The sequence below is a fragment of the Phaethon aethereus genome, assembly GCF_964289735.1.
Source record: "Phaethon aethereus genome assembly, chromosome: 4".
NCBI classification, from domain to species: domain Eukaryota; kingdom Metazoa; phylum Chordata; class Aves; order Phaethontiformes; family Phaethontidae; genus Phaethon; species Phaethon aethereus.
This window is the reverse complement of record NC_138578.1, coordinates 776,258-920,018: the sequence shown is the minus strand read 5'-3', so window position 1 is coordinate 920,018 and position 143,761 is coordinate 776,258. Positions and strand designations below refer to the sequence as shown.

The 143,761-nt window shown below is 44.6% G+C and overlaps 2 protein-coding genes across 2 annotated transcripts; one reads left to right on the top strand and one right to left on the bottom strand.

Moving 5' to 3' along the window:
- Nucleotides 1-25,819: 25,819 nt before the first annotated feature.
- BMP2K (BMP2 inducible kinase) lies at nt 25,820-84,007 on the top strand (the record flags this gene model as incomplete). The annotated part of the gene is given in 17 exon segments (XM_081999749.1): nt 25,820-26,350; nt 47,717-47,835; nt 49,157-49,262; nt 51,000-51,142; nt 51,443-51,564; nt 52,595-52,676; nt 53,331-53,463; nt 56,112-56,215; nt 58,361-58,440; nt 60,109-60,269; nt 61,691-61,869; nt 62,844-62,939; nt 63,715-63,903; nt 63,906; nt 65,670-65,822; nt 71,646-71,759; nt 82,569-84,007. Coding segments are annotated over 17 exon segments (3,393 nt in total). The 5' UTR covers nt 25,820-26,178.
- An 8,564-nt stretch (nt 84,008-92,571) lies between these two features.
- Nucleotides 92,572-97,292, bottom strand: PAQR3 (progestin and adipoQ receptor family member 3; the record flags this gene model as incomplete). Its single annotated transcript, XM_081999188.1, has 6 exons — nt 92,572-92,714; nt 93,030-93,120; nt 94,547-94,744; nt 95,502-95,657; nt 96,857-97,019; nt 97,108-97,292. 6 exons carry the CDS (start codon nt 97,290-97,292, stop codon nt 92,572-92,574), a joined length of 936 nt encoding a protein of 311 aa, XP_081855314.1.
- Nucleotides 97,293-143,761: the final 46,469 nt, after the last annotated feature.

The window sequence follows — 143,761 nt, the reverse complement described above, 5'->3', positions numbered from 1 at the left end:
TTAGGATCTTTTAAAGTACAGAACCCAAAATCCAAACAAAATAGGTATTTCTACAGCAAGACGTGTTACTTTCAGTCCCGTAAGAAAGGGTTGATTTTTTATGCCTCTGTTTTGTCTTTTCTTTATGTGACACTCCTGGAAATTTCTACCTGTAAGGCTTATTATAATCTTGATGGTTGTCTGCATGCACCCGAGGGAGTGCAGGAGGGAAGCTGCTAGATGATTTCCATGTCCGAGATAAAAGGTATCTGCCTCCCAGGGAATGGTCCTTTAATTGGAAGGCAGTCAGCTACGTTACCTAGAGTGACCGATAGTGCCTTCTCTTTCTGGCACTGGATGATCTCATGCAGCTTTCACTTCAATTTCTGGAGAATTTTGTGCTTTACGGAGGAAAAAATATCCTTTGTTATGTCAGTTAAAGAATGTGAAGCTACCGAGAGGTGTGGCGGGTCGATATTATTGACTCTATCATTGTAAACCACAAATCTCATGTGAGCTGTTCCTTGTTTGAAATAGCAGCTCTGGAAATCTTATAATTAAGGGAGAGTTTTCTGGGGAATTTTAAATAGGCCTCTTTCATGCCAGTGAAGAGAAGCTGAAAAAGTGAATCATAGAAGCATAGAAGCTAAGAAATACTCCTGCTTGAAAAAAGTACAAACACTATGATTTGAGTGGGAGTCGGGACTCCCTGGCTTAACGATTACTTGAATATATGGTCTGCTTACTGTTACTGAAAGTACATTTGAGTTATTGCTGTAAGGATGTGGGCATCTCAGAAGGAGAGGAGGAATACGCTAAGGGTGTAACGCTAACTAAGTTCTCTCATACGATCTGCCATTTGCCCTCGGATCAGTATGTTGGCGTGCGGTCCGGCCAAGAGAGCGCACCTCACTCTTTATATTCAAGGGTTATGGCCTTGAAAACAGAGACCTGAAAAAAATCTTTTTGCCAAGAGTCACTTCTAGTACGTAGCAGTGAGGATGTAGAAATCTGTGCTTCAGAGCAGAGAGATAACCAACTCATTAAGATAGTCACTAGCATCACAGCTTTTGATGTAGGGCAAAAGATTTCTTGATTTTTTTATTTTTTAATGAAGAGAGGTAGCTCCTGGAGTGGGTGCATAACCCTTGCTTAGCAAGTCACCAGAATATGGTGAGTTTAACCACCTGTTGGTTGCAACATTTCTGCTCCGCTGCAGCCATCAATGCAGAAAATGGTGTCCATCCCTGTGGAATGCTTGGGCATCCTAATTTACTTGGCCGAGGCTGGGCTCAGAGCTGAGTTACTCATCTGTGACAGCGCTCCTCTCTCTCCCGCAGTTGCTTCCAGTTGTCCCTTGAAGAGAAGGATTTTGATGCCATTTCCAAGCTGACAGACAGCTGGGGTGCCCAAAGAATGTTGCTGTCAAAACAAGCCTAAGACCCTATCACGTTCATTTTCTTATTTACAGCAGGAGTTTTGCACTGTGCTTTATTGAAGAGTTTCTCAAAAAGCCTGTTTTTAGTCAGGCACTTATGTTTGAAGATCTTGAAATGCAGCCCTAGTCCTAAAAGAGACTTTTTAAAAAAAATAGGGGTGGGGGGAACCCTATGTGGAATCACAGTGTGAGCAGTTCCCTGTGTGTCTCCCTCAAGCAAACCCCAGCAGCTGACAAGCAGAAAGTTTCTTTTGTTTTTTTAACTGACAATGTTGAGATGTGGAAGCTGACATTTCAGCTAGGTTTTCTTGCACACACATCCTGAAGAGAAAAAAAAAAATCTCTTTTTGAATTAATTAGCATCCGTCACAGGTGAGATGACAGCGGAATATAATTCTGCGTGCTGCGCGTAACAGTACCGTAACCCGGTACTTGACAATGCGAGGACTGCATTGCCAAGGAGAATGTAGGAAACTCTCCTTTTGATTAGTCAGTGGCTCTGGATGCCCGCAGAAAAGAAACAAAACCAAACACGTAACTTCGTATACAGACTCACACTGCAGGATGAAGCTTCCACTCAAAATTGCGGAGGGAACTTATGACATGATTTTGTGTGTAAGCAGGTGTTAGACTGAAGCTAAAGTCTGTGGCCTAAACATTTTTTTAACGAGTTATGCACATTACAACATGATATCAACAGCTGACCCATTTCTGACTGGGACTGAACACTTTTGCCTCCCACATGTTGTAGTCCTAGGAGTTGCTTCTGGTAAAGTAGTTGCTCTAACTTAAAACTTGCTTCCGAAACAGTACAGCATGTGCAAACTGCTTTAAGATGCGAATTTCATGTCCACTCTGGAGGTGATATAAAATAAAATTTCCACGTGGAAATGGTTTCCGTGTCATTTTAATGCTGTTCACCAGTGTGGACTTGATTACTGATGGAGGCGAAATGTATTAAGCGTTTGTGGACACGTTTCTTTCTGACAGATCGCTACAAAAAGCCTCAAAGGAAATGAATCTGGCCCTACTTCTTTCAATGTCTTGAAGCCAAGGCAGGAAGCAAATATTGTTTTCCTTGTGAAAAGTTATAAAACAGTTGTGAATCCTTGCAGGGCATCAAACACTGGAACTAGACCGTTCTTTACAAAAGAGACTTTTGTAAAGTCTCTAGTTGTCTTTGCAGCACTCATCTAGCCGACCTACAGTTTACCTTCTGTCCAAATGTGACAGGTTGATGTGTCCTGCTTGCCTGCACATTTACATTTGCACGCGTTCTATAGCAATGAGCTGTTTCTCTCTTTTCTCCCTCCCTTCCCCCTTTCTTTCCCTTCAACGTTTAAGCTTTGTGAGTCATCTGCTTCCTGTTCAAAACTCATGGAGTAAACTTTTGCAAAGCGCTCTAATAGAAACAGGTATCTAAAAATGCTGTAGGCCTGCTACCTTACCAACTGTTACAGCTCTGACTGCACAAAACTTCCAAATTAGCCGATGAGATGGAACATTGCTATTTTTTGACTGTTTTTGCTGTGTATCAAGCCTTGACACTGAGCCAGCCTGAATTGGCAGCAGATCTCTGGAATAAGCCGTGGGGAAAGCAGCAAAACACAGTCATTTATCTTTGAAACAAAAGCAGTGAAGATAGAATGTCTGATTCTCTTCTCGTTTCGACCGGCATAAAGGAGACACAACTCCTCTGAAATCGAGAACAGAACCGCGGGAGGAAAGAACTGAGCCCTTGCGCTATACGCTTCGGCAAAAGGAAAATGGCAGTTTTGTACGATAAAGACCTTCACTGGGTGGGAGGGGGGAACGGTGAAAAACAAAAACTTAACACCCCTTAGAAAGCTTTTTGGTTTTTTTAAGGTGCACACTCCCTACACTGCTGGTGTAATTCCATGATCAGTGAGAGCTTCTCTCTAGATTTCTGATGGCGACACTGATGGAGTTCGGTTACTGCTATGCAGTCCTCTTGACAGCAAAAAGTGACAGAGTTCAATAATTTGCAGAATGTTGTTTATACTTTTTGCGAATGAGTTTGGATTGGCTTTTCATACCTTACTGTCCTAATAGCAATCCAGAGTAACTATTGACTTAGTGATGTTTTGCTGGCGCGGTGCTGGTGTGAGGTCAGACCCAGCGTTTAAGACTTTCCTGTGTTCAGAAAGACGCTATTTTGAAACAATCTGATCATGACTGCCAGTACGTACGATGCGGAAGTGAGAAAATGCTGAGGAAGTAAAACGAGCTCTTGAATGACCCAGATGCTATCAGATCTTAAAGGGAAACTCCAAGGTTTGAAAAGAGCTGTTCTGAGCAGCTGATGACTCAGAATCTAACACCTGGGATTCGCAAGCCGTCTAACACAGGCTAACACAGGGATGGATCCTCTACTTACTCGATTCGTTATCAAGCACAACTCCTACTGAAGTCAGTAAGCGGGACTTGAGAGATACACATCGCTTTCATTTTACAAAAAGGCAGTTGGTGTCTTTGTGCGAGAGAGGGACTTTTTCCAGCTTCATCCAGTGAATTAGCGGCAGAGACCGGGTAAACTTAGTCCTGTGTCTCAGTAACCCGAGCGCAGCATGCGCTGCTTGCAGATTTGTAGTCTGAGTCTGAGCACATGATGTTGCGTGGTTTGCAGTACTCATTTGTTTCAGCTTTTGTGGTCACCTTGTTATGGAAGAAATGTAGCTTTTCTCTGTGTGTTTGTATACGTGTGTGTGTGTTTATACACACACACATAAGTAAACTTAGTAACAGAGGGAAGGAAAACCCCCAAAGGCTATTCAAGACAAAGGAAAGCGTAACCAAATTTTTAGTTCAAATATACCATCTATGTTAGATTAAATATATCAAATATTAACGAACAGTCTTAAAGCACCCCCCACTTTTGGGGAGCTTTAGTGTCATTTTTCTGACTAGAGTTAAGTGATACGGGTGATAGAACTCAGATGACAATGCTGTATGTCATATTTAAAGAGAGAAGAACATAAATTTTTGGGGTTTTTTTCCACCTTGTAGGGAACTGAGCCCTGTTTATAGTTTGTTCATAGGTGCTGTGAATTGTGCTGAAGCCTGGACTGTATAACCGTATAATAATTTTCACACAGCTGCTTTGTCAAGTAGATGGGAACCGATATGACACAAAGACCAACCACTAACAGGCAAACTATGCTTTCCAGCGGATAATTGTTTTGCTCTTCTCCAGCATGAAGAAGCTGGGATTTTTTTACCTCCTCTTAAGTGCCTGTTTTAAAAAAATGCAGCCACACCAACTATGAAATGGGCCCTGTGCTAAGTGCTGCACAAAGAGATGTAGAGCTTTTGCCTGAGAAAAACCACACTGCAAGGTGGGCACAGGGAAAAACAGAGTTTTTAAAACACAAATTAAGCCAGGAAGGCAGCGGCAACATGATTTTAGTTACATCCCAGCTACGTTTTCTTTAACTCTGCAGTCAGGTTGGAGATGGCTTGATTGAGAAGAGGCTTTGCTACAGGGGAAGAAAAGCGATGTAAGTTGAAGGGAAGCAAGTAGGACGAAAAAGGCAGAGGAGGAGGCAGATGTGGATTATGCTGTGTGTCACCACTAGGTTATTTACATCTGGGGATACGAGAAATGGGTTACTGGAAAAAAAAAATTCAAAGATGAATTTTTTCTTTCACAGCACTTCCCATATAATTTTAAAGAAAATGTGGCTTGTCTACCAAATTAGGAGCTGTGTGGTTCCCTGGGAGAAAAACCTGGTCCTACCAAAGAAAAGAGGAGCTTTGCTTTGTCTTGTCTATGTGGCGGGCATGTGCATAAGCCTATTCTGGAGGGACGTTGGCCGCTGCAGCTTCTCACGTGGAAGTTCTTGGGTTAGGAATGGTTGTCAGCTATGTTCAGCAGCTCAGTTCACAGTGCAATTACCCTAACAGTTGAACTAGCCTGGGTAAAGGATGGTATTTCACAATGTGAGAATTAAATCCAGGATGGGGAAGCCAGAGACAGCTATATCTTAAAATGGTATTGCCTTTGGCAATTTTTGTTCTGTTAAGCTTAAGTCTTAGTTCGGAAGTGCCTACTTGACCCTGTAGTTTTAAGCACTACAGACCGAGCTGGGAATCAGAGCTTGATGCTCTCGATTTATGCTCTGTGCCTCACGGTTCTGGGATCAGACAATACACATGGTGAGAGTTAAAAGAGGAGTAAGAAAAAAGATCATGTGCTTTAGACCTTACATTTCAGGAGAAGCAGATGTATATGAATTGATGTATACTTACTTAAGCGAGTAAATTTCTACTGTTTTTGGCTTTTGGAGAGGGGAGGAGGGGACGATGAGAAGGTTTCCCTGAGGAACTGTCAGTGGCTTTTTGCATTTTTCAGTCTTGAACAAATTTCTTATTTACAATATAAAAATCATAACTAAGCTGCACATTTCTCATTTTGAGATGTGAAGGCAAAAATAAGTGTGCTTTGCATTAGTAGGCCAACATGGTGACATGCTTCTGTTGTCTGGGTTCATTTTTAGTTCAGGTTGAAGAAAGCCTTTTGCCCTCTGTTGGGTGGGTTGAAAAGCTGTGTTACGGACTTACCTCTGTTCCTATAACAGCGCTAGCAAAGGCTGAGAGTAATTTTGGCCATGTCTAGACAGTGGGGCAAGACATAATGTTGGCGTGTGCCATGACAACCTTCCATTTGAAAACAAGGTCAGTGAGCGCTTCTGGCATCGCTACAGATAATTATCTATCTGAAAGTTGATAGCAATATCAACAGACAAAAATTTTTATATGAAGTGCATTCAGTATAAAGATGTAATTTAACCAGCTGTTTATTTGTTTTACTTGGTACCCTTTCCAGGGAAAAAAGCAAAAATTGTTTTCTCTTACTCTGCAATGTGACTAGAACCTAATTTCCATGCCAGTAAGGCAAATGAGTGATATCACAGACAAGAGAAAAGAGAGTATGTTTTCTTTAAGGAATATTTGGCATGCAAAACAGAAAAACCTCTGTTTGAAAATCTGGCAGCTCACCTTAAGGCATCTTAAAACACGCGAGCAGGCACATCTGCAACTTCCTGTTGCTGGCAGTGCTGTTTAAATGTACCCTAACAGTATGGAGAGATAATGCAAAGCCCATCTGGAAAGCATGCAACGGCCTCTTCAGAAAGCACTTTGCCTTGCAACAAATCACATCCTATTGCTCTCAAAAAGCAGAGGATGAGAGCAAGTCATCTTCAGAGATGCTGTTCCCGTGGCAAGAGATGGGAGATCATCTCCTCCTAAAAACACATGACTCTTCTTTATATTAGCAGATTTCATGGAGGTGAAGTGAATTGATGCATGAAATATTTTTTTTCAGCGTAGGCAGCTGGATCACAGATTCGTTAGTCTCATGTCCCTGCTGGTTGTCTGCAGAAGCAGGAGGGGCACCTGCCCTCACCTCGCTGTGAGTCCCATCCACAGTTCACTACACCACGCACTTCTCTACCTTAAATTTCCTGCATGCTGCAAAGTGGAATATACAGGTCTTGGCTCTGCAGCCTGTATTTTTCACAGAATAGAAGTCTAGTCATCGTGAGCGTGAAAAGAGTATAGCCTGAAAAAAGCTTGCAAATAACAAATTTTTTTCCCCAATGCAGTCCTGTCAGAGAACTTGTGATCAAGGGAGGAACTGAAAGCAGCGCTCCCTGAAGGCACAGAAATGCTGTGACATCTGAAAGATCCTTTCAGGAACAGTTACCGCATTGTAGACATGCAGAGCAGCATTACCTACATTTGACAGCTGCTCTGCATTTATCGCCCTACCAAAAGACTTGCTTTTTTTCGTAAGTTCATTGTCAGAATGAAATGTTTGTTTTAGGCGTGACTGCTGCTTGTTTGGTCCTTCTTGTTGAGACCAAATTCCGAGTTCCTTCAAGAGAAGCAAGAAGCGAACATGAAGTGCTGAGCCTCAGCCAAGCTTCTTTTCTGAGGTCTGTAGGGCTGCTGCAGTTTTGCAAGATGGTGTTCATGCTGATTTGAACCTTGTGGGATAATTGTAATTGCCCTGGGGAGTCATTAACCGATGACAAATTAAAAAAGGCACCGTGCTTGACTGACCCCTGTTAACAGATGAAGTCTTTGTAGGATCACTCTTAGCACTGCTGCGGGATCCGATACCGTGGCAAATCATTGTCCAAGTCCCGTGGCTTCGGCTTCTAAGGTGCACCTCAGTTTGCTTTTGCTGCTGTCATCTGCAACATGAATCTCCCGAGAGAGAGGAGTTCTGAGGAGCTGAAGGGGCACTGCAGATTAAGACCGGAGAAGCAAAAGGAAGAGTCAAGATGAAGGGGTGGAAGCGGAAGGCAAAGTGCAAAATCTGTGAGCGCTACGGAAGAGGAGTAACACGCAAACAACTGAAGAGAAGGACGACATAGAAGAAGGTTGGATCAAGCGTTATAACATTCAAGAAGGTACAGCTGAGAAAGAACAGTGGAGGAGCAGGGAGTGATAATTGATGTTTTTTTCTGCTTGGAACGCTTCTGCGATGACTCTATCCTAAATATTCTCTTAAGGGAGACAAGAAGGGAACAAGAGGAAGTGGTTTCCTTAGGAAGATGGGAGGTTCACATCTTTTCCCCACTCCCCACTGTAAGCATCCTAATTATTATCAAACCGATTGCCTTACCCGTCGAAAGATTTCACTCCTCCTCCTCCTTAACGCTGCAAGGCATATTCCCCTTCTAGGCAAAACCATCCTGTCTGTGCTTGTAATTGTGTCTGTGTTGTTATGGACAAGGGTCTTTTCATTCCAAGACTCAGTGAGCTATTTTGGCCAAGCACACTGAATGAAGCATTTATTGCTTTCCCTCTAACGCAGTTTCCTTTTACAGGACGCTCCATTTTTAAAAAGCTGAGATTAAATAACCCAGGAAATGTTGGACCAAAATATTACAGAAGAGAGTGCTTATCATGGCATATAAAATATTCCATGATGTTATCCCATAAGGGACAGTGATAGTCTTGCTGACTCTGAGGTAGATGAGATGCAAGAGACATACACGCTGAAACACACCGCTTAAAATAAAACAAATGTGTTTAGATGAAAAGGCGGCATGGAAGGAATCCAATTCTGGAAAGGACTTTAGAGTGCAGAGAACAGTTTGGTTCATCCTTTTGGGAATAAAAAACTTCTATGTGTACCTTTTTTTAAAAGCCTTTGAAATCAGTTTATTTTGGTAAGTATCTATGGAGAGAGAGCTGTGTAGGCTAACTAAGCTCACTTCTTAATAATGTTGTAATAGCTTCGCTGGGACTCGATCTTGTGGTGCAAAATACATGCCTTCCCCATGGTAAGCTTCTAAAGAAAGAGAGGCACTGGAAAGTAGTGGGGCAACATAACTCACTGGAAATTACAGATTGAACTAGGGAGATTTGGTCTTCTATCTCCTCCCGGCTTGCGTTACATCCCTTTGGAGTACTTTGTCTGTATAGGGCGTAAGCCAGCTATCGGCTCTGTCCCTTTTTACTTGCCCTGCTGAAAGCTTGCTGCATTTCAGTGCTGTGGAGTCTTCCGGAGGCAACTGGCAAAAGCAGTAGCGTGCTTTTGGGCACGGTGTGCGGACACAGGCTCGAGGGGAGTTAGTTTGAAACCTGCTATTGCTGTACTGTCAACTTTTCTTTAAGAAAACCGTGTTACATGAAAATCAACACACTTCAAGAATTTATCTGCGGGCACGTTTTGTAACACGGTTGCTCCCTCTCCGCCCAACCTCAGTCGAGGGAATCGTGTGGAGGCTTGCATCAGCATGCAGAGCGTCTCAGAAGAGTACAATTGCAGTATTGCTTTCCCACATGGAGTTCACTGACAAATCAGGCAGAAAGATGTGTCTCAAGAGTGAGAAATGGAAGCAGGATTTGTATGTTAATATTTGGATATTTCAAATTTGGAAATAATCAGGTAGATACACCGCTGGTGCAAACCTACATAGCTGTATTCTGCAGCCTCATGCTGGTCTATGGCACTGCGTGGATTTAATTCGCTTCGCTACAAATCGGCGAGAAATGCCTGTAAAACCCATGACAGTGCTGTTTGAGGTCCGCAGTAACCGTGTGCCATCGTTGGGATGGATGAGACCTGCCGCAGGGAAGGTACTGCGGTTGTATCTCTGGCTATCTTCATGCCGTTCTCCCAGCAGGAGGTCAACTGCATTTGTTGCTTGTGCCAAAAAGCAGTATCAACCCTAACGTAGGATCCAGGCCTCAGGCTCACATGGCAGCATGCCTTGGCTGGGAGGTGGCTCCTCTGCCTGCCCCTGCCGCTTCCAGCACCCTCAAATGCGCAGGGACTGCGCTTCCCTATCCTCCCCCGAGCACAGGTTTCCTAAAATCACCGCAGAGCCAGGCAGCAGCCGTACCATCCCTCTGAGACAGCGCAGCGTGCACACCCTTCACCACCTTGTTTCCTTGTTTTATCCCACATTTTTAGTGCAAGTAACATGGACTGAATTCTTAGAAGAACTGAGATTAAGTTGTGGATTTATTAGTTCTGATAACTTCACGATCTTCTTTACTTTCAGCTGCAAGGCTGCTGTCTTCATTACATGCATTTACAGAATGACTCAAGGAGCTATGTGCTTTCCCAATATGAGAAGAGAGGCTCCTTCTTCAACAGAGTTCACCAAACAAGGGCAGACATTGCAAGATGGAAGTTGAAGGAGAGGGAAAACTAAATGGAGGAAGTGGGACAAGTTAATAGCAAAGCGGACTCTGCTTCTGAGACCGGTTTGTATATGGAAAAGGTAGGGTTCTTACATGCGCATAGAGCGCATTTCATTCCTCTTTATTTGTTCAAGGAAGTCTCCCTATTTGAATGACTTAGAGCTAATGTCATATTTGCGGCAACCTGAGCATTTTCTATTTATTTCCTGTATTCGGGGAATGAGAAGAGAAAGGGCATCTAATTTTTTCAACCTCAATGTTTCTCTTATGGAGCCTGGTATTTTCTTTGCTGCTTACATTGTGGGGAAAAATTGTTTTTTGAATATACTAAGAATCCTTAAGTCTGCGAATAGCAGCAAGTCTCCATATATACATATACACACACACACACATATATAGTATCTGTACATAATTAATTTTTGCAAACTGAAAGCATGAACTTACATAAACACAAACCTCACAGTAGCTTAAAAGGCAAATAAAGCCTTATATTTTAAATGGGAAACAAATGAAGAAAATCTTTGCCAACTTTATCCAGGTCTGCCTAATGGGTCGGCCCTAAGAAAGGTTTACTTTTCTTTTTGGAAGAGATGCTCGCTGGGGAATGAAGAAAACACTGTGCTGTGGGAAAGATAAACCAAGACAGATATTTAAATTGCTTACCGTAGTATTAAACAGTTCTTTGTACTTTTCTTCTATTGCTTGTGCATTTTTTTTTCTGTAGTTGCCTAACATTGGCGGGTGTATGAGGATCCAAAACAAATGCCTGGAATGATATTTGTGAACACGGCTTAATTCTCCACTCGAGCAGTCAGTGGAAGAAGAGAAGAGGTTTGAGATGCGCTGCCTCGTTTAATTATTGTAAGCTCGGCTGGGCAAAGGGAGCTTTGGTTGTTACTAGGATGGCGATCGTGGAAACAAAAAACAGTATAACAGAAGCTAGCTTGTGCGTTGATACAAGCCGAGAGAGACACCAGAGACATCAATCTCTGTTGTTCAAAGTAGGAATGGTTCACAGGAGGTCAAGTAGTAATTTCTGTCTTAAAATAACGCAGCACATTTGCCTGCCTTATGCAGACTCGAAACCTTCTTTTAACTTTCTATCAATTAAAAGCAGACACTTAGACAAGCCATTGTTAAGCTAAATGATAGAATAAAGGTCACTGAGTTTCAGGGTAAGGATGGCTCAAGCTCAACCTCTCCTGAAAAACAATAAAAAAGAATTGATTCATTACTGATATTTACTCTGGGAACTACGATAGTCAACAGTGACATTCCCACTGCGACCCGCAGCAATACTATCATTATATATGCCACCGGGGGAGGGAAAGCCTAAGAAACGATAATGCCAGGTTGAGCCTGCCACCTTAAGCCTGTTTGTTCGTGTATTAGCGTGTCTTTAATAATGTGACATATTTTTTCTCATCTAGAATATATTGGGCAATTTATTCTACACTCTTAGTTATGCTGTGTGTTCTGTACTTCAAAGAACTTCAATCCATTCTTTATCTAATTCATCAATGACAAGCAAGCTTGTATCCTGCTTTTAATGATGCCGCACATGCATTTTTCCAGAGACAGAGCACAGTCAGGGAAGAACTGTAGAGCACAGCTCAGCAGAAGATTCATGCTCCCATCAGATTAGGGCATTCTGGTGGTCGTTTATCAGGCCGGTACTCTTTGTAGCATGATTGTTACCTTCTCACAGGCTTTAGCTGTAGGATACTAATATAAAAACCTTTTGCTCCTAACTCTATGTTAGATGCTGAGTTGTCCCTCTTCTGTCCCAGGGTCACAGGGAGGGTGGGATGACCACACGCCATCCGCCTCATTGGGATGGATGGGTGTAGTATGTGCTCTGGCCCTCGGGTGGGGAGGGCCCCCACCGTTGCATTTGTGTCTCAGTCCTCCCGGCGGTTCTATCATCTCCGCTGGTGCCTTTCGGAATGCCCGGGCTTAGCATTTGTGTATCGGAATATTTCAATCCTGCAGATGTACGCAATCATCAGAGGTGACGAGACGCACCATAGAACCACAAAATCGTAGAAGAGTTTGGGTGGGAAGGGACCTTTAAAGGCCATCTATTCCAACCCCCCCACAACCATGCAGGGACTCCAGAGGATAAGCTGCAGCCCAGAAAGGGTATAAGCCGATGCTGAAGGATACGGTCGCCCTCCTTTCTCTGTCTAAATGATGCTGATGAATACAAAACCCGATTTGGTGCTGTGGTAAAAGCCTACGATGCAACTTGTGGGCAAACGCTTCTTTCTGTGCTTTTGCAGAAAACAGCGCAACCCCTCTCGGTCTTGTGTCATTGGTTAGCAGCATTAGTGTTTCTAAGAGCAAAACCACATTCACGGGTGCGTTTGTCTCCAAGTTATGCAACTCACCTCATTTCAGATGGGCAATGATTTCGTTTGATAGTAGAACGTAGCTTTGAACCTCAGCCATAGCTGCAGAGAAAAAGAAGAAAACCTGTGCTGCAGTTAACTGTCCTCAATTGTTGTCTGTCATGCAGGTTTTTAGTGCATGCTGGTATTGACTTCTGTCCTAAACATGTACGAACACGTGTTCACCATGGATACGGAAGCGTTTAAGTTGATGACTTGTATTATATTGTCCCATTTCTCAAAATGCTGAGTTAGTATCATTGCGCACATGGCAAGTTAGCTCCTCACACCTAATTCTCGATTATACAAGAGTTAGGTAGCACTAAAAGGCAGAACTTAATTCTCCTTCTCAGGAAAAAGAGGCAACTTGCAAATCTGCATGTCAGTATTTAAAACATACAAAGCATCCCAGTTTATTCATTGAGCCTTCACAAATGCGTTCTGCAAGAATAAAGGCCTGGATCCCAATTTTTTAGACTAGGAAGTAGACTACTCAGAGTCGTCTACTCACATGAAACCGTGACTTTTGCCACGCGGTTGTTAAAAAAAGTGCATCATAATGTGCTTTTCTAGTGGACACAGGTGCCTTTGGCAGCAAGCCTATGTTAAGACAATGTAGGCTGTGTATTGTTCCTAAAGCATTTTATGTATGAAAGCGTGGTGTTCACAAATGGAAGCAGAAGTCATCTTCGCATCAGCGGCGAAGGCTGACAGAAGCCCAGCGAGAGATTTCCGTACCTTATCTAAGTAATAATATATTCCCAGCTTAATATATATTAGAAAAAGGGAACGAACTTTGGCAATGGCATGTACCAAATGCTACATCTGAGTGTCTAGTGTTACCCCTGGCCCAGACAATTCATTGAAGAAGTGAAGATGGTTGTAGCAATAGCGATTCCTCATGCTGTTGCCTGCACTTACAAGCCACGTGACTGCAAGTGTTCCATGCAAAAAGACCCTGACGGCTGAACCACGTTAGCACATTCAACAGGAACCTTAGTTCAGGCTGAAAAGTTGTTCATATCTTATCTCTGGACAGTTTTCCATTTTAATGAAGGAGTGGTCAAAGGCACAAGGGAGGAAACGTGCTCAACTGCCCTTTGTGCTTCAGGAACGTCTCCCTTAAAATCTTTAACTACTAACCTTTTCCCAGCTTCTGACTGCGTAGAGATCGGCGGCGTTTCTCAAGCTGTTCGGTGGACCTAGACCATAGCAGGCAGCATTAACAGGCACTGTAACCATAAGCGTCTCGTGGCCTGCGTCATATGTAAGTCCAGATTTGGTCATGCGCAAGGCTGCTGTTGCCTTCTTTTGTAACGTTATTTCGCCACAGATATCTAAGCATAGATGCAACTGTCAGTAAGCACCTCTTGGTGACAGAGAAAAGCAGGAGGATATGCAGGACGGTTCCACTTTCGTAGGTCACAGCCCATGTTTTTAATTTCCAGATAACTCAGCGTTATTAACTGAAAAGGAAAGTGTCTGGCTTCGTAAGGACAGGAGGGCTTGAAAATGCTTTTGGAAATGACACTGAATCAATGAATCCCAACTAAATGAAGCACAACTGTGACATTCTTTCTCATTTCTCAAACTGTAACTAATGTAAGAAAGTTAAGAAAACAGTGACACTGTTTCCCTCAATAGAAGACAAATTCCCCCAACAGCTTATGTTTTTAAATAAGTGGACCATTTTTTTGAAAAATGTTAATATTGTATTACCATTTAAAAGTCCTAGAACACGCAGCTATGTGTTCTGCAGATAGATGAGCTGTTTAGGAAAATCAGAATATTTATACAACAATGTTTGAAGGTATTGTTGCGGGAAGTATGATTTGGCAACTGACAGCGATTCATCTGGACTTTGAAAGTGAACCACATCAGATGCTAAAAAGGAGAAAGTAAACAATATATATATGGAAATAATGAAGACACTTTTCCCATTACCTGGAATGAAGCACTGAAGATAATAGTGCTCATTCATGATCGAATACTTTACCAAGCTGCTTGAGGTACTTGTGATGCTTGTCGTTATCAAAATAGGCATCTCCTTTGTACATACCTAAGCTCTTAATCTCCCTAACCTTCGAGGCAAGGAGCTCTACAGGTTAGTCCTGTATTATATACATAACATAATAATATTTCTATGTGTATTTATGTGTATCTGCTGTTGTATATTTGTATCTTTTTCAAGAAGCAGTTTAAACTGTCTGCTTTTGGGTTTAATTGGATACCTGGTTTTTGAAATACAAATACAAAGCATGCTAAATAAACATTCTTATATTATTCATTGTTTTATATAGCAATACCTTATCATAGCCTTATCAACGTTACCTGGTCCAATCTTTACTAACTTTCCTCATATAGGTTTTTCCTGGCGTTTCTTATACTAATACTAGCAGATATTAGCCACGGACATAATTGCCTTAGATTCGGATGCGGCACTTTGCTGATTTATTTTCTAGTTGTTTGAGTTTGACACAGGGCAGCGCAGCAACAGATAAACCTGAATGCCACGCTACTCTCTGGGAATACCCACTGCTCACAAGGAACAGGGGGAAATGATCTCTTTGATAACAGATGAAGTACTCAAGCAAGAGTTTGCATAAAGATTTGCCTTGATTGATTTAATGAAATCAGTTTAGAAACTGCTTGAGCAGTGTGCACGCTGCAGCGATTTAATTAAGCTCACATCTAAACCAGTGCTGCTACACTGGGATGAACATGAGCCCCCAGAATTCCATCACCGTAGGCAGCAGCAAAGGTTAGAAATAACAGCTAATGGGTAACGCACTTTTATCATTGCTGGATGTTAGTGTCAAACCTGGACTTGGCACAGTGCATAGTTGCGCTGTCCCTAAAATCAAAATGAAAGCGCAAGCAGAATTCAGGAGTTTCCCCTTGCTCCCACAGGATAAACAGCTGTGCCAAGCCTTGGTCCTTTCTCTCCCAGTCGCGCCTCTGTGCCGAAGCTTCTCTGATGGTGCACGGGCCTAGGAGCACGGTCGTCACTGAATCAGCTCTGTTTTCCTGTGCACCAGCTCCCCATTCGTGTTGATCAGAAGAGCTGTAGCCCGATGGAAGCTACTTTTGCCATTGGGATTACTCAACTCAGTGCGGAGGATACAGCGTTCCCTTTATGTCCCAGCTGGAGCATAAAACTACAGATTATAATCATGGCTAACATCCCGGGCTAGTTGGCATCTTCTTGCCAGATCCCACCTTTTCACGAACGATCAGAAGTTCATAGCCTTTTAACTGTGGACAAAATGAACTGGCGATGATGCGGCAGCTTCATGAGGCGGGAGGTCTGGACTAGTGCTATCACAGACACGGTCATAATGCTAAGCAGCTTTTGACAATTCTGCCTGTAAGATTTAGGGGACAAAAAAACCCCCATAGAATTTTAATGCTAAAAACCTGTGCCTGGTCTGCCTGAAGGTCTAGAGTAGGAATCGCTCATAAACAATGAATCACTCGCTGCTAGAGAGCCAGGCTCTAGTGGTTGCGGTCTAAAGTGCTCGTGCCTTTTTGTTTCTTTCTGGTCTTGTCAGCAATAACCGTGTTTACGTGGGCAGTGCCCAGGTTTTGTTCACGGCTCGTTGGATTGCTTTTCCTCATCTCCTCCCAAGGACACTGCAAGTCCTGATTCATTGCTCTTTGTAAAGATTAAAAGCGTCACTATCCTTTGGTGACACTCCAATTAAACAGTAATGACTAGGTGTAGGCATTTCCTAGGGACTAATAAAAGGCTGGAAGGACGCGATGGGCCAAGATCCTGCAGAGAAATTGTTATTGCAACTGTGAGCTGAGAAAAAACAAGGGAAAAACTACAGAAAGGATTTTTTTCAGCGGATTACACAATTTTATTGGCATTGGAAAGCCAATGCATGCTCTGAAAAGAACGTACGTCCTGAAAGCTTGTCTGTTTCAATCTTCTTTCAACTTCCTAGCCAGTTTAAAAAGTGAACTTGAGAAATGTTACATGCTTTTGCTAGGTTTAGCTCACAGTCCCTCCATCCAAACATATCCTGTCACAAATCTTTATTTATGGGGCCGTATTGGTATTTCTGCCACACGAGTCGTTTTCCCTTCTACTGTTAAAGCTAGTTTTCATGTGTTTCAAAAGCTAACCTATACTACTTCACTGACTTTTACATAAAAATTGGAATGATTTCCTCAGTAAAGACAACATTGCAACAGTTTGAAGGCCCATTCCAACCAAGCATAGAGGAACACGAAAGTAAATGAAAGCAGCCGGCACATTGCAGGCTGGAACCGTTGATTCTTAAGCTCTGTGACACCTTTGTTACACGTCACATTAAAGTGGACTGAGTTAGCGTTTCCTTGTCCTGAATGCGTACGTAGAAATACAGAGTTGGGAAGCACCTACTTAGCTCCTCTATCACCATGCACTAAGGAATATCATGTGTATGTACAACTCATCTTCAATCTTTTGTGAACTGATACTTGTCTATTTACCCTTTTAAAAAAACCCAAATGAAACGTTGAAAAGTTTAAAGCTTCTACAACCTTTTTGATAGGGGAACTGCGTTTAATGAGTTTTCTTCTACTGCTTTCTTACCCTAACTATAGCAAAGGTTTTCCCACCGTCCAGTTTAAATTTTCTCTCCTGTAAATTAAGACAAATTATTCTTGTCTTCTTAGTAGTAAATATTGAGAAACATTGATCAACTTTTTGTAGTTAACAACCTTTCCATCACAGAAAATTAAGTAACTCACTCTTTTCTCCTCTTCTCCAGAGGAATATGCGTTTTTTAACCTTTCTTTAGAGCACGTCTTTTCTAAACTTTTTGTATTTGCTACATTTCTCTGAACTGACTGATGTAAAATAACTTTTTTTAACATGGGATAGCCAAAACGGGATGCGGTAGTTGAGATGAAGCCTCAGCAGATTAATGACCTTCATGTCCTACAGATGTCATTTCTTTCAGTGTATGCTGGACTGAATTTAGCCTTTTTTTCTCTACTGCAGATTTCTCTTCAGAATGTGAGCCGCTGTAGCCCTCAGATCCTTTCTGACAGACCTGCTGCTTTGCCAGATACTTCTAATTTTGTATTTATGAATTTTTTTCCTCTTGCCCTTAGCTATTGCATATGTATTTGTTGAGTCTTACCTGGTTATTTTCAGACCATTTCTCCATTTCTAAAGATCCCTCTGATTCTGGATTCTCCCGTCCAAATTACTTTCAGCTCACCTCAAGTCTCGAGTCATCACAACAGTTCGGAAGCATACACTCTTCCGCCATCCAGGCTATCCAGTAATATCGAATAAAATCCACTCCAGCGGATATTACTCCAGTGCCCCAGTTCATGGTCAAACAGGCAACCGTAGCCCTAATGTGAGTTCTTCCACACATTTATAGAATCCTTTAAATTGTCTCCGTCTCAGATTTTTATATCGTTTTCTTACTAAACCGCCAATCTTTCCACTGCGTCAGAAAATTTTCCTGCGAAGTCTGCCATGTACCTTTCAGAAGTCATCCAGTATCCTGCACTCCTTTACTCCTTGACTTACTATCCCAACATCCCATCCATAAGTATCGTGATACTCAATGCAGTGTTCGGAAGTCCCTTACCTGCGCTTTGCCACTACTACTCCTTTCTTTACACGGTGAAATTGTTTTGTGAGCACTTTCATTCAATACACTTCACTCTTCAAAGATTTACAGCTACTTGCAACATATTAGCTCAAAACCAGAGCCCACATAGTTCTTCTCCTCATAATTTTCTCTGCTTTCCAGAATGGAAAGGTATTCCCATGTCGCGCGAAAGACTTACCTATCCTATTTACCATGCGCTTGGGCTGCAGAGCACGAAATGGCAGTCATTAGGTTACGCGATAGCTCTGCCTCTGTCTTTTTGCATAATAGAACAATGGACAGCCTATTTCAGGACAGGCTGTTGCAAAGTTATGAACAATTGTTACAGTATTTCTGTACCTACTCAGATCTCACACAAACTTGCCAGAACTGCCTTTTCTCCATCTTTCCCACTATTTCTGTTGTGGCGCGTGACTTCAACTACGCTAGTGGCAGATAAAAATTCTTCCGTTTCCTTAGCCTGGATGCAATCGCTATTGGCTAAACAACTTGCAAAAGTCTTAATGATTTTCTTAACCAAACAAAACTAAAACTAGAGTTCACACCGCCGTAGCACTTGAAATGTACTTTCGGTTAACAGCTTGCGAGCGGAAATAACCTGCTTTCAAAATTAAGCTATTCATAAGCAACGTAACTGTATTTATAAGCGGGCTTTTAAAGGTGCGAGTCAGGCAGCAATGACATCTGTAGTCATTGTAGCTATACCATTTTAGTGTCTTAATGCGCACCGGCACAAAGACTGTTCACAGAATCACAGAATCACAGCATCACAGAATCACATAACAGTAGGGGTTGGAAGGGACCTCTGAAGATCATCTGCCCATGCCAAGGCAGGATCACCTAGAGCAGGCTGCACAGCAATGCGTCCAGTCGGGTTTTGAAGGTGTCCAGAGAAGGAGATTGCACAACCTCTCTGGGCAGCCTGTTACAGCAATCCGTCACCCTCACAGTAAAGAAGTTTTTCCTCATGTTGAGGTGGAACTTCCTGTGCTGCAGTTTGTGCCCATTGCCCCTCATCCTGTCACTGAGCACTACTGAAAAGAGACTGGCTCCATCCTCCTGACAGCCACCCTGCAGATATTTATAGACATCTATAAGGTCCCCTCTCAGCCTTCTCTTCTCCAGACTAAACAGCCCCATGTCTCTCAGCCTTTCCTCATAAGAGACATGTTTCATTGTGACCCAAGAGACGTTCATTCTTCCCAGGCTTGCAGTTCCAAGGATTTTTTTTCCCCTCCCTTCAAGCTTATAAGACTATATAAAGAAGTAAGTATTTTTAGCACAAGGACTGATGACCAGGGATATTTCTGAAGTTCTCTGAGACTCCAAAAATACATGGGGGAAAAAAAAGTCCGTTGCTCATTGTATAATACAACTACAACAGCAAAACCTATCTCTGCAAATTGGGTAAAAAGAAAAAGATTTCAAATAAAATTATTTCTTCAACCTCAATGGCTGTGGCTCGTCCATGACTTTTTACTGCTACAGGAAATTCTGGGGTGTACCAATGCCTCTGGGGGTTTTCAGTGACGCTTGGATTTTTTTTTCCCTATAAAATAATGTATTTACATCTCAAAGGTACCTAAACGAAGGATGCTATATTCTAATTTGTATGCTGCTGCAATTAAGATGTCAGTCAGACTTGCCATTTGTGCTTGGCCTTTATCTTTTGCCCTTCTTTTTATCTCAAGAGCAGTTCTAGAAGCCGCAGGGTAGTATCACTGTTGGACTTTGAGCATTTTGGTTTTCTTGTAACAAAGTTTAGCTTTCAGGAAGGAGAACAGTGGCCACCAGTCAGATCTCTGTGGACTGTCAACAGGCAATTTATAAAACGTGTACTACGATTTAAGAATTGCTGAGAAAGGGCACGTGCTTTAGTCACACGCAGAACTTTTTCAAGGATAAAGTCCCTTTGTAAGCCTTATTCATTAAATTAGTCAGGATGGTAGCCTTCCTTCAAGAGGCTGCCGAGGCCAAACTTCATTCCTGTAAGAGAAACTTCTTAGATGTCTTCAGGACTGCAAAAGTTTGTTGTTAAAGCAAGGGAGAAATCAGGTTTTGTTTGTAAGAGAGCAAGAAATCAACCAGACTGCTGGTGTGCTGGGAATAACCAGACACCTGGACAACAGCAGGCAGGGAAGAGTTCAACTTCAAGAGGTCGCACAGGGATAGAAGAACGTTCTCAGAAAGCGAGGGGGAATACGTTACCCTATCAAACGACGCAGGAGTCCTGGCCATCGGGACAAACATCGAGACTGTTCTTCTCCAGAAAGGAACCAGATCATTATGAATGTGAAGCAATTTCCCAGGTCAAGATGCAAACAATTCTGAGCTCGTTATAACCTCTTCCTTATTCCTTCCTCTAGGCGTTCTACCTAGGACTCTTACAATCACATCTGCCTTTATGTTTTCCCCACCTTCCGTCACTGTTTTGAACCGGCCGCGGGTTGTCGTATCAACAAGCACTTTATATTTTGTTTGGGCCCAATGCCGGCTGTGGTACAAACGACCGAATCTCACAGTGCCGTGAACGACTCTTGACCTCAGCGCCAGCGAGAGTTGCGCTGGGTGTCACCAACGCTGATGTCAGCTCTTTGTACCTTAGATATTTTCAGGAGCTCGGTCCTCAGTTTGTTTCCATTTTAACGTCAGTAATCCACACCTTAGTTGTTTTGCACTGCTCCTTTTGTTTCTTTCCCGAGTAGTTTCTGAGACAGAAACTGAAATGAAGGAAAATTTGTCTCTCTTCACAAGGTCAGTGGAAAGCCTCTACGGCTGCTCAGATCTTCAAAACCAGGGGAGACGTCAGAGAATGCACTTGCCTTTTAGCTGGTTTGTGCCATCCCTCTGCACCAAGTGATTTCATTCTTTTTCTTTGTTGCGTTTTTTTTCCCCCCATGTCAACATATTTTCTATGCCAACATGTTTCCGAACGTACCAAAATCTTTCTGCTATTTTGTATATATAATTAAGCAAACAAAAAAAGCCTTTCATTACTACTACTGCCTCTGAGATGCAGAGCTGGGATATGACTTGACCCCAGAAAAAGACAAACCCGAACCAGTCGTCTCCTGGGGTTTTCTTAGATTTTAGTTCATTATAAACATTTTTTCTGGTTTTAGTAATTCTGTCTAAAACAGACTCCACCAGGGTCAACAGTATGAAACTAAGACACGGTATTTACTGAGATAGGAAGATTGTACAGCTACTTCTCTGTGTAAAATGATGTTTCTCACGGCTCCCCGGGGACCAGAAGGAAAACAAACATGCAACAATGAGGCGATAAGAGGGGAAAAAGAATTAAAAGTGCTTATTGGGAAAACCTTCTCTCTGGCAGTGCTTTGTTCACACTGACTGAGTTATTACAAAATAACCCTCACATACGCGAATAAGGACAGAAAAAATTTGACTGCAGTAATTGCTGAGCAGTTGAGAGTCTGTATGACAAAGACATAGATCTGTGTATTTTAAATGAAGGTGAAGAATAATGAAGTGACGCTTAAAAAAAAAAAGTTTAATATGTAAAGAATGTATTTCTAGAAATTTTGAAATTTTTTCTTTCGTTTCTAACACTCAGCTTGGGTAATTAGAATGAAAAGACTTTGTCCAGAAACAGCAAGAAACGGTCCCAAAACAGCACTCAAGCAAAGAAACTTTTCCACTTTTATTTTGCCTTAATAACCACTTTCTGTAAGGAATATTTAACATTTTTGCAGGAAGTTGTTTTATTCTCACGGGACTGATTTAAAACCAATTTATGCATTGTGCAGAGGAAAGAGTTACGAGTATGGAGGGGTGTAAGGAGAGAAATGCTTAAGAAACAGGAATCCAGGTAAATGCATTTGAACTATTCAGCAGTTTAAAGAGGATTAAATCATCATGTTTCAAAGTCCAAGCACATGTGATATACCTGATGTTTCATTTTCAAGTAATATTCTCACGTAGAGCTTTCCTCCATAAATCTTCAACCCATTGTACAATGGAGTAAATAATCACTACACTAACGTTACAGATGGGAAAATTCTTCACATACAGAGGTGAAGCAGCATACTTAGAGCTGCCTTATCCTGACTTTACAGACAGAAAACATTTTTGTAATACTGAGGTGAAGCAGCGTGCTCAAGCCTGCCTAGAGGCCGAGAGTCAGGAGGGGGACCCAGATTTCAAGACCTATGAAATAGTCACGGATATGTTAACTGACGCAAGCTATGACTGTCCCCGACTTGATGCTGAGAATACAGTTACTGTTGCATTAAAAAAAAACTCTGGAGGTTTGCTTTTGTGAAACTAACTGTGAGAGAAGTTTCAAGATGCGTATTATGTGCTGAAAAAAGACAGTACGTGGAATAATTTATATGGCGTTCTAGATCTGCCATTACACAATTATTAAAAAAGGAAGAACGTATCAGCATTTTAGGTCCCGGGCAATAAAAGAAAGGAAGAAGCAAGACGTGTCAATACTGTGATGGAGATCTACACAGTATTGACTGGGACTTTCTTGTTTTCTCTCCTGTTCTCATGCAGTGGAAGTTCATCGTTTGACTCCACAGTGATAAAAAGCAGAAGCTGACCTTTATTGCTCTTTTATTTTGTTGACAATGAAAGCTAAATATCTCCTATGATTTCATGATTCATCAAGTCGAAGGTTTAACAAAAAACCATTATATAGCAACTCTCCTGCTCCCCCAGTAATGATAACTGATATCTGGCTTCAGTGCAGCCTCTGCATTAAGATTCCCCCATATTCGCCACCTTTGTAGTTGATCTCTCCTCACTTTAGGATTCATACTTCTGATTTTCTGTTCTTTGTCACTGTTTATTTTTTCAGACCATCTACTGTTTCACATCAACCAGAAAACAACAGTGCTTGTGGGTACCTTCAAGGCTTTAAAATTTGTTTTCCCTTTTTTTTAAGTAGTGAGAAGACTTTTCTGATCTGTTTGTCACTCTGTCAAGCATGCGTTACGTTAAATAGCTTGGTTTTATTGCACGCATTCCAGACGCAGAAGACCGAAGCATCCCTGCTCTGCCTGAACCAAACGAGAGGTTTCATTTCAGTAAAGGGGAGCAAAGTTTCCTCTGGGTTTCATACCCTGAGTGAAAAAGGAGTCACAGCTCTTCCTTACTGGAAATTAATATATCTTATAGAAATGTCACGATGTCGTTCCGCTCGGGTGAGGAATTAAATCGAAGTCCGCAGGCCTACTCGCATATTTGAAAGCGTCCCTCATTTACCTGCTTGGAGGATCTTGCCCATATTTTTTAAGTGATCTGTCAAATTCCCCTCTATTATTCAACTTCATTGACCTGTACTTAATAAAAGGGAATCCTTAACAGAAAATCTCCTCACAACATGCTGGCATCTTAGAGAAAAAGACCGTTTGGGTGCCAAGTTTGCCCTTAAATGGGCTGTGGAACATCGTAAGGTAGCTACGGCGTGGCTCTTTGGGACGACTCACGAGAGGCTAGCCAGTTTTGTGGCCAGCTACACGTTCATGACCACAACTCGGTGTGCAATACTGACTCATTTACTTGCGGGCCGTGCCTAGTAGTTGACCTCTACGTCCTCTGGGATGTCAAGACAGAGATTAGTAGTGTTAATCCCAGTATAACTAGAGTGCTCATTTTGTCCCGCCTATAAATAACTCGAGCAATAATTCAATCTCTTACTTTAAAAAGAACAAAAATACATGGGTGGGGATAGGGACCCCCAAAACAAATAACAAGTAATCAGCTAACCTAAAAGCCAATCCTACCGTCTTGCAGTGATTTTTAGAAAAGACATTCCTTTTACTGAGGACGAGCAAAATTGTATTACGCGCTGGCACTAAACTTACGTGCTTTTAACCTAGCTGCATTTTGCCTCAAAGACGTAATTAAAAGCGTGTATCTAAGGAGCGTGGGCATATATCACTGTAAGAATGCCCTCATTAACGAAATGCTGCGGATTGCGGCGTTCCTCTCACAATACTGTCTTCCTTTCATCTGGAGTCAAAATACCTTTCTCTTCTAAGGAAAACTGTGAATTAGAGCCTCTACATGCTGCTGAAAAACCGATCGCCTGTTACTGAAAGGATGGCGACGACTACAGAAAGGGGACTACTAATGCAAATAGCTGTATCAGTGCTTTCATCGTATGACAAGTTGTCACTTTAATAGAGAAATATCGTCATTTTGTTACCGACTAAGAGTACGCCAATGTAAGTGAAAATTAATTTGATTATTGAAACGTTATCCCAAAGATTTAAGGTTCTGGCTTCTCCAGATGTTTTACTGAACCTATGGCTGCAACTGACATCTATCCAAAACCCAGGTGTTCGATGTGAAAGGATGCGGTGTTCAATTTCCACGATAGATGCCAACAATGCAGTTTCATTTGTTCGTATGAGAGATTGATAGGACATCGCATGTCCATTTTCCTTTCATTGTATGATTCCATTCAGTAACGGGAAAAAAAAATGCACACGTACCTCATTTGTATCTGCACGGGGGGGGCATACTCAAGGAGAACAGGCTTGGAACAAAGTTACATTTTCAATGACTTTAATCTCTCAGCAGTTTTGGATGGCTAGAGTCACTTTTAAGTACAAAACCTGGATGTCATTGGCATTTCAGACAGTTTGAAATTTGGTTTCAGTCCGAACATGAATTTGAATGGGAAATTTGAGGTAAATGACTTGGAAGTTCAGGGTGTTTCCCAAGTGTCGTTTCAAGGGAACTGTGACAAATATTGCCTTAAGTAGCCACGCTTGCCATCTAGCAGCCCGGTGATAACAGCGTCCCTTACAGTCGGTGGCTGCTTGGCTGCTGCAGCTCTGAGCCTTTCCAATCCAGCTGACAAACTTCAGCATGGGCCTGTGAGACACAGGGCTTCATACCGTTCAAGAAACCGTTTTTCAAAGCCAGTTCTTATTTTCCTACAAATTTCACAGGCAAAACGAAGCTTGCGCTGGAGGGCTCCCAGAGTCGCCTTGCCAATGCCTATAGGGAAGATGTCCACGGGGGGTACATTTCACCGTGGGAAATTTACAGTGGACGTTTTCCTGTCCGCACCCATCCTTTTACCGCTTCCTTTCAGTCAGGTAACTGCTAACCTCTGCTCAGTGCGGAGAGCCACCACTGTGAATTGACACTTGTCGCCAATGCTTTTTGCAGCTATTTCCTCTACCCCAAGCTCTTTGCGGAGCCCAGAGGGTCTACAGGCGACCGCGGGCCTGACCACGCTGTGCGGGGCCACTCTCGGCGCCGCGGCGCGTTACCACGCCGCACCCGCCGCACGGTAGGGCGCCTTCCCGAGGGTACGTCCCGCACCCGGCCGGGTCGGTGGAGCGCGATCAGCGCCGTGAGGCCGGCCGAGGCCGAAGGGCCCCGCCTGCCCCACGCGTTTTTCCCTCGGCGGGCCCCGTCGGTCGGCGCCCCGCGGCCCCTTCAGGGGAGGCGCGAGCCCGGCGAGGCCGTTGGAGCCTCTAACGGTCGCGCCGCGTGCAGGGGCAGGAGGGAGAGCGCGCGGAGATGTCGGGCTGCGCAGCGCGCGTCGCTCCCCCCTCTCCCGCGCCACGTGCTCGCCCGAGGCTGACAACCTCACTTCCGGCCAGGCGGCGCGGGGGGGTGCGCAAGGCCTGGCTGTGGCGGTGTGTGAGGGAGCTGGGGCCGCGCATGCGCCGTCGCGCCGCACACTGGCGAGGCGGCTTCTCTCGGCAGCGCGCTGCTTCCCGGCTCCCCCGTCCCGGCCGCCGCGGGGCTGTGGCTGGGCTGTGCCCGCCCCCTTCCTCCTCCTCCGTCTCCCGGAGCGGGCGTCGCTGCGGGTGCAGGGAGGCGGCAGTGGCAGTGGCGGGCGAGCGGGTGAGGAGAAGCGGGGCGGGGGCCGCGGCCGACATGTGAACTGGGGCAGCCCCCTCCGCGCTCCGGCAGCCTTTGGGCACCGGCCGGCCCTCGCCTCAGACACCCCGGGCGCCGCCGCCTGCTCCGCGGCTTCTTCCTCGGCCACCCTGCGCCTCGCGGGGCTGGGCAGCTGCCTGCGCCCGGCGCCCGTCCCGCGGGCCCGGCGGGGCCCCGCTCCGCCATGAAGAAGTTTTCTCGGATGCCCAAGTCCGAGGGGAGCGGCAGCGGCGGCGGCGGCGGGACGGCGTGTGTCGGCAGCGGCGGCGGGGGCGGCGGGGCGAGCGGCGTCGCCCTGGGCAAGGTATTCGCCGTCGGACGCTACCAGGTCATCCCCGAGGAGCTGCTGGCGGAAGGTAGCGGCGGGTCGGGCCGGGGCGCGGGCCGAGGGGCAGGGAGGGAGAGGCCGCGGGGGTTAGGCGGGGGCCCGCTGCCCCGTTCCTCGCCGGGACGGGCTCCCCCGCCGCCGCCAAGCCGCTGGCTCCCCGCCCCTGCATAGCTGCTGGCGGTGGTAAGCCGCCTAAGGGCGTTTGGGGCTTTTTTTGTGCCGGCTGCTGGCGGCTGCCGGGGGCTCGTTAGGTGGCTTTGGGCTTGCTGACATGTCGTGAGTCAACCGGTACGAGATGCCTGGGAGCGCGGCTGGCGGGGCGGGGATTCCTTGGGCCACAGCCGGTGGGGTCGGAGCCGCCGAGGCCAGTAACCGGTGCCTCCGAGCAGGGCGGTGTAATCCCTTAGTAGGCTTTTGCCAGCTAATCTGCAAAAAAAAAAAAAAAAAAAAAAACAAAACCAAACAAAAAACCAAAAACAAAGCAACCAAAACATAAAACCCATGATCTTCCTTGCAGGAGTACAGTAGATTTCTGGCGGGGTCACGGGTGAAGTTGCCGCGCTAGCAACTTCTGGGGTGGAGAATCGCTGTCTTCCCCTTGCTGCAGGGTGCCTCACTTGTAAATGTCGTTAACTTGCACTTTATGCCGTCGGACCTCCGTTGGGTTTTGACGAAGAGCTGCGTGAGTTTGTGTAGTCGGAGAACTGGCTAGACTCTGTTAGTTGTGCGACTTGAATAGGCGCTGGCACGGGCCACCATCAAAACAGCCATATTTGAGTTTTACTCTGTGTGTGTGTGGGCGAGCAGTGCAGCGTTGATCTCTCATAGTTGGTGGCAGCCGATGTTGTAATGTGTGAAGTATAATTCCTTTCCTAGGCCACTGGGCACGGGGCTAGTCCTGTGTACTTCGTAGCTCCTGAATTTCGCAGCACTACGACACGATGGTTGGGGTGCTGTGGGTAAAATAATTTATCTTTGTCATGTTTACATCTCTCTTGCTTAGTCGAGTTTATGCAGAAACGTACTAGTGAGCTTTGATTGCTTATGTGTGTTTCTTGATTAAGATTTAAGATGTGCTTTTAACAAGTACATATGGATACTATTAAAAACGTATAGGTAGTACTTCAATTTTCATTGCTGTCTCGAAAAAATTTTAGTAGAATAGCAGAACTGGTACTTAATGTGTAGAATGGAATATTTTGTCTTTGGTTTATGAAAATGACGTCAGGGCTTAGCCAACTGCTTACCTGGTCGCCTGACATACACGGGTGGTCCTTGCTGAGAGCCCCTTCAGAGTTGTCGTGGTCTGACAGAAGGTAATTTCTCCGCAGGGCTGGTTGCGGTGTAGAGACTTGTTAAAAAAATTTTGAAAACAGGCTGCTGAACAAATTGAGGAGGTAACAAAAAACCCCGTAAATGCAGTGGAAAGGCGAAGAATTGCATGGTGCTTGGTTCAGTTTAGCGTATTATTAAAAGTTTTCTTATAACATGCTGTTTTAAGAATCACTGTAAATGACTCTCTTTCTTTCTTTTTTCTGTAGCTTGCAGAAATAAACTCACATCCCTTAAGGGCTTGGGGGTGGGGGGTACGAATTTCAACTGTGGCATGTTCTGCAAATGGGCTTCCTTACTCGTGAGACTGAAGTAGAAAGCTTTCTACAGTTTTTATGTGGTGTTTCACACATGAATACCTGGGAGTAGAGCTGCTATGAGTCAGGACAGCGTAGATCTGCCTCATCTCGGGAAAAGTCTTCAAAGCCAGCACCAGAGCTATTCAGTAGGGAGGGCCCAAAAATGCTTAGAGGAGACGACAAGAACAGGTGGCATAACTGCATGGTTGAGGTGGTAGGGAAGTGGGGGAGCTGGGGGAGGATACTCTTACAACTCCTCTGACCGCTGGGAAGCAGCTGGGTTAGCTGTGTGTGCGGCGAGCAGATGTGTGCCCTGGGGTGACTGGTGAGCAGGTCGCTCTGATTAAGTGTCCAGCTGGCACTCCGGTACTCCTAACTGACCACGGTAGTTTTTGAATGAGAAAAGTTGCTTTTTATCTCGGAAGTGCTTCTTGACAGTCAGGTTTTCCCTTCACTTAGTAACAATTAATAGTAAGTATCTGTATGTTGTATTAGTCATATGGCAATCTGCTATTAATATTTAATACTATATAAATCCCCTGCTTAATCATCCTCCTCCTTAGGGCGCAGGGGAGAACAAACTTTTTTTTATTTTCCTAGTCCCTTTGCGTAAGGCATTTATTTCTTTATTCATTTTCTGAAACCAGTTTGACTGAGGGTCTTGGGCTTGTCAGCTAGTTCCTATTAATCAGTGCTGATGAAATGCCATTTACAAGTTAATTGAAGTGGCTCATATCAGACTTTTAGGCTGTGTCACGGAGCGTCGTTAGTAAGTTAACAAATATAATGAACGTAACGAGCTTACTGAAGAATGAATATATAATGTTCTGTTAGCAGTGGTGTGGTATGGATAGGCTTTTTTACAAGGTATTAGAATTAGCAGTATGATATGTCTGTCAGATTCAAACTGTTTTAACACCCCTGTCTCTGCTTCTACACCCCTAACAAAGTTTGCATCTCGGCCATCTTAGTAAGCTAGCTCTTGGTTTTGCAAAGGACTTGAGCTCCCCGTAGCCCGAGCGAGTGGCAGCAGTGATGCCAAAAGGCTCAAGCCGTAACTACTTTGTCGGGCTGCAGTAATGCATCTTTGGTAGATTGCCTGCGTGTATACAGCCGATGCCCTCAAAAGCTTTTCACCAGTCTTCTGATAAAACTGTTTTCTTCTAGTGTTTTAAAGGGCCAAAGCATGTAGCATTATAATCTAGTTCTTTAGCATAAATATGTGTAATGCTGTCTAATGCGACTGCATCCTTTTGGAGTCAAGCAGGTATAAAGGTTGAAGTCTGGTAGTTAGTAGGCTGTTAGATGGGGTTTTTTGTTTTAAACACACCTGTCTTGCGGTGACTTTTTACCCTTCATTACCTGATGGTCAGCGTGTTGTTGGATGGAGGTTTTCGTTTTTCAGCTTCAGTTGTCAGAGATGGGGAAAAAACAATCAATTTGGAATAAGATTTGATGTAGAAAATGAGTTCCTGTGCGTTTTGAGGGGATGGTAGAAGTATGTGGAAGAAATGACTGATACAGGCAGAGTGAAGGCCTTCTCTTTGCACCTTTTTGTTGAACAAAAGTATATGCAACAGAGCCTAAGTTGGGAAAATTTAATCTGACAAAATACGGAGATTTCTGAGTTCAGAGTTGCAGATGGTGCACAGGGAACTCTAGTTATGGTGACTTGATATTGAAAAAGACCTTCTAGCTCAGAAATCACAGCCAACTGGACGTGACAAAGTGTGAAGTATCCTTTTAAATTGATGCAAATGTCAATGCAAAACAGTTGATGTTGTGATGAGTGAAAAGGAAAGTAAAAATTAGCGACTTCCCCAAAACTTTTGGGTTTATATAAGGAGAAGGCAGAAAGATGTGTCTTGATGTGGGGTTAATAGTAGCTCATTGTTAGGATTGACTTAAGGGGAAAGGAGCTACTGAAGTGTAAGACCTGAAGTAAAACAGTTTTTTCTGGAGACTATGAGACTAGGCCTTGGAAGGTACTTAGTTGTTTTACTGTCTTAATTACTTGGCAGGATTTGTGGGTGTTTAAAGTGAGTAAACAAAGACTTTTCCAGGTTTGAAGTTGTGTTTGTATGATGAGCAGACTGAAGTGGGCATGCAAGGTGTTGTGTTGAAATTTAGTATGTTGGTATGTTTTAAATGAGTGTAGGTAAAGCAAGCAGAGACAGTTACGGATGTTAAAAAACAAAACACAAAAAACCCCAAGAAAAACAAAAAAACCCAACTGTACATGAAATGTGCAGTGGACTCGCAAGTGTCAGTCACGAACATGACTGGCTTGCCTTTGAAGCTAATTGGTGGGCATGGAAAGACGCTCATCATACTGCTTTCTTTGTTTCCTACTCAGAATTGATTAATGGAATCATGGGGCATATGCTGCTGCATCTTAAAAAAAAAAAAAAAGAATAGTAGTCCTGTGTAGTATTTTTCCCTTGTGTGGCACAGCTAATAAAGTCTCATGCAGTGTCCTGTGTGTCTTGACGTGCTGTTTAAAGTACCGCAGTTTCAAGAGTTTTTTCACGCTGGCTGTTCTGCTGTTGTCCGGGATGATTAGTACCATATCTGGTACTTCCTGTTCTTAATTAGACTGTTTTCAGTTGAAGAGAGAAATGGGATAACTCCATGTCAAGGAGCAGTCCCCTGTTGTTTGTCCTTGTCCTGACCCCCCCACCTCGCTTTAAGAGAACAGCCTATAGAGGCACTATACACTGTCATCTTGAAGTACTCCACCAAAGAGGCGGAAATCCATACCTCTCTTAATTAAGGTGGAAGCGCTTAAAAAAAAAAAACCCCCGAGCTGGTATTCAGTCCCTTACTAAAAGGAGGAGGGAGAAGATTTACTGGAAAGTTTAGACCATCTGGGGTTTATACTTTGCAGAGAAGGTAAGAGGGCTGGAGTTTGCATGTTCGGATGGGGTACTCGTTCTGTTTTGTGATAAAAGCATTATGCGCGTAGCATGTAGTTGTAAACTCATATACCGGACCAGTGCCACCGGCATGGCTGGCGTCATCTCCAGCAAGGAACCGTGAAGTAAATGAAGTGGTGTCATGGAAAGAAGTGTGAGGATTTTTTTTTGTTGTCTTTTTTTTTTTTGTGGGTTTTTTTTTTTTTCCCACTTACCGGGAATGCTAATGTGGCTGTGGGTGAGCTTTACTGAACTGCATTTCACAGGATTATCCAATAATGACAACTTCACTATGATACTGAAGTTCACCCTAGCTACAGCTGAGGAATGGCCTGGTGTGCTGTGAAGATAGCAGAAGAGCGTGATGATGTTGCCCCTGAAAACCTTGTTTTTTGGGAAGAACTAGGCTGACTGTATTTGGAGGAAGCAAAACTCTCATGTGACTCATTTAGTACACTTCTTTCCATGTTAACCCTCCGATCAGCAAGCACATTGCTTCTGGAAGTGGAGGTGAGATGCTAGAGACTGACATGGAAGAAATGGGGTAACACCCTGTGCAACTTGCCCAGAAGTACCCAAACTGGATGTCAACTAGCAGTAGGTAGTGTCGCTGTGTTTAGAAAAGGCAGTAGGCTGCTCTTCAACTTTTCTGTGTCTTCAAACACGGGATAGGATGGGTTGAACATGACACAGTACTGCTCTTGTCCTCTAACTTTCTCTATTTCCTTTGCCCTAGTATATATAGAAAGAAGTTGGGTGCTAGCGGTTATACTGTTATTTTAATGGTTTTAGCTGATAAAATGGTGAGTTTGGGGCTGTGTGGTATTAAGGTTTCCGGTGCTGTATCTTAGGAAGCTGTTGTTTTTCTAAGTGACCTTATATCTAGGACTAGAGAGGCCGGGAAAAAGCCACTCACATGATTGCTTTTAAGTTAATTCGTTAATATTTGTGTAGCTCAGAAGGTTTGCTTCGTTTAGCAAGTATGATGGTTAAAGCATAGTTTTCAGTGAAGAGAGACCTCTCAATAAGGAGGACAAAACCTTGAATCTTCCCTTTACAAACTGGAAATTAATTCTCCTTTATTTCAGACTGCAACCTCTTGGAGTCATTACTGGCAACCTAGCGAAGGAATGAGCTTCTTGCAAGCTCTACCGTCCTACTTAAATTGAGCGTGCAATCTGTGCAAGTACTTGATGACATTTTTTATTCAAGTTGGTCTTTTATTTTTGTACTGTTCCAGTCGAGGCCTAAGAAAACCAGAACCTTAACGGAGAGGAGTCCCAAGTCCAGTTTTGTGAGAATTTGTGCTGTGCGTTAGTAGATTGTCATGCTGTTTAACTTTTTGCACAAGTGTTTTTTTCTGGAGCTTTTTGTTCAAGTAATTGCTTAAGGGAAGAAGGGGAGTCTTAAAATTTGAAGAGTAGCTTTGGAATGGCTGGCGATGAGATGCTGAACTCAGTTTTGATGTCTGGGTAAGGAAAGATAGGAAGCCTGTGCTCTAGTACTTGGGACTTGTCTTTCGGCTTTGCAAGCGTAATGAAGGCAGCTAATAACTTGAAACGAGAGCATTGTTTTGCCTGTTACAGGGTGTCGCTGTATTCGGTGTGATGAAAAAGAAAACAAACTGTGAAGCAGTTTGAGTATTGGCATGTGATGCTAGTCTTCTGTCAAGCTGCAGGTAGAAATACCTGTTCCTGTAAAGCAGTTTTGTTAGTCAGATAACTAGTGTGCTGACTGAGCTTTGGTGGTACTGGGTGAGAACAGCTGTTCTCCGTGTACTCTCCAGAGCTGTCCTGTATCTCTTTCACATAGATGGAGAAAGTAGTAGGTTAGCAAGCGTCTGTAGGCTGGCAAAAGCATTTGTTGTACAGCTGAGACCAAGTTCAGCTCGTACGGATGCCTGGTGTAACGCTCTTTGATGTCAAGTTACTATTCTTTGCAACTGCTAAGGAGACTCCTTCCTGCATTGCACTGCATGTACATGAGCATGTAATATCACGCTTCTGTTAACTGCACATACTTGTTCCGTTCTTTTTAGAGAATGTTATCGATTTGAAGTTTGTGTGCCCACAAGTAGTTAAATACTAAGCAAGTACTTAGGAACCTAGTAGTTGTGAGCGAAGTTTTTGGGACAGTGGCCAGGAGTCAGAAGGTTATATAGGAGAAGCAGCTTGATCTGTAGCAGTGTCATGTTAAAATGATGCACAAACTCAAGTTGTCTTTCCTTTGCCAAATTTTGACAGAAGACAGATGAAACAAATGTATGTGCCATCTACATGCTTTTTTGGCAGATGTGTTTCTATAAAGTATGCTAAATATTATAGTAGTCATAAAAAGGGGTGCATGTGTGCAGGTGTTTTGGCTGTGAGAGTCCTGGACACCCTCAAAGGGTAAGGCAGCGTAATAACAGAGAATATATTGGCTTTGTCTGTGGAAGACTTGGCCTGGCTTTAAAAGAATCTGCGCAGGATCTTATTTTGGGGGTGTGTGTGTGTTGTTGGTTCTAATGAAGGGTTCTTTTTTTTTTTTTTTCTTAAATTAGATTTTGGAATTTTGCATGTCAACATAGAAAATAAGAAACTTTGTTAGCTGATATAAATAGAATGCATTTTCAGATAGGTGTTAACTAGAAAGCAGTGATTCTGGGAAGAGGGTGTTCATTTTTCTGGGCTTCTGGCACTGTAATATCAGAGGTGTTAGGCATTAGCTAGTATGTAACTGCTATGGAAGTATTTGTACAGTTCTCCTGTGCGTGCAGAACTGAGGCTAATGCCAGAGATGGGACTAGGTCTCTCCTGCATCTGGGAAGAATGAGCATGCTTTAACATATACATGTTAACTATGTGAACTTAGACATATTGCTAGCTGTGGGTGTGTGTTTGTTTTAGCTGTAAATGTGTGCACACGCGCAGTCTGATGAATGTCTCGCTTCTTGCTAAATAGGTTTCACCTCAGGTTCAGAGGAAAAGCGTTTGAGGTAATGAGTTTGGTTGTGTTTCTTGTTGCTGGCATTGTTTTGGTTTACAGTGTTCTTTTTAAGTCTCTTGAAACAGTTTAATTTCTTAACCTTGGGCTATATTTTACTTGCTGTGGCTATTTTTTGCCTCCGTAATGGTCTAGATAAGTAGGTTACCACAGTGGAATGAGTTGCTGTTTGTAAGCAGAGCTGTGTTAACTGACACTATGAATGCTTGGTGCCTGCCCAAACACGGAGTGTAAGAGGGTCAGATAACAGGTGGTTCTAGTAAAGCAATTTTATTCCGTGTTTGGGACTAAGCAGGAACACAGATGTGCTCAGTGACCTAGTGGTATCTGGACTGCTTGAGATGCTGCCCTCTTGCTAAGAAATGGTTAGATTTGCAGGCATCTGCTCTGGAATGGCAGGTTTTCCTCATGTGTTCTAAGTTTAGCTTAGAAGCTGTTAATATACTGGATGAATGGCTGCTGCCTGAAATGCTGGCAGTATTGGCCTACTTGTAATACCTGAAGCTGAAAGTCTGAGGCTACTTGGCCGATCCCAGTGAGGCTAAGCAGTGGTACACTGATGCGGGTCACGTTATCTGTAGTTTGTCCTACTGCTACGGTAGAGATGGCTTGTCCTGTATTTTCCTCTCCTGCTTAAGAAGTCAGACAGTGGATGTGAAACTCTTGAAGGGCTAGGTTCTGGTTTTGCTCTTCATCGTTCTCTAGTTGCTGAGAAGGAAGGAAGATGAATTCCTCTCCTCTGCTTACATGTTTTCCTTGGGAATGGATTTCACTGTCTTGAGCAGTTTTCTAGTGGTTAAGAAGGTTGGAACCTTTCCCTTCATCTACTCTGATTTCACGTGTTCCTTGCTCACGCTCGTCAAGCTTAGTTACTTTGTACTAGTAGCAGTGGGATGTCTTGGGTACGGGTGGGGTCAGTTGTGAAACTGGGTCTCTGAACAAAAGCAGTGTGGAGGAAAACGCTCAGAAAAGTTCAGGTGAACTATGGGAAATAAAAAAACCAAAACAACCTACTTGATCCTGGGGGTCTGCTTTGATTAAGTGGGGAATGCTTCTTTTGGTTTGAGTAGCAAAACCCCATGCTGCTTAGTTCTTGAGCAATGTGAACACAGGTGTTAGAAAATATTAAGTCTGTGTTGTGGAACTAAAAACTAGCAAACCTGCGGTGTAGTGCCTGTCAAGGTCTGATAGTCTTTTCCTAGCCTTGATTTTCATTACGTCTGCCTTGCGACTTCTGATGCGAATGGTAGAAATACTGAAAAAATTATTATGCAGACTCATATGAGAGTGAACACCTCCTAGCCTGTTATGTCTTGCTCTTCAAGAAGTGTCAAAGATGGTATTGATTTGAAGAGCACCGCATCCCCTTAGGGAGAGTCATTATTCCGCAGATGGAGTAACGAAGGAAGGTGAAGGGATTTGCCTCAAGTCATAAAGCAAGTCTGTACAAGAGATGTGGGTAGAGTTTGGAACGTCCTGTCCCTGCGATGGTTTCTTACTTGTCGCTTCTGTAATACCCTATGCCTTGATTGCCACATGCAAAACTATGAAAGGAATTCTGATACTCCAGGACTTGAGGAGATTTTACTCGGAATAATGTATACGTTGGGACTCTTTCCAAACTTGCACATTATTTTAAAGGATGAATATGTTCCTGCGGCGCCTTTAAGCTTTAACGTGCAAGTCGCTAAGAATTATGTACTAATAAATAAGAATGGCCCAATTCTTGGTTTAATTCCTGTTCTGTTGTACTGACTTGCTTTGCTTCTTATTTTCTAATCTGTTTTTTTAGACTGGTTTCTGTCTGCGCATCTTGGCTTTCAGGAGCGGTTCTAATGAGTTGTTACTGCAGCGTTTTGCCACTTTTCTTATAAAACAGAAATACTGTCAAAAGTAAGTGATTAATATAACACGTTCTTTCACAGTTCCCGTAGGCTGAAAGACAATATGTTTTTATTTGGAGAAATTGATGCGAAATTTTTTTCTTGTTTTTTTGTTTTGGATATTTACTGAAATGCTTGCATGAAACTGTATGACAGCCGTGTTTCTTTGGAGAGACAAGCTTTAGAGCAACACAGGTTGGAGCTAATCTTCATCTAACGGCTAAATGTGCATGGGTTTGGTCTGTGCTGTTTAAGAGTTTTGACAGAGCATGGTTCTCTTTTGGTTTGCAGCGGTGTAAACACAGGAGAATGTGATTCTTCGTAGGATTTTGGTTTTTAACTTGATGTCTCCTATACAGAGCAAATAGATCATTAAACAGTATGAGGTACTTATACACGTGTGCCAGCAGAGTAATTAAGGACCTGACTTGGAATATAGCAGATGTTTGATGAGACAAGAGTAGGAAGCATCTATAAAATTTGTCCTGTCAGTGTTAGACACGGGATCAGTTCTGTTTTATACGTGATGGCCAGGAAAACCAAAGTTTTGGAGAGAAGGAAATGAAGTAACTGCGTCCTTTGGAGCCCTGATGTATCTCCATAGAGGGAGGTCTGTGTCTGTGAAGTTGAGACCTTCACCTTGAGTTCAGCTTCAGTGACTTACCACTTAGGTAGTGTCTCTTGGATTGTACTTAATGAGAACTCATGAAAGGCTCAGGGGGATTATTGGCTCTCAGAATGAGCTGTCCAGGGATTCCTTGGGCACTCTGAAGATGGAAAATAAAGCTTATGTTGTTACGGTAATTCTAAAAGGAGTGTAACCGTACAGACACTGATAAAAAGTAAATACCATGTGCCGCATCTCATTTGGTTTAGTCATGCAGATGTCACCTTCAAGTTCCTCCAATCCTGGGTTGAATTTAGAGTATTACCTTCCCAGCTTTGTGCTTTCTGGAAATGTTTGATCGTGTCCATCAAACAAACTATTTTACTTCTTTCTTTCGACTTGCTGTTCTGTTAGGCTGACATTGAATTATATAGCTGCCTTGGAAAGAGGAGGCTTTAGTCCCAACGGACGTCTTTGGGTTTAGGTGGTAGATGGGTCCTAACGTTTTCATTTTTTGAGACTAACCCTTAAAAACGCGGGCTTCCAGGCTGGGCCATTTAACGAATTAGCTGCCTTGTTCAGAGTTATCGCTGTCGACTGATTCTTCCTTTGAAACACAGTAGGTGTACGGGAGGTTTTAAACGAATCTGAAAATCCAGACTCTGATACTCGGAATCCTGTTGCCATTGCAGCATAGCTTGTTCATTGAAATGATCTGTATGAGCTGTTCATACAGTTTAGAAGCTTCAGTGTCGGTCTTTAGATCGTCAAGTGTCACAGTGTGAAGCTTGAAAGTATTATGACCGAAAGGATCCCGAGCACAAAAGCTATGTAAAATAATTCGGATAGCAGTCTTAGTAGAGGTATTTTGTTCGTATGCAAACTGAAGTATTCAAGCACATTCAGCATGTACCAGAGAACCAGAGAGCTTTAAGAACGGCCTGCCCCCATGCAGATGCCAAGGAAATACTATTAGCTGAAATATTTTTAGATTTGTATTTATTGGCATAAGCAGGTTTCGTCTCAGATCTTTTGCTCTTCAGGAAGTTTAGTGTTTCCCCTGTCGTTCGTATGCCAGATAGGCCTATATCTGCTATAGGAGTATTTGCAGACACCTAAAGATGGTGAGGTGAGATAATGAAAATCCTTATACTGATCGCCTCAAATACTTGTCTCAGATACTCTTAACTAATTCTAGCCAGTCAGTGCAGTTTTGATGATGCTCATGAGTGAAAACCGGGCAGTGAGTTCACTGGTGATTACACTGGGATGTGAAGATGTGAGGGAGACCACATAGAGTCTTTTGAGCAGGGAAGAGCTAAGTGTTTCATCTTGCTCGTTTACTATGTATATGATGACTTAAAAAAGTAGTAAACCAGAAAATCTTCCTATGATGTCTGCCTTAGTCTGAAATGCTACCAGCATTATGAATTGCTTGTTTTATCTTTGCATGGCCTGGCGACTCTTTTGTTTCTGTTGCTACGAAAGGTGGCACTTGTCCAAGATGCCGTAGAACTACCATTTTGCTGAAGCTGGGAACCTTATGCTTCGCCTTGTTTCTGTGCCATGGTAGCTTTGTGGTATTGAGTGAGCGAGTTATTAATGTGTGAGGTTATAGGTCCATTCTCTGACGTTTTCTGCTTTGGATTCTTATACTTGCATGTTTAAATCACAACTACAATAGCAATTTCAAGGAAAATGGAACACAAACTGCAGAGCAAATAAGAGTTAATGAAAGGAAAGGTGTTTGGTTGTGTTTTCCTTTTTTTTTTTTTCCTCCCCTAGGTGGGTGGTAACTAATCAGTATGAAAACAGAGTTTAGTTCCAAAAAAACTTGTGGTGGTCGCGTATTAGGTACATAAAGTGTCTGTACCCACTGATTTAACCATTCTGTAACTGCATTTTATTTTGACACTTGTTTATTATATTGAAGTGAAAATCAGTTGTGTTCTTTTTAAAATAAACTGTTGTGTGCGTTAGAAAATGCGTAGCAAACGACATCTGCAGTTAATCTATAAAGTGAACTGAATTCATGGCTTCTATTGATCATAGCCTGAGTGTTGTAGAATGAGTAAGTTCCGGTTTCTGTCTAGGCTATATTCACAGCTAATATCATCATCCTGCTTTTCAATCTCTCTCTGTTTTCAGTTCAGAATAAACTACAGATGGAGTTGAATTCAGTGAACGAAGAAAATTGGGAGGGATGGGGGTGAAAAACCTTTCCGCATGTTGAAGATGCAATTGCTGTTCAAAGTTTTGGGGTGTGTCTTTTTTTTAAACCATACTAGCGGATGCTTGTTGCAGGTGTTTTATCAATGTCTTGGACAAATTGAGAAGCTTTCTTGTGTAAACTTGGGCAAGAAGCACATTCTGTTTGAAGGCGTCACCTTGGTTCCATCTTGAGTAATGTGGTACGTCTAGCATACTAAAGTATGAGAGACTAGAGGTTTAATGGCACAGTGGAATGGAATTAACTGTTCTGGCCTAGATTACACAGCATAATGTGTTATATAAATGTTTAGTCAACACTCTTGACCTTGACGGGGGAAAAAAACCCCACCTACTAGTGTTCAGGTAGGTTGGTAGCGTTCTGTTGTATTAATTTCTGTTTGTTCTTGCATCTTACTGTTTGGGAAGGGAAGTGTCAGTCATGTCTCTCAGAGAAAAATCTTGCTCGCTCGCTCTTGCAAACAGCTGTCACTCTTGACAAGTGTTTCTTGGCTTTGGAAATGTAGATTGTATTTCTTGACCTTGTTTTTTTTTTTCTTGTTTTAGTGTTTGTTTTTTTTAATTCAAGAACTGGTTTATGCTGGCTAGGGAGATACTAAAAAAACAAGTTAGGGATGTGATTATGAGTGTTGTGATGCACTGTGGATGGGAAACTCAACAGTAATACTTGATAGCGCATTGTAGGCTCGTACAAAGGAAATGTGTTTTAAAAATGCTGACCTGCTCTGTAAAGAGAAAGCATGTTTGAATATACTGGAAGGAAGTATAATTCCTTAGTATACCAAGGAAGAAAGAATTTGAAGAAAATGAATGGATTGGTTGGATTACTGTACACGGCAAAAGCAAAAATAACTTGAAGACCCTTGCGTTATGGAAGATGCTGTTGTTCCTGGGCTTGAAGGTTGTTCCCTGAGTGCTGAACTAGAAGATGCCAGCTGAATGCCATTTGCTTTCATTAGTGAGATGCCTTTAAACAATTGCTGTTCTGTCTTTGTACTGTGAACAGTGTTAGGTGACTGACAACTCAGCATTGTGCTGAAGTCTTTCGTGGTCCCTACCGATGCTGGGAGCTGGCTGGATTAGTCTCTTGAAACATAAATACTTGTGCTGTTTATGGGAGAAGGTGTCTCTCATGATTTTTGTTCGAAAAAAGTACAGTACCCTTCCCTCTGTAATAACTCAGTTAGTAACTGTCTGCATGAGGGTGTAGTCCTAGAACTTGTAGAGCTGACTTTGTGAGTGAAGGCCAGTGGATTGTGACTGGCCGTGAAATTTTACATCATGTCCTACTTTCAGTTCTTGTTAGAATAGATAATGGACCCATGTAATACTGTCAAGTAATTTATTTTACAGTGTGATTTCAGAATGTAGAGGTGAAAAGAGGTTAACGTTTTGATAGTCGCAGTCAGATAATTGGACTGTTGATGATGTACTGGTCATGTTGCGTGCTCTCTTCATTATTGAGAGGAGGTAAGTATTAGTTGACTTAAATGCAAGAATCTCTCAAGTACAGTTGTAGAGGAGAATGTGTTAGGTGTTTTTTTTTCCCCAGGGAATAGCAAGAGGAGGCGATAACGTAATGTAAGTAGTAGTACAGTGGTTGTGACGAGTTTCCGCGTGGCTTGATTCAAAACTGAAATGTAGAGAGGTTTTCCATATTTCTTCTAACAAGACTATGGGGTAAGGAAGGGATCAGTTTTTACCTTAAGTAGTACAGTGTTTTGGCTTGGCTGCGTAGTGTGTATTACTTAGAGGGTGTATGTACTGCTTGCCTGTTTAGAGCATGCATTAAATGAGCTACTTGGTCAATGTGGTTTCATTTTCCTTGAACTTGACAGAATGTTGCAGAAATTGCGAGCGTATCTATTTCAGTAGCTCTATTCAATTCAAATAGTTTGCAAATTTATGTTTCTATAGAAGAAAAATAGCTGAGGCAGGCAGTCAGAAGATGGCAGAGGACCAGTGTTTTCATTGTATTAGTCAACTAAGGATAGCAAGTCACCTGGATACTCTGAGAAACATGTAGGATCAGTGGCGTGACTATCTTTAATGTGGGACAGTGAGGTCTGCTCCTTTTGCTGTCGGCTAGATAAAAGCTTGAGCGTCCCAATCGGCCAGCTGTCAGACAAGTTGCTTAAATCTAGGTCTACAATATTAGCGCCTAAATTTGGAATTTGTCTGTCGTATATGAAGATGACAATCCAGCCTAGTGCTGTAGGACTCTAGCTGACTAGAACAAGTTTGCTCCGTACAGAAAAAGAATGTTCTGAAGTCTGTATCATCTCATTAAATTATAATTTTTTTTTTAATGCACTTAATACTGGATTGACAGAATAGAGGTCTGTAGAAAGTCTTTTCATGCACGAGAGGGCTTGATCTAAGCTTCTCTCTCGGACCTTCTCGGAAAGGAGTCGCACTGCCAATTACCGCGGGAAAAATGATGTCCCCTGGACTCTGTGCAGGCTTCCCTAGTTAATGGCATCTTAGTCGCTCTGACACAAACACGCTTGCCTTGGGCTTGTTTGTCTTAGGTATTTTTTCCTTGAGAGAGATAGATGTTGCCTGATGGACAGGAGGAGAGCAGAGGCTTTACAGAGGATTGGATATTTACAGTTCAGGGAACTTCACCCAAACAGCTGAAATGTTTATCCATTGACTGTTTTGGGCTTCCTTGCTGGTCTTTACAGGCCAGGAGGGCATGACAGCATTGTCAGAGGCGTGGCTGAAAATTCCTGTGAAGGCTTTTTGATGAATAGTAACTTCAGCACTGTGAGGAAAAATTGTCATGGTCAATGCCGTAGGAATACTGCTTGGGATTTAAAAGAATACCAAGATACCTCTTTGGGACTGAAATTTTTTATATTCCTGTGTATTCCACAGCCCGTCATTCTCACCTATTGGCTGTCTTGGTGTGAGGGGATTTCCTGTGATTTCTGGGCAGTTTCCTGTAGCACGTTGTGTAGTGCTTATATTTGCATAGAGTTAATGTTTTGTACTGTACGAAGCTTTTGGGATCTTTTGTATTACGAGTAAGTGTAGTGTAGTTGACTTGTTGAAGTCTGTATGTATGTGAAGTTTGCTGGAGTTAAGGGTTTACTACTGCCTCACGTTAAAAATGCTAGTACCTGTTTGCATCGCTGGTGTCTGTGCATTTTGGTTATGACTGCACACTGTATCAGGTGGTGTAATTATTTGGATAAGGCTAAAAAAATCAAGTGATTCGTGCATTTGGCATTTGTATGTTCTCCTTTGCAAGATAACTGCTTTTCTTTTTCCCAATAGGAACACCAGAGTAATTTCTCTTCCCACCCATCCCCATATAGCACCAGGGCATGTCTGGTGTTACTATATAAGAAAAAATTTCACAAAAATCTATGTCAGTCTCAGGTGCTTATGTCAAAGCTTTTTGCCCAGTTGGACTGCTGTTGGTGCTAGGAAGGGGGGGGGGGAAAATGAGAGTGCCTACTCACTGGCAGGGCTAAGAGTCCAGTTAGCAGACAGAGGTATGCACAGCAGACCTGCTTTTTGTGGGGTGTACTGAAATGTCCTGTTGGTATGCGATTCACGGCTGCTATTCTGACAGCTCTGCCCTTGGAGCAGATGCCGGTTTGAAGAAAGCGGTGCTTCTTGTCTAAACCAGCGCTGATCTTCAGATTGCCACACAGTGGGAATTTGTGTGGGCAGTGGGAAAAGGCACGGTGGTATGTCCCTTGGAATGCGTTGTCTGCACGCTTACAGTAAAGCGGGGAAATATCGAACTCCAAAATGTGTGTGTATAGAAAGGGATTATTTTGAAAGTAGGGAGATATTTATGCTTCTTGCTTTTGGGAATGATGAGCTCTAGAGCTTGCAGGCAACATCTGTCGACCGCTTTTGCGGATGGAGCTGCGTCTCAGAGCCTTGCGTTCGTGACTGAGAATTGTAGCGTACGCCTAATTAAAATACACGCACTTGTGAGTACACACATGAGAGCATATCTTAAAAAAAAAATGTATAAAACTGTGACTGTGTATATATATTATGACTGTCATTTAATACTGCCTTTATTTAGCAGGAAGGCCACTTCACCGTGCTTTCTGGCCAGCGAGCACACGCAGGTGTCAGGGCTTGGGTGTGCAGCCGGGATGCTGGGGTAGGTGAGGGACCTTCCGGGTAGCTGGGATGCTCTTGCTGAGCTCAGGGCCTGCAGTGACTGGTGCAATGAGACAGCAGCATAGGAGCGAATGAAGTGGTGGCAGCGTACCGGATTGAAGAGAACCGGATGAAACAAGGACCTGGGACAGTTATGAGTTTATTTTAGCATATGTAGTTAGTCAGGTGTGGGCTTTGTAAGTGTCCTTTTGTAGTTTTGTGTGCTTTCTGGAGGGTTCTTGATTGCATGATCGGTTTGGATTTTGTACACATTCCTTTGGCCTAATGAGTGTGTGATTGTGTTTAACAGCCCACTCTCATAGTCCTTAGGCTATACTGGCCTCAGTGCTAACATTTCAGTTATGTGTAAACAGTTAATCACAAGGATCTGCGTGTGTGTAGAACCAAGAGGTCTCATGGAATTAAAACAAGGAAGAGTTAAGAGCAGGGACTGAGAAATGAACCTTGAGAATAGAAACATCCTAGCAGGAGTGCTCAAACAAGGATGATAAGAAAGAATCGCTTGGCTATTTAAATGTATTAGATTGGCCGGGAGGTGGAGATTTCTTGGAAAATGTGTGAATAGTCATGTCTTTAAGGTATATAAAGGATGAACTTTTGTTTCAAGGCACACGCGTTAGAAGGAGATATCCGCCATGCGTCCAGTGCTGTAATAAAGATGTCTGCTTAATAACACTTTGATGTTATTCCGTTTAAATTCCTTGGAATCAGGATGGCCTTCAACCCATGCTCTGCAAGCCTAGTGTAGAACATGAGCTGTTGTAGGAGTTCTCGTCATGTTGCTGGGAAACCGATACCTTTATTAATGGCATCATCTTTTCATGCAGAGGTGCTTTAGGAATGGAAAGGTTGAGTAGTGGCCGGTGGCCTCCACGTGGAGGTTTTGAGAAAAACTGACTGCTTGAGCAAAAATTCTTCATAAGGCCTCATAACTGTATTATAAGTTTCTGTCAAGACGTAGCTTATCAACAATCACACAGTGTTTGGAGTCTGATGAAACAAACTTTCAAATGTTGGCATTCTGTCTTGTTTTAAGGGCTTTGCTGTCACAAATAGATACAAATTTTGTTAGGCTGAAGAACTGAATAGTGTTCTCTAGGCATAACTAAAGTATTTCTTGTGTATGCTTTTAGTCTGTGGCTGCCATGAATGTGCCTGCAGTACGGTATCTGTACTGACTAACAGAAGATGGTGCCTCTGTGGAGAAAGGAGTTGCATTGTTGCGTTAAGGAGGGAGTTTCTGATGTTTTGGAGAAGTGCCCTGTAATTATCCTAATAGGACACCACTGAACCTAAGGAGTTAGGGGCATTGTAGCAGTACACCGTGAGAGAAGAATTGAGCAGCAGGGTGGAAGAGGGTGCTGTGTGGCTCGGTAGCAGCATATCAGGATCACAGAAGTGCTCTCCAAGCTCCAAGAACACACTGTCTTTATTACCTGCTACGTGAAGATGTGATCAAAACTGAGCTGCAGGAAATAGCTCTTGACATGGGTTCATCTTCAGCTGTGACAGAAAGGAGTTTCATCAAAATTCCTGGTAATGGAGCACATTGGTGTGGTGCTTGGCACTTCCTGACAAGGGACTTTTCCCAGTGCTCTCTATGGAAGTGCGTGTGGGTATTAAAGAGCTGTTTTCTCATGACGTCATGCTTTCCTTGAGGAGAAGGCCTGCTTTCCCTATTTTCTTCATAGTGTCCTGTTCTTTCGGACATGAGCTTCTTTGGTGTCTTGGCACCTCATAAAGCTGTAGAGGTCAGGGCTGCTTGTTCTTTCCTGGCAAAGAGCGTATGTTTGAAACACTTAGTGAGGCCTTACTGCTGTCCTTCGTTACGGACTCGCGAGAGGGTTTTTATTTCTTTGTATTGCTTGGAGCCTATCTGCAGGGTATTCATGCTACTGCTTTGAGAGGGACTGGTCTTATTCTGTTTTTTTGAGTGGATTTGTAGTCCATAAAACGGTTCACGCTTGTGCATTGGGCTTGGAAGCTATAGTGCTCAGAAGGCTATGCAAGCTCAGGAGGCGTGTAACGCTGAAGGAGGCCGCCTCTGGGTGCGGGTCAGCCTGATTTTGGAAGATACTTGAGACATCTGAGTGACTTTTGCCTCTAGATTTAATAGAGCAGCAAGTGATGTGGAGTACGACGGCAGTGAAAGTGTTGCTGAAGGCAGAAGTTCATTCAGAACATGGATGCATACACCTGCATTATTGTTGTGTGTTACACTATCCGAATTGCAAAAAAGCCAGGTCTGGTATTTTAAAGAATATTAGTGTGTGGAGGACTGGCCATCTTGTTGCAAGGCAGGGGGGAAGGTTAGCAGCATATGTGTGGGTAGGTTGGTCACTGGAAAATAATTTGCTCTTCAACCTGTTGATCCAGGTTTATGGAGAGGGGGACACAAGGCCGTCTCGCTGGCCAAGGTCATATGAAGCTGAGGGCTGAACTTGCAAAATGGCTTCAAACGTCACAGTGGGTCGTAAAGAACGGAAGTGTGCAGAGATGGTGGCTTAACATCTGGAACTTACTTAGCATCACTTTATGTGCCATAGCTTATGACAGTTTTAAGTTTTTTTTGGATGCTTTGTGTTACGGAAAACTGAGTGTATTTTCTGTCTTCACTGATATGAGATAATAGAAAAAAATTTTCAGCTTCTTTCAGAATATTTTGGTGAAATGCCAGCCCTGACGCTGGCAGACACATGCAAGTGCAATTCTGTCAGTGTGTGATTTTGGGTCTCTGGGGCAAGCAACTACCTAATATTTCTGGTTGTGTTTCTGTATATGACAAGACCGCATAAGCACTCGCCTCCTTCCCCCTGTCTGGATAGCAGTGTTTAGTGAGCGTTTTCATAAGTGTTTACAGCACTGATGATTGTTTGCCTAGGTGCTTTCAGTGAGAAGATTAACATGACAAATGACTGAAAAGGTTTAAAGTTGAAGGGTTCGGGTGTTTACTGGATAAAGATTCCCGGAGTTGTGACACTTGACTCTTTTGATGAGCAGATTTTTGTAGCGGTGATAAACCCTTTAAGGTCACATATCTACTTCTCAAAAACCGGGAATAGGTCTGCTTTTATGGTTCTTTCGGGGTTCAAGTGTTGGTTAATATTGCCACCTAATGGCAAGAAGAGCAGTTGTCTGAGTATTGAGATTTTTTTTTTTTTTACTGCTTCCTGCCGGTTTTTTTTACCCAGTCATGTCTGCTCCAGTTACGTCAGGGAAAGTTGGAATCGGGCGTTTTGTTCTTGTCCTCCTGCTAGTCGTAGAGAACTCTAAGGCGATCAAACTGGTTAAAAAGACAAGTGATTTTTGTCTTCTAATCGTTAGGCTTTTGTGCTTTAACTGAGTACTCCTTGATATTTTTGGTCAAGTATTAGTGCTTAAAAAAGAAGTCTCTTTTTATTGAGAGGACAGTAAAAAAAAGGAGAAATCTTCCGCTAACAAAGGCCTGCGTATCACTCAATGTAATTCCCCAGACTGGCATTAGGGAAGCCCTGTAGGATCATTTCAGCCCCAGCTGGAGCTAGGCATTAGAACTTGAGTAACTTAAGAGCGGGTGCCCTGTTGAAGTTATGAGAAGGCCCTATGTAAACTAGATGAAGTATAATAATTTTGTGGAATTATGGCTCTTGTAATAAAATTGGCAGTCATTCTATTTTGGCAGCGTAGCATCTCATTTGTCTTCGTGAGCTCTTGAGATAAAAAATAATAGGTAACTTTATTTTCCTGAAAATTTTCTAATACAGCTTAGCTTCTTGAGTTTCGTAACTGATTATACGCGCATTTGTTGAAGGGCCTGAGGCTGGCATCGAAGGAGGTACGTTATACTTAAAGAACGCTGCTTGCAGATTGTATCGGGAAACTTGGAAGGTGTGCGTTTCAAGTGGCTGCCCGATCATCAGCGTAGTGAATGGTTTTAATTTAGGTATTTCTGTCCTGATGGTATAGCTGAGTGTTTCTGCTAGTTGAATGATCCGGCGGTCATAGTTGGCTTACCATCAGACAGCAGTCAATTAAGGCTAATAGGGGTTTACGTGAGCTGTTCTGTGAGGCAGTTTTTCTAAAACTGTGGGAAAGCTGTGTGTGTGAACCTAGAGGCGATGCTCATGTGATCTGCTTGAGGCCTTGAGCAGTAGTTAAGACTAACAGAAGACATACAAAACAGGAGAGGGTTGTTTCTCTTTTTGATTTACTTGAGGGTTTGCAGGTACTTGGAGTTTCCCTTCGCTTTTGTGTATAACTTCTGTCTATGTGATACTCCTCTACCCGCACGGAGAAAAGGAAGAACCTCGTGCTGGCAGGTGGGCTCGAGTATACGGTTCACAGTTCATGCCGCCATTGGACTGAGAATGCTCCTAGTGGGACTAGTTGTGGGAAAGTGTTTCTTTCTTAACTGTGTAGTTAGTATGGGTTTTAATAGAAACACTACTTCAGAGCTGATTGCTTGCACCATCTGTGATTACAGGGAGGTTCTACCTGTCTTTAGGATATGCTGAAGAGTCGCATGGCTTCTTAAGGATCTTTGAAGACTTTATCTTTTCCTAGTGTTGTAGTTTTTATGTTTTAAAAATGTAGGTTTAGGGAATTTAATATTAACCTTTATTAAGTATTGGGGGATTTAGGAATTGTGAAGGTCTTCTCCAGATCTTCGCTTTGTTCAGGTTTCCGGACGACTCTGAAAGTACTTAAGGGTTGATATTTGAATACATCGAGTTAGCACTAGGCTTTATGGGTTTATTTGAATGTGGCAATACTTCTCAAATATTTTCGTTTAAGGTTGTGACAAAATAGTAAGATCCTTATGTTTTTGTTAAGAATAGTTAACCTACGTGAAATGGAGTGAGGTAGCAAATTTTTAACTTTTTACGTGTTGGTTAGTTGTCACTCAGTGACTGACATAGACTTTCTTACTCATTTCTTAGGATGTAGTGATGTTGGCTAGAGGAATGCCAAAGACTCAAGTAGGTTCATTTGCGTGGAATTTTTTTTTTCCAGGTGGCTTCTCAACTGTGTTTCTGGTACGTACCCACGGTGGGATACGTTGTGCGCTGAAACGAATGTATGTTAATAATGTGCCGGACCTCAACACATGCAAGAGAGAAATTACGATTATGGTAAGAAGCCCATTATTTGTAGCTGCAGAATGTATTAATTTATAATACACGTATGTGAGATGCGTATTAAATGACACTCTCTTCTAGATCACCTTTTGTTTTGACCTCGTGGCCCTGATTTTGCACCGTTAGCTTCAGAAGCTAATGCCGAGTTTAGGGTTGGTGCGTGATCAACTTCTTCTAAAGTAATTATGAAAAATGTATTTGATGCCACAGTCAATTTGGTCAGTACATCTGATTCCCAAGCAAAAGTCATTTCTTGTAGTTGTGCACTGGTAACTTAAATGCTCCAGGCCTGTGTGTGCCACAGCTCCTTTAGCTGAATGGTGCTGCCGGTGGCTTCCACAAGCATTGTCATCTTGAGTAGGCATAAGCACTCAAGTTCTCAAAGCTGCAGTCCAGTGTCGAGGTAAATGATATGCTTGTAGCAGAGTTCTCCTACATGATCTGGGTTACTATTGTTTTTCAGCAGGTGACTAGCAAATAAGGAGAAATTAGAAGATTTAGTCAGGCACACTTGGGTTTATGATTAATTGACAGGTAAAAAAAAGTCAATAGTTGCTGAGTGGGCAAGAGAGAATCTGTTATATTGCCATCCAGCAGATACGATGAAACCTGTTGATCTCCATCTCCATACACTTCTAGCTTGCACTTGTTCTAACCATAGCAGCACCTATTATCTGATAAAAGAGATACTTTTAACCTTAAGCTGTTTTATGGGCAGCAACTCTGCACTACAGATGACAATGCTTGTATAGTCAGATGTGAAAGAAGCATTGCTTAATTCCACATGGAAAACAGTTCTTAGAAGTTTTTTTTTTTTTTTTGCCTTGGGGACACCTTCACTTGCTTTTGTGTAATTTTTTTTTTTTTAAGACTTGTAGTCTGATAGTCTGAACTGTTACCAACAGTTGTTTTTTTCCAGCTACCTTTTTTAATAACTGTGAGAGTTTGGTTTTCAGTTAGCTTGATAGATCCGTATCTCCTAAATATCAACGCTGTAGGTATTACCGCTTCACAAAGTCACTTTACAATGCACCAGTTGGGACGTGTTTGCACTGTCCAACGAGAAGCACGTAAATGTTCTTTTCTGAATAGTATTTGCATCGTGTTTTGAGATGTAGCAGTCACTCTGACGCTGCTGGCAGCGATGACCTTAACGTTCTGCGTGGTATTTTCTCAAGAGCAGTGGATGTGAGGTGGGGACTAACTTAAGTTGAAATGATAAATGGTTGTCTGAAATCTTGTAATGTCTTTTGTTGTTAGAAATTGTTTTGTGCTAAAGTGTTACCTGCATTTTCTCTTTTGTTTTCTTTTTCAGAAAGAGTTATCTGGGCACAAGAATATCGTGAGCTATTTGGATTGTGCTGTTAACTCTATAAGTGATAACGTTTGGGAGGTACTCATTCTCATGGAGTACTGTCGAGGTAAAAGTCAACTCTTTGGTTTTCAGACTAATGCAGGGAAGATGCTGGTATTGATCACCTGGGATTTTTATGTGAAATGGTTCGTTTAGTACAAATGGTTAACGTAATATATATCACACCTGGAATCCAGTTAATTCTTTTAGCCTTCCCGTTTGCGTTGTCACACAGGCACTGAGCGGTTGAACACTGAGATAATGTAAAAGCCTGTTTCACACAGCCTTGTAATTAAGTACGATTAGAAACAGGGAAATTATTTGTGTAAGTATAAATTGAAATCCTTCTGGGTTTTTTTTGTGCTAAATCAACATGCAGCTACAGCATAATGCGATGGCAGAGGTTGGCAAGATTTCACTGCTGTTCTCCCTCTGCTCTTTCTGTTCTAGCTAAGAATATTAAAGATGTTTTACTCTTACCTGACAGGTGACTTGTTAACAAAGGAGCATGGCATAGTCACTGTTGATAATGCTGGCCATAAATAGTCACGTGGTCCTGATGTATGATGTATCTTTGTTTCAAACAATGTGTAAAAACAGGTAGTTCATAGCTTTTTTTTTTTTTCCCCCTGTCCCACATAAACATTAGAATAAACTTGCCATTGAGTTCAGCTTTTGAAGTTTATCTAAAATTTAGGCTAACCAGGCCCTGACTTCGTAGTAGTACATGCTGGCTAACCCAGATAGGTGATGATATTATCACAAATGATTCGAGTACGAAGTAAGTATCTCTAGACTAGAAAGAAACCCCACCCCATTGTCCATGATGCTCGTGGAATACTTGCAGTTGTGGTTTACACAGGTTTTATTTGCAGAAGTAGTAGTAAACATTACAGTTTGTGCAGTCTGTACTGTGCGTAGGGAGCCAAAGGCAGGCTTGATGTAGGTTTTGGAGGGAGTAAGGACGTAATGTGAAAACCAATGGCCATGTTTGTGGCTGACTACCCTGCTTGTACGGATGAATTCCTGGACCCTTGTGGGAGCTCACTTCTGATGCCCGATTGGTAGCACTCTTTCCTTAATTATTATGGTAAATAGCCACGTGGATGTCGAGGGTGAGAAGACTGGAGAGTGTTAACCTTTTTGTGTTCAAAGCATCCTTGTGTTGACTGAATGCTCACCAAGGCCCTGGGGACAGTGAGTCTTGCTTCATCTCGTAGTGCTTAGTGAGTATTGTGGTAGGAAGAGCCCAATGTTATCTGGTAAAATTACTTTGAGAAACAGAGAAATAATGATTACTTATCTTGGAAAGAAACCTACAAAGAGGTTAAGTGAGGTCTTTGTTGAAGAGTGGATTGAGGTTTTGTTCGTTTGTTTTCTTTATTTCCCCTCCTCTCCTCCCCCAGTGTGTCTCCCAGAAAGTCCAAGAGACAGTGTCTAGAATAGGAATTAAATTGAACTTGGTTGTCTGACAGGGTTTTGGCTATGGATCTAACCATAAGAGACACTTTGGAGGTAACATGCTTGTGTGATGGATGCTTTTTTGTGCTTGCAACCGTTAGTCCTAAAAGGGTTTCAGTCATAGGGACTTACTCTTTTTTTCAATCGAGACAGTAATGTTTTTTTATCGAGGACGCTAGAAGAGTGCGCATTTGGAAAAGCAGGTTTGTTTTATTTAAATGCAGGGAGTGTGGAAGACTTTCTTGCATCTTATTTGTGGACTTTAGGCATATAAATAAGTCTTAACTTCTGTACATGATAAAAATTACTAAAAAAAAAATAAGATGCCTTGTTGTTTCTTTAGCTGGGCAAGTTGTGAATCAGATGAATCAGCGTCTGCAGACAGGCTTTACTGAGTCAGAAATAATGAGAATATTTTGTGACACCTGTGAAGCTGTTGCCCGGTTGCATCAGTGCAAAACACCTATAGTTCACCGGGATCTAAAGGTATGAACTTATTAAAAAGGAACATCTAGGTTCAAATCAGTGACCTACATGAAAAGGATTGAGAATGTAGGAGGTATCTCATTAAACATGTCTTCTAGTTAGGGAAGCACTTGCTCTTGGTGGAGCTGTAAACAGAGACACTAAACCGTAAGACATCAGTTATTGCTAATGCGAAGTCTCTCAGTTGATTTTTTTCTGACAACTTTCCTGTTTGTGTGTGAGTAGGCATAGTAACAGCTAAGCTGGAAATTAATGACATGATTTTTATCTAATGTTTCTGTCTGTTCATTTGCTTTCGAGGTGGAGAATATATTGTTAAATGATAGCGGGAACTATGTTCTCTGTGATTTCGGCAGTGCCACTAACAAATATCTTAATGCTCAAAAAGATGGTGTTAATATGGTTGAAGAAGAAATTAAAAAGTAAGTTCACTTTTAAGTGGCCTATTGTGAGAAATGACTGTGCTGCTGGGAAAGTCCATGTGTTGTTGTGCAGTGTGCATGTCTCTTACTAATAGGAATTGAACTTAACGGTTGAATGTGAACTAAGGTTGACGTAAATATAGTAGAACAGTGGAATTCTTCAGTAACATAAGTGTCTTTCACTTATTCACAGATTGTTTTTGCTAAACTGAGACTCTTAAGAACAAAGCTGTTGGTAAAAAGCATGCTGCTTTGAGATGAAATTATTCAAAAACATATGTGCGGCTACTGGCCACTTCAGAAGTTTGATATTTTAAGCTTGTGCTATTTGCATACAACTAATGGTAGGAGAGAAAAAAAGCTGATGTAAATAAGCATTGGAATGGATTTACGTAGCATCTTACGTAAAGACTAAGGTCTGTGTTCATTCTCGTAACACCGATGAGAAAAATATATTAACTTTTATTACAGTTTGTCAAGACTGCACATGTGTTAGTTTGGTTTTGCCCCTTCAGCCTAACTACTGCAGAGAAATAAATGCATGCTACTTTTTCTCAAATTAGCAAGTGATACAGGTGTTCTTTTTTTTTTTTCCCGCAGCTCTGAAAAATACTTTGACTACCAGTTTAGTAATTGTTTAGAGATGTTAGTTTTTTGAACTCGGCTTTCTGTATGTTGGAGTATGTGGTGGGACTCATCTTGTAGGACCTACATTATGTCTTTCAAATGACTGGTTACTGCAGTATTTCTGTCCAGTGACTCTTACAAAAGCACATGTGCTGGAGAAATAACACTAAAAGCAAATTTTAGCTGACTTAATATTAATTCTTGTGCATTTGATGATTTTATGTTGCTACTCCAAATATTCTCTGTGATGCTGCCAATGCAGTAAAGGACTTGGGCAAGATATTCCGGGCATGTATCTGAAACTTGGGTGCGAACGGTGTGTGCGTGGCAGATGCAGCAGAACGCGCGTTTGGTTCTGGGGCACTCTTTCCATCTATGTTCTCGTTTCTTTACATACTGCTAGGTATACGACACTGTCATACAGAGCTCCCGAAATGATCAATCTTTATGGAGGACAACCAATTACTACCAAGGCAGATATATGGGTAAGCAAAAAAATCGTGTGCTAAGACATTTGGAACTATCTAAGGGAGGGGTGGGGCAAGTTAAAAGCAGCATTGACTACCTGAAAAAAGAGTTCTTTTGAAGTGAAATCCATCATGCAGCTATACAGTGCAGAATATAGTAGAGGTATCTGGTGGTTAGGTGTTCTGTAAACGAAACAAATGGCGTGTGTGACGATCATTTTGAGTTAAGGGGGACACGGTATAGAATTTATAGAATTTTTCTCCTTCTCAGCTCAACTTGCTGCCTATAGTCACCAGCCATTGCTCATGGAAACCTGCTGGCAAAATGACGAGGAAAGGTGTTTCTGCTAGGTGATAGGCAGAGAAGTAAAGACAAAATTCAGCAGAAACACTAGTGCTATCGCTGGGTGGTATAACAATATGAATGCAGCTCTTGACGTATGCTCTAATTATTGGTAGTTCGTTGCCTACCATAGGAGTTGGTGGGAAAGAGAGCCTTTTTAGAGCTTGCTTCATATTTCAGCTTGTCATGTCAACAGTGTTTCATAATGCAGCTGCTACAGAATCAGCTGTAGCTAGGATGCAATTAGGTTCTTGTTGGTGCTGCTGGATTGTGTGAAAGGCTTACTCTGGTCCCTTTGCAGTGCCTGTGTTTGTTTTTTTTTTTTACAGGCACTTGGCTGCTTGCTGTATAAACTTTGTTTCTTTTCACTTCCCTTTGGAGAAAGTCAAGTTGCTATTTGCGACGGAAGCTTTACCATTCCGGACAATTCCCGATACTCTCATAGTGTACACTGTTTGATAAGTAAGTATCTGGGCAGCACGGCCTTCTTTTTCCGTGTAAATCGAGTAAGGCGGGGAAGATCCCGTTAATGCAGGCGAGTGCCTTGGATGGGTGGTGCCGACTGGCTGGTTCTTGACTGAGCAGTGGGAGTTGCTCCTGGCTACCATCTGTCATGCAACTCCTGCACTTGCACTTGAAAGGAGGCTCGCTTATCCAGTTGCTCAGCGGAGGGCTGTGGCACGGGGGTGCACAACTGCAGTGCCAGCCTAGAGAGGAATTTCAGAAACCTAGCGCAGAGTTCACTGAGATGGCACTAAAAGTGAGCCAGATGAATGAATTGCGGACATGTCTTTCTCCTGGACAGCTGATGTGTTAAAATCGGCTCCTGGATTCTGGCCATTTAATGGATCAGTTGATATCTTCTGAATTGTAACAGAATGATACAGTGCAAATACCTGCCGCATGAAATTGTACCTCTCAACTCAGAAGAGTTTCGTTAAAAGAACATTTTGGTTTCTCTGGGAGGCATGGATGACCTTTTTTTTTTTTTTCTTTTTTTTTAGTTAGGTGGCCATAAGCCACAAAGGGATAAGGGGAATGAAAAGAGCAGCTCTTAATTTATTTGTAGTTCCTTTCTGCTCTTAAGGGTGTGTTTTCTATGGAATGTCAGACCGTTAAGAATATTTTCTACCCAAGTTGGACAACTGTGCTTGGATGAATCTGCAGGGCAAGCTTAGTGTAGAAACATAAATGTACTGAGATGAATTGGACTGGGGAGAATGTTGTAGTAGTTTGACAGTTCAAAACAGAAGAAAAATCTGATGAAGTTTCTGCAACCTAAAGTGTCGGACATGAACTGTGGCAGAAGTTTGAAAGCACAAAGAGCTTGAAGGAAAATTTTGGGCAACAGCAAGCTGTGAGGTTAGTGATTAATCTCTTAACCGGGTACAGAGATACAGGCTCCAATATTTGCACTCATAACGAGTATTTTCAGTTGTCTTTGTTTTCAACTTTGAGTGGGTTAATTTGCAAGAGTGTGACCAACAGGATATGAAAAACTCCGAAAGTTTGAAGAGGAACTCTTGCAATTCATTTGTAAGCTAAGAATATATTGACCACATGGTTTATGCTTGTACGTAATAGGAAATACAACATACAAACCACTTTTTTGAGCACACATTCATAATTGACTAATAGCAGTTACTATGGTAAGCATTTACCTTCTGCAAATACTTAAAAACTGCCAAAATGAGATTAATTTTCAAGTCATGAAATATTTTTCTCTATGTCACTGTGCTGCTTGGAGAAGAGTACAGGTTTTAGTCCTGTCTCCTTATAAGTATGACAGCTGATTTATTAAGATGCAATGAACTGCTGTGCCAAGATGAGCATTAGGGGCATGGAATATATGTGAGTGGGGAAGAATCTCATAATGTAAACTTCCGTTCTTTCCGTTTGGAATGGAAGCCAAAAAAAGATGCAGCTGGTAATAAAAGGTATTTCGGGGACTTCTGGCTTCACCTCAGCTCTTTTACAAGGCTGCGGGGGATGGGGAGCGACAAGCTGGACATTCTGCACCTCATAAATCTAGTATTTCATAAAGAAGTGGCAGGAGTTGCTTCACGGTGAGTCTTCCGTTTCCCCTTAATGGTGCTGTCACTGCAAGTTTAAATCTGCATTACTTTGTACAACCCATTAAAAATAAAATTTGCTGTGAACTATATTGGCCATAAGGTAATGGCTTTCAGTAAAACTGTAAGATCTGTCTAAAATGATATCAATTAAAAAAAAAAAATCCTACTTCAAGGTTGTTTACAAAATCTCATTTAAGGTTGGTGGTATGACTGAACAGTTTTGGAAATGTAGTTCACTTTCCACATCAAAAGGGAGAATGTAAATTTTCTTACATTATTTGTTTTTCTTTGTAGCTGAACATGTTTTTAGAGGCTTAGCTTGTTTAGAAATATGTTTCACTGTTTATTTAGCTTCTCGGGTCATTTAGGCAAGATTTCCTGATTACGGACTCTGTATTGTATTGTAAACAATATGAAGTAGCCGTTACTTGCTTGAAGAAGAGCAAACCTTCTACTTTGGGAAGCTCATGTTTGAGAGGGACATCAGGAATTCTGTGTCTTATCAAGAAAAAAGGACCTTTTATCCGTGGAACTAGATTTCTTTTAATATATGGAAGTGTCCATAGCCAAGTAAACCTGAAAGACAAAAGAGGATGTAGAACCTTAACGTGATGCAGTTAAATACATCTGTGAGTCTTCTATTAGCTACGTGGAATTTCGTATTAACCCTGGACAATTCCAGTACTATGGGTAGGTTTTATGTTCTTCTCTCTGTAGGTGTTAATTACTACTTCAGTTTAGGTACCCTTGCCACAACTTAGGGTCAAAATATTGTACATCTTCTCCAATTGTGTTTGACCCTAGAAACTATTTGACTTGACACAAAGTATTTTAAAAAACCAAACAAGCCAAGAATAACAAACCAACAGAAAAACCAAAAAACAACACAATGATAAAAATGACTCTTTCAGGGTCAAAAAATGACTCTTTCAGCTCCTTTGGTGGAGCTGCTGAATTTCTTCTTGCTGGTGGTACGCTGTCTCAACAGGCTTTCTGATATCTGACAGTGATAATTTGTTTTTATCAATTTTGCAGGATATATGCTTGAACCAGATCAAGAACAGAGACCTGATATCTTTCAAGTATCTTACTTTGCCTTTAAGCTTGCCAAAAAGGACTGTCCAGTGTCTAATATTTATGTAAGTAGTCTCTAATTTTTTCTGTATATTATTAGTGTATTTTGTAGGTAGCGTGGCGAGAAGTCTGTCAAAGCAGCTGAGGGGGATTATTTTGATTTCCTCATAAACCTTGGTCCTAAATTTGAACCATGGAACAGAGTACCCTTTAAGCTTATTGCATGCATGCTATATCGTCTCTCTAAACAAAATATTTCTTAACTCTGTGGGCATAGCTCCCTGATTAATGTTGATACTGGACCCAATACCTGACTTACTGTTTATACCGTTATTAATCTCTTGTCTACTACAATTAATAGGAAACATACTACAGAACTGTTGTAACTGTAGTGTCAAGAGCGTTTATGTTTGTTGTGGATAAACCCTTTTTCTTAACTTAGCAATTATGTTAATCCATTGGAAGGACTGCACTGAACTGCAAGGCAAACAGACTAGTGCCTTGGTTAGCCCGCGTTCCAAGCCTTAGTTGCCACGTGAGTTTGGACTTCGTGTGAAAGTTTCTCTCAAAGATCATCTCATTCACGGATCTGATGGCTGTGCAATGGAATTTGAGGGCACATCAGTCATGTCCAGGATTATAAAGTAATGCTAAAGATAACTATCATGTGAAATACATGTCAGAATTGATTCTGGAACAAATGTCAATTATAGTGAATTCTGCCTTCAGACGCAGACGAGTGGACTTAGTGAAGTCACTTTCAATTCCTTTATCATTGATCCTTGTAGAAGAAGGTGCTATGTAAATGAGAGTGTTGCTATTTGGGAATTCAGGCTAAGGAATTGGAAAACCTTGAAGTACTTACTGTTTGTAGGTGAAGGCTAAGTTTCAAGTGGCTTGAAAGGTTTTGCATTGCCCCGTTGCAGCACGTGAATAAGGAGGTGCAGTAACTCTACTTTCCCTCGAATACTCGGTCCTGAAATATGAGCGTATCTTGGTGTAATGTAATTTGGTAATGCGCTGTTTTACTCACTGGAGGAGTAGTTGCTGCTGCTTGGCTTAGGTGGCTCAAATATGTCTGTTTCTTGGATTTTTTTTTTTTTTTTTAAATTTTTCCCCTGCGGGTAGGAATACCTGCTTACTTGGCCATTTGCCCTGTGACAGACATGGAAAAGTAAAAGGGCCTGGAGTATTTGTACAAAGTGAAGCTGTTTGCTGTATGTGTTTCTTCCACTGGAGTGTTAAAACAGCAGTAAGAGCAGCGGTCTGTGCCCTGGTTTCCGTTGCTGTTTATTTGCTTTGGTAGTGCTTGCATCTCTAGCATCCACGGCTGCCTTGAAAGAGAAGCAGCACAAAAATATGTACGTAGACACCCCTTAACGGTCCCCCTCAAGTTTTTGTGAGTATATAAGAATGACCATTATAGGTTAGAAGAGAAGCTGGCTGGGTGCAGTATACTGTTTTTGACAGCAGCTTGCTTTTTGAAGGGAAGTTTAGAGGTATACTTGCCTGTGTCTTTCCCAGGAATTGGCTAATTCCAGTACTGTGGGTAGTTTTGAGAAGCAGTATTTAGTAATTGACTTTGTCTCTACTTTTTGACCAGATTTAGATTTGCGTTCTTTACGTAAGGAGGTAGTGCATGCGTTGTTAGAGATGATCTTTGTCCACCCTCCCCCAAAATCGCCTTTTTCCTTTGTTAAATCTGGTTTAGGTGAAATGTAATTCGTTCAGGAGTTTTGATGGAAATGCAGGTAAGCTGAATGTCCATAGAAGCTTAGATGCTGCGTGGTTTTCTGCAAGTTGTGTTGTGGTGGAAGAGCTGAGGTGGGCTAAAAACCTGCTATTGTTTCTCCGAAAGCTTAGGCTTTGTTTTAGTTCTTGGAGTTGAGGCTGAGCCAGATCTCTGTTCTGTGCAGTTATAAGAAAAGATTTGGAGAAAATTTTTTTTTAATTTCACTGCTGATACTTGAAGTATGTAAATGAACACGTTCACAAAACAGTGAGACTGGTAATTTTTTTAGCAACAAATCAGAAAACATCGAGGTACTGTTAAATGAAAACACTTCTGATTTGCAGATGTGTGGGCGAGTTTTGCGTGAAGCCTTTTAACATGAGAAACTTGAACCCAAGTTTTCTTCTTCAATATGTAATGATTTTTTTCTTTCAGGATTTCAGGGTTTTTTAATTTATTCAAATTTATTTTTCCCAAGAACTCTCCTGTCCCTTCAACTCTACCTGAACCCATGACAGCTAGTGAGGCAGCTGCTAGAAAAAGCCAAGTAAAAGCAAGGTGAGCAGTGGATGTGGTTTGCTTTTTTTTTTTGTTTATGTTGTTAAGGTACACGTTTGTCTGAAACCTGTTTTCATATACTTCTTAAAATGAAAGATTACATTAGTAGCAGATGTCATTAGAATAGATAAACTGCAATTCTAAGCTTCGAGTCTCTTTTTGGATTCTACTCCATTGCTTTTTTCATTGTATTGAGAGTCCACAGAGAGAAACTGAGACCCTGTTTCACAGTGAAATAAGTAAGTGCTAGCAGTCTGTTTCAGATCTGATGTATTTTCTCCTGGTGTAATGAGTGAATTTTGAAACAAAAGATTTTAGTGGCAAGTGAGGATAATATGGTACAGGTAAGCCATTCATAGGAGTTTTATCTAAATGTGCCAATGAAATCCGATTGAACGTAAGGGGATTTTGTTATTTAAAAAACCATGAATTTTTTTTTTAAACCGAAAAACTCCTTTTTTTGTACTTGTTAATAAAAACAAACCCCAAACCTTGGGGAGTCCTGCCCGTGCTTTTTACTTCTGGTGTGGTATATGGTGTACGCTTAATGCTGATGCTGGAAGAATCCTCTATGTTTTGATTCTTTGTGGGTGGAAGTTTTTTGGCTTTTGAATCTACCAACATGTCTGAGTTAAGTGTGTTTAGATTCAGCTATAGTTATCAGCTCTTTCACCTCTGACTTCATTTGCCTATTGCGAATGAGAAGGAAACGAATGAGCTCATCAAAGCTGTGTTTGAGCTATGTAGATGTGTCAGTGCCGTTTTAAGGTCCTGTCACGGTCCGAACGTGGTTGGTTTTGCTGGCTCTGCTGTCAGTTGGTAATGTGGAGCGGAGGGCAGGCGTAGGTTGTATAAATAGAATAATGGTTTAAACTCCAAGTAAATCTACTAGATGATATTAGGAAGGTAAATAGTTCTTCTGAAATAATGTTTTCCTGTCAGCCCGAAATAACAGTAGGTTAAAGGCAGATGGTGTCTTGGTATAGTATGGTAGGAACTAATACGATGTGTTACGTATTGGAGCTCAGATGGTGAATTAGTGTTTTTAAGCAGTTGGACAAGTTTAAAAAAAAAAAAAAAAGCATGTAGTATAACTTGATAATGGGATTAAAGCTCAACTGTACTTCGGTTTTGAACACCTTTATTACCCTGATGGACTACTATACAGCTCTGAAATACTTCAGAGAAGGCGCAAATGTTTTGAGCAGTTTATAGTTGCTCTAACTGCTAGAGGCTAAATCTCTGAAGAAAAAGAAGTGAGTTGACTTAACACATAAGATTTTTCTTCATCTTGTTTCCTGTATGTATGGACAGTAATCGTATCTCTAGTCATCGAGGATTGCTGACTCAAGCGCTGGATGTAACTCACTCGCTACTGTGAACTGAGGAAAGCTTATAGAGAAATTTCATCTAGTATCGCGATCTCCTTCGGAATAAGGCTGTTGCCTATCTCAGTCTTAATGGTGTTCTGCAGCAATCATATCTCCTATGGCAGCAATGGGTGATTGGAATTTTAGGCAAATTTTAAGGTATTAAAGCAGAATTCAGAAGTAGAGCAGGACATGGTTAAGACATAGTTGAACTATTACGAGATACGCTGTGTCCCATTTGAAGAAGAAACAGTCTTTTTTGATTAGGTCTCTGCTACGGGAAAACTTGTCGTTTCAGAATAACAGATACTGTTGGACCAACAGAAACCTCAATAGCACCGCGACAAAGACCAAAGGCCAATTCAAGCACTGCCGCTTCTAGTGTGCTGACGATCCAGAGCTCAACAACTCCAGTCAAAGTCCAAGTTCCTGGTGAATTAGGCAATCGTGGGCAAAAAGGTAGCTTAACAGAGTCTATGGATGCACCAAAATAGATGAAGAACGAATTTTGTATTGCTTTTCCTTCTTGCTTTAGTAGGGATAACATTTAAAACTTAAATTCATCTCCTTATTTTTTTGTATGACAAAACCCCAATCTTCAGCCATTCTGGAAGACTCTAAGTTTGACCAGGTGCTGCAAAAACTAAATGCCAATTGTTGCTAAGTGAAGGTATTTTTTTCGTTGTGCTTGACACTGATTTTGAACTAACTTTCCCACGGTGGACTGTGAGAGAAATTCACGCTCAGTTTTGACTTGTAAATAAGTCACGAAAAGTACTGAGATCATGTGTAACAAACTGCTTTGTTGTAGCAGGGAAAATATTTTCCCTGTGCCTCCAAAAGGTCATGAGATGACAACAGTATTTTGGTATTATTTGTAATCTGGAACCATGTAAAAATTTCATTTCTCTAATGATTGACCGCTGTCTTTCACATTGCGCTGTGGGTGCAACAGAGGAGTCCTTAAGGGAGACTCAATTGAGTAAAATGGGCTTTCACTAAGTCCTTTGAGTTTTTCTCTATTTCGTTCAAAAAGAGTTATAGCTGTGACAAATATTCACATAAATAGTTTTCATTTATACCTTGAATACTTTCCTGGATGCACTTTGTGATGGTATGTGTCTGTTACAGTACAGGAAGAGTAGATTCCGGGATGGTATTGGGAAAGCTTCCAATCAAAAGGCCCCTGGGAATGTTTGTATCCCAGGTGTAAACAACTTTTACTAGACAGGATCCAAATAACAACTGACTTCGGGATCTTTGGTGTTATGACAAGGAACAGATCATTCCTGGGCACTTGAAAATATAAATACAGCCCGAAAGAGAGATTGTTTTAAATTAGTGACTGCTTAATTAAAAGGCTGCAAAAACAAGTGAATGGCTAAATTAATGAGGTGTTCTGTTTAAGGGAATTTGATGAGGGAGCCTATAGGTCCCTTAACGAAAAAAACCCAAAAGCCAAAAAACAAAACAAACAAAAAAGAAAAAAAAGGAAAAACTTGAATTTTCAGCTGGTTCCAGCTGAAACCAGGACCACGTGTTGTGTGCATACAAAGTAGTATGCTCTGAGGGTTAACGTTTGAGATAGTACAAGGTACAACGAAAGTGTTAGTAAAGCAGAAGTCTTGAATCCAGCTTTGTGTGCTGTGAGGCCAAAGGAAGCTTCCCAACTTCTGCAAGTAGAAATTGTGCACTGATAGGCCTGGAATTATTTTGGAGAAGTGAACTATGGTATCCACCAGCCGCACTAGTTGTCAGACTGGGAAGGCAAGTTTATAACCTGTTTCGCCTTGAAGTGTTAAACGAAGACATTAACTGCCAGGTAGCTCTCTAGGTAACTAAGACATCAGTATGTCAGCTGTGTTGTCTGAATGTCACAGGAACCACGCGACCGGGGAATGGACAAGACATCTTGCAGTCCCACGGGACCAACCAGCACCCCCCGCAGCAGAACAGAGTTCTCCAGCAGCTGCAGCAGGGGGACTGGAGACTGCAGCAGCTACACCGTTTACATCACCAGCAGCAGCAACCTACGGTTCAGGATGCTTACGTTCAGCAGGTACGGCTCGCATCTGCTGGACAAGTTTCCAAGAGCCATGTTACGCTTGCTAATGACGCTTTGAATCATGTGCTAGTTAAACATTTCTGCTCTTGTGGCCTGTTTTTTTCCTGCTAGCAGAGAGAAAGGGATCGTGGCTGCTGCCCCTTTTTTTACCTTGGATTTGTATCTTTGTAGGCGAGAGATAATGCTTATCCTAGGCAGTCACTTTCTTTTTGCTGTTTGATCCTGGTTCCCAGCTTGCTTGGAATCACCACCACGTGGCCCAAATAAAGGCTTTGTGTGTGTGTAAATGTGCTAGAGATAAATATTAGGAATTAGCTAGGTGACGATGCTCTGCTTACAGTAGATATACGTAAACCATTTGAGGACAATTATTGCAGGTTTTGCTTTCTTCAGTTTGTCTTCTGTAGTTGTTCTGCCTGCGCAGATTTTTCATGGTTACCACCTATACTGACGCTGTCCGCCTTGCCTGTCGTCAAGTATAATTGCTTAAGTTGTGTGGCATGAATAACTGCAAAATAACAGAAGAGTAGCTAGGTCAGACGAGAGCTTTCAGGTCCTGTCTGAGACACCTATTGCTCTTCCTTCCCCCCCCCCCCCCCCCATGTTATTCTTTAAAGCATGGCTGTATTATTTTCTGAAGGGGCTCAGCACTGGTGGAAATTGCAAAAGTTGGGATGTTAATAGGATTGCCTTAGACCAGACAGTGCTGAATGTATAATCTAACTTTCTGTTAAACAGGCTGGTATTAATTGGGGGTGGAGGGAGTGGATGTGGAAGCTTCCAAACACAGAGTCATTAAAATGCGATGAATGAATTTCAAGCTGTTCCTTGATTATGTGATGTTGTAACTGAAAAAAGCTGTTGAGTCACGGAAGCGGTATTTTAACTGATGCTTCTTGGAAATATCTGGATATTCCTAAAGGAGGAGTCACGACTTCTTAAAGCTGTTTACTTCTTTTCAACTATAGTACCAACAGGCAATGCACCAGCAGGTGGTCCAACAGCAGCTGTTGATGCAGTCTTTGTACCAGCAGCAACCTTCCCAATCTCAGTATCCTGCTATGGTACGTCAAGAATGGAATGCAGATGGTACAATCTTAAAATATGTGCTTTGTTTGTAAGTCTGTTGTGAAGATGCAGTAAGAGAAGTTTGTGGGTAGTTGTAATGAGCTGGGCATGTGGTAAATAACATCAAGTTATGTATTTAAAATGGTATTTGGGGCGGGGGTGCTGGCGGGGGGGAATGTTAATCCCAACATGGTTGGAAAAGCTTACCTAGAGTTGCACTTCTATATTAATTGGATGGCATGTATATTAACCTGCTTGAAGCAGGTATATACTAATTTGAAAGATACTTGGTACTTAAGGTTGATAGTAGCGACTACAACAACGAGTGCATGTTACGCTACAAAGCGATAGAAGATGTGTTGGCATCAAATTCCTACTTCAAAAGCAAGAAAACTAACTGGCGTAATCTGCATTTGAAAAGTCAGGGGAAATTGTAATGAAATTTTATTAATATTTCAGAATATGGTATGATGAAAACTAACTTCACAGTGCTGCAGTAGCATATGCTTACGTTGCAATAGCTACAAAAAGCTACGTGGTAATAGACTAGAAGAGAAAAAAGGTATTGCTCACCTGTTAGGGCAATTTCTTTCCACCCCTGTAATAGACAGCTGTGGTTTCTTGCCTCTGCTGAAGCTACCGAGGTTTCCTGGAGTGTGGTGGTGGTGGTGGTGATCGGAAGTGCATTTGGCTGCAGGAGTGATTTAGTCACTTTGCGGAAGAGATAGACACTGGCCTGTGTAAATTTTAGTAACGTGATCGTTATCTTAGGTGCAGCAGTATCATCAGGCTCTCCTGCAGCAGCAGATGCTTGCTCAGCAGCAGCAGCGGTCGCAACAGGCGCAGTCTCCTGAATATATCGCTTCTCCGCAAGACTTCTCTCCAGCCTTAGTCTCCTACCCTGAGTCACTTCCAGTGCTTGCTGGAACAGTGGCAGATTCTCCCTACCCTGCAAGCAGGCAAGTATTCTGACATAGACATATCCAAGCGTAACTTACTGCTTACGTTTGAAATTGTGATGAGCGTTGCTGAATCCGTTCCTCAGATATTCCTTGATTTGATAATAATGTGTTACTTGAAGTAGTTGGGTAGTTGCTGTTCAGTGCTAAAGGATATTTTGCGAGGGGGGTGGGACACTAAACTTTTTGATGCATGAGCCCGATCCAACTTCTGAAAGAACCTGTCTTCCGCTTTTGCTTGTTCATGGACTTATTGCAGGAAGCGACTGCTAACCACTTTGCTTAGGACGGTCCGTAGCCTGTGTTGAATGAGGTTATGGGCATGTGGAAGTAATTGCAAACAGTTTTGTAAGAGAGGCTTTATAGTTGGCATTTATTTGCGAGGGCTTGTAACTCTTGTGCCTGTTGATCAGTGGTCTGACCTAATGATGTTATATGATGGAGTACGCCTCGTCAGCGATACGGTCCCTGGGCAGGGGCCTGCGGTCTTACCCTGGCTTAATAAAATAGAAGAATGTTTTCCCATGAATTCTTATGAGAAACCATGTGTGGAATGAAAACCACTTCCTTTTTCTGATTCAAAAAAAATAAAGAAGCGCAGGTTTGTCCAGTTTGACTAATCTTATGAAGTAGGTTACATATTGATATAGGTTCCTACTGTACGATATTGAAAGAGAAGCCCTTTGCAGTTGTGGGAATGCTGCAGTCTTTGGTGCAGTGGGTCTTGACACAGGCTTTCAGTTAATAGCTTAACTTCCGCGTTTCAGGTGCCGCTGTCATTTTTAGTCTCTCCTGGGTTATAGTGTGTTGAAAAACTGAAAGGCAAAAGGTTTTCTTGCTGTAGACTGCATGGATGTATTACTGCTGTGACCGGTTTGGCCTCATCTCGCCAACTGGGTCGTCTAATAACTAGTAGAGAGTTTTGTCCAGTGCTTCTGTGCCCTTATTTGAGACTTAGCAGCTGTACTTTGGTCAAATCTATTGCCAGAGAACTTTTGTCAGCAATGATTTCTGAAAGGAGTTATGCCAGTCTGGAAGTAAATATGTGTATTTCCAGGTTCTCTTCTGTGTTTTTGGCTAAAGATTTTGATCCTGCTCTTTAGCTTCAAGGCAACGAGTGCGGGTTAGCAATGGCTTGCAGTGCGTAAGGCTGATCTCGTAGACAAAAAATACAACTTAGTGTATTAACAGGAGGAGTGACGAGTTTCTCTTCTGTTGACATACTAAATGCATTGCTTTGTATCACATGTTGTCGTTCTCTCAGTGGAAAGAACCAGCGGCAAGTCTTGTGGGATGGCAGCACCCGAGATGACAGGAAGGGCCCCCTTCCCCTTTCTCTTGTGTCGAAGAGATGGTTCCATATGGAGCTGGACGGCAGGTGTGGCCTGCAGAGCCTGGCTAGGTGTAGGGAGAGAGCCAGTTAGCGTGCAAGAACTTGCCAATTGCTGCTTTTCTAGTCCGCTTCGGATAGGGAAGTGGTGATTTCTGAAAGGAATCATTCCAGTCCAGGTATGATGAGGGATTCTGTGCTTTGGCTACAATTAATAAATTGGAGGCTTGCATACAGAAATGATGCAATCAAACCGTGTATTTCAAGCGATCGATTTTCCCTTAGTTTGCAGATGCTTTTGGGATAAGCTTTTAATGCATTGGTGTCACGTGTATGTAATATTTTGGCATAATGAACCATGTAAAAGATTTTTGCCTTGATAAACCATCCTTTAATGTTTTTTTTGTTTGCTTCCACAAACTGACCTTACAGGCCAGGCATTGCTGATGCCGAAGCAATTGCCAGTAACCCAAAGCAGAGCATCAGTAACCCTCCTGATATGTCAGGTTGGAACCCATTTGGAGAGGACAATTTCTCCAAGTTGACGGAGGAGGAGCTGCTGGACAGAGAGTTTGACCTGCTAAGATCAAGTAAGGGACGCTTGAGGGCTTATTTTGCTTCACAATAAATAAGGTCTCTGTAGTTGCTCAGTAGTTCCAACACCTGTCCTGTCAAAAGGCCGTGCAGTCTGCGTACAGGAAATTCTTTCTGTGTGTTTGAGGGCGGAGTTGGGCCTGTCTTCTTTCTTTTCTTTCCCTTTTATGAGAATGTGTGCAGTGGGAACTCGCGGTCTAAAATTGGTAGTTACTGGCTCAGATATTGCAGAAATGCTAATATCTTAGCTCTTAAATACTGCTTGTCACCTTGATTGTCAAGAAGCTCTGAACAGCAGAGGTATGTTGTCAGGTAGGAAGAAATATTTTGGCTGCTTGCTTTACTCTTTTCCAGCTTTTTTCTTGCACAGCAGAGCAGAAGATTCTGTGGGTCTGATATGTCCTTTGAAAATGCCTGGAAGAAAATTGATCTATTACATTATGTTAATGTTTTGTAATGTCCTTTTCAATGAGTGGCTACGTGTAAGGGCTGCTTTATTGTTCTGATACGGCAATAGTTGAATAAACTTGTTTCTCTTCAAGTCAGTTATCTCAGTGGCTTTTACTTGGAATTACTTGCTTTTCTTAACTGGGTAACGCAGACTCAGGAGATGCTCTTCCCTACAGTGGTTTTGTCAAGATCAGATTTATTAGTGACACTTGTAAGATGTGACGCTGTCAAAAACCAGTTTGCATATACTTGGATGACAATCGGCACCACGTTCCTCGCAATTAAAAATGCGGTAAAGCTGTATCGAAAGGAATTGAGAAAAAGCCTATGCCTTCAATGGAGTCTTTTTCTTGGATTTCTGGAGTAGATTTTTTGGTTTTAGGAGTAGAATTGAGTATCTTTAGGCATACTGCTTCCAACTGATGCCATTGAGCATTTCAGAAATAATACTCTTAAATCTGGAGGAGGGTAGCTTGGACCAAAAGGTCAGCATGACATAACCCATTTCCAGAATCGTTAACTGACCGTTGGACTGCCGACTGTAGTTGTGGTAAGTTTTACGAGATTGATTTGGGTAAGCCACGTTTTGAACAAATAAAAGCACAGAAGCAAGTATTAACCAAGGACATACTTTGAGTGGCAGTATAAAAAGGTAGAAAAGGCTGTATGAGGAATACGCTTGCCTGGAGTGTTTTGATAGTAAGCTGTGGAAATAAAAAGTTGTAGAATCATTTAGGTGGGAAAAGACCCTTAAGATGATCGAGTCGAACCGCTGACCTAGCACTGCCAAGTCCACCACTAAACCGTGTCCCCAAGTGCCACGCCTACAAGCCTTGGAAATACCTCCGTGGATGGTGACTCCACTGCTTGCCTGGGCAACCTGTTGCAGGGCTGGTCAGCCCTTTTGGTGAAAACGCTGAATTGCATGCCACCAGTTAGACTTAGTAGAGGCTAAAATAAGTTGGAGCTAAATGCTGCTAACTGCTGTCTTTAAATCTCTAACAGAAAGAACAGGTAACTACTACCGTAATTACATTATCCGGTTTTTGCACTATGTGTGTGAAAATAGTCTCAAGTTTTTAAAGACCAAATCTACTTAGGCATGTTTTTGGCTCCCCTCTTAGTAAAGCTAATTTAATGCATAGAAGAGCTGGATGTGATAATAAACTTTATGTGCTGTAATAGAAAAGTAAACGTAACGGCATAGTTTTGTTCAGTAATGACAGCATTAGGGTTTTTAAGTCACTTGAATGCCGAATATGTAAAAACAAAAAGGCGTTAGTTGCTTGACTAATAGTACACTAGATGGCAGGCTTGTTCACACGTGATACGAGTTGCAGTTACGGCTGTCTTGAGGCCTTTTGGCTTGATTTCTGCTAGAGGTCTAGCGAAGGGGGAGCCTTACTAGTTGTAATCTCAGCGTATGTGTGTTTCTGTGTACACAAAGATATGTACGTGAAAGACTTCAAAGACCTTTTAACTTTCGTTTTTTGATAGTAAGGGTGTTGTGCCGAAGATCGTATGCACTTGCCTTACAGTGTTAATGCTTTTATTGCAGTCAAAGCCGAAATATTTATGCTTAATATTGTCTGCTGGTACTTTCTCAGACTTATGTGGAATAATGAGAAGTTGGGACATTTATTGGCCAGTTAAGGCTTATGCCTGTGAAATTGCCTTTAACTGTGTAATACTTCCTGGAATGTCCTTGGACGTATCTTAAGGATCAAGGCTTAATTCTCTTTATATGTAGGTTATCTCACAAGAGACGAAACTGCTTTTTACTACTAACTAACTTTTTTGATCAATTTGAGTTCAACGTGAATCATTTTGCCGGGTAGAGGAAAGAGAATTGAAGATAACAGGCTTGATAAATTGTTATATTCTCTGATAGTAAATCCGGTTGCTGTCCCATACTTTGTAACTCATGTAACTTCTGTAAGTTTGTCTTTCTGCAATGTTACGTGGTGCTAAGTAGCATTCAAAACAATAATCCTTTTCTTCCACTTCTGAAAGCCCGGTTTGAATTGCTGAGATGATGCTTTCTACACAAATGTAAAATATTTTTAAACCTGTCTAATATTTTTTAACGCTGTTGTGTTCATGACAGTAATACATGAGTCTTTAAATACACACAGCCTTTGTTAGAGGATTGAGATGTCGTCATAACTTGCCAGGCTCAAGTTACTGTTCCATTTCATGCGCTTAGTAGCCTAATGACATAGGGTGCTTAGTGATGGCTATTGCTGTGATGATTAATCTCTCCTCCTTTAAATGGGAGCTAACTCACAGAACAAAATACCTTGCTTACGCTTTGTGAAAGTTTTCATAGTAAAAAGATGACACTAACAGTAAAACGTAATGTGCAATTAAATGAAGGTCACTGAACTGAGCGCCTTTGTGGAGAACTTCGGTCTAGAGTTACAGTTTGGAGTCCCTGGTTCTTGTGTACACGTTGTTGTTTATCTTCTTGGTACCATGGGTATTGATGATGGTCCAGAAGCAACACATCATGTTGAGATTCTGACCTTGTTAAGAAAGGCATTTCTTAGAAAGAGCTCCTGTAACTACTTAATAACCTGTGCAGTATTGGGAGCCAAGAAAATGAGTCTGTTTTCTCACTAGAGAAAAAACACCAGCGCAGTGCAATTCACACTGAATGGCACAAAGGTTCTCGATGGGTGCCCAGTCATCGTGGTGCTTAAACACGGGCACTGGTGAGTGCAAAGCCTACTAAGCTCTTTGCTGACCTCCTCAGTAGTATTAGAGGATGAAGGAACTACCTAGGCCATCCGTGCAGGGAAGAGCTGTGGTTCTTACCATGCTTGCTTTGTGCGCAACTCCTTCTCATGCTTCAGAAAGTCCCGGGAGCGCTGTCTCGTGAGGAATCTTGGACCTGCCGCTTGCATGGAAACAGCTGGATTCCTTGTTCGTGTTGTCAAATAACTGCACTGTCCTATGGAAGGATCTGCTGTGCTGCATGGCAGATGATCGTTTCTCTGGCAGCAGTATGGGTTCCATTTGTATGGTTATTCCCTGAGAGGAGCAAAACGTGTATCTTCATTTTAAGGATGTTGCATCTGAACTGCAATTATATCTAATACTGACAGTCTCGCTGGACCTGCTTCTGCTTGTGTCTCGCTTCTGTCAATCGTTCTCTGATAGAGAGAAGCGGATCTTGTTACGGGGTGGACAAATGATATCTGTGCCCCGGAAGACTGGAAAAATGTCTCGTCCTTTTCCAATAGCCTTAGATTTGATGAACTGACAAATTTTAAACTTTATTTTACAGGGACATGTATGTCAGTACATATATGCCTAGGTGCGCTGGAGGAGTTGAAACCTTGTATTTACTTACGTGACCTAGTTTTTCTTGCATGCTTAACGTTTCAAGCCATTTTGCTTTGCGCTTTCCCTAGCACTGCTGCTGAAGTTCGGGCATCAGATCATCATCTAGGGGCTTGAACTTGTATAGTCTTGCATGCCAGCATTTGTAGGGACTCTCCAAAGGGTAGTTCAAGTTGTTGCAGCCTTAGAAGTTAGAGTTGATTGCCTGCAAACTGTGCAGCAGTCAACTGGTTTTCCTCTGGAGGCAAGACACTGGGGGTAATGGAACAGAAGCATCCCTCAAATCAGTCTGCATTTGTAAAGGTGCAAGTTTGAAGGTGTTGTATATTTCTTCCACAACAAAACTCAACACCTCACCCCCCCCCAAAAAAAAAGAAAACCCACCCAAAAAAACAAAACCAAACTCCCAACAAAGCAGAAGACACACAGGAGGGGAAAAAAACGAGACCGAAAACCAAAACACAACCCAAAACCCCTCAAGTAACAAAGCTGAAAACCAAACCCTTCCTACCTGAGGAGAGAAAGCATTGTGGGTGTGACTGTGCAGAATCGGGAATAAGTACTGCTGTTGGATGTGATGCTTGGCAGTTGTTTTCTAAGGCTCGAAGCTGATGGTATAAAACATACAGCTGCTAGTCTTTTGTCCATTTTGGCTAGTGTTCTCTTCTGCATGGCTGTGTCACTGTAGGATGCTTTTGTTTGGGTCGGGTAGTCTCTGTCTGTTTTGATATGTACACTTGGAGGTGAGAGCAACTAATCAATCTCCTGCGCTAGGAGCCACCGGCTGGGATTATATTTTCAGTAGGGTTTGCCTGTAATGGAACAACTCCCCCTTGTATTTCTTCGGAGAGTCTAACGGTAGGTAAGAGTAAGACCGTTCACATCTCGGACGCTTTTATGGGAACAGAACACTTTCTGTGAGAACTAGCATGTAAATTCAAAACTCTTGGGCTTTGTATGCAGGATTAATACGCATCTGTCTCAGGTAGATGAGTTTGCTGTCTAGTTCCCGGTGGCTGTCTTAGTAAAGCTGCCTGGTTGCTGCGTTGAAGGACTGAATAGGAAATGTGCAGGTAGCCTGGTATGTAATTAGGGCACGGTTCAGCTGCATCTCTGTGGTGGCAGACTGTCAAAAAGCTGCTGCTGCAAATTGTTTGGAAGAGCAGGTGCTTGCTGAGAAAAAGGGGGTAAGAAAAATGCGGTGTCTGCACCGTAGAAGATAAAAAATGTTAGCTGAAGGTGGAACACCTTGTCGCAGTGGTTTTGTGAAGTGGCTCATGTGCCTTGCTGGACCACCCTGAGTTGCAGTGTGGTGGTTGGGCTGCATGGCCTGGATCCCAGGCTGACAGCAATGGGAGAAGAGGAGCTTAGGCAGACAAAGTCATCTTCAGCATTCATAAGACTTGAAATTTATGGCTTTGTTAAAAACCTGTTGTAGGTCCCTTTTAAAAGGGAGAGGGGGGGAATCGCTTAAGGGTTGAAGACCATGTAGAACAGACACTATATTTCTTTGTATTTTGTGACACTCAAATTGTTTCTCATGACCAACAGATGTTACATGTTTCATTAAAAGTACTCCCAGCTTTTCTGCTGCGATGGTCAACGTTTGTCATTTTGTGGCAATGGCTGGCCAAAACTTGGATAGAATGAAAGATTTCCGTTTAGGTAAGCGTAGTCTTTCTGACTTCACAACCATGAGGGCACAGAGCCCTACTAGTTTCTGTTACAATGCGCATACGCTGCGTATAACATGTAACAGATCCTCGTTTAGAGAGTTCCATGATCAAATATATGCCGCTTTTTGTGGGACAGGGGGATTAACAATAGGTTAGTGCAGGTAAATTTTCCAGAATGATCAAGCAATATGTATCAAGATGTAGCATATCATTAAAAACATGAAAAAAAAGGTAATTCAGCATATATTCCTCTCTCACCCTGTACATGAGATACCTTTGCATAGGCATAAGAGCTGCCATTTTTATTTTACTTTATTTTTTGTTCTGTTTCGTTTTGTTTTTTTGCAGACAGGCTGGTGGACAGGAGAGCATCTTCAGATAAGAATGTGGAGCCACATTCTGCTCCACAGAAAAATCCTCTTGAAGACCCCTTTGGTTCTGTTCCTTTCATTTCTCACCCAGGCAAGTTACATCTGTAATGTGGCTACCTCATACGTGTATACATACATACATATATCTGTATCTTTGTATCTGTTGAAGTATGTACATCCGGTTAAATGACCAAAGAATGAGAAAGTTATTGGTTGCCTCGTGGCAGTAGATGGGTTGAAGAGATTTTTTTTTTTCTATGTTGATTACCTCAAAGTAAAATAGGCTTCTGCATCCAATTCGTGGTACGTGGACAGTGTACGGACTACGTAGTCTTCGCAGCGCAAATACCTCGGACCAGTGCAGCGTGAATCACTCGGGTAGAACCAGAAACGCTTTTGCTAAGCGCCAGTTACTTGTTAAGACCAAATTTTGCTGCTTCCTTGTAGTTTGCTTCCAACGCATGCTGTTTCTGCAGTTGGCTTTTCCAGCCCAGTTAAGGCTGTACGTTTCTGCTGCATTTAATGTATAGTTTTGTTGCAGATTGAATCAAAACGAACGAAATAGCTTATGTTACCTGTACGTTTGGAGGGGACGATTCGTTAGCTTGTGTCAGTTCAGCTTCCGCTATTTTTACCCTGGATGGCAGTAAAAATAACACTGTATGTGAACGCTGACTGTGAACGTGAAACTGCATGATCCTGCAGCTTAATCGCCAGTTTTAACATTTGCTTGATCGGCACTATACTTTGCCACAGGTACCGAAAGCAAAGCCTACATGACAGTTAAATGGTAGAAAGAGCTTCAGTTTGTTTAGGGAGCCATTTAGGCACCTACTTAAATTGTGTTGAGAGTGCTTGTGTGATAAAGGTGCCTTAATACGACTTTTAAAAACTATTCTTCGGAAAGTTGAAAAGCTAAGATAACATGCCTTAAAATAAATCACTTGGCAACCTAAGTTAGCATATGTTTCCTTTCGCTTTCCTTTTGCATTTCTGAAGATCGTCTGCTAGGGCTGCTTAACGCTCACAAGTGCTCTTGTGCTACGTGTGGTAAAGAGTGAATGTGATAACGGTGCTGTGTTTTCCAAGGCGATTTGTAAAAATACCTCTGCATCTGTGTCTGCGCCTGTTATTAGGAAGTCTTGAATTAATTCTGCATGGTCTATTATTGAGTTCCTAGATTCTCTATTTGTTATGCTCATTCAGAAAGAAGAAGTTTGTCTCTTGTTACCTTGTTAATATTCAGTCGTTGAATACAGCGCGAAAGTATTTCTTAAGCCAAGAAATGTTTGCTCTGTAGGTAGCAGTTTGCAAGGATTTACTGTGGAGTCTTCATTAAAGAGCTTGCTTTGTTTTATAGGTGAGCTGAAATTCACGTGCAGAAAGGACAGTAATAGTTATATGTAATCTGAGACGGTAACTATCAGGTGCTTGGTCTGTCATTTTGAATATTCATATCCATGTGTCTAGGGATTTTTTTTTTTTTTCTTTCCTCACCCCGTGTCTTAGAACTGTGTTTGCTCATTGCTGTTTTTCAAATAGTTGCAATACAGCTTAGGTTGTAATGAATGGCCTCGCTGTGTTATGTCGTAGGTTTTATTTTTGTTACTTTGAATCCAAGGTTTAATTCTTGACCTACTTAAAAACAAGGGGAGATACCTTCTTTTAAGAAAAAAAAAATTCAGTCTTAGTTGAAAAACCAGGCTGCTTGAGAAATGTTCAGTAGATTGCGAACCATTACCGGTTTCACTGGGCTGGGGGAGTATGTTTTTTTGATAGCCTTTTTCCTACTGACTGATAACTGGAATTGCAACAAATGTACATACCGTCTTGATTTCAGGGAAGGTATTTTTAATTCTGTGTCAACAGTGAATTACACTTAGCAAAGAAATCTGATAGAATAAATCTTTAAATCTGGAAATAAGTCTTTTCAAAGCTGGTTTGTTTTCCCCACGGCATTGTTCTTGGAGATGTCTTGAAATGAGGTGTTAGAAGGCAACTAAGAAAAGGAGAAGACTGAGACATGCTTTATTTCTAGGTGAGGGCTTTCGAGGACACATTTGGCAAACGTCCCTAATATTTTTGTTTACTCTTGGATTTAAACATCTTACGGTTTGTTCCTTGTGATTGTAAAAGATTTAACCGAGAAGTAAAGCGCATGCGTACCTTACTCAGGGCACCCGGGGAAGGTGACTGAACAGAAAGTGGAACGTAGCTTTAGTATCTTGGGCGCAATTGCAGCATGTGGGTGAGAGACTGTCTTGATCTAGTTAGAGCAGAAGTTTCACCTCCTCATTGTGATGTATCTACAGAGGAAATAGAGAGTGTCTTACCGGTATTCACCCAGGTCTTGACTACTGAATTTTGACTTTTTGAGTTGTGATGAGATGAAATGTCAATGTTATCAATAGAGACTACTTAAAATAAAGAAAAAAATAAAGTTGTCCTTTGTTAAAAAGCAACAGTTCCTATTGAAGATGTGTTCTACTGTATTAACGACCTTTGAGTTGGAGCTGCGGTCGTTTTCTGTTTTTTGGTTTTTGTTGTGGTTGTTTTTTTTGGTGTGACATAGGCCTCGAGTACATAAATGTTGCTGTATATGGACTATAGCTGAGTAGAGTCACCCAGAGGATTTCATTTGTCTCGAGGGTTTAAGGATTCTCTGCTGAAAGCAGCGCTTGACTAAATACTTAAATAATTTCTATCACATGATGCGAGATAGCAGCAAGAAGCTAGAGATCATGTCTCATCTTTTGGCTTAACAATTTATCGTAAAGTGCTGGTAGTCCAAGGGCAAGAGGTAATGCAGAGGTTGATATTTGAGACGTTTTATCATCGACGGAAAGGACCATGAGGTGCTTGACTTGTGAGCCCTTGGGATTTTCCCTGCGGAGATGAGAGTGTGTTTCGGGCGGCTGCTGTGCCAAGGGTCACCGGGAAGGAGAACTTGAAATGGGATGGACCAGGGCTGCTTCTCGGTGGGAGTTTATGTGGTTATTCTTCTCAGGTGGGGATGGAGAATCAGCAACCATGTATATGTCACTTGACATGCGGTGCAGAGGGCAAATAGCGGAGTGAAACGAAATAACTTACTATTGGGTTGCTCTGACGGTATTTGATCGGACAACAGTGTGTAGAAGCACTAGTGTTACGGTTGGTGTATATCCTGTTAAAAGTGTTTTCACACGTACTACATGTAAACTTGCTATACACACTATGTCATGCCTAAATGTTTGTGGAAGATAGTAATGGTTTAGAACTTGAGGTGGCTGGAAAAGAAACTTTGCTTGAGAAACAGCTCCAATGCTCAAGCTGATAGAAACAAAACTAATGTTGCAAGCTTTGCGTTTTTATGAACAAGAGAGAAGAAAGCACTGTTGAAGAGCCAGTAATGGGGCATTCAGGACAGGCACCGAACTTGTCAAAAACAGATTCTGGTTCTTGAACGCTTGAGACACTGGATCGTGACAGTGGAAAAATTGGCTCCTTGTGGTCAGCATTTCGGAATGGAAGCTTTTGAATCGAGTGTGTATTAATCAGCTTATGTTCTAAAGCCCTTACGTTAACATCGAACTGAGTGTTGTAGAAACTCAGAAGAAACACGCGTTGTGTGCTGCCTTCAAACACTAACAAAGAAATGCCATGAACATAGTACAGTTTGCTGTTGAGTTGTGCTCGGTGGCCTTTTCCTGACTTAGGTCTGCTTACACTAATTCTTTCTGGGATTAAAGTGGGCTAGATAGCCTTTTGCTTGCCTCAGCTTAGTACTGCAATTCCCACAAGTAGTAAAAGATGTGAGGTAACTCTCAAAATAATGCTGATGGACTGTGTGAGAAGTGGAACTGTTGGGAAGCCTTGACTGGAATTTCTTCACAAGTGCTGCCCTGTCTGCTGGGTGTTTTTCCCCTGTGGAGAATCTCAGTGAGCTGGCTTCTGGCTTCTCTTAGTGGGGTAAAGCTCTAGTTCAGGCCATCTATTGAACTATTGTATCATTGTAATGATCATCTTCTGTACTGTAGACATGGTGGTGCTTCATAGAGTCGCGGTTGTTTTTTCTGACATGCGTAGGTAACCCCTTCCCAGTCGCTGCAGGGTTTGCTGTGGGAAACAAGGGATTAAAGCGAGTTTAGTTCTGTAGCGGCTTCCTTCTGACTTCCAGACTTCCTGCACTCAAAGACTGCACTCGAAATGTCATTAAATGATGCTTATAGGTGTCTGTCTTGGAATAAGAGGACTTTTGTGGTGTGGTGTGTAACTCGCTAGTCACAGCTGGGTGGACCTGGCAGAAAACCAGCCGGCTGCATGCCAGATAGCGGTAGGATGGAAATCGTCTGGAGACTTGGACGCGATATGTTCCTGAAAAGACTGCTGTGGTAGTTGATTATTCGCACTGATAGTGTTACACCACAGAAGTGGGTTCTTGTGGCATGAAGAACTGTGGGTGGCGGCTATTCATTGGGTTACTTTTTCTGTATACTGCTTTTAACAAGGTTGCAAAACACTGCAAGGTTCTGAACCAGGTCTTGGGCTGCTATTGCAGTCTGGGGTTTTAAGTGAAACACAACTCACTGCAATTGGGCAGGAAATTACAACATGAGAATGTTAGAAATAACAAGACATAAGCCAGCCTCCTCGTGTCATAAGTCCACGTTTTTCTGGCAGCTGATGTTCTTGAATTGTTTGTTAAAAAATGCCTAGATTACAACTTGATGTGGCTGTTGTACAGTGTTCCAGATTTAGGTAATTGACAATTAAAATAAGTTCATATCAATATTTCTACTCACTGAAAAATACTGCTTACCTTACTCCATAACCTTTCCTTGGCTATGGTTTCAGGTATTGCTGAATGCACGTTCACAGTCTCTCCCTGTATCAAGGTTATCTTTAGGCTTTACCCTTCTAGGTAACCCTTCCAAAGTAACTTCAACGTACTCATATGTCAGAAGAATAAATTATATGTGTGGGCTGTGCCAGTGCTGTGATTTTTTTTCGACTGTTGTCAAATCTTAGAGTAATCGTGGTCACCTTTCGCCTTTTTTGTTCAACATGCTTCAGCCTGTCCAACTAATTACTTGAAAAAATATCTAAGCAATAGACGCCGGGCACAAGTGTTTTGTTGTCCCATTTTTATTATTCTTGAAAATAAAGGTGGTAAGCGGTGTAAATCCCTGTTACAATATTGAGCAGCTGCTGCTCTGGCTATTGTCAAAGAAGTAGTGCAGCTTTAGTTGCAGCATGCCGGTAATCCTTGGGTCTGACATGTGGCAAATTGTTCTGAAATGATGGTGGCAGTATGTTACCAATTCAAAGGAAGCTTAAAGCCCTTATGCCCCGCTCTTACGCCACCCCCGCAATACCCTAAAATGATGAACTAGCAGAAGGCATGTAATTACTGCAGTTGTTAGAGGGAATTCATCCTCTTATAATCGGATGTTTCGAAAAAGAACATCAGAACAGAAAATTTCCTTGAAGATTGGGATCTTCTTATATGATTAAAGATGTTCCACCTGGCTCGCATTTGAGGGAAGAACAATTGTCTCCTACAAGATGCAAACCTGATTAGAAGGGTAGTAATCTGAACAGTACATTACAAACAGATGTTACCCAACATTTTGCAGCATTTTTTTATAAAAGAGTATCTGAATGGTCTTTGCAGCAGTATAGGTTGAGAAGATTGCATGAAATCAACATGACGGAACACTTCATTTTTGAAATCTATTTAGCCAGAGCATTAAATTGTCATTAACGAGGGCATTTTCTCTTTTGGGGCATTAGGTTTCCGTTTGTAGTGCTCTTTGGTTTTGTTTAGCTTGCTAACTTCTTGAGGAGTGAAAGAGGAGGAACTGCAGTGTAGCAAAACAGAATATTTTTGTCATGGGTTAAAAATATTTTCGGTAGGTTGGTTTCGTTTTGACACCAGTCTGCTGCAAATTTCTCCCTCTTATTGGGACTAGCCCAAAGACACTGCAGATGAGGAGGTGCATGCGTTGGCTTCTTCCGTGAAGTTTGGCTCTGTTAGACCGTAAGGTGTTTGAGGCTAGTAACTTAGGTGAATGTCTGCTTGCAGCAGATGGCTCTGTCTGTTTAGAACACCTCAACACAAACGGAAGAATAAAGCAAGATACTTGCTCTTTCCTGAAAAATACAGAAGTGGGAGCTGGAAGCTCACCACTCTTAAAATACTTCAGAAATAAAAGGGCTGTCTTCAAAACGACATAGCAGGAGCAGTTGACGCTTCCAGCGTCACCTGACGTGTGCCACTTGTGTTCCTGTCCAAGTTGTGCGTGTAGGGTCATACGTGTTGGGTCAGAAAGTAGCATAATAGTGAGTTGGCACTGTAGCTTGTGAGTTTCTAATCGCTGCAAAATACACAGTCTTCTCGATAATTTTGAGTCTGTACGAAATACAGGAGCGTGAATTTCCTGCTGTGATTAAGAAGTAATATTCCTAACTCTGGTACGGAGGTGGTGGATAAGGAGGTATCTGCGGGCTAAGGAGCTAGAACGTCAGAAGCCCTGTTTGGGAATGGTTTGTAAAGAAATGAGGGATTTGAAGGTAATAAGCTAATAGGCAGTTAATTACCTGGTGCTGTGATGATGACGGCTGTAAAAATAAATATGCTTGCTTGTGGCCTCAGAAGAGAGGTATTTCGGAAAGTGTTTTCTCGGGGACAGGGAGAGACAGTTACAAATACACAGGCTCAAGTTTACTTTTCCAGTGTGTTGCCCCATGTTTGCCACCGTTCAGAAAGGGTGTTGTGTGCTATATTCGGCGTCCAATGCCTTGGCCCCATTGGCCTTAGTAGAATGAGAGGCCGCAAAACGGACTAGTGCCAAGAAAGATTGCTGTGTGGAAAGTATTGTAAAAATGAACAAGTACCTCAAACTTTCAATACTCCTGCTACCTATTTAAGCAAGTCTGCAAGTCTGTTGATGAGGAATGTGCTCAGCATTTCCTGGAAGAGTGGTTCAGAGCTCCCAGTGTGTGAACAAAATACGTAGCTTCATACGTGGTGAGGAGGCAGAGTCTGTATTTGCTACGGAAGGGGCTTCTCCAGCATGTGGGCTTCCTCAGTGGATTGTTCCTGAGTTTTTCTAGAGACAGCAGTTGTTAGAATCAGGAAAGGAGTCTTAGAATGCTAATACAGATTCCTTCAAAAACTAGGTTGTTTAGATGAGCAATTCCCCAAATCATTTGTTGCGTATTGCCAGCAAGAGTAATGCTTTACGGGCAGGTCTGCTGTGAGATGCCGGGATGGCTCGTGTGCCAATACTATGGATATGTTGAGTATGGTTCAGGAAACTGCTTTTAGTGTTTTGCCTTGTATTGTCAAGTCCGGTTTGATGCATGTGCTGACCAGAGCGGTCTGCTACTGAGTGCTACACGTTGTGTGGCTTCAGTTACTTGTTCGGTGAGTTGGCAGCTGTGAGTGTAGCTTGCTTTTTTTGTCTTGTTGGTGTCCTTTGCGGTTAGTTTTCCAGCGAGCTTGACTGTGGCCGCAATTAACACATAATGTTTAAAACTTTTGGCAAGTCAGATATATTTATATTAGATACGCTGTTGTTCAGTTCTTGTCTTAAAACACATTACTCTGTAAATGGTTTTCTGCATGGGGAAATTATGTACAAAGGCATAATCATTCCTCGGGAGTAGGTACTCATGCGGATATTGACGTACGTAAAAGGTGTTAACATCTAACCTAGAAGTAGTTCCTTTGGCTTTCCTTTAAATTCATTGGATTTGTGTGAACAGTAGTGTTTCAGTAGTAGATATGGCAAAATCAGGATTTGGAAGAGAGGGGGTTATACAGTGCAATGTGAAGGCTGTACCTTTGGGAAATCTAAAGCAAGCGGCCAAATAATCCAGATTATAATTTAGTGGGTAAAGCAAATGCCTAGTATTAAAAATTACAGCAGATAAGAAGCAATATGACACCAGAAGCAAAGAAGAAACAGCTCAAAGCCCCAGTCACTTGATATTTTTAGTCATTCGGCTCATCTTGTTTTTAAATCCATGTGTAAAATACATTGCTGCAGAATTTTTATTGTTATTGTAACTGTACTTTTGAAAGAGCAAAATGGCTGCTGGATGAAGAAATCGGCTATTAATTCCTTCTAAAAAAAGAAGAAATCGTTCTTGTCAAACTTAGTATTCTGGTGTAAAGTGGAGCATAGAAAGAAAAAAACTGACTTGGCCTGGAAGTTGCATGCTAATTTCCTTGTGAAAAACGAAACTATATGAGAAATTATTGTGCGCATATAGTAAGAACGAGACAGTCGCAAGCTGGATTTTGGCTGAAGTTTTTTTTCGGAGAACTAATTGGTGCACACACCCATCCCCAGCTTTTTCAATCCTGTGGAAAGGTTGACTCGAGTGAATTTCAGCAATTCTTAAACAAAACCGTAAATGGAAGGTGTTAATTCTGGTTAGGTGAGAGGATCAGCGACCTAGCGCAGTGCTGTGAATGGAGCTTGTTAATGACCCCCTTAGCGAGGACCGACCCCTGTCCCAGCTTTGTGTCGGATACTAATGGGATGTAAGAAGCTTAGGCCCAGCGCTCAGGCTGACGTGTGTGTCATGCACAGTCTCTCACTAGTGAAGGCGGGGACCTGGATGTTCCTAGCCAGGTAGAAGTCAACTCGGTTTGGCCGTCAGGCGAGCATCAACTGGTTGCCGGTCCAAGTCTTGGCTGGCCCAAGCATGGACGCAGTTGGTTTTGCTGTTGTTGTAGTCCCTATCTGAAGGTGGGTACCCAGGAAATACTCAGGTGGGAGTGACTGTAACGTAGCCTCGCTTCGAAGTATTCCACACAAATTTTCGGTAGTTGTTAGTGTCTGCAAAGAGATGAATTGTCATTGCTGTTAATAGCGTTACATGTTCAGTTACACGTTCTTGAACCAGCATGGCTGCCGTGTGATCCGTGTCCTAGAGAAAAGGACATCTCGAGAGCAAATACGCTTCCCCGAGCTGAGACCAAGGGTTTTGCTTTTCCTCCTACTCATGTTTTTCAAAGAGAAATCTCACAGTCGGTTACGCTCTTGAAAACTTCTCTGCGCAGCGGCGGGGTCTCTGACAAAGAAAGAAACTTGTTTTGCATCAGTCTGATGAGTGCCATACCGATGGCACTATGGAGCCTTATCTGGTCTTCGTGCTCTTGCCATCTGTCTTGATTACTGATGCAGAGTTTTTACTGCTCCCAGTATTTCTAAGCCAACCACCCCACAAAAGAGTCATCAGTGAATAGTTCTCTGAGCTCTAGCTGTCACATAGCAAAGAGCAGGGACGAAGGTGTCGCAGTAAAATGAATAGATAAGTTTACTTCCCATAGAGAAACTGAGCTGACGGATCCTATTTAGAAACAAACAAGAAAACATTTTTCTCAAACTTAAATTAAAGCGGTAGCTTTTTTTTCCCCTCAACTGCTACACTAGAAATTAGAAAGGGCTTGTATGGAGCTTCAGTGTCATGAGAGAAAAAGACATTTACTAAGCGTAGGTTTTGGACGCCGAGTCAAGTATTGCTTTCAAAAAGAACCAAAAAGCCTCTCCCGTGTTGCTGTCAGAGTGCGTGCTTTGTTGGTATTATTCATGGGGAAGGTCCTGATGGAGAGAGGCTGTTCCTGCTGAAAGCGAGGGGGAGCGTGTGGGGAGACGGTTTCCAGTCCTCAGATGGCAGGGACCATCAAGCTTAATTCTCACTGGTTTTTATGAGTCCAAATTAAAATTTTGGTCCTGACTGGGAGGAGGGAGGCTTTCACACAGAGACACATGTTGCAAAAGATCCTTGTCTCTGCATCTCTACTTCCGTGTAGTTACGCTAGTCGGTTACCTTGCGGTCTCCCTGTAGGGACTGTGATCTTGTCTGTTGGCCTTCGTACGCCTCAAAACACACTAGTGAGGCAAACCCCCCCAGTATCTCTGTTGTGGCCCATGGCAGCCCCACTTCTTCGGCTCCTGTAAGGAGTGACCTCATGTAACCTTCCCGTCAGCTTACACAGGCAAAACCAGCTTCTGCCTTGCCTGGTCAGTGATTTTCGTAGACTTTAGAGGAACCTAATTATCTTGGAGATGTTGTGTAGGATCGTTTTGTGCTACGGAAGCTTGGGAGAGGAAAGACTGGGAACTAACGGGTTGTCACGTGCTTGTTTCCCTTTTGAAACTACGTTGAATGTGTTAGTATTGCCACACATATCTGACTGCATGGTAGGTATCGTAGTGTAGTGGGTCAGTCTTGGAGAACCTCTTCCAAAGGCATCTTAAGGAATGCGTTGGTCAACAAGGTGCATTTGCTTTCTGCTATGCAGAAAGCAACACAGCAGATGGGTTGGTAGGCAGCAGAGCAGAGCTTTCTGAAGTCTGTTGCTGCTGTAAAATGGCACCCGAGATCTGAAGTCAATTAGCTGACGCTGCTAAATGCTTTGCTTTTGCCTTTGCTGAGTGTTTTCATGACTAAGAGCAATGAGTTAGAGCAGACCATCTAAGCAGAAACACTTCAACACATAGGTAGTCTGCTTTTAAAAAAGAATAAAAACTAAAATCTTTCAAGCACGCCATGTCCTGGTTGCGTGCAGAGGGGGGGCCGCGTCAGGAGCGCGTTTGAAAAGCTGCCTCTAGAGATTGTCTCTGTTCATTGGTCTCTCCAGCATGCCCAAAAAATACTGATGTTGTGTTTCCAGACATCTTGTGTATCAGGAGTAAAGCTAGAAGGTCTGACTATGAATCAACTGTATGAGTGGTGTTTGAAATATTACATTGGATTTTAGCTCATTTCCCTCAGTAAGTCCAGAATATATGTTTGCGTCAACTCTCTTGGTATGTGTGGCTATGGCGTGTGTGGAATAAGCGTTGACTTTAAGAGTGTTATTTCAAGTTCTGTTTTGCGTTTTTCTTCGGACCTGCAGGTTCCCCTGGAAAACAAGCGGATAACCTAGCCAGCAATCAAGGGAATAACTTAGGGACTCCAACCAAGGCTGGAAAACTGAGCCATGCTTTTAGAGATCCCCGGCCAGGGAGGAAAACTGCAGAGGGACAAGTGACAAAAGGTGGCGATGAGTCAGAGAGTGATTTTGAATCTGATCCTCCTTCTCCCAAGAGCAGTGAAGAAGAAGAAGAAGAACAGGAGGATGAAGAAGTCTTGCAAGGAGAGAACGGAGACTTTAATGATGACAATGATACAGAACCGGAGAATTTAGGCCACCGACCTCTCCTCATGGACTCTGAGGAAGAGGTGGAGGAAGAGGAGGAAGAGAAGCCAAGTTCTGACTCTGATTCTGATCGTACCAAGCAAAAATCTGTGGAAGGGCTCCTGAGCAGCAGGTTCAGACATGGTGTGGGCAGCGGTGAAATCCAGGAGCCTAGTTCAATGCATACATGCTTGCCTGAGGTGCTGAGTTCTGTTACCAAGGTGATGAACCCTGGCCAAGAATTTGATGTGTTTGGGGCAGTGCCCTTTTTCACTCTGCAGCCTCAGGCAAGGGAGAAGATGGACAAAGATGTTTCTTCTCAGGCAGCTTTTCCCAGCCTGAACCAAGAGCAGGATGACTTTGATGTTTTCACGAAAGCCCCCTTCAGCAAAAAGGTCTCTCAGCAAGATGGCCAGGTGGCAGGAACTGAGCCTCTGCTCTCCCCCGTCTCTCCACGGAGCGTCGATATTTTTGGCTGTACCCCATTTCAGCCTTCCCTTCTGCCCAAGACCAGTGGGAGCAAAGAGGACCTGTTTGGGCTGGTTCCTTTTGAAGAGATCACAGGGAGTCAGCAGCAGAAGGTGAAGCAGCAGCGTAACCTGCAGAAACTTTCTTCCCGCCAAAGGCGCATGAAACAGGAGGTCTCGAAAAACAACGGAAAGCGCCACCACGGCACCCCGACCACCACGAAGAAGGCCTTGAAACCGAGCTACCGCACCCCTGAGAGAGCCCGCAGGCACAAGAAGGCGGGGCGCAGGGACTCACAGAGCAGCAACGAGTTCCTGACTATCTCGGACTCCAAAGAGAACATAAGTGTTGCGTTGACTGACAGCAAAGATCGAGCCAATCCTCTGCAGACGGATGAGAGTCTGCTGGATCCTTTCGGAGCCAAACCCTTCCACCCACCAGACTTGATGCGACATCCCCAGCATCAAGGGTTTGGTGACAACCGTGGGGATCACGGCGCAGTAGTAGTGGCTGGTAGACCTAGGCAGAGCTCCTTGCATGGAACCGTTCATGCGGGCGATGGGCTGAAAACAGATGATTTTGGGGCAGTTCCCTTCACAGAACTGGTTGTGCAGAGTGCACAGAGCCAGCAGCAACAGGCACTAGACTTGGATCCCTTTGGAGCAGCTCCGTTTCCTTCCAAACAGTAAATGCTCCCAATGGGTTCCCCCCTCCCTCCACATCTCCGACTTACTTAATAGAGGTTTTAATTAGTGGGCTAACTTAACTGAATTGACAGGGACCTGGGTTGTACAATTTGTTCAAATTCAAGAAGGCACGACCAGCTTGCATGATGAAATTTAGAATGATGGCAAATATTTTTTTGTTTGTTTTGAGAAAAATAGAAAAAACAAAGTAGGAGCATAATGTTGTTATGACAGATGGCTCCCAGAACGAAAAGATAAATGGGATATGAATCATTGTCTGTCACGGACTTTTGGCCCTGGAACATATTGTCGTTCTGCACTTTTGCGTTGCCATTTCGGTCCTCTGTGATGTGCTGACATGGAGGGAGGGGGACGGGCACAGATCGTGTGGAAAACATTTTCCATATGTACAGGTAGGCTAAAGGAACTGTGGTGGTTGTTCATGTCTCAGTTGCGGTAGACCCAAGAACCAAAATGTCCTAATACGCAGATTGATCTGCTGGAAGTAGTCGAGTCTTTGCTTCCTAGGTGAAAACTACCTTTATCAATCGTAAAAATAAAGAAGCTAAGTCCTCAAGGGGCTGTGGCCCGTAATTCCAGAGCACAGCTTTGGCTGGGGACCTGGTAGACATCTATGCAGCTGCAGAGATGAAAGACACATTATTTTTTTGCGTGCCTAAAGGTTCAGTGTTTGGTTTTTGGGGGATTGGGTTTTGGTTGGTTGGGTGTTTTTGTTTTGTTTTGGGGTTGTTTTTTGTTTGTTTGTGGGGTTTCTTTGTGTGTGTGGTTTGGGGTTTTGTTTGGTTTTGTGTTTTTTTTTTTTTTTACAGTAAGTGCCATTAATGTAAAATAGCAAACTGGAAGTTTAGAGTTAAAACTGAAGATACAGAGAATATAACGGTTTGCGGGAAGAAAAGCCTGACTGTAGCGGAGTAAACCAGCAGGGATGCAGCCAGTGTTTGCACTTTGAAGACTACTCAGTACGCTGGGAAGAGAAGCTGGTTTACACGAAGAAATCATTTGGCACGTATGGAGTATTTCACATGACTTGTACAGTTGACTGTGACATACTACCGTCAGATTTATTTGATTACGAATTGGGATGTGTCTGAAAGTGCATTTTCTTTTCCTTTTGCATTTTTATGGCAAAGGAAATGTGTATTCTTTCAAACCTGTTCTTTTGTAAAACAAAAATAATTTTATGAGATGACTGTAACCTAATGTTCTTTTCAGTTCTGATAAATCTATTATTGTACTTTAGTGTATTTTATAAGAAAGTTTTGCTAAATGCACTGAGCTTTGAAGAAACTTCTGTGAACCCGGATGTGTTTCAGACCAGAAGCAGTAAGCGGCAGGCAGCTTGCAGAAGCTGATGGCTACTGTACCAGGGAACTGCATTTCACACCACGAAGCCTTACTGGCAGGAGTCCTGTCCTGCTGCGCGGTACCTCCGAGACATTCGGCGCACGAGACGTGGCGATAAAGCTTGGGAGCGTGCGGTGCCACTGGGTGATGGGAAGGTGATGTGAACAGGCCCGTCGAGGACAAGATTTCGTTACCGGCTTGTAGAAGTATGTGCTGTGTCGTAGGCGGGACAGCTTCTCCGCTGCCTGGCAACTTGTGCCAAGCCACGTACGCCGTCTGCAGAGCGAGTGCGAGTCGGGACGGGCGGATTTGCCTGCCTTAGTTCCACGGCAGTTCTAAAGAGGAAGCGGAAGGAGGTAGCTCCTTTGCTTGTCTCATCTTGATACCTGTTCTACAGAATGCCGATGAGTAGGTAATGGGATGTTTATCCATTGAGGACATAAGCGTTTGCGATTGTGTCCCCCCCACAGAAGGTGAAGTGAAATCTTTAGGGTTGTGCTTTTTTTATTTTTTCAAAGTCTCCTGCTGGTTATACGGTCGTTCTGAGATCTGTGAGGGTGGGGGGTTGGATCCCTTACGATACGTGTTGAAAACAGCACATGAGAAAGAAGTTACGTGACTCCTTTGGGGCATGGTTTGATAAAATGCTCCTGCGGGTATATGTGAGATTGCTTCCCCTAGTCCTGGAATTGGAAAGCAGCTTGTATGTATCTGTACACCTCCACTACCTTTATCTTCCTCCTTTTTATTTTTCTCGTAGGGTGAAAGCAAAATAGTACAGCTGTGCTTGGTTAAGTGTGCCCTTTTCAGGCTTAGAAATTAAGCTCTTGGGAGGTTATGAGTAGAAATGTATTAACTCTATTTGCAGAGGACTCTCCTAGGCTTTATTACTACTGTTCTCACCTGGGGTTTTTGTGCCAAAGGCCGCAAAAAGCGCATGCCAATTTTTGTAGCATTTTCTGATACTCAGGTTGACTGTCTTGTTTTTTTCTTCTTCCCTCTGCACGTGTTTATGAGCTGCCTTCCTGCAGTTGCCTTCTGAACTGTTACTTAGCTGCCTAAAGAGCTGTTGGAACAGAGTGGTGTGACAAACGGGGCAGGTGGGAGGAAACAAAATGAGAATAAAACAACAGACAGCTGACCCATGCGGCTAGGCGGGTCCTCACCAAAGCCACGCAGTTGCTGCTTTTCCTGCTGGAAAAGCAACTCGAGGGCTTGCTCAGGCCTTCGGCGCCAGAGGCGCGTGCGACCGGGGCTTAGTGCCGCTCCCTGAAAGGGGAGGTGGTTCGCTGTTGGATGCTCTGCGCCGGCAGACTTTGTGTGGGCCTAAATATTCAGGTAAATTTAGAATAGAAGGAAGCGTGTTTGGGTTTTGTCTGTTTACCCTGAGGCCATAGGCTGAGGAGCGCTGCGGGTTTTCCTTGCATGGCGCGTTGGTTAGGTTTTCGGCAGAGGGTCCGTGAGTGGATATATTGCGGTACAGGAAAGCTGAAGTGAGGTTGTACGCAGAAACTGGGAGACGAGATGAAACCCAACTGTAAACCCAAGTTACTCTAAAACTGGCATAATGCCTCCAGCTGCGTATGACTTAGGGCTGATACTTGCTTTCTAATGGCCTTAATAAACCTTGTTCTTTCTATTCTAGTTACGAAACAGGTTTTTGCAAAAGTAGAACTTTTTTGTTCCTAGAGTTAAAATAATTTTGTCCTTTCTTGTGACTGAAAAGACATTAGTACGCCTCGCTAAGTGACTTCACGTGGTATGTATTGCTTATACACAACTGAACCCAGATTGGGTTTAATGTCAGCTAAGATCCGCTGTTTCACAGAGATGAAATGTGGTACTGTTGGGGAACGTGCTATCCGTTTGCCTTTACTTGGTGGCCGTGCCTCTTGTGTGTGTGCTTGCCACGGAGTGTCTCATGACCGTACCTGAAACCCGGGAAAGACCTCTCTGCGCTAGACGTGTACCATAGTGCCTGTGAAGACATTAATGCCAAGGTAAGGAGCTGACACTTCCCTTCCGACAGAAAACAGTGATTGATTTTTACAGCTGTTATTTCAGCACGTTGAATGACTGAACCGCAGGCCTTTTAGAATCAGCTGCTTGAGAGGGAGATTCTGTCAAAAGGTACTAAGAAGCCCTTATGGTTGCCATCATTGAAAGAGAAGTAAGATAGTCGAGTTCCTCTGCAGACTCTCAAACGGCTTTGAAATGTGTGCTGTTGCTTTGGCTGACCTGCGTACCGTGGGACCCGTGAATACCGGTTGTGGAGGAAATAACTTTTAATCGGGTTGGGTGTCTCAGTTAGTAAAACCAAGTACTGTGAAAATAAGTTGATATATTTGCTACTGTGAGAATAAGAGTTTATCTGGAGGTTTTTTTTATACTATATTGTGTATTTTTATATATGGAAAGTATATATAAAATACACACATGCTCGCACACATCATGTATCTCTTGGAGTTGCTGTGTTTTCAGTAACACAGCAGCCACAATCACTTTTGTGTGACTTGAGGGAGTGAATATGAGTGAAAGCTGCAAAAGAAAAAGAAGTGGCTGCTGTGTTACTTGTCCGTAGTGCTTGTTTCGAAAGGAAAATCAAAGAAATTGTGCGTATAGCTAAATTTTTGACCGAGGCATCACCTAATATTAAAGAGCATAAAACCTATTTTTAAATTGCTGGCATTCAGCTTTTAAGTGCACTTTCCTGAACTCTACTTCCATTTCTTGTTAGACTTCAAGTTTCTAGAGCTTTTTTGTGTACCACTAAACAGAGACCTTTAACTCTTTTGTGAAACTGATGTATGTTATACAATACTTGCAGTTGTGAAATAAACAAATGTGATAATGGTGACTCTGCACATCTCCTTAAACATTGCATTATTAAGTGTCCACACCTGGCCTTTAATTTACTCACTATAAGCAGTGCTGCTTCTGCTGGTTGCTTTTTGAGGCTGTAGGCTCCTGCCACTCTTTAAACAATGTTTTAAAATACTTGTATTTGCTGCCCACTCAGCTTTATTTGTTCAACTTGTTAAAAACCTTTTGATCATATAATATTTTTAATTCCTTACTATTTCTCTGGAAAGCCTTCTTGCAGAACGGTTTCAAAAGGCTGCGTTCTTATTCCTAGGCGGTGACTGAAGCTATAGCCAAAGTGATAAGTACAGTTCCCCATACTCCCTCTGTGGGCTTAGTTCTGCAGCTCAGCTTTTGTAGACATAATTTTAACGTGACCAGCAGCAATTTTTTACCAGAGCAGGTTTTTCTGAATGCTGCTTGTGCTGATTTTACCCTTAGGGAAGCTGAAGTAAGACTGAAAAGGGTCAAGAAAAGCTGTAGTGGCAGTGGGACTCAATTAGTAAGTAGTAGCTTACGTCCCGGTTGTTCTGTCCTCTGTTCATTGATTGTTTCAGTCTCATATTGTTACCAGCAGATCCACCAGGAAACACAGCTTAACCAACCGGAGGCTTCAGTTGAAATGAAAACCAAGGGCTGTGGCTGTTAAATTCTCACTGTAAAGAGTTTTTTTGTGCATAACGAGTTATTTCAATCTGCACGCTGCGCGTGGTTTGAAGGCTTGGCAGGGGCCTCGCCGCAGTCCTGAGGGCTACCGGTCATACGTGTGTGAGCGTGGGATGTGCGCCGCAGGGCAGGACGAGAACCAGCGCTTGCAAGGGAGGGCGCAAAGTCGTCCCTGCGGGCTGGGGCAGTGACCGGCTGCAGGCTCTGTGTCGGCGGGGTCCACGTACGGTCCGAGCTTTCCTGCCCGTGCCATCTCTGATAGAGGGTGTGTTTGTTTTCAGCCCCTGCTCTTCACAAAAGCAGTTACAAAGGCTCTGGCTGAGGTTTGTGTGGTGTTTTTGGAGTGTCACTGCTAGCACTTCATTTCTCATCACTAGTTTTCGCATGCAGTTGAATTAATTCTGGTAGGGCAAAAGCACGTTTACGAAGTGGAGGTGGGAAAGAGTACTATTGTTTCAGCTGAAGCTGAGTCAGGATGACCTTTGCGCCTTTTGTTTAGGGCACAGCAACAGACAGGGCCAGAGGTCTTAAGATAGGGACAACTTACAAACTTTCTAGATCTACAGGCAGTAGGTTGCAAAGCAGAGTGCAGCAGCACATGCAGCTAGAGGTGCTCCTCCAAAACGGCCTTAGCACACCAGCTACCGCTCCTAGGGGAATAGCGCATGAGGACATATTCTCCCTCTGCATTTAAAACCCGGGGGGAAGTGACAGAAGGTGCGAGGTTCAGCACTCCACCTCTGTTGTTCGGTATGTGAGATGCGAAAAGGATGTTACTCTGAACAAACAGCTCATGAATTGAAATGTATTTACAGGTTCATATGTACATAAAAGACCATCATGCAGCTTGATCCATTTTGTCAGGGTAACAAAAATGTACAGCTTTGCAGTCAGTTTCCTTATCCAGTGAAAACTGCTAGAGTAGTTAAGAGCTTACATGAAAAAAATACATTAGCAAATCAGAAAGTCAGTATGGTTTCAGTACACAAACACACATTCTTCAAACATTATTGTTCACATGACACTGGAACGAGGCTTTTGGACTGGCAGGTTCCTTGTCAGGCTTCAGTAGTACTAATTAGTGCATTTAAAACTTGCTTGGTTGTCAAGTTTAAAAAAAAAAAAAAAAAAACAAAAATCAGTGTTTACACTGAAAGGCCCAAAGGTCTGGGAGTTGAATCTTAACTGCAAACTCAGTTCTTGCCACTACTTGTTTCTGGAGTTGGGGAAAAAAAAAAAAACATAACCAAAACCAACCCACTGAACTTAACACAGGTACCGTTACACTCCAGCATATCAGCAGAGTAGTATCCCGCCTCCTCCATCCCCAGTGAGGGTTTGGGTACCCGATGGTACATTTCCATCGATACTCCACCGGTCCTTGGCACACCCCTGACAAAAGAAGCTGAGGGAGCTCGGCTGGTTAGGCCCAGGGAGCAGGCACTGCTGGGGTGACTTGCCCGCAACTAAAACCCATCAAGGGAAAACCTTCCCCCACTGGGAAGAGGCAAGAGCATAGCAGTGACAAGGCCGACCCTTCCTGAAGGGCTTCTTGTGCGTTACGCAGCTCTTTGCAGGGTTGCCTAAGGTTTTCCTACCCAAGGCCACACAGTGCTGTCTCTTCCTTGGCTTAGGAGTTAAGACGTGTCGGAAATCCTGCAAGGCCCCTCGCCTTGTGCACTAAGCCGGCGGTCATCAGACGATCACGAAATAGGAGAGAAGAGGCTGGGACGCTACGGAAGGCCACGCTGCAGGTAACAGGGGGAGGCGTGGTGAGGTCAGCTGGGACAGTTGCTGATCTCAGCACAGATGGTTTGTGCCTGTAGTCAAGGCAGGAATGGTAAGGCCATCTCCCGCTTCCTAACGCTAGTCAGGGCCAGACAGTCGTGCCCTTCAACAGCTTTGGGCCCAAACTTGAACCGCTTGGGACCAAGTCGTAGCAGTGTCTCGAGGCTAGCAAAGGAATCTCCAAATGACCGATGCTTGATGGTACACAGCAGCAGCATTTGCTGCCACTGCCTTACTGAACTGTCCTCACAAGCACAGCTGCTATATCGAAGTCAATGTAAAAGGCTGGTTTTAACCCAAAAATCCAAAGAACTCCGATCATGTCGGAAAAACTGCCACCCACTGAGGTTAATCATGCGGAGCCACAGCTATGGAACAACCTGCCTGTTTCATGTCTCCCTATGGCTGAGTTCAATCATGACCGATTCTACAACCCAAGGCAACCGCTTCACTGTGCCAAGCTCATGGCACTAAGTCACATCCAGTAACCAAGTCTGGAAGTACACTATAGTACCTCACACATTAAAAGGCCAAAGTTGAGTGATTTGAATCCCCAGCGGGTTCGTGACGCAGGGTGTGTTATTTCATCCTGTTAAACACACATGTAACTTAAAAAAACCACCTCTCAGCAACTCTATTACATAGCAAGATAGTAACAAACACGCAGGCTTAGTGCTACTCCTGAAATAGTGTAGAATAAAAATTCCGAATTACTGAAGGGATCTAGAGAAATTTCTTCCAGTAATGGCACTAGCCCCGTTGGGGAGGCAACTTTTCAGATTTGAAATGAAGGTACAGCTATGGAAGACCTGTGATACTATCTTCCAGAAAAAGCAAAAGAACTTGTCAAGAAAAGTACAATAGTCAGTTCAATTTTGTACGTCACCGTACCGAGGCCGAAGCGTAAGCACATCCTTCGAAGACTCCGAAGGATGAAACTCACTGTACCGCTGTGATTTAGATCCAAGACCATGTCCCACAGTTACCATGGTTTCGCAAGCACGCTGTCAGGAGCAGTTGTTTAATTATGCACTTGATAAAACCAAAAAAACCTGGTATTGGGGCCTGTTAGCTCTGCAAGGGTACTTGCTGCTCTTGTTTGTGTTTATCAAGCAAAAACAATACTGCTGTGATGCCAGTGCTGAGTTTCACAGCCCAGCCTTCCATTGTCCCACTCCAGGAAGAGCTGTTTGGTACTTGATTGCAGAACAGGAAACAACTAAGAATGAAATGGATCGCAGATTCCAGGCCCTGCTGTTGCTTTTTTCAAAACTTGTAATAATGTACCGTCCCAGCACGTGGCTAACAGTCCAGAAGTCAGAAATGGAACTGCCTCAGTGCGTAACTTCATAGCTCAGCTCATTAGATAAGGTCCAGACCCTCAAAGCCAGAAATGTCATTGCAGCGCTCCTGAAATACAGCGGGGAAACAAGTTTAGTCATTTGCTATGCATATGAAACCATCAACTCTTCCCCGATTTCCAAAAAATCCGGATCAAAGCTTAGTAGGCTGAAAACCTGACAAAATCCTGAGGAAAAGACTATGTAGGAACAAATACTAATGACCGCTTGATGCTATTAAAATTGAGAAACAGAGCTGAAAGGGATCTGCCAGACCTCTGTCCAGCCTGCTCTAAAAGTCTGCTCAAGGGCATTGCAGCCTCCTGGAGCCTCATGCAACATAGCAGGATAGATGAGCAGAGTGCCTGGCATCAACATCACTACTCTTTAATTTACAGCAAGGATTAACACCAGCCAGCGTTTTCTTTGGGGAAGCTAATTAGGGAGGCTGACTGAAACTTGGGGCAAATTAAAACCAGGATTATTTAACCCTATCCTTGTTAGAAGACCATACTCCCATCAGTATGAAAACGGCTCTACCTTCACTCACAAGCCTGCGCTGAACTCGGGACAGGGCGTGCTGTGTCGATATTGCATGATGTACACTGTGGACTGATGCCACCAATACAGCATCACCACCGCGAGGATATGCCATACTTGGTGACTCGAGCCGAGGTAGTTCAGCTGTCCTGTGGGGAAGAAAAGGGGCAGCTGATTAAGTTGTTAAATTTGGCAGTAACTTGTGCGATGCAATAAGCAGTGAGCCTCCTCCAAAGCTCAACCGTATGCTCCGCTTGCTGGAGGCAGCGAAAGTTCTTTAACGAACTTGATAGGAGGTTGTCTGCCTTCTTTTGATGCAAATACACGCAACGCTTTATGTGAAAATACTTCACGGGGAACATGGTCAACCTGTTCTCTCACAGCAAGTTCAAGACTTAGAGCAATGACTGTGACACTGCAGGAAGCTTAACTGCAGAAAAAACACCCAGAAGAGAATTTCCTACCTGGGAAGTATCTTTCTGGAACTTTGGAAATATAGAAGAGAAAAGCTACAGCAGCGATGAAGTACATGACAACTACACGCGGAGCAAACTCCTGCAAAAGAAAAGGAAGCTCTCCTATTCTGTTAGAAGGTAAAAACAGAAAAGAAAAAAAAGTCTCTCAAGATAAAAAAGGCACAACAAAACTGAATCTTACTTCACTGCCTATGTTACCTATCGACAAAATCCAACAGGGAAAGCAAAGGTTGAGAAAATGTGAATTGGAAGAAACTTGTTTATCATAACGTCTCTGCTACGTGGCGTTTCTGTGCAGCCCGAACAGACATGAAATTAGTCAGTAGAAGGACATTTTTGGATACACCGACCTTAGGCAGAATGGCCAGGATAAGGGAGACTTCAGCGCAAGATCTCGCTGAGCGGCTGGGAGCGCAGTCACTGGCACCCACAGCCCCGGGAGTACCACATACCGCATGGTAGATCATCTTGCAACCCATTTAAGAGTTGCTTTGTGTTTCCCTTAACAGAAAGTTTTACCCGAAGCAGAGCGTTCTTCTGAAGCGTGGAAACAAAATGCGTACCATACATAGCATTCTGCTATACCTAAAGAAACCAAACGGGGGAAGATGTGGGGGGACAACTACTGTTTATCTGATTTTGAGAAGGCCAGTGTTAAGTACCCTGTCTGAAGATTACATGTGTTCATAATAGTTGCTCCTGCCCATTTACCAGCAGCTCTGGTCTGGGCTAAACCCGAGTGACGGTCCTCCAGGAAGGCCAGTCTAAGAACAAGCACGGTTAGTGCTCGCTGCTTAAGTGAAACGTTTTCTTTGGCACAATTACGTCCCTGAGTAATTGCAACGATTTCTGGCGTTTTCATATTGGGGCATACTTTACTGTCTTGAGTTGTGCTGTGCTGCTTCTTTCTCAGAACCTAATTCTAAGTGGTAACGCAAGAACAGGAAAATAGTTCAGTAACTTCACCGTGATGTTAAATGAGGTTTGCGTAAGAGACTGAGGGCTGAGTAGGCAAATACTGGTTTGTGCTGCCAACCCAAGGAACAGAAGAGGAAGAAAATAACCATCCCCGCAGTGTCTTCTGACTCCCCTCTCTCGAGCTGTGGAGGCGGACAGCCCGGAGAACTCGTGCATCCTGACGGACTGCTTCCTGCTCCGCAGCCAACTCAGCACTTCGCTCCGTTCCCTCGCCCCGGGACGAGCGAGGGTGCGGTCCACCTACACGGGCTGCTCTGTCCCTCAGGCAGATGCGCTCAGTCACACTTGCGTCCGGTTTTCCTTCTCATGGTGCAGTTTTAAATTGGCGAAGCAGATTTCGTCTACTCAACCCGTTTACTGCTTCTCAATACATTTCTACGTGTTTGCATTGGGATTGTATCGTCTGAAAGAATTCTGTGCTTAAAGAAATTTTAAGTCCCCCTCATCTTCCAAAGTGTAAGAGGACAGAAGGAAGATGGCAAGTGAAAAGCAAAAGGGAATCTTACGTCCTTCTTTTTTTCTTTTACCTGTACAATAGATGTACCAATGCCACCGTTGAGCCAAACCCAGTGGATGGTGGGAATAATTCCGTATCCAGACACTGAGCAAAAGATGATGGAGCGCAGTCTGTGCCACTGTTGCGTGAGGTAACTGGGATGAATCTGAGCAAAAAATACTGCCAAGATCATTGCCAGCACAGTGATTAAATACACCTGACGCCAGTACTGAGGAAAAAAAAGAAACAAAAGCAAGTTCGTGGGTTTTCTCATCATGTGTACAAGTAAACTCTGGGTAGATAGTTCACATTCCTGGATGTAATGATATACCCAATCTCCTGTCACTGCTGTGACCACAAACGAGGGGCTCTGAATGGACTTGCTTCTGTGAGCTGACAGCGAGCGGAGGGGACTCTATTGCTCAGGTATGCCGGGTAGAACAGCGCTTGTTCCAAGCGGTGCCCTCACCAAAACACCTTAAATGTACCTCTGCCTCAGCACGCTTCATCAGCTTCCCGAGTGCAGCACCTGTTGCAGGCATGGATGTAGTCTGGGCCTCGGAAGGGAACTGCTTTACTTGTCCTCTGTTAGATGAAGAGGAAATAAGCTTGTTTCTGCCTCGTGTAAGCCACGTAGTGGGAAGTGATGTTTCAATTATTTGTCATGGGGACACATCCTATAATCAGCCTCATGCATTTGGCAAAGGTAGGACCTGTAAAGTTTACCCTGCCTTCATATAAATTTAAATATTATTTTCTTGAGGCTTGTGCGATTGACAGCTTAGAAGGAAAACCTCCGTTTGCCTAACGTGTCAGCGAGCCAAGTTCTGCCGGTGGCACAATGAACTTGCCTCAGTTGCCACCTCTGTCTCCCAACGAATGTTCTGTTTGGACACCCTGTGATCAACCCCCTTCCTACGGCATGGAAACTGCGACAGTGAGACCACAGGAACTCAACATTATGTGAACAAGTGCTTCAAACTTACGTTATTACAATAAAATGCATAAAACACGCCTGACACGTAGCAGCCCAGGATACCAATGGAAATTCCTGCATAATCTAATGCCATCCATCGTCGGCTGGTCTTCTCTGAGCGGTGACAACAGAACAGATGATATCCTACTGAGCAAAGCATACAGACCTATACAAACATTCAAACAAGGATGCATTAATTTCTTAGAAATTAACATGGACTAGAGCAAGCTTAAACGCTGAAGCTTAGAGCACGCGACGCACCTCATGCAGGTTCTGCAGTGCAACTTGGTGTAGGCAATTATGATTCCTGCCAGTAATCAACACAACTAACATAAGCTTCTCTGGCAGATGGAAGAATGAACAGAAAACTTTGCATGACACGATACCCCCAAGTTGCACAGCTAAGAAAATAGGTGTCGATGCCTAGACTGGGAGGCCGAGCAAGGAGCCGGTGCTAACGGAGCAGGGCCATGTCTTCACGAGTATTTCGGGATGGTGAATTCTACTTTGCCAAATTACCACAAGAAACCAAAGCTTAAATCTGCCCAGCACCCACATTCCTTTACCAAGGGGAACACACGACACATTTAACTCTTATGCAGAGGCTGCTGATATGCTGCTAGGCTGGCATCAATTTTTTCCCCTGAGAAATGTCTCTGTTTCTCTGCAACTCTCAACAGGAGTAACGACAAGCACAACAGCAGTGCTTTCCAAGCCCCCATGGGAACTTTCCCCACTTCTAGCTACGCAAAGGCATCCTGTACCCTTCAAGGGAATACAAACAGCGCTCTACAGGCTTTGTTAAGGACAGCGTTCTTGACAGGAGCTGCAGTGGTCAAACGATAACACGTTCCAAGTCTGCTGCTGAGAACAGGTTTCGTCTGACCCAGAAACTCGTGCTTACAGCAGGTACAAAGTCAGAACACGAGCCCCGCTGCCGTTCCAGACTGATTTTCGTGTGCCAGTGGGTGACCCTTTCCCACAGCGGCTGATGCTCCCGGGGAGCCACATCAGTCACTACTGCACTCCAAGGGCCCAGCTGAAGCTGTGAAATATGGCCGTGGACAATATAGTTGTTTCTAATGGACTCTCTCCTACGCCGGCTAAGTTCACGCCTCCCCGGCCTACTCTGTATATTTAACAGGTCCGAACCACCTCAACGGGCAGGCTTGTCGCTTACCTTTAAGCGCCAGGCCGCTTAAGGCATGCCTTCCCAGCTCGGACCTCCGTCCGACTGGTACCGCAGTCCTAGTCGCGCACGGTGCGCGGGCTTTAACGCCCTCCTGCTCACAGGAGGGGCTCCCCGGCATGGGCACCCCACGCCCGTGCCTGGGCACCGCTGCCCCGGCCGGCAGCCGGCCCTACCTGGAAGCAGAAGAGGCAGACGGAGCAGATGACGAAGTCCTCCCGGGCGGCGCCGGCGGCCGGTAGCACGGCCGTCAGGTCGTAGATGCCCAGCGTGAAGAAGAGGAGGAAGCCGAGCAGGTGGCTCCAGATGTTGACGGTCTCGTTGGAGAGGATGAAGAGGCTGCGAGGGGACACAACGGGGTGTGGGGGGGTGGTGAGCCGGGGCTTGGCTGCCGGGCCCGCGACGGGGCGGCGGGGGCTGCCCTCACCTCTTGAGGCAGAGGCGGGAGGGCAGGTAGGCCCGGTAGCCGTCGGTGATGTAGGGGTTGTCCTTCAGGAAGACGGGGATCTGCTCGTAAGTGTAGAGGCGGATGCCGCGGGGCACCAGCACCGGCCAGTACTGGTAGCCGCCCAGCTCGATGTAGTGCGCGCTCCGCAGCAGCTTCTGGTGCATCCTGCCCGCCGCGCCGCCGCCGCGCCCCGCCGCCGCATCGGACCGCCCCGCCGCCCCCCCTCACGTGCCGCCGCCCGCCGGGATCGCCCGCATCGCCCGCCCGGGCCTCCCGCGCCCCCGCCCCGCCCCGCCGCCTCCCGGGACCGAACCCGCGGGCACTGGGCGGGCAAGCGGGCGCGTCGCGGCCTGATGGCGTCACCGCGCGCCGGCTTCCTCTGCGGCGCCTGCGCGGGGGCGGCCGCGCGTGGCCCTGGCGGCGGGCGCGCGGGGGCGCTCTTTCCCGCCGGGCGAGGCGGCCATTTCCCCTCAGCCGGTGCGTGAGCGTGGGCGTGAGGGCGGGCGTGGGCGGTCCGGCGCGCCGCTCCCGGCCGCCGTGGCGGCGGTGCGGTCGGGCGGGACGGCCGCGCTGCCCGGGGCGGGTGAGGTGTCGGCGGGTCTTTCGCGACGCGTGTCACGGAGTCATGGAGTAGTTTGGGCTGGACGGGACCGCCGCAGGTCGCCTAGACCAACGTCTGCTCCTGCGTCGGGCAGCTCAGAGCCCGTCCCGCCTGACGTGGAGCGCGCCCAGGGATGTGGCATCTCCTGCCTCTCTGGGCAACCCGGGCCAGGGAGTCACCACCCTCCCCGTGGAAAATGTCTTCCTTAGATCTAATCTAAATACACCCTTTTTTAGGTTAAAGCCGTTACCCCTTGTCCTACCGCAGCAGGCCCTGCTAAAAAGTCTGTCCCCATCTTTCTCGTAAGCCCCTCTTGAGTAAGTTTCCCTTTCGAAGGAAACCGGCCTGAAAAATGAGAGGTTGCGGCCTGAGGGGACAGGCTGCTGCGTGGCGTGTGCGTGATGCCCCTCAGTGCCCCGCGCCGCGTGGAGGGAGTGCAAAATGCAGCGCTGCCTCGCGTAGCGCTCATAACGTAGGACGTGCAGTAAAATTACTGCCCGTTTTTACCGTTACTGTCGTGGTGGAGAGTATTGTCTAAGAGGAGACGAGGCACATCTTTGAGAAGCTTTGCGAGAAAGTTGGGGAAGATCAGCAGTTTCTTTTACGTAGACCCGAATGTTGCAAACCTTTCTAAAGTAGAGGCCAGAAACAGACATGTGAAGTCAAAAAGTGCCGAGGACTGTAGTCACTTGTGGGGATTGTACTTGCACCTTGCAAGAGCAAGCTCTGCTTAATTGAGATAATGATGATTAGCACAAAAAAAAAATATTGGTATTAAAGAAGACTCTTCCAGATGATTTGCTTTGCCGAAAAAAGAAAAGTTGTGGGTTGTTTGCTGGTGGCTTTTAATTTTTTATTTCCTAATTAAAAAAAAAACAAGAGAGGGAAAGAAGTAATTCACTAGCTGTTATCTGGCTCTTGCATTCGAAGTTGAAAACAAGGGTGCTGCATGGTCATCCTCATTCTCCTGCCCCTCCCCTCCGGTAACGTGCCATGCAGAACTCCCAAAGGCCTGTTATCTCATTAAACAAAATGTGAGAGCGTTTCTCCAAGATGGTGTGACAAGTATGGAAGATTTTCCCATGGCAGAGAGATTTGTATTGTGAAGGAAAAGATTCAGGGTAATGGGCATTTGAAATCTAGAATGACAGCAAAGACCAGGTGTTCAGTATAAGCAGCTGTGCTACATCACCCCCAAATTTCCACGTTACACCATTTGACTACCCGAATGAAGGCGTTTTTGAGCAACAGCAGCTCTTGAATATTTCTACTAATCAGTCATTCACTGGGATTTCTTAATGTCAGTGCTCTGAAAACTGTATTCCTCCTCCTTCTGCAGACCTGCTGGCAGTTCTTCCTGCCTTCTCCCTCCTTCTCGGCTGTTCTGCGTGAGAAGATAGGTTTGCTTTCCTCCGGCACGTACCGCAGGACTTGGGAGAGTTATCCAGAAGAATTGTGTTCATAGTAGTTATTCAGCGGACTTAGCCTGGAGAAATTTCCTCCTGTTGTCACCTTTCTGGGGTGTATCGGAAACATGTCTCTGGATGGTTCATTCCTATTGTACTTATTTTTTGTATTCCTTTCCATATGGCTTCTCTGTTTCTGTTTTTTCTCTTCACCCAAACTTGCTGTTAATGAAGTTAATAAGAATGGTTTAGGAAAGATAGATACACAGAGAAAATGCATTGCGAAAGAAGATTCTTGGACTGGGTTTTTCTGACAGGTGGGGAGAGACCCGTGTGGTACTGCTGGCTGTATTTAGCGTGGACCACAGGATACCCCTTCTGCAGGCAGCAGAGTCACGTTAGGTAGACGGGGAAGCGTGGTGTAATAAAACACCTTGCGGAGTGGTGCGGCGAAGAGCAAAGTTGGCCGATACTCGAGGGGATGGCTCGGCAACTCTCGCACCTAACAGGGTTACAGGAGGATTGAGCATTCAGATACCTGAACTTCCCGGAAAGAAAATCCTAAGAAGCCACAAAGGTGTTACCTGGGAGCTTGCTCAAAAGAGAAATAATTCATAGGCTGTCGATGTTTCTGTTCTGTGGTGGAAGAACAGTTCAGGTTCCAGCTGACCTGTATCCACTGTGCTAAAAATAGGACACTGCCATCGTTTGCTCAACCTAGTGCACTCGGAAGCTAAAATCTCTGAGCCAGACTAGTGGGACCAAGCTAACAAGAATGATACCTGCGTGGTGGCAATCTTTTTCCTAAGAGGAGTCCCACGGGCTTTTCTCTTCGCAATGCTCGCTTGCAGAATGAGGGAGCTCAGACATGCTTATGCATACATATGCGTTTAAAGGAATAAGAATATAGCTGCCACGTTAATTCAGGTGAGCGAACGCCGACTGTCCCGCCGCGGTGAAACTGAGCTGGGGAAGTCGTGTTCCTGCCGGCTGATGCATGAGGTGATCGATTGTTCGCTCGACTGGTGACTTGCTTTTGTCGAGCCAAGTACTGCTACGAAAGTTGCTACCAAGTTAAAACCTTAATTAGTCTTAATTGTCCACTGAATCATTAGCTCACTGAGAACATTATACCTGGAAAAAACACTTTGTTTCTAAGCCCTCTGCAATTTAAATGAAATCCCAAGCGCTTCAAAGAGTTCAGTCAGAAGGAATCAGAGCTGACAGCACTGTTTTTTATAAAAGAAGCTTTAATTGGCTGTTAAGTTAGAGCTTTGAAGCTTTGATAGGAGAAGTGTTATAGGTTAAATTAATAGGGAAAATTGAGAAACAATTAGGGCAGCTTTAAATTAATTACTTATCCTGTTTATTTTAAGCTTATTGGACAATTGTGTTGTATGCGTAAGTGATTGAAATTAGCCATCTGTGCAAGACAGCTTTGACCTGAGTCGACCTTGTGGGGGAAGTGCCCTAATTCCGATACTCTATCCCTAATTTCACTGGCTGGGAGCAAGGAAAAGCCGCTGCGCGGAGGCAGGCGGGGGGCGGCGGAGGGCACCGCAGCCCAGCGGAGCGGCCGCTGCTTGAATCTGCCTGCGCCCTGCTGACTGCCCCGGCCCCGCCGCTCCGCCGCTGGTGCCGCGCTCTCCCGGCAGGGGTCAGCCTGGCACCGCGCCGCCGCCGTGCCGAGGCGCCGCCCGTGAGCCCCGGCCGGGGCTGCCGCTCCACCGGCTTCCTGCCGAGCCTGTGGCCGGGGGTTCGCATCCCGGCCCTGCCGCTTCCGGCGGTGCCCGTCAGGCCAGCGCTGGTAGTCCCGAAGTAGCCGGGGCTCGGTGTTTGATGCTCTTCTGAAGTGCCCTGCAAAACGTCTCCTCCTGCTTTCAGTTTGGGGGGGATCTGGCTTTTCATGCGTTGGTTGCAAGCACAGAAACGGGAGGTGCCCTGGGACTCCTTTTCCCACTGTGGGCATCTGCTGCCGTGGGAGAACTCAGCTTGCCCTGAGTTTTCCAGAACAGGCAGTTTAGTGCCAGGAATGAAATCTGTTAGCAGTCTGACCTTAGCTGAGAAAATGTATTTCTGAATCTTGGTCGGAGCCATGGCGTGTCTTCCTTTGCATCGTCCTTACAGCTGCGACAGCGTATAGCTCGGTTTTCCTTTGCCCACGATTAAAGACAAACAATTGTGTTTTCCCTGCAGATGGGAAGAAGGAGGTGTACTCCAGAATACTGTCTTCAGGGGTATGCTTCAATGCAAAGCCTGTGAATAAAATATAGGCACTGGTTTATGACTGTAGAAGCCATGTATTTATATATCTGCGTAAAGTACTTTTGGTTCTGTATCAACGTGCGAAGAAAGCCTGCAAAGGGCCACATATGCAGTGCGTGTTTATTGACAGTTAGATGGGGAGAGAGAGGTATTGAAAGGCCCTTGTCACGTAAAACAGTTAGATCCTGTCTCATCCTTTTTTTTGGAAGCAGCCAGAGCATCTGTGAAATGAACTAGTGGATGTTGATATGCGGTGGAGTTGCATGTGAGAAAATAAGGTTCAGAGCTTTGTGGAAGTCAAAGAGTCTTAGAAAGAGTGAGTGTGTGTATGTGTGTGAGAATAGAAATCCCAGGACACCCCCAGTCGACAAACGGCCTTCAGGAGAGAGCATTAGGAAGGCGAGCACCTTGTGTTCGATAACTAGAGTGACCTTAATTCTAAGAAAGCTTGATTTTAGGGCCCTCTTCCCTGAAGATACATCTTTCTTTCTTGCACTGTCCCCGCTAAGATTTTTGCGGTGAAGCTCTCTGTGGTTTTCCGTCGCGCACTCATCGGCGTAGAGCCCGAGTGGCTTCCAGGAGTGCCCGAAACAGAACGCCTGACAGCTGCTGGGGGGGCTCAGGCTCTCTTTCCTCTCCCCGTGGAGAGATGCATGTGCGATGTGTGCACTGAAGTGACTTGTTTTGGTAGGGCTCTACCTTTTTTTTTTTTTTTTTTTTTTTTCCCTGTTCCCTGGCGTTTTTGTTTTCTGATTCAATCCCTTTGGCTTTCAGCTCCGGCTTCTGAATCTCAGCATCTGTCAGTGGTGCAATAAATTCTCTTTGGTGATAAGAGAACAGCTGCCAATAGCAAGAGCAAGGATGGCGTTTGGGCTTTTTCCTGCCGTGCGAGAGCTTACAGTCAGCAAAAATGCACTGTGCACACAATGGAAGAAGGCACCTCTTCTGCCTAGCATACTATTTTTTTTTCCAATTTAGCAGTATCTTTTCCCTCCGTATTAAGCAGATGCACATGAACAATTGTGCAGCATAATAGAGTCCTGAACATAAAGAACTGGAATTAATTGACAAATGGCTTTTTTTCCGGATAGGTTCCGAAGGTGAAAGTGGTGAGGGCACAATAAAGGAATTTTTTATCGAGAAATTAGGGGATTTTCACGGAAAGAAGGAAGCTGTTTGGAAAGCTGCTTGATCATGTGGGATGGCGTTTCCTAGCACAACAACCTGCTCCCAGTGAAATTGCCAGAGGAAAAAATGAACTCCTTTTTGTGGAGTCCTGAATTTTAGGAGCATAGAGTTTGGTGGGTTTTTTTCATATGTAAAGGTCTCTCTAACTCCAGCTTGCCTATAAAATTTTATCACAGCTGGAATTCATGCCATGACAGAAGGCATTTCGAGACAAACTACTTTGACCACAGAGGTTTTGTTTCGCTAGTTGTGGTGAGCTTAGTTGATTTATTTATCATGAGGGTGAAACTCCAGGAATTGTGGACAGCTTTGGTCGATACGGTAATTTCACTCTTGGACAGCCTTGTGGGTTTCTGACTTTGCTCAAGTAAGAACCAGACCAAGTAAGAACCAGACCATTCCTGTGAAAGTCTGACTCTCCCTTTGCCGGGTCAAAGGCTGACAGCAAATTTCCCAAACGGGGATCAAGTTTCTGAGACACTGTTAAAAGTCAAAACAGCCTTTCTGTAAAGTAGTCCCACGGTTGCAGTTTGCACAATTGTAACTTTTTAAGTAGCTTCCCGGGAGTGGATGAGAGGGAAGAGAGGCTGGATTTTCAGTGGTGTTTAAGCAGGTTTTCAGCACGACACTCAGTGGGGACACTCAGAAGGGTCTCTCGGGGGCAGGGGGATTAGATGCCCTTTCCAACACTTTTGCTGTAAATCCGTACCATTGCTGACTGACCTCTATAGGTATTTGAACGTCGTCGTAAATGTGACGGGAGACACACATTCTCATCTGGTTCTGATGAGGATTCGTATGCCTAAATCGATTAGACCTTTTCCAAAATCCCTTCCAAACTTTTAACGTGCTCTTAAATTTGATCTGTGAAGTGCCTCTTGAATCCCAAACAAGGCCTGGGTAATTGGTGGTTGGGTTCATCTCATTGCTCTTACTTTTGTCTTGTTTTTATTCATCTGCCGAGGTGAGCATGTGCAAATCTTGATTTTTTGTCCTGACCGGGTTGCTAGATGCCAAAATCTCTGCTAAGTAGCAGTGCTGTAGTTTGAGAATTGGACATGTCAAAATAAAGGTTTGCCTGGCCTCCAAAAATACTTCGGGACGGAAAGATCTGCGAAACAGGGAGGAAACAATTGTCTTGTTTTGCTGACTGCACTGAGGGTATTGTCGCCTATCTGCCAGGATTGGGTTTTTCCCCTTGCTGGTTAGTTTCTCTTATGAGATTTTAGGTTTTTGTCAGTTGTCTTGATTACTAAAATTGGAATCCCATAATCTTCTGGAGACACACAGCTCATCTTCCCGCTCTCATTTTCGTTGTCTGTCCAGCTTCTTTAAGTCATCGAGACCTTTAAGTGCAAAGATGTGTGGACGAGGCGATGTATTAGGAAGCGCTGGGAAGTCAGTGAAGAATGAAGTACAGTATAGCTAGTAAAATCCTGCAAATGTGTTTAATATATTTTAATGAATTTCTTCGTAATGTCTTTTGTTTGTCTACTTTTTCTGCTAGTACCTGACCCAGTCCCATCTCGATGTGCGGCTGGGGGCTCAAGAATGGTTCATTTCAGCAGTTACTAGGACTAAAAATTCTCTGCAGAGGAGAGAGGGAATGTGGTTGGTAGCCTGCTTTCCTGCCTAATTTTCCCCTTTTTTCATCAACTTATTTGACTGTTTCATCAGTCAATTCCAGATGTTTAAGTTAATGTGTTGATTTTTTGTTTGTTTCTTTGTTTGTTGTGGTTTTTTTGCTATCAAGCATTAATGCAAGGTCCGTACTGGATTGTTTCACAACCTTAGAATTTTTGTCTGTCGTTCTCCGGTTGCATTTTCCTTGCCATTTCCTTTGGTTCACAAAGCATGCTTCGTACCGTATCTTGTCGGTGATACGGACTCATCAGCATATCCCAAAAGCGGCTGCAGAGCGCTTGAATTTGACCAACCTTAAGAATTCTGTTATGCCTCTGCTCCTTTTGCTGTAACCTCGGAATAAAGATAATGCGTCGCTCTTCTTGCGATGCCGTACTTGGGTAAAATGAGGCAGTGATTTTAACTCCCTATTCGTGCTGTATACATTAAGCCATAAGGAGTTAAAGTTCTCTTACTCTTGCCCAAAGCCCATCTTTATTCTGTCTCACATTTCCCTACAGTCTGCAAAACTGATGGATGCCTTCTGACGGCATTCCTGCCTTCTGAGTGACTGGTGGATTGAAAGCTTTTTACGCCGCAGCAGACACATCACTGGAGCTACTATTTTGTCAGCTTCTGCTGTGTCACTAGGAAGTGATCCTAAAACATTTGAAGGGTGCCTCTTCCCCTTCCAACGTCTGTTGATTCTCGTGGACGTGCTGAATGATATGAGTAAGTTATGAAAGCTTACAGCTAGCCTGCTGATCTGTGCTGCCGGGGAGGGATTTTGAGTGGCAACTGGAGTGCAGCGCGGATACTGTGCAGCGATAGGAAGTGCGCAGAGCTCAGCAGCTCTCTTGCTTGTCCTACGGCCATGTGTCACGGAGAATAGTCAGGCCTGGCTATTATGGGTATTTCTGGCAAGCTAGGTTTTTTTCCGGCAGCCTTGCAAGGAGTTGAACAGCCACAGATGCTTTCTCCTGACTGGCGATGGAAGTTTGAAGGGCAGCTGAATTTGCTAATGTTCGTGCTTTGATATAGAGTGTGAGAAATGTTGATGAGGCATGAGGCAGAACAGCTTGCTCTATTGCTGCTGTATTGACTCTGCATTGCTGACAGTAGTTAAAAAAAGGGCTGTTGTACATAAGCTTAGTTAATATATAGAACTTGGAAGACAGCTAGGAACAGCGATGGGCAATGGCCACGGTCTCTCTCTGTCTCTCTCTTTTTAATAGAGTCGCTTCCCTGCCCAGAACTGCACTTTGATTTTCAATCACTTCAGTATTGTTAGGAAAAGCTGACATTTTGGGAACATTTGTACAGAATAAATATGAATAACGGTATCCATGCTTTGTCATACCACGGGACGCGCAATGAGGTCAGGGTTATTTTCCAGGTTGTTAGCAACGGTGACATTTTTGTTTCGGATATAAAACACAGTGTTCTTCTCGCTGAAGAGTTAGTCCAAAGCAAATGCTCGGCTGGGGTCTTTTAAAACCAAGACCTACTGGATGGGCTGTGTTTTTGTGGGTCCCCGGGACGTATTTCTGTTGACCTTCCCAGAGGAATCCTCTGCTGCCATTTTAACAGCTGTTGAGTGAGTTCTGTCCTCTGCTCGGCCCTCTTTTCTATGTATCAAGTCGGAAGAGCAGATAAACTCTACCAACTGTGAGAAGTCTGGCTAGGCATGACAGGGCAAACACCAAAGAGAACATGGTTGCCGCCTCTCATCCGGGGACCCGCTGTCCTGCTTGTATTCAGGTAACGCAGTCCGCGCTCATTCTCGCACGCCCGGGCTGCCCTTTGGTAGCCAGAAGCCGCGTCAGCGGTTCAGGGAGCGATACCTCTTAGTTCCTGCCTGGCCTCGTTGGCCGTGCTGCTGTAGTAGGGGAAAACCCGACTGAAACGTTGCCTGCATGCAGCTGAGAATGGCTGTAGTGTTTCTCAGCCCTTGGAGAGACCCGCCGCTTCCAGCCGCAGTGAGAGCAGGATGCTCGCGGGATGAGCAGGAAATAACCTGGGAGAACAGATGACTTTGCGTGTCCATCTCTCTGTACCGGAGTCGTCTTAACTGTATGTCAGAGTTTTTCCGATCATTTTCTCAAAGAATGCGGGCAGACATGCTAGCTGTTTCACCCATGAAAACTGGGATCCTTCCTGTGGAGTACCAAAGGCTGTCCTTACACGATGCAGATGGGTGAATGGAGAAGAGACAGCAATTTTTATTTTTTTGTTTAGCCTCATAGTATGCATCCTTGTGATCTCCAAGATGAGACATGCATCAACTCAGGGAAGTGGATGCCAAATACCCGTGGAATCGCTGAAAGAATATTTATCAGCGTTTCTCTCTCTACCACGTTTCTAAAAATAAAGACCTGCAGCCTTATTATTATCTCAACGTACCTTCTGACATGAGGAGATCAAGCAATTATCTCCTTTATGAATGTCAATCTCTGGCTGACAGCGTGAAGAGACCAACTGTGGCTGTATGTGAGAGCAAGTTTCTGGGGGGCACGCTACGTGAGGGGCACTGGCGAGTTTCTTTCAGGCTGCTGGAACATTGTAGTTTTTCCTTCCTTTTTTTTTGTTTTTCCCTGATGAACTCGTAAATTATTAGGATGTGGACTTGTCAAAAAGGATTGCCAGGTTTTCAGCAGTCATCCCAAGTGGACTGCCTAAAAAAGGGCTGGCACTGCATCACATGGAATGACCGATGATATGTCATATATTTTTAATGGGCAAAATGTTTTAATAAATATTCTCCCTCCCAAAACACTAGATTTTAAAATAGGTTTTAGCCTTGAGCCATGTAGCTACCCAGCTGTGAATTTTATAAGGCAGCAATCTTCACATCATTAGACGTTATGACTGATATGCCAGCAATTGCAATAGTAAGTATTTCCACACGTTAAAAAAGTTTCCGATAACAGTTAAAAGAAGTATGACTCTACTTGGAAGATTTTCTCAGCTCAAACTTAAAGCAATTTTCTAAAACTATGAAGACAGGCATGTACTGTCTTCTAGTGAACTGCAAGTATCTGCTTATTCAAGCCATGCTGGTTTTTGCACCTGACAGCTTTAATCACATTGCCTGACACTGTTGAAAATCAAAATTATTTTTCTTTTCACTTGATTTTTACATCTTTGGCCAATCAAAATTCAGCTGAAATGTTGCACAGTGAGGCAGGTGAGACCCCAGCTTGATCTACCACGCTTGTATGGGTTCATAGGAAAAGCCTGCTTGTTTTTTTGTTTTTTTTTTTTTCCTGGATTACAGCAGTTATCTAGTTTTATTTAGAAGCACGTGGGAGTGAGTCTCGAGTTGAAAGATCATCCAGCAACCCCTCTTTGGGCAACCCAAGTTCCTCCTCTACAATGACTTCTCTGCAGTGGTCAGTAAATCATGTAGCCTCCTTGCGATCTGTTCTCTTCAGCCTAAGCCTACTACCATGGTAAACACGGTCCCTCTCAAAAATGGCATACGTCTTATCATGTCTTACATGTTGCTAAACCGCAGAGAGTGAAATCACAGTGTCTTTGTGTCTGAGAGAGAGAGCTGGTAGAGGTGAAGTTCTGCTTTCTCTTGTACTTTCTTTGTGAATGTACAAAACTTTACATCCTTTGTGAATTGTAATTACCCTTTACACATGGGCTAAGAGACTTTAAAAAGTTGGAAAGAAGTGCTGGTGTTTCTGAGCTTTTTGCTATTTGTTGTGGGATAGAATAGATCTATTTCCTGTGATTATTTCTCATGACTTAAGTTCACCGCCGGAGCCTTTACTTACTTTACTGAAAATCACCTTTTTTCAAACAGAGGGCATTCTGTTACAATTCCAATTCCAATTCTGCACAAAGCGATTCTTGTAATAGTTTACAGTTAGTTTCATGTTGCGGAAGGCGGCGACAGGGTTTCTGTCCTGTTTCTATGGGACAGAAAGAGAAGCACCAATGTTGCTTGAGACCTCTGACCAGGCTTAATTTCAGAGCAGCGTTAATCTTTTACAGAGTGCATAGCTTCATTCACCATCGGTGCTGTAAGCTAGCTAATGAATTGGGTATATAGCTATATTGAACAGTATAATTGTTTAGTTGCGTAACGTCAGTTTTTTCTTCTGGTGTCGGCAGAAGGTGCTCGCATTTCTAGGAATGCAGGAAGAAACTTGCCGTTACTGGTCACGCGGTGATTTGTCTTACTAGCAATTAGGTATCCCAGATAGTTAGCTTTTTCTTTCCACCTTTGGTATGTGTCTATTTTTGGTGGCTAGGCCGAGTAAAGAGATCTTATTTTCACAAGTACAAATGTTTGCTCTGGAGTGTCGGTTCTCGCAGGACAAGATAGCCATCGTGAAGACTCGTAGTGCTCTGTCTTTCCCCCTTTGAACGGGGCAACTTCCGACGACACATCGCTTTCCATCTGAGGGGTTCAAATACACAAGCACTGCCGAACAGCTTTGGGGAACGGGGTGCTAGCGGGAACACCGTGACCGGTTTTTGTTAGAGCGGTTGCTTGATTCGCTCATGCTTATGTGAAGAAACTGGCCTTCAGGTCAACATCTCAAAAAAATTCTGAAAGGAGGTAAACCAGAAGAGCCTTGAAGAGAAGTTTGAAAATTTCTTGTGCAGATTCACATCTTTCTTGCATTTAGATGGATGGCGGCCTCCCTTCCAGAGGTGAATGAGTTGCTGTTACTCCATCGTTTTGGCATTTTCTGTTGCGGTGATGACCAGACAGAGAAGAAACGAGGGATCCTGAGTGCTAGCTGCTATAAGGGCGAATGGCAAACAGCAGTCTCTGTTCCACCGGGCTTTCCGTCCAAAAGACTAACCACAACAAGAGCACTGAAAGAACCCCATTGAAAGACGTGAGAGACAAAGTCAATGAATCGGTCCCCGCTCAGGAGAAGACGGTTCAGGTCACCCAGTGGTCTTGTGCTGCCCTTAACAAGGGAGTGAAAATAACTTTGCCTTACACCGTGATGCAGGGGAAGGCTTTGCACAAGCATGTCCGGGTGTGCCTGATGGTTTCCATTCCTTTTTCAGGTAGTTCCTGTTTCTCGTATTTCAGAGCTAGTAACAGCACATCCACAGACCTAAAGCACTGCAGTCTCTAAAGCTCTCCCAGGGATTCGTGCAACCTTATCGCCTTCAGTCGTGAAAAGACTTAGCGCTCTGTAGAACCGCATTTGGCACTGGCCGGTATAAAGCCTTGCTGCAGGTTATCTCTTATGATGGGATCTGATTTCTTGCCACTAGCCAGGTTTTGCTCAGTCCCATATCATTCCTCTCCCCTTTCGTCACGTGATATCCGTGAGGAGCAGTTAGTTAAATGGCAAACAAAGCTGATTCCTTCCAGATGAAAAAACGACTCGGGTAAGTTGCCGCTTGTTTTTGCTCTGATGGCCGTGTCCAGTAGGCAGCGATTTTGTCCCCCTCTGGAGCCCCGGGCCAGGGGAAGAGCTGGAGAGCTGGTTGCCCTGCTCGGGCGCTGCGTCGCGGGCTGCAGCGGCTGGTGGGGCAGCACGAGGTCCCAGCGGTGGGGAGCGAGTGGGCGGCGATGGGCAGGAGAGGCTGTGCTTTTGCTTCTGCCACCTTAATGCCGAAACCAGCAACGGGGTGGGAAGGGGCAACGCGCCGGGCGAGACGGACGGTGACCTCCTCGCGGGCTCCTTTGTGTGGTCAGACATCCCTGTGGGTTGAGGAGAGCCGTTTGATCTTGAGGATGAGGGCAGAGGGACCCCGTGGTTTGGTAAGCGTTCATAAGCGGCCGTCTCCTCCTCCCTAGCACGTGAAGCAGGGACGGGTGAACTCCCTTCCTCCCCAGAGGAAGAGGAGCTGTGCAAGCGCCTCCTTCTCCTGCTGTTTTGCGGCACGCAAATACCCGATTTCCAGGGTGAAGCCGGGGTGGCATATGCTTCCCAGCGCACTGTTTCGATACCGGGAGGGGAGCGCCGCGAACCCTAGCACAATATTTGCACAGCCTGCGCGTGGATTCGGTTAAGTCTTGAAAGACTTTGTGGGTTATGACATTCCCCTAAATGTGCTGAGCTTTCTTTAACCTTTCATAAAACATTGTGATCTTTATGGACTGTATCATATTGTGCAGTAATGTGCTTTATTGTCCACAGAATAAGCTTTTCTTAAAGATAATTGGAAAGCTGGAAATGGCTGCTATCGGCTGATTTTTTTTTTTAATACATTATTTCTGAAATGGGCCTGCTGTAATAATGACCCTATCTGTTCAAGATTTAAGATTTGTCTTGGCAGAGAAAATTGATCCATTTCACCTTTGTCTAATGGAAATTTTTATCTGGGATTATCTGTTTATGTAAATGAATGTTCCTCTGAAAAGAGAACTTGAGGGGGCTGTAAATCTCGGTGACACTTTAGTTTCACGGGGGGGAAATTGGAAAGGATTCTAGTATTTATATGACTGAAATTGGTTATAAAAACAAAATTATCTTCATGTACCTGCTGCATCTGATGTATTCTGGAATTCCATTACCTTTTTGAATAATGCAGCGTTACGCTATGAAGAGGATTCTCTGTGATTAGCCCCAAAATTGTTGGGGGATCGCTTCCTAGCGTTGTAATTATCAGGAAAAGGCAGCCTGTTTGGGACAGTGGGATTCTGATTCAGTGCCCTAATGGGTACCAATTAGCACAGCCACATTATTCATAGCGCTCTGTGTAGAGCACTGAACATATACCACATGACTTTTTTTTTCCTTACGAGGTTGTCTTTTTTTTTTTAAACTGAGGAGTGAATCTAATTACGGGGGAAAATGTCTTTGCCTAATCAGCTTTTGTTTACAGTTTGCAGAGCGGGACTGTGAATGTACCATCTAAACTAATATTTGCAACATCATCTTTAAAAGCACTTTCGCTGTTCAAGAGGCAGACTAGGTTTTTTGCCAAGTTTCCTCTTGAGGTCTAGATGACACAGAACCGACCAGGCTAGATCCTAGCTGCGGCAGCCGTGCCGAAACGCAAAATCTGGCTTGTGCGTGGCAGCAGTGAACACGGTCGTCTAACCTAGCTGCTGTAAATATGCCCTCTTTTTGGGCGCTCGGTGGGACTGACAAGGAATAGAGAGCCGAGTTGGTTTTGCACCTATTGCGGTATTAAAAAAGGTGCTATACAAAGAGATGTAACTTTTTGGATTATTTTAAAATTAAACAAGATGAAACCCCCATGTATTTTGGCATGAAGCAAAGCTACTTTGTAGATACCTAATCGCTGCCATCTTTGGCAAACCAAAAAGGATTTCGGTGGTACAATGAAACGATAACATCAGTTGTCCATGTCCAGAGGGAGCGGCAGGACGCACTAGACATAAACATGCATTTAACATGTGAAACTTTTGGTTGCTGTCGCTTACGGTCAAATTGCTGCTTTCCAGGAGCAGAGGAAGAGCAGTTTGTATCTTCAATCCATGAAAGAAATGACATGTACTTCCGAGTACACTTCAAGGTACAAAATAATGCCCCGTATTTTTACGTGTAATTAAGTGGCCTAATTTTCAAGCGTCTTTCAGAGCCACTGGTGGCTCAGAGCCTTCAAAAACCATACCTCTCGCCCGGCTGCCGAAGAGACAGATTGGAGCCTAACTTTGGAGACTCATCACCCAAGCCTTCCCAAGCTGATTCCCATGGGAGTTGGGGGCCAAGGGCCTTAATGAAGAGGGGGTTTCCCCTCTGCTATTAGAAATCATAGCTGTAATCGACGCTGTACTGGGGTGCACCAATCCTTCTTCGACGGTCCAGCCTAGCATAGCAATTAGTACTCAAAAGAAACAAAACAGCATTAAATAAGGAATATCGGCACTTAACCGTGGCTTTCGCTCGGTGATATCTGGTGGATTTCTCTTGACTCTTCCTTGTCTTAATGTTGCTTGATTTTTATACCCATAAAACTTCAGGCAGCACTGTTCCCTCCCCGAGTTCTTTACTTTTGTGACTTTCTGCTCCACATTTCAGGCAGACATTTCAGCCGGAAACATACATTATTACCAGCTCATTAAATCCAAAATAAATGAAGTGGAAAATTACAGAACTCCATGGATTACAGTGCACCCAACTCAAAATAGAAGTGTGTGATTAAAAACAAAACGGTCTGCATTTTAAAAATGGATTAATAGTTTTGGGCCCAGCTGGCAAAATATCACATGAAATGTGTTTTCAGAGTTGGACTAATGTAAATTAAATCTCGCTAAGGGTGCTCAAAGTGGGCCTCTCAAGTGCAGGACTTCCCGCTGTACATGCTCAAAAAACCAAAAAAGATGAAGGAAAAGATGTATTTGTAGTATGAAGGAATGTAGTAGGCGAGAGCCGCTGCAAATACATAGCTCAATAACGACGGTGGCACCCTGCAATAAGAAGTACGCGCAGAGATCGTTGCACACGCAGCCTGCTCCGGCGTGAAAGAGGAGCGAGCCCATAGCACGGCAGGGCTGGCCCTGGAAAATGCGTCGTCGAAATCAAACTGCCAGGAAACAAAATACGTGGCACAGCCGTACCTGCTCAGCGGGAGAGCGATCGGGTCGTCTGCGGAACTCGGGCGGTCTTACAAAAGCTGCTGTGGGCCCCCGTGGCTGGATGGGCCCAGGGCTGCAGCGGGTACTTCTCTCTCGCAGCGTGAGTCTCTTTCCACGGGGCTCGGTGCCCCTGAGCAGAGACGCAGGAGGTGGAATTAGTTTGTCAGGAAAGAAAAATCACCGGGGCCATGCCCGGGGCTGCTTCCCTGACACTGAAGCATTTAGGTGGTATTGCAGTCCCAGGCACTGCAGAAACATCTTAGCAAGCCCTGAGGTCGTGATCCTGTGTGTATCTGCTCCCGTGCTTGGCTTTACACACTGGGGCGCATTCGAAGCTCACACGGGAGCCCAGCTCAGAGCTGAGGGAGGACGAGACTTTCCTTTGCCTCTGTTAAAATGTAAACGCATGTCTGGTTCTCTGCAGAACTGGAGCATGCTTACGCTCTAAATCCTTCTCTCCTTTCTTTGAGGTTAACAATGATGGTAACAACCACGAAAAATAACAACAAATAAACTCCTAGGCAAAAGCCCTGGGTCTTCAGAATGGTGTGGTTGACAGCACTAACAGCGCAGCATTAAATACTAACGTACAGGTGAAGTGACTCCTCCTTTCAGAAGAACCAGTTTGAAAGAAGCAGTGTATGTGTGAGTGTATGTGTACGCAGAAGAGGTTTCTTTAATCGTCTCTATTTAACTTGTTTCCCCTGGTTTAGGGCCCGTTTCACTAGGGCTTAAGCAAAACGAAACCGGATGAGCGGCGAAACAGGTCTTTTCCATCTTCTGTGTGTCACTATTTAAGAGCGAAGAAGAGAATAGGGAGTTAGGAATGGGGAAATGTGAAAAGACAGGTAGATATTTTGCAACACAAAAAAACTCTGGAGCTCGATATCCGTGTGGCATTTCACCAGATCTTCCAGGCTTTGTAAGGTATTCCCAGGTTTGGGTAAATCTTATCATTCCTCCTAAGGTGCAGAAAAAGAGAGTATTCTACAAAGTCTGGAAGAAAGTATATTAAACACTAAAGTAAAAATGAAGAGAAATACAGTTAAAAACGCCACAGGATTTTTTTTCTGGTTTGTCCTACAACAAAAGTACGTCAACGTTTAAGTGCTGCTGTTCGTTAGGCTGTGCTTTGTGTGCGAAAGCACACTTTGTGTGCTTTGAACCGCAGAAACAGGCTGTTGGCAGCAGAGAGCGGACACTGTTGCAGACTCAGAATTTGGGTTTTCCTTCCTTCTCCCGAATTTCATGTCTGCATGGCTTCTGGAGCAGAACACAGTTAAGCCGCATCTCTGCCTCTCTCTTCTGCGACCTCGAAGAGCTCTTGCGCACAATGGAGAAAGGAAGGGGAAAAAAAAAAGTGGACCATCTGTAGATGCAGATGGGGATTTGTGGACGGTGTACAAGTTGCAGTCACGGAGGAAGCAGAGATGCCCAAAATGTGTCATCCGAATTGACCAATCGGGCTGGTAAGGGGAACATTAGCCTGTTCGGATGCGTGGTCTTACAGGCCCACCCCAGCAACTGTGCAGCTCGCGCAGGCAGTCAGGCATTCCATCAGCTTTTCTGTCCCGCTGCTGCTCAGCCGCCGGAAGTCGGAGCTGCTTTTACCTGTCAGCTTTGCTCAGAGCTCCTGAGGGTAGCAAGCTTCATTCTGCTTTTTCAGAACATGTTGCAAGAAGTATCTTCTTTTCTTTTTTATTTGTGTTGTTTTTTTTAAGGGGCGGTGCAAGGTCTTCTGCAATATTTGTATGCTCTGACATGTTAAGTTGATTAGAAAGTGTTGTGATGCTGCAGTTAGTGAATGGATTGTGTTTTGTTTGGCCAAGCCACAGATACCGATTTGCTTCAGTTACTTGGATTTCTTTTCCGTTCTAAAAGACGACAAAACCCCCACAACCTTGCATTTGTTAGGTACGCTAATTCCGAGGGGAAAAGATACCCTGTTTCTGTCCTCTTCTCGGGGAAAGACGGTCTTAAGGTGGAAGATGTAAGTGTTCCTGTACACCAAATGAGTTGAATATTCTGACCTTGTTGGATGCCAGTTAACCTCTTTTTTTGCTTTCACTTCAAAAAGAGCTCATCACACCCAGTCTGTTTTCCGTAGAAAGTTGAGTGTTCCAGGTACGTGTCCTGCTCCAGGAGAGGGAAGAGCCTTACACGGCTCCGCAGTGCTGGGAGGTGGTTGTGCGGCAACGCTTTCTCTCGAAAGATTTGACCAGTGCTGAAGGGGCAGGTCGCTTTCCTGCACGCTGATGGGCTGGGATGGGTAGGGAAAAATTGGGTAAGAGGAAGAGTTGACTGCTGGACTATGAGTTCCCTGTATGAGGAGAACTTCCGTGAGGGCGATGAGCTCATGGAGTGGTCTCTCGGGTGGAAGTTTTGCTGCCGGGATCTTTTAAAACCTGGGCAGTACTCCAGGGAACTTCCTGAGAGGCTCAGACCCCGGCTGGCAAGAGGCCGGACATTCATCCCTCAGCACGTCTTTCATGCCGATACGCTTGCAATGGCTTACGCTCATGTAAAAAAAGACAACCTGCGTTCACTCCTAGGGTATTCCGTGGAAGCCGTCGAGCGTTAAACATGTGAAGCGCGCTGTTCAGGGTTGTTAGTCAGTCGCCGCGTCCAAGTATGCGTCAGGTTGTTAACTATATCCGAACCCAATCGCAGCCCCGTCGGCCGTGCCGTGGGGTATCTAAATTACTTGAATGGATTAGCTCTAGACTTACATCAGCATAAATGAGACCACAGCTTTTCTAAGCAGGCCGTAAAACACAGCGACTTGTACAGCTAAGTCCCGGACATTGTTCGTTCCCGAGTACCCGAGAGGTTTTTAGGGGGTCTGAGTATGGGATATCTTTCCCAGTGAACTTCTGAGATCAGTAAAAGAAATGGCGCGGAGAGGAGGCTGGAAGGGCAGGCGAGGGGAGATCAGTGGAACCGCTTTTGCTGGTTTTCCTCAGAAACGGTGGGCAGACGCTTGCCGAACGCGGGTGTAAAGAAGCAGCAAGGGGAGGTTTGGCCACAGGCTCGGGTTCCCTCAGAGCAACTTTTCTTCAGAGGGGGGCTGAGATTCAAACACCCGGGACTGCTGTTGGAAGTCCGTTCGCACTGTTAGATCTCGACTAACAGGAATCGCGGCTCAGGTGCCGCCGTGGCGTGCCTGCGCGGCGTGCCGAGACTGTACTTAGGCATACCGCATTTGTTTGCCCAAGTATCCAAAGCCAGTTTTTATTTCAGAGAGGGCAGTGGTGACCGTGGCGGTTCAGCCTTGCAAGCATTTTCTCCGTTCGTATTTCATGCCGCTTGTTCTTCTAAATGGGCCTGGTGTTTTGTGAGCTGTAAAGACTCTCTGAGCTTGCTTATGCAGGACTGCAGAGCAACAAGCCTCCTTGTAATGCCTTTCAGGATGGCTCCATTTATATTAATTGTGTCACTAAAAATATCCCCTTTTACTTAGGGGAGCATAGTCTGCCTCACAAATCATCCAGGTAAGAAGGACGGTTTCCGCAGCAGGTAGCATTTTCACTAAGATACGGAATTTTTCTCTGGCAGCTTTAAAATGACGCCCGCTCTTCGCTCTCTTGCCGGAGCTGGTACAGAAAACTGGTGCGTGTTCCTGGCTGGCTCCCGCCCTTGACCGCAGAAGTGGCTGCGTTTCGGTGCTTAGAAACAAAACGGACTGTGGCATTCAAAACTTTACCCCTAAGTAGCGTAATAGCAGTGGAAGGAGAAACTCGGGTACCACCGCGCTTGGCGCAGTATGTCACGGTGACGGTGTGTTTGCTTCTGTTTGTGTTACTTACTTAGTGTCTGTCAACTAAGGACACTGGAAACACAGTGGCCCGGACTGAAACGAGCAGCAGGGCTGTCAGGCGGCTTTCGCCGCAGCTTAGCGAGCGCGTTGTGTGTCGGACGTCAGCGGCTGACAGCCATGCGGAGGTGCTGTCCGGGCCAGTGTCGCTCCTGATGGCCCAGCAGGGAATCGGAGGCGGCGAGGGGAGAGGACAGACGGCGGGTGCTCAGCGAGCGCGGGCGGCAGAGCCGTGCTTGACCCCCGGGGCTCCCGGTTCACGGCAGCAGCTATTGGCTTTCCTGGGGATTTCTTCTGCGTTCGCCGGACCCGCGATTCCCGAGAGAGCCGGCGCGCAGCCGCCGAGCTGTCCGCCTGGCCCCCCGGGTGGCACTTTGACCGCCCGGCTGTGGTCCGGCCCTGCTGTCCCTTCTTCACCCACTGACTCAGGCGGAGTTCTTCCTCCCAGCCCCGCTCCGAGCCAGGCTCCCCGCAGTCAGTACGCGTCTGCACCGCTCCCTCCAGCCTTTGGCTTTGGGCCCCGTTCTGCGTCCGGCGAGGGCCCGTAGAGCAGCACCAATGCCAACGGGCTGCGTCAGCTTCTGGGCGTTGCTCTCCCCTCCCACCCTTTCCTTCTCCTTTGCAGCTCACTCCACCTTCCCGGACTCTGCGCTTTCCTCCGAATCCCTCCTCCTCTTCTTCCCCTCGCCCCTCCCTCACTCAACAAAGTCTTAGGTTCTTCCCGCTTGTAATTTGTCGCTAATCAGCTGTCAGTGTTGGAGCGATGATGAGAGGTTCATCTCTTGCTGAGGGTAATGGCCTTAAAAGTCACAGAGTCAATGTCAATGGGATCGCTCCAATTCAATCAGAGACCTGAATGAGAAATGGCCCCCGCTGACATTAGCACTCATTTTGAGCCCAAGCATCTGGGCCCTAGTAAATAACCATCAGTGGGTGGGTCCGGGGGACAGGTCATTAGCCCCACGAAAAATAAATATCGTTTCCCTTGATGGCTGCGAGTAATTTAGCTCAGACGAGGAAATTTCACCCTAGATTAAGTATGATGAGCCAATATCAGTCAGAGGAGGCCAAACAGTGAGAGCTTGATGAGATAGAGGGAAATTTATATGCAGCTGGCTGAATGCAAGATGAGTTTAAAGAAATGATGTTCTCCTCCACTCTTTAGCCATGTGCAATGCCAGGCGCTGCGTTTCCTGCAGCTGACACCCCCGCCCCACACTCCCGGGGGGTCCCCCAGCCCATGGGCACGCGTTTGTGCACCGCACGGCCCGTCCGCCGCCATCCCCACGCCTTCGCCACCGCCGGCCTTTGCTTTCGAGCAGCTGGCTCTGGCGCTGGCAGCTTTCGCGTGCGATGCCTCCGAGTCAGAGCAGCGGCGGCGGCTTCCGGAGCCGGAGCTTGCCATGTCCGCGGGCTTGCACACAAGTCACAGCCGCGGCGGCCAGGCCCGCCTATCCAAAAACAGCGAGGGGGCTTAATTGCTCTGGAGACCCTCAAGGCCCATCGCCCGCTCCCTTTCTCCTACGCGAGTAACGTAATAAGCCTCCCCCTGTATGTCTGCTCTGCGTGCTTTTTTTTTTTTTATTTCTTTCGGTTACTTATTTAGCCCATCAATCTAGCACACGATATGCTCGACGGCTATTAATTCCACCCCCCCAGCCCCTCGTTATTGGGTGCACACGTTGGGAATCGTGTTTTATGTCTGCTGGAAACAGTAAGCAGGCAGCTTCTCTCTCCCTCATTGGCCCATCTTTATATCCTAAAGCTGTGGCTGGAGGCTGGGGTCTGTCCCCGACTTGTGCTCTGAATACAAATCAGGCACGCTGCAGTAACCAGTTCGGCTCTACCTCTTTGTCAGGTCTTTCAGACGAACCCCGCGGATGACTGGGACAGGAGCATGGGATGAACCCCACGAGCTGGGATGCCAGAGGAAAACGGAAGCGGGCCGACAATAGACAGAAATCACCAGAGGTCACGTGGCGAAGTAGTTTATGTTAGCACAGGCATGAAGGTGGGAACTGCAAACGGCATGAAAGGAAGCAAGAGGCCTTGCTACAGCTAGTGCACACTTTGGCTGTCTCTGAGGGGGCCAGTTTCTTACTGTTAGAGCTCATTACTCATGCTAAGAACAGAAGTCGGACTAGTTACGTGGTAGAGCCGGCCGGCTTTGTCCTTTATTTCTACCTACCTTGTGCATTTCCTCATGCCTGAATATTTGTCTCACTTTGCTTCTGTTCTCCGTTGCCCCGGTAAAATACGTCAGCCACGAAAGATCAAGCAGTTAGTAAGTCTGACAGAGATTAAAAATTAAAAAAAAACAAGTGGAAATGTGCTGGGAATGCAGTTGTGCTTTTACAGGATGTTCTTATTTGAAGCTAGCGATTTCTTTCTACCGTCTCACCCATTTGCGTACTGTACTCCAAATAATGACAAAGCGCAATTATTCTGTATGTCTGGTAACCTAGTCTGTCATTGTGCTCGAGCTGACCACAAGCAGCTTCTAGTGGGTCACTTTGTGATCAGCAGCAGATGCATATTACTTATGGCAAATTTTTTTTTTTTAAGAAACGCTGCTAACGGCTCATGTATGTCAGCCTGAGGTTTTTTGGGGCCCAACTGAGCAGAAGTAAAAATATCTTCGTAAATATTCTGCCCTGCCTTGCAAAATCTCTGTTGAAGGCCAGGTCTTGCCAGCGTGATGAAGGGCTACCCAAACTATGCACAGCAAGTGATTGAAGCGCCAGAATAACTACATTAGGCATTTAACGTTTCCCCTGGCCTGATAAGCTCTGATCAACATCACAGAATTATTCCTTCTCTGAAGTAAAGCCTGCGCAGGTATCGTCAGTGGAATTACGACAATTTCTTCAAAACAAGAAGAGGTGAGAGGGTCTGAACCCTAGAAAAGAGTGAACGGCAAAGCTTGTACACAGGTGTGCCCCATTTCCAGCCACCCTGGTTTTGCATGGGCTTTGGATTACACCCCCAAAGCCCAGGAGGTGTGGCAAGCATAGCCAAATTTTGGGGCTGCTGAGTCCCTCGGGACCAGCTGCTTAGTCAGCTTTCCTGTGAAACACCAGTGCTCAGCAGGAGCCGGCGATATCTCCCGCTTTGCAGCGCGTTCTCCCCCTGGGCTCGCGTCTCCCCTTGACTTTCAGCATCACAGGTTTGGCTCTCACTGGCACCTGAAGGTTTCATTGCAATTGGCAGGGGGACGGGAGGCTGATTCCCCTCCTCCGGGATAACGGGGAGAGAGTGCTTACTCACCCTGACCTCTCGCTTAGAGGTGGAATTACTGAGGCCATACCAGAAAGCTGTGTAAAAGGATGAAGGACGTATTTGACCTTTGGCTGGTTTTACAAGTGAGAACGTTTTGGCTGGTGTAAGGTTAAAAACGTCCTAGCCCCTCGGAGGATGCCCCACAGGAACAGGAGGTGGACTGGGAGTGCCGCAGGACTTCTGTCATGTCAGTCACATCTCACAGGGTTTCAACACTCGAGGTCTGAGGCTGAAAACCCCCATATATGAGTGTCAGACATCTATATAAATCACTTCACGCAGAGAAGTATCAAAGCGAGCTTTATCGTAGCTGGCTCCATCTCCCACTCGTATCTTTTCTGCTTCCCCCGGGTCGCTCTTGCGGAGGAACATTCCAGTTCACACAGCAGGGCTGTCGCGGGTTTTTAAGGTTTAGATGGGCGCAGGGTCTTGTTAGGGCTGGCACAAAGTCGCGTTCTTAACCATGGAAGGAGTGTCCGTCTGACTCAAGGCAGCTTCTGCGGGGAGTGGCTGAAATGTGCTTGGTTTGTTAGTTTATTCCACGGTTTACGACATGTTACTTTCTGATAAAAAATGGAATCAAGTGTTTCGTTCTGGAAAATGTTCTGAGATCTTAACTTTTATTCCCAAATCAAGGTAGAAAACTATCGACCTACCTGTCTGTCTATTTATCTATCTGTTTTTTTGTTTGCGCTTTTTTTTTTCTGATTTTTTTCGTCGAGGTGAAACGGTATGGCCAACAGAAATAAGTACGGTGACTGACTTGGGACCTGTTTTTAAAGGTGTGGAAATCTTTGTATCTTTCTACCAGCAAATGGGGCTGACAAGTCAGCCCCAGAACATAGAGGTGGTGATTTTAATGTACACAGATTCTTGGCGATGAAGCGAACGTGAGGCTCTTTTCTCTCTGATGCTTGTTTTGCACGTTCTTGGCCCCGTCTCTTGAACTTGTCCACATCTTAATGTAGCAGAGCTGCAGGTTCTGCTGCCATCATAATAAAAAAAAAAGCAATAATAACTTTACGTGCAGTTTATACACAATAGCTTTTCCCCTCTCTCCTCCCTGTTTTGAAAAAAATCGGTTGGCAGGACTTCTCGGGCCTGAGCATAGATGCCTTTGGAGGGTGATGGTCTGTGTTTGGAACTGCTGGCAACAACTGTGTTTGTCTCTGAGCATCAGTGCCTGGGGCGGGGCACAGTTACGTGGCCTGTCCGGCAGTCAGGAGCAGTGCAGTGGAGCTACAGAGATGTTTCTGCCGGCTCTTAACCAGGCCAAAATTGAACTTTCTGTGCACTAGGATACATACAGCAGAATTTGGAGTTCTTTGCTGCATTTTCCTACGGAGAGGGGACTTTTCCGTAGTATTGCCTTTTGCTGGGATGTTTCATTCTCAAATTTCTTTTGTTGTTGTTGTTGGGTGTTAAGCTACAGCATACCCTGGTGGGTGGTGCGGGCTGATTTCTAGCCTAACATAAGCAGGTGTAAAGTTAGCGGAGCTATAGCCACTTAGGCTAAACCTGATTTTGGCCCTGTGCCTGCCCTGCTCCCTTGTCAAAACAGAATCTGCCATTCCTGTTTTTCCTTTTTTTTTTTTCTGGTCTGCGATCATTCTCTGTGATGCAGTATCTGCCTCCTGATCTCTTGCGTTGGTACACAAGCAAATTGATGAGCAAACCATTGACAAAGTCCTGATTGTAGAGGGGTGATGATGAATTGGGGGCCATTATAGCAGGTATTGTGCGCGTTCTACCAGCTGACACGGAACTTCCCTCCTAATGCCAGTTGCTTTCTATCATCTGGTAAACGGGTTGGATGCAGGCTTCTCCCAATTAAAGCCAGTGAGGTCATATACTTCCTAATTACAGGCTAGCCCATTGTGTCTAAATGTGACAGACATGTGCTTGGAAAATTGCTTTTAATGCCTAAATAAACATGATGAACTAAATGGCAGATTTGAATTGTAATTGAAAGAGCTCAGCCTCTTGAATTTTGCACTGACTTTCTGATAGCCACTTGTACTGCCGACCACCCCCGTTCGGGGATGCTTTGTTCTTGGCATAGCAATGCTATTATGTCGCGTGCGGGCCCTCACCCTTTCCCTTTCTCTGGGACGTTAGTGTTTTACAAACATATGCCGCAGGATCGCACAATGGAGAGCAATACAGCCCTCCTAGAAGAGGAGGAAAGGATCGCGGAAAGAGAGACGAACTGAGTTTACACCGACAGCGGGGGCGGGTGAGTGAGCAGGTCTAGGACAATGCAAGTACAACAGTACAACACGGGACGGTTAAACAGAGAAACTCTGAGTATTCCTAAGAAATCATAAGTGACGGCCATAACCCTCCGGGCTGGGAGGTGTCTCCACATGGGCAAATTCTGCTCCCAGGTACTTAGGGAGAAATCTGGACTCTTTCCAGACAAGCGAAAAGAGTCGCTTTTAATTCAGACCACAGGCATAACATCGCCCTCCCATGCTAAAACTTTGAACAAGAGAGGATAAATCTGTGTAGATGTGCAGGAACGATCTTTTGGGGGTGTATGTATGTTAAATAATACACTTAATGCTGGACCAAAGGCAATTGGAGTGTTGCATTTTATCTGAGGCCGAAGGCAAAATGCTCATTTTCCCAGGCAGCTTGCTATTGCTTGCATATGTATTAGTTTCTATTGGTAGTATTCCCTTCAGGATTATCTAAACTGGCTGAAGCCTCGCTTGCTATTTTCCTGTGTTTTATAATGGTTGGCAATATTCAGTGCTCACTAGCAGTCACAAATGCCTGCTGCGCTTGGCTCTGCTCAGCTTCTGCTCCATTCGTTCCCTAGGGCTAAGTCTGTGTCCGAAGGTTCGAATCAATCCCAGTTGAGCAAGGCAACTGGGATTATCTGTGAAAATCAATAACCCTCCTAATGGTGTCCAGAATAGATGGTGCCATTGCAGAATGAACACCGAGAAGTGGTGACCATGCTCACAACTCGTTCTCCCGCTCTTGTGATCTCAGGTCATGATTCAGCCAGCTGCTTAGATGCGCGGCAGGCTCTAGCGTGACGGCTAACGTGCTTGAGGCTGGGCCTCTAACAATGTGCTACCACCTGAATTCTTTGAACCGCCGATTTAGATTGACATCCCACAAAGCACCAAAGCTTTAACTTGAAGAAGGCATGCAGTCTTGTTGGGTCGCTCTGAACAGGAATCCCAAAGTCTTTCCCGGCTCTCAGACAGAGGCAAGCGCTCTGCCCAGGTACCTGTTGGAAGGGGAGTTCAATGTACGTTTGTCTCCCGCCCTGTTTTTCCAGCAACATCTCTCGCTCAGCGTACAAAGGCCACCGATGGCCCCAACAGAATCACGCAGGCATCCAGAGTTAAACCTGAGCAGAAGGATTTTGTCACAGCAGAAAGGGGGAAAAGTTTTGGGGTTTTAAAGCGAGGAATAGCTGAAAGCCAATGGTTTCTGTCAGGTCGAAGACCCATAAAAAACCTCAGGACTTTATATAAGGAATATGACTTCTTTTTTATCTTCCCTTCTCAGCAAAGCTAAGATCAGAAAAGACTTGGGTCAGGAGAACGGGTACTGACTATGGCTTGTATCGCTCATTTTCAGTGTCCGATTTTCACGTGAGCCTTTGCTATTGTACCCTATTTGATGGGTGTGCATATTTGGCGGCTTTGAAATGATATGTAATCTAATCGGGGCTTCTGTTGTTCGGGAGTAAGCAGCCCTCCCATCAGGAGCGGGGAGGTGATGTTTTTACATCAGTGGAGTTGGTAACGGGCATGGTAAAGTTTGCGGTGAAGTGAGGTCTGGGTCCCAAGCTGGCTCGGGCAAGGAATGTCACTAGGTTTGAAATGCTGCGGTGAGGTAGCGTCTGGTAGGTCCCGTTTTAGCATGCCCTGCATACAGCGTAAGTATGTGCATAACTTTAAGATTGCAAGCAGCTCTCTTCAAATCGGTGCTTGAGGTTATATGCCAGCATAAGCACCCAGCTGGACTGAGACTTATCCTGACAGATATTTTCCTGTGGAACAGATCAGTGCGTTTGCCTCGTGCTTCATTGCCTGAATCCTTTAATGCTGCCTGAACAGAGAGTACTGTCTTCCCGCTCCATTGTAGTGACGAGCTCTCTGATGTAGGGCCAAAACCATTCCCTTTGCAAACTGTATTTTATCTTTTAAACTAACGGGTGTCAAACTTACGACGGTGTCAAGACAGATGTGAAGTGCTTGGGGCTCGCGGTAATATATTGTGCCCTGTTGTTTTACGTTGTTACCACGCTGGTACAATTTATGTCAGCTATTCTGCAAGGTACAGCAGCTGTTTACTTGATCTTTACAGATCTGTAACGATTTAGGCTATGCTTTTGACAAGCACACACGTATTTCATCGTGCTCTGCATCCTCTTGGACTCCGATAGACCAATCGCATGGACTGATGACGAGACACTCGGCAAGGAACAGCTGGCTTGGGAGAGTCAGAGAAGGGGTCAACTCTGAAGATGTGGTATAAATTGCTGCTGAAGTAAAATGTTTGTTCTCTCCAACCAGCCACCCATTTTCATGACACTTGCAGGAGCTTAACTGTGTGAAAGAGTGTCAGTGCTACTTCAGATCTGGTTACGGTAGACCGGTATGCGCAAAAGTTACCGGAGAAGCGGAAGGTCCAAGTTCTTAATGTTTTTTTCTTTTTCTCGTGGGAAACCAGGTTAGACGTTAAAAACGTGAATAAAATATGGGTGCATTCACAGCGAAGCCAGGTAGGAGCTGTTGTTGAATCCAAGCTGTCGTCGAATACATTGCTGAATCCGAGCCTTAGATCAGGTGTGCTGAAGCATGAAATGAAGGCTTTATTACCCCAAGATGTGTGCTACACACTGGCATGGGAGAAGGGCTGTTTGTTGCAGCTCTGCAGAGGATTTCTGTCCCTCGCAAATGATCTGACATCAACACTGTTTATTTGGCACAAGGTAAGGACATTAGAGGAAAAAACAGGTCTTGCCAGTAAGGGCTTCATTCCTAGGGTGTAGATTTAATAGCATCGACCAATCCGTTTTAAATGACCTGGCTGCTGCAGGCACGGTGTTTTCTGGGAGACGAGGAATGCTCAGGCAGCCAAAATAGCAGCTTTGATCCCTCTCTAACTTTTCATAAGGCTAGGTGAATGCCATGCAAATGCAGGATGCTCCTGTCCATGGTGGGTGTACTTGTCTTAGCAGGAATGAAAGAAGGATTTCCCTGAGAACATTGGGGATAAGTCTCCTGCTCTGCTGCAGACTGCTTGTGTGAGCTTCTGTTAGTCACCTGGGTCAAAATCCACAGACGTTTTTACACGTTGACTTCCAAGTGATTTTCTGTGGGATATAGGGGCTGAAGTGTCTTGGACAGTCTGGGTCCTGCTCTCTTTGGCTTCAGCGACACTATTTTACCTGCCGTACTCGAAACATACCCAGGTGAACCTGCTCCCGTTTGCTGTGTACTTCTTCCTCATCAGGGTGTTGTGACAACAAGCACAGGAAAAGATTGCGAAGTGCTTATGTGGTAATGGGAGCCATATAACTACCTGACATGGATAAGCTGCTCTTTTGTGCGTGCGTCTGGTAGGGGAAAGTGTTATTTACCCTTGCGGCACACTCTGAGAACCGAGAGCTCCCTATGGGCTTCACCTAATGCCTTTAGGCTGATCCCTACCAGCCCTGCAGTCATCCTCTACCTTATTCCCACAGCTGTAACCCACCCGTTAGTTCTTTTCCTCGCTAGAATTTATTTACAGTGGCCGCCACCTCCTCTGCTGCGTCGTGCGTAGGACCCTTCTTTCTGTCTCTGCGGAGACCCATTGTACAAAAGCAAGTGCATGGCTGGAATGTGCTGTTTCTTTTCTGTCCAGATGGTCACTCTGAGCCCCGGTTGACCTCTCAAGTACAGGCTCTGGACTCAAAAGCGGGAATTAGCAGGCTTCATCTTCTCCTTTGCAACAAACTGTGAAGAGCTTCAGCAGGAGGTTGGCTTCAGGGAGAGGCAATGTATTGGAACACATTGCAAAAGACACTTAATGCAAGTAAACACGGGGAAGTAAATGAATTATTGTTTTTCTGCCTGTAGCTGGAGCTAGCTTTCTGGCAGGGCTGGAGGGCCCAAAGACCCCTGCTGAAAAGGAGAACTCGCCCGGGTGTTTCACGCGAATGTTTTCACTCACAGGGGTCCCACTCTCCCGGAGCGGGCGAGGTGGCTCTTTTCCAGTCCTTTTCGGTCCGCCCTGCCTGTCCCTTTTGGGTCTGTCCCTGAGAGCCCCTTACCTGGGGCAGGTGGAACAGTGGGTGCACTTGTCGTGACTCTTGTTCACGCCAACAGTGAATGTTGGTGATGGCCGTGCTGGCGATGAGATGCTGACGGAAAGGGTAGCGCTTGCACCTCTGGACTAAACGATGAAAGCTGTTTTTTTTGCTGTCACATTGGGCGGCGATTCGGGAGACAGGCATTCTCTTCCTAAAGCTGACACACAGAGACGGCAGTTTTAGCAATAAAGGCAAAACTCGGCCTGTGTGTAACAGGCAGACTCTCGTGAAGGGAGTTGAGATGAGCTGTCTGTCAATTCATCCGGCCCCATACGAGTTTGAGACTGGACTCGGCGGCTTGGAGCGAACCTACACAGCGGCAGATAAAAGCCGCTATTGACAGCACCATCAGTGTGTGGATGCTGGAAGGGGGTCTATCTGATATTAATTCTACCTAATTAATGTAAAGCTACATTATGGTTTGTAGTCGTCTGTTTCGTTTCCATATTTTCTTCTATAATGGATCTTTTTTTCCTAAATGCTTTCACGTACTGGAGTAAATAAATTTGTCTTATACTCATTACCCTGTGCCCTCGCACATGTGTGGTGTTTGTTCCGTTTCCTATTTTGGGCTCCCTACAGAACATGGTAAGCTTACTCTCTCCTTCCAGAGAAATGATGTCAAATAGCCAGCGCAAAGTTAAAGTACATGCTCTTGACTATCGGTGACACTTTTGGCATCTGGAAAACTAGGACAAAGTCGACGAGTGTAAAAAGTCCTCGAGTAGCCTAAGAATGCGCAGCCACTTCATTTTCCATGTTGCTTATTGTTGTTGGGGGTTTTTTTGTTGTTTTTGGGATTCTGGTTTTTTTTTTAGTGCAGGAGGTAGCATTTAAAAACCGAAAATCTGGGTGTGTTTATAAAAATCGTTTTCATGGTCACCGTTATATATTTCAGCTGTGGTTCTGTGCTGGTGGAAGCAGCTGGGACTCCCAGTTCTGTTTGCTTCATTTGTTTATCTTCTGTCATCATAGCCCAGTTTTGGATCCTGCAATATCTGCCTTTCTTCCTCTTGCTTGATGATAGCGTAAAAGCAACCGTTCACCTCAGCAAATCTTGATCAGCACAAAGTTTTGAAAATAGCGCTTCAGAGCCTTCTGTCAGTTTTAGGGCATACAGTTCCAGTGACATCTTTATGCTTGCTTGTCACCGTAAACAGAAACGTTGCCAGTATGTCTGGGTGTAAACCCCAAGTTTGACCAGTTTCCCTCTAAACCTCCAGGCTAGATTCTGGAATCAGATATAGACCTTTTACTAAAACTGTACTTGCCATGGTCCCCAGGCCGAGGTTTTACCAAAGCAGGCGCGAAGTCAAATCTGGTGATGTCAACGCGTGGCCCTACAGCAAGCAACTTTCTCAAAATGCAGGTTATCAAGCATGGAAGCCAGCAGCCAGTATGGAGAAAAGCATACTGCGGAAGTCAAAAGGTTTCAGGTAAGACGTTCTTAGACTTAAAGCCTCACTATCGGCAAGATGGTACGGTAGTGCCGTCTCTGCGTGTCAGCTTTAGGAAGAGAATGCCTGTCTCCCGAATCGCCGCCCAATGTGACAGCAAGATCATCCTGTTTGTGAAATGATGGCATTTTAGTCGATTGGAAAAAGCAGCTTGAGCTGGCAAAGTTCCTCTTCTTTCTCCCTCTTTCTTTCTCCCCTTTCCAGCAGTCGTTCATTGCAGCTAAGCTGCGGCCAGAAAGATTTTGCAGAGAGCAGTTCCAACAATGTTCTCTCCAGAACCGAGACACCCTCCGCTCCTTATATCTGCCAGCAGCAAATTCTGAGGAGTGATTTATAAAGTCCCAGGCCTGGGGGCTTTGTAATGGAAATGCTGACAGACCCTTAACTGTAGAATTGTGAAATGCAACGCTGTAATACAATGAATAATATTAATGAATCTGCCATAATGCTGGATATTATCACTCATTACCATTGTAAGAAAGGGGTGATTAAACTAATAGTTACTGAGAGACATTTCTGGTGACAGGAGGCAATGATTAGAATGAACTGACTTCAATATACATTTAGAACTGGGAATAATGGGATGTGGCAGGAAGCCAATAAGTGAACATGGCCCACAGCTCTGATCAATGAATTACTTTTTTTCCGCTTTACAGCAGTACATGGTGTTTAATGAAAAATCAATAGCCCCCTGTAATTCAAAACCGTAATCAATCGTTTGACCTGAAGCTTTCCCTTTTTTTTCTTTTTTCCTTTCCCCGCCTCCCCTACCAGGGAAGACGTCTTTGGCTGACCACACAGTTCGCTTGCAAGGCGCAGTACTTCACGAGGCTTGCAGGAGGAACCCGAGACAGGTCTGCTGCGATTTATACCAGCTGCGACATACATATTTATACGGAAAATCTGGGGATGGACTCAATCAGATGTCGCCATCCTTCTGCCACAGCCAAGATGGGAAGGTGAAATAAGAACTCTTTGCTCCTGCTTTGCCCTCTCGTCACCAGCCACAAGGAGTTTTACGGCGACTGGTCCCGTTCAGATCCGTCACGAAGGCATCTGCGGCCCGAGGAGGGTTGGGAATGGTTGGCCCCTTTCTTCAGGCGGCAGCCACTCGTGCAACCTGGACTCAGGAAACACTTTTGGTGCCCCAGGCAGCTGCCTCCCCTGCCTTTCACGGCAGCTGGTCAGAGAACTCTCTAGTTGGTTGGAGGGCTCTGCTGGGATGTCCCCTAAGTCCTTTCCAAACTGCAAAGGATGGCTCACAGGTGTTCACGGCGATGCTGCAAGCATTGTACTGTTTCCACCAGGAAATACTTGGGCAAAGTAGGTCCTTCGGATTCAGCGGAGCTCTGTCAGCTGACACCGTTAGATCTGACCCGTTAAACCTCTGCTTTAAGTAGGTGTGAATTAATTGAGCTTTGCTTTGAGCACAGCGACAGAGGCACAAGTGAGAGAAAAATAACGCCGCTGAGTGTCTTTCAGAAAAGTCCGAGCCATGCTTTTGGCATGTGGGTAGGTCGTGTCGTCAGTGCCTCGGGCCTCCTGTGCCTGTCAGGGCTGTCAGAGGGACTTGCTTTAAGCGAGATGGGAAGGAAGGAACTCAGTGTTGGAAATAGGTGGGAAATCCACCCCGGCTGTTACTGCCTGTTGACTTAGGAAGAAAGATACATAACTCTGGGTGGTGGGGCAGGTTCTGTTATGTATTACAGGAAAAGGTTTTCTACCTGAATTTTGCTGTGAAGTTGAAGAGATGTTGCTGCTAATGCTATCTAGGCAGGGTCTTACTCGACTAAACTGATGGCAGGTTTATGTTGGGCTTATATGCCATTGCTCGTGATTTGCGTCGGTGAGAACAGGAAGAAAAATGTGTCCGGCGTGTCTCAGCAGTACGTTGTTAAAAGGGATAGTGAAGCTGATGAGCAGCGTTCCCATCCCAAGGATAAGCCATTTCTATGAACCAATAATAAAACCCTACTCTCAGCAAGTCCCCAAAGAGGACAGATTTTGGGAAACTCAAGTTTTATTCGAGAGCTCCTTGAGTGGGGTTTTTTCTTCCTTTTTTTTTTTTTTTTTTGGGGCGGGGGGGGAGGGTCTTCCCTCTCTCTTGCTGGCTTCTTGCTCTATTCTTGTCACCAACTACCAGAATCAAACACCATCTCCAAGGGAAGAAAATGAAGCATCGGCAAAGTCCTGCCCGCTGCAGGATTGTTCCTAACAGCCTGTTCCTGACTGCTTTACTCAGCCTGCTTCTAAATGATTCGGTGGCAGAATGTCACCCTTTTCTGTTCCGAGACAGCTCATAAATGGGAAAATTTTTGCTCATGACTTAAGCTCTATGACATCGTCTCAGTACGTAGGTTTTGGTCCCTCTTTAACTGCTGACTAAGCGGTTTTCTTCCTTGATGCGTTAGAAAAATAAGTGGGTTAAGCTAAACTTTACAGCATCTCTCCGGTTCCTCGCTCCCCGCACCCGCCCATACCCCCCTGCTATGTGTTGTAGCGTACGAGGAGAAGCGAGCAAGCGTGTCTCTTGGGCTTGACGGCTCCCTTCTGCTTCTCCGTCTTCTGCGGCCGCTGCTTTGCCTGTTAGCTGAACTGCTGATTTCCTGGCACCGGGACAACGCCCGGTCCCTTGGCGGGAAGCTGAGCACACGCAGGATTGCCAAGCGGCACTTTCCCGTGGATTGTGTGTGCCACAACTCTTGCTTGGTGTCGTGTGCTGCTGTCTTCTGATTTTTCTTTCCATCCAGCGAAAATCCATTTGCCTCGGGCTGTGGGAGCGAGCGGGTAGAAATGGCATCTAAAAGTGGGCTGGGGGAAATACTAGGGTGGAGGGGCCAGGTTTCCTTAGGGGCACAGGTGTAGTCAGAACACCATGTGTGTTGTGGTCTGTTTCAGAGCTTTGGGTGGAAGCTGGGCTGTAGGAGAATATTTCATGTCATAGCTGCGCACACGCCTGTGTGCTGCTCTCATCAGAGCGCCGGTTGCTTCCCTGCCCACTGCCACGCCGGGCCGGCATCTGTCATTGCGCTCCGCGATCCTCGGCCGGACGCGGCAGGCGTGGCCCCGGGGGCAGGCGAACCTCGGGTAAAAACGAAGAGCCTAGAGCAGGTCTGCCACACCGCGGATTTAGGTTCCCGCTCCTTCTCGTTCATTCCCTCAGCAGTGCTTTACCATAAACGACTGGTGTTGCCCGTGTAACATCTTGCTGACCTCTTTGCTCTGAAAACACGAGTCTGGGTTTGAGGAACAGCTTCTTGCGTTTATAGGCTGCTCTTGAGAGATATTGGGGAGGGGGAAAGGAGTTTGTTGGAAGGTGGGGAAAATCGAGGCGGTCCTTGGGGGACTGCACAGCAAACAAGCTGCACGAGGAAAACCAGATGTTCCCCTTAGCTGAGTGTTTTCCAGTGGCCTGCGCGTTTGTTAATTGTTCTCTTCTCCTAGGGAAAAGAGGTCCCATCCTGTAACAGCTTGTTCGGTGTTAGACCTCGCTCTCTACTTGGAATACAGGAGTCCCATCGCAGGTGTGCGTGCCGGTATAACCGAGTTCTTCGTGTACGGTGTAGGAATGACAGAGTGGCTCTGAACGGTCCGCCTGGTCACTGGAACGGCGGGTACCAGGTACCACCTCAGGCACAGCAGGGAAGCCGTAAATGCTCCCAAGAGCAACGTTCTGAGTCAGAGAGGCAGTGAAACTCTCAGCCTGGATGTTGCAAACCTCATCCCGCCAACGGAGTGAGTGAATTTGCAATAACGCTGCCATTGCTGCGATGGCAGCTTGTCAGGCGGCTGCTGGAGCAACGAGAAGCTCTCAAACTGTGGTAAATACACTCTGCGTCGCAATTATGTAACGGACCACATCCTATCCCGAGCTCGTTTGCTAAACAAAAAGGGCCAGCTCCTCCACTGGTGTAAACTGGGGTAGCACCGCTGCCTGGCGTGGGCGAGGGCTTAACCCTGGGATCATTCTCTGAAGTCTCGCTGTCAGTCTCTTCATCTGATCTCATGCCATTGAGAGATGAACCTGTATTTCTACCTTCTGCTGCGTGACTTAATTGATTTCTATTTTTTAAAAATACTATTTGTTAATTCACATTGTGTATTTGGCCGAGCAATTATATGCATGGCCATATTGTGTGACTGCAGCAGTCTGGTGCAGTGCAAGGAATGCCACATCATGTGAGACGTTTCATCTCCACGAGTAACCTAGTCGCTGTGGTAAATGAATACATGAATACAGTGCATCCAGGAGAGATTAAACGTACTGACCGGTGCCTCTAGTCACCGTACGAATGTCATTGTTTTTTAATCCCCCCCCCCCCGCCTCTTGTTTTGCCGACACATTTTGGTCCCCTTTTCGCTTCTCCCCTTTTCCCTTAAGTAGAGATGACACAGATCAATACCTTTGATGGAAAGTAATAATCAGGCCTATTAAGTGACAAAGGTTTACTCTGTAACAGCTGTGCTGGCGGGAGAGGAGAGCTTGTCTGACTAATGAATCATGAAACAATCAGGCAGTAGCCATTTGTGTTTAGATCTGTAAATATGGTGTGGTTCAAGTGCCAGACCATCTCCAGCACTCCAGCTGGGGGCACAGATGGTCCGCATTCAGAACAGCACAAGTGTAAAGAAAAGCTTCCCCCCCTTCCCCCTCTCCTCCTCTGTCCCGTGCTGCCCCTCTCGAAGGAGCAGATCAGCTAGCTCGAGGGCAGACGCGTGTTGCGGGCAGGAGTCGTAACTTTGGCCTTTCGGACTGAGCAGCTCCCAGCAAAATGCGTGCTCCCTCGCTTGTCCAAGGCGGGAAAAAAGCCAGGAAAACCCTCAAATTCTGTACGCTCTATGAGGGACTCCTGTTCTGGACTAAAAATTGGGTTTTGTTCCTTGCTTTCTACCCCTTTGATTTTTATTTCGTGCTCTACTGACAGATTTCCTTCTGAATGACCCGATGATGTCAGCTTGTTAGGCCCTAAAGAGCAAGCGAGTGGCACACCAGGAATTGGAAGCCGGAGCACGGGAGCACAGGCCCAGCGAGAGCGGGAGAGGAGTCGCGTTGTCAGGGAGTTGGAGCTGTTTCCACTCTCCTGACTTCAGCTGAGAGCGCTGCCTCCGGTTCCGGTTGTTGGTGGAGCTTCTCCCTTCGCCTGCTACGTACGGCAGGCCGGGGACCGCGGCTAACGCTGGAGGTGCTTCCGATGAATCTTTGTTTTATTATTTTGCTTTCCCCAAGAGCTGCTATCGTGATAATAAATATGTGTTGAGTGCGTCCTCACCTGCAAGGAAAACAGCAAATCAAATAGCTCTGTTTATGTAAAATACAAGAAGGTGAATTTGGGGTGTTTTAAATATGGACTTTAATGCAGTGAACTACCTTTTACACTGATGAAACTCCAGGGAATCCGAACGACGGGCGAAGGTATAATACAGAAGTAATAACCATTTCAGGCCACAAAGATCTGCCTTAAATCGGTGTGTGCCGTCGAATGCTTAATTGCCCGTTGCAAGTAAGCGTATTACCCTGGAACATTTATTTTCTTTCACAGCACGTGTATGTGTTTGTATGTATGTGTGCAAGTTTATAAAGATAGGCAATACATTTGTGTTCCGTAAACCCCTTAATCCGAGCGCTTTGGAGCTGCACCTCAGTTTGGCTTAGCGAAAGAGGCTCTTGCTGCAGTGGGGCAGTTGCCATTGCAAATATGTGTTCTTTGGACACGCTTCTCATTTCTTTTGATGCAGCTGGGTAATTTAGCACGAGGTGAAACGGAGAAATAGCTTCTTGTATGGCACGCCAAAATGCACTTGCTGGCCGAAGCACCCAAGAGACACAGGCAGAAACAGATGAGCGTGCAGCTAACCGATTGCCTGGGACTGGTGCTTTTTGGGGTACCGAGGCTGTGTGGCCGAGACAACGTTTGCATAAATACATGTCTGTCTCTACCCTGCTAGAATTATGGAGTGTATTGGAAAGCATTTAAAAAATGTTTTCATTGTCCTTTTGTTGTCTTCTAACAGGGAAGATGGTGGTGGGATAGCATCGTCGGGATCGGTCAGTGGCAGGAAACGATGAATTATTAGCACTGTGGTCTGCTCTTCAAACCTCTCAGGAAGACAGGAGTACTGCAGGAGTCAGGGTGTGACTTGCTATTCTTCTTGTAGTAGTTATTTATCTTAGGAGTATCAAGTTAGCTGACATCTCTGCTCAGTGTTGTTGATTTCTTTTACAGATTGCCGCTGCCTCAGCAGCTTCTTGGCTGCTGTGGGGAACTGTTACCTTCGAGGAAATGTCTTTCCAGCGGGTCTTGCCTGAGGCTCCAGCTCTACCTCCGCCGAGACAATCCTCAATGCTTTTGCTCTTGTTCTGTGCTGCGCCTTCTGTGATTATTCTTGCTCAGGCAGCAACGGGTTGCAAACGTGAGTCAGTGAAGGCATTTCACCAGTTGGTAATTTATGCTCATTTCACTCTTGCTGTATTAATAACTCTACAGGGCACCAGCCAGTGAAAAGACACGTCCCCATTTTCATGTGAGAAACGGATAGGCTTCTGCGCATGCATTCTAGCTCCTTCTGACCGTCTGGCAGCCTACAACGGCCAGAACCGCGTAAAGCCATGTGGTGTCCAAAACCTCCCGGGTAAGTCACCCCATCGGCTGTTTGAAGGTTGGAACATGTGCCAAGAATGGAGCAGACTATGGACGCTCGTCCTGTAAAGTCTGCTTTCTGCAATACAGTAGGAAACGAATGGATCTCTGCTGGCAGGCCCAAGAGTTGAACTTGGTCTTTTCCTCTTCCCTACAAAGGCTCAGAATACAGAGCTCGTCATGAGTGCTCCCTGCTCAGTACAGATGACCTAAAATGCCATGGGAGTCGGTCACCTGCGTTTCGGAGCGTACGAAGTGCGTTCTGTGAATTGAGTTACGCTAAAGAACTATACAGACCTGTTTGAATTGCAGAAACGTCAACAAGAGAGGGTGATGGCTGGCTTGGCTTGAGATGGTTTGTCATGGCTTGGTGTCGTAGCGGAAGGCTGTTTTTGACTCGATCCTCTCTCTCCCTTTGTTGGGTGAAAAGGGCTTCGGGGCTGAGGTTACCGCAGACCAGCGCATCTCAGTGCAATCCATTCACAGAAAGGGAGTTCCTGAACCCAGAAGCAAACATCTATCTCTCAAATGAATTGGAGAGGAGTGTATGGCACTGGGAAAAATACTGTAATTCAGATGACTTGAAAAATAAAGCTATTTGAAGCGTAAAACGAGGCCAAAGTGAGCCAAAAGCACTGAAGAGGCGCACGAAGACCGCTTGACGCTAGCCACAGCGCAGTCCTTCAGCTGCCGTAGGTTTCTGGGTAGCACTCCCGATGACGTACAGGAAACAGGTTTGGCTTCATGTCCGAGGAGAGCTCGGCCCACGACGTGTACCCTTGCAGGGCTTTTTCACGAGTGTTTAAAAGTCCCTCAGCCTTGATAAGTCGGGATGACGTAGTCTGAAATAGGGATAAAGGGCAAAAGGGGAGAGGGAACGGACTTTTTTCTTTTTCTTTTCCTTTTTTAAGCCATTCTTCTGTGTGGACAAAGGAGTAAGTTTGCCAAAACCTTAAGAAATACAGATTTTTTGGACTTCAACAATAGTACCATTCTTTCCAAAAATCACATTATGTCCCACCTCATTTGAGCTGTTGAATGGTTATGTCGTGCGAAAAGGTGGAGGAGAGACAAAAGCCCCCAAACTCTTTCAGCTAGATCGGTGGAATCGATAAAGCTCACAAAGGTAATTATGCTTTGATTTAAGACCTGCTCTTGTGTTTGCACTATTATTGGCTTGCACTGACCAAAATGGTTTTGGGAACAAAAAGAAGTTTAAACTCATGTAAAAATAATTTCTCCAGGAAGCGGCTTTCATCTTTCTCTTGTGCAATAATCCTTCTTTCCTTTCTTCTTCTTTTGCGGGGGTGGAATATTTCTTTTTTTTCTCAGGAGCAAGGCTTAATTTTGCTTTTTGAAGGCATCTTCTTAGAAAAAGCGACTGGGGCCGTGCACAGCTGGCTTTTGAAAATTGAGTTTCTACGGAAACTTCCCTGCTATTATCTTGACAATCTTATTATTATCAAAGCATGCAAATATTAGGTATGACAATGAATGCTCACGGCAGGGAGGAACATAGCTCGGCCATCAGAGGAAGGGGGCCACTAACAATTGTGCCCCCTGTTGCAAAAGCCATAATAATTTAATATTCTCATACGGGGAGTCTCCATTTCCTTTGGCCTGCGTAGAGCCACCGAGTGCGTTGTTTTCTTTTGGCCAAATCACAAGGGCCGTTGCTTGAACATTTTGCAAGACTTCAAATAGAGGATCATGCTGATAATGACTTCAGGGCAGGAATTTTTTTTTTTTTTTTTTTTGCCTAGGAATAAAAATGATTTAACTATTAAACCGAGTCAGGCTTCTATCTTTTCAGTGTAATTTATTTCAAGGTTGTGTTAAACTCGTTAGCAGATCAACCGTTCCTCTTTTTTTGCCAAACTGCTTAGCAAAAAATAGGGGAGACAAATCAGCTAAATGTCATCGACTCGGTATATTTGAAGTGTCACATATTGTAATCATTAACTACCAGCTGCATGATCTGGATACGGATTTTATTTTTTAGGAGTGTGTTTGTTCTCTGCTACTAAAATTCATCAGCATATAGCAGGACTTGTTAAATGTCTCATTTTAAAGACAGGTGCCGTGGCAAATTGGTCAATTAGGTGGCTTTAATGGACGTTCCCGCTTCTTTGCACAAATCTGCTAGCTCATGTAGAAGTTAGACATCAGGACTTCCATCCTGCTGGAAGATTGGCTCTTCAGAACCAATTTGTCCCGTATCCACTTTGAGCCCCGTTCTGGTGTGTAGAGGAAGAACTGTCCAGAGAGCGAGCTAAGCCTGGCAAAGCCGCTACCTAAGATGAATTCTCAGTAGCACGTGAATCAGTCACTCCCAACCGTCAGAAACCACTTTGCTGTTTTTAAGCGGAATGCTAGAGATGGAGCCCTGGGCCAAAACTGCTGTCTTCAGCAGGGCTTAGATCTACCTGTTAATGGTATGAGAAGGCTCAGTAGCAAATTTTTATTTATCAACCGAACTGAAGGAGCAGGGGCGATACGTGAAAAATTGCAGGCAGTAGCTGCCGCTAACTGGTCGTTTAAAAGCTGTTATGAGGAGTTATCTCTTTCTCTTCCTCACCGCATGCTTGCGTGTACGTCTGCGCCTATACAGAGCGCATAAACTTTTGCAAGTAGATACACACCTGAAAAATGTTAACGATAGCTTAGGCACAGTTCACCAATAAATATAGCGTTACAGTTTTAAAGACATGCTGGAGATTCCCATGACCACAGGGGTCCTGCCTCTTGTTTAACAGCCTGGTGGTCTGAAACATCAAGGTCAGAGTGCACCTCTTGGTCTGTGTGTCTATTGTCTGCGCTTCTAACTTAGGCTGCTGAAAAGGATAATCATGTCTGAGCCAGCCTCCGCTTCCAGGCCTGCACCATTTGAAGCCTGTTCATGAATTATTATGGGGAGATACTTACGCTGGGTGGCCGTTTAGAGACAAGGAAGAGAGAGGCCTCTCTCTCCAAATGCGGGTACCGGGAGCGAGGTTTGGGTTAAGTTAGCTGGGGCATCGGGGTTAACACCCTTGATCTTCCTTTGTTGACAGTTGTGGGATTTTTGGCATGCAGAAAGCCAGGGTAGGGAATTCCTGCATTTCCCTGGGGCTTACCAGTGTCCTGGCAGCAGAGACGCAAGCCTCTGTGTGTACAAGGTTGCCACCCATTTTTATCGAGAAGGTAGGACCTCTTCTCCCGCCGCACGTATGTATCACGCAGACCGTGGTGTCTGTGGCCTTGCAGGACGTGGGGAGAGGGACAGCATACGGAGAAGCACTTGGAGACATTTGTCTTGTTGATATGCCTGTTGTCGTGGAGACTAGGAAAACATTTTCCTTGTTGCTCTTGTGAGTTGCGGCATTCGTCCACCCCCGTGTGCCTTTGGAAGTCAGAGAAGCTACAGCTGGGTGCAGCTGGAGAGAAGAAGAGCGTGGATTGTTGCTGCCGAGTAAGGCGAAGCTTGAGGAAATTGAAAAGCGATATATTGCTCACAGGAAGAGATATTACGCCCTTTTATACTGCTGACCTCAAGCCCCTTGTTACAGCTTGTAACTGAAAATGGGGCTTCAGTCAGAAAGCAGGTTTTTAGCTGTGGATATGTAACGTGGCTCCAGTGAAGCCACTGTGGCTGTCTGCAGCATCCCCATATTGCCCACTTGTGCAGTCAGTGGAGTGGGGTTTTTTGGTTTGGTTGGTTTTTGGTTTTTTTTTTTACTGTGTGTAAGCTGTTCACCACTTAATGGGGATAAGGCAGGCGTTCCTTCAAGGGACGGGTTTCCATCGCAAACCATCGCAAGGGATACCTGTACTTTCTGAACCTGTTGTTTCCGGCTACTGCGGTTGGCAGGACAGCAGGCCCAAAGGACCTCTGCTCGGTGCCAGCTCGCCGTTTCCCAAATCCTCCCAGCATGGAACAGCAGGTTAAACTTACATTAAACTTCCCACCGAGACTGTCAGAGTTGGATTGACAGTGAGACGTGTCCAGATATGTTGGATAGTTGCGTTTAGCAACTGTTTAGCAATAGCTGCATTCCCATTGCTGCCTTTGCAGATCCTCGTTCTGTGAAGGCTCAGCAGCTGCGAACAGAGCGTGCTCTTTAATATTCCCCGTGGCTTTATGCTGAGCCAGTGCTTTCTCTGGGTCCGTGTTGGAAGTCACCCCCGAGAACAGGAAGATCTTGTGTTTAGTGAATACCCATTGCAAGAGACACCAAAATACCCCTGGCAAAAGTCTCCGTAACAGGGTGTAGGTCCTTACAGGATCTGTTATTTGAATCCTCACAGAGTTGCTAGCGCCTTTCTTCTTTTTAACCTTAAGATGCCAACTTCTGCAAATGGCTTCCGTGATGTCTTTGTTAAAACTGACGTCATTCATACCCAGTCTTTAATTCAGTGGGTACTGGCATTGCCAGTAACAAAGTTGATCTAGGGAGGACCACAGAGTGCAGAAATACTACCTTTATCTTGAAAAGAGATAGCATTGAAAGAGGGCTGTAGAGCTCCTGAGGAGCCCAGGGCATCGATGGGAGGCACGGACAGAGCATCCCATCCACAGGGACATCAAAGGAGTGTGAGCAGCGGAGGCTGAGGGGGTCGTTGTTGCTCTCTCCCCCAACAGCCACGTGCCACCAGCCTCCCCTCAGCTAGAGCAAGGAGTAGAATTACTTACCCCATAGCATGTCCATCGGGTCGACCACAGGGAGCTGGTTTGCTGCTGCAGGGACATTGTCTCTGCTCACTCGTGGAGCTCCCCGAGAAGGGGTTGGGGAAAGTGCTTTTGCATGTGCTGTGTGAGCAGCTTTTCCTGACTTCTGAGGGGAGAACTTGCCGGCTGGACAGAGTTTGGGTTTGCCCCATGGTTGGCCTAGGTGACGTGTATGTCTTGCTCCGCAGGAAGGAAAGCATGGGTCCGCTTCAGATGGGCAGCACGGTGTCGTGGCATGATGGTACATTGCCGACCGGACCTCTGAGCTGCAGTGACTGTATACTGACTGACACAGGCACGAGGCCTTGTTAAATTGGTACTTTGTACCGATCTCAGGATGCAAATCGTGGAACCATTTGGTCTGTTGGGTCGGGGGACCGACGGTTTGATCCCGTAGCAGAGAAAATTGTGATGGTTGATCTCACTGCAGAGTGGTGGCCCTACGGTGCATGGCAAGAGGAACGCAAGAAGGCATACAAAGGGCTTTCTGTTTGATCTATCCCACCCTGCCCCCGAATTAATGCCAGACAACAGCGAATTTGAAAAATATTTCATGTGCTCGGACACTATAGCGATGAATTCGGTGTAACCTCAACGGAGAACGACGGTCAGAGGATGAAGAAAGGCACCCTGGGCATAGATGCAGCTGACTCGCGTTAAGCTGAAAGAAAGTCTTTCCTAGTGGTTGAAGCATAGAGCTGGGTGGAGGGAGATGAGAATTGCCACAAGGGTGACACGGGTGCCTAACTGTGAATATCTTCCAGTGCTTTGCTGAGTGTTGCTGGGGTTTGGAACACAACGCCGCTCTGCCACGAGCGTGTGAGCGTGAATGAAAGTGCTTGAAACGCTTCTCAGTCTGCAGATGGAGTCTGCTTCCTAAATCATGGGAATCGTTTAAAAGTCCTGAGCAGATGCCTAACGCGCCGCTGGCACGGTAGGGGTTAACTGGGACATCACCTCCCGGTCCCACTAATTGGGCTCATTTTGCCGTGGTGTGGCTTCCAGCACCATTTCAGAAACTCAAGGATGTGAAAAAGATGGAGCAAAACCAATGCAAAGTGGGCTTAAAGCGACCGCTGTACTAAATGTCAACCGCACAACTAAATATAACCACGAAAGTAGAATTTATGCTTTGCACTCCTTCGCTTTTTTATTGTGGTGAGAAAAAAGCCAGGAACTCAACGGGCTGTAACTTTAATAGGTCATTCCAGCCAGTGCTTACCTTTACAAAATCCTGATAATACCGAGAAGACAATACAGTGATCAAAAGCAGTGATGAGATTTTTTAGCAGCATTAACCGTCATGACCTAGCAAAATGAAAGAAAATGGTTTAACAGAACTGTCAGATCCAATATAGCTAATAAAGGCATGGATAAATGTTTATTACATACTGGAGACAGATCATTTCTGTACAGAAATTGAGGATGACCTTTACTGATAACTCTTATCTGCCTGATATCCTGAATAAGAAAAAGAGAGGGGGAGAGAGGGCTGCACTATTGCTGATGTTTATGAAAGGTGGAGAAAAATTACAATTTGCAGATGATTGGTTTTAGACAAGGGCTCCTAGGAAAATAAAGATATGGAACCGTTCATTCTGCGCAAGAGATTCCAGGCTCTGACTTGACTGTGTCAAGCGTAATGAGTGTGTCCAACCAGGGGACTCTTTAGGAGTCTTGATTTTCATACATTTTATATTTTTAGATCTATATATATATTTTTTTTTGTGTTGCTGTACGTGTCTGCGTTGGGGGGAGTAACAGTTGAATTCACACTGATTTTTCTCTCTGTTTAGGAAGTTCCACAGTTACTCGAGTAACGCTGCCGTGCATCCTCTTCCCGCCGGCCAGGTTTCTAAGCTGAGCACCCACACTTGAAAGCAGACTCGCAAGAGAAGCCAGCTCCCAAAAGGTCCCGTCACGACTCAGTGGTCAGACCTACAGAAGAAAATTGCATATTCAAGCCATTTATTTTGGACTGTAAATGCAGTGTAAGCTTTTTGAGGAAATCAGCCTGCTCTGTTCCAGCTCCGTGCAAAGCCGCACATGAGTATTTGAAACACAGGTAATGCCAGTGCTGAACCCGTCAAACGAGGCTGAAAATGCAGCTGTAGCCATGAGGGCTGGCCTCTTCCAGAAGCTGGGCACACAGGAAACCTCGCCAGCTACCTGTCAAAAAACCGGTATGAGGTGTGAGTGAGATCAGAATCAGGCCAATGCCTGCCCTGCAGTTAGTCATAAATAATGCTGTCTCAGTAATGGTTGCAATTAGTTATGAACTTCAATCATTTCTGATGTTTCCATGTTGGCCAATTGTGCTGCAGGAATTATCAAGTAACCCCTAGCACATTAGCTTTCTGTAACGCCATTGTTTGGACGTGCTCAGGTCACCAGACCCTCGCCGGGACGAATTAGCATAGCTCTGCGAAGCACAATGGTGCTGTGCTGATTTGCAGCGGCTGAAAAGCTGTCCCTTTGTCTGCTGGACTTGTAGCAGGAGCAAGTTTAAATCATAGCTTTGCAGTAGAGACTCTTACCATCCAGCTTTATAGAAACAATGGTACGTGTGTTTTCCCTCTGGGCTGTGCAGATGACTTTCTAGATGCCAACAGTAATTCTTAGGTCTGGTGGCAGTTCAACTATAAGCTGAAATCGTACTTTAATGGTGCAGTTTGAAGCTGGGAAAAGGAACACATAATTAATGAGCTCATCTGACTTCTTAAAAAGAGAAGCCTATCAGATAAGGAAATTCTTAAAAGTCGTGCTGATGAGCGGTTTAAAACTTCGTATGCGCTTGCCCGACAGATTATTGAAATGCCCTTTGTTTTGATTTTACAGGACTGCAGAGGTGTGTTAGGACTGCTGTGTTCTGATGGCATGGTCGCTTATTTTACTGTGGAGGACTCACTTTGTTGTAAGCCCCAGCAAAACGATGCGGTACTGTTTGTTACTGTTGTGACAGTCCCACCCTTGAACACTCCGTGTCTGTTGCTTGATTTCTCCAGAGGACAACTGTCTTTTCTGTTTATCTGAACTTTTGTTTCTCAAGTTATGTGGGAAATAATATCCTTGAATCCTAAAAGGCCGTGCCGGTAACCTCAAAATCCACAGTAGCTGGAATGTTGTGCTTGAATACTGTGAAGCTTCCAGAGCAGGCCCACAGACGCACCGCATTATTTTAAGCGAGGACAGCGCTCTTAACGCTCGTTTTGATGAGATCTTGAGCTCGGTATTTATTAATCGTCGTAAGGCGCTCTGACTTGCTATCTCCCTGACAGTAAAATGAGTCGGCAGTCTCGGTGCTTTTTCCTCGCGCACGGATCCCGAGGCTGTAGTTTGAAGATCTGGTAGCTGGGTCTGGGCTGTGTGGTTTCAGAGAGAATTATTTTAAAGCAAAAAATCTTGGGGAAATTAGTTGCAGTTTTAAAACAGAATATTTTGTCAAAATCAAATTTATTTCAATGAGGAACAATCATTCTAATGGCTGAGAAGAATGCAAAGATTAAATGAGGTATGAATAGCTGTAAGATGGTACAATTACCACCTCAGAAACAATATATTTGTAAAGTTAATTCGTCTTGAACATGAACAATCTCCTTACACTTGACCCCTCTCTATTGCCTCTTCCATGCTTGAACTCTCCTTGAACTTTGAAGATCCATCTTGAGAGTATGATATGGCCATCTCTTTTGCATCTGGTTATTTTAGCTCCAATTTGCAGCCCTAAAATGGCAATTATGGTGATATATTGCTCAAGTCACCCGACATGGATTAGTATCGGGATCAGCGCGTTTATGCACAGGAGTAGTGAATGGAGACTACAGCTATGATTTTAAATGACTTGATTAATTCTGAAACAACACTTTAGAGTCCATTACATCCAGCAGGTGTTGGGGTTCAGGCTGCGCTTCCGTTGCATATTCAGGCTGCCTTCCCTTAAACAGCACAAGCATGTCATATTTATTGCCTTTTCTGGTGTTTGTGTGTGTGTGTGTGTGTGTGTCCCCAGCATTCCTTCCCTCCTCGTCACCCCTTCTTTCTGTAAAAGTTCGGTGGCCTGGGGGGCAACTTGGGCAATACTTCCTTGTCATAAATCACGCGGTGGGATTCAGATTGCCAAACTGTAATATGTTTCTTTATAAAAGTCTCTGGGGACACAGCCTGCTCAGTGTCAGAGTGAGGGCTGTGACTGGTTGGACAGCAGGGCTGTTTTTTGGCTCAGGGTAGGGTAAATAACGCCACGCCTGCATAAAATATCTGAGCACATCATTGGTATAAATATCACTGTCCTCTCAGAACTAACCTTGTTTGCTGGCTATGGATTTCTCCTCTCTTGAGTTACAGAGGTGCTGGAACCCCTCTCTCGCCTTTCCTCTCTGTGTTACCTGCCGTTGCTGCTTTGGGGACGGCCCGATAGCGCTTACGAAACTGGGAACTTGTCTAGGATATGGTTACACGTCGGGGGTTAGGGTCTCAGACGCTGTGCAATGCCACGGTTCCTGCCTGAGACTGGGGTTGTCCTTCAAAGAAAGAGGATAAAATGATTGGCCTAATCGAGGAGTTTAATCTGCTTTTGATCTTTGAGCTGTTACCACGCTATTTGATACTGTGAGTGTCCGGACTGGAAAGCAGGACGAGGAGAGGCAGGTGTAGTATAGAAGTGTTCCTGATGAGGCTGCTGGGTGCCACGACTGGACTCGTTACCAGTCTGCTCCTTGTCCTGTGGTCAATACCGCAGAGAGGGAGAAAATGACAGCAAAACACAGAAATCATCTGAACTTGAGGGATGACTGGGT